Source organism: Schistocerca gregaria, unplaced genomic scaffold (assembly GCF_023897955.1).
Source record: "Schistocerca gregaria isolate iqSchGreg1 unplaced genomic scaffold, iqSchGreg1.2 ptg000294l, whole genome shotgun sequence".
Classification (NCBI taxonomy): Eukaryota; Metazoa; Arthropoda; class Insecta; order Orthoptera; family Acrididae; genus Schistocerca; species Schistocerca gregaria.
In genome coordinates, this window is record NW_026061782.1 from 646,935 (window position 1) to 791,113 (window position 144,179).

The window sequence follows — 144,179 nt, forward strand, 5'->3', positions numbered from 1 at the left end:
AAAGAGTCATAGTTACTCGTCGCAATTGCTCACCCAGTCTGCCATTTTCTCTTACTGCGGCCAGTCTGCCAGAAGCGATATGTCACTAGTTGTGTATCATAATAGAGTCAGCGTTACACCTCCCACGGGTTATTCGAGATTTCTTAATCCAAACCCCTAGTAACGAGGCATTGGTTACCTTAAAAGAGTCATAGTTACTCGTCCCAATTGCTCACCCAGTTTGCCATTTTTTCTTACTGTGGCCAGTCTGCCAGAAGCGATATGTCACTAGTTGTGTATAATAAAAGAGTCATCCTTACTCCTCCCAGGGGTTATTCGAGATTTATTAATCCAACCCCAATAACGAGGCAATGGCTACATTCAGAGGGTCATAGTTACTCGTCCCAATTGCTCACCCATTCTGCCATTTTTTCTGACTGCGGCGTCTGCCAGAAGCGATATGTCAGTAGTAGTGTATAATAAAAGAGTCATCGTTACTTCTCAAAAAGGTTATTCGAGATTTCTTAATCCAAAACCCTAGTAACGAGACATTGGTTACCACAAGAGGGTCACCAAGTCTCCCATTTTTTCATACTGTGGCCAGTTTGCCAGAAGCGATATGTCACTAGTTGTATATCATAAAAGAGTCATCGTTACTCCTCCCAGGTGTTATTCGAGATTTCTTAATCCAACCACAATAACGAGGCATTGGCTACGTTAAGAGAGTCATAGTTACTCGTCCCAATTGCTCACCCAGTCTGCCATTTTTTCTTACTGCGGCCAGTCTGCCAGAAGCGATATGTCAATAGTAGTGTATCATAAAAGAGTCGTCGTTACTTCCCCCTGGGGTTATTCGAGATTTCTTAATCCAAACCACTAGTAACGAGTCATTGGCTACCTCAAGAGAGTCATAGTTACTCGTCCCAATTGCTCACCAAGTATCACATGTTTTCATACTGTGGCCAGTTTGCCAGAAGCGATATGTCACTTGTTGTGTATGATAAAAGACTTATCGTTACATCCCCCTGGGGTTATTAAAGATTTCTTAATCCAAACCACTAGTAAAGAGGCATTGGCTATCTCAAGAGAATCGTAGTTACTCGTCCCAATTGCTCACCAAGTCTCCCATTTTTCATACTGAGGCCAGTTTGCCAGAAGCGATATGTCACTAGTTGTGTATCATAAAAGAGTCATGATTACTCCTCCCAGAGGTTATTCGAGATTTCTTAATGCAAATCCCTAGTAACATGGCATTGGCTACCTTAAAAGAGTCATAGTTACTCGTCGCAATTGCTCACCCAGTCTGCCATTTTTTCTTACTGCGGCCAGTCTGCCAGAAGCGATATGTCACTAGTTGTATATCATAAAAGAGTCATCGTTACTCCTCCCAGGGGTTATTCGAGGTTTCTTCATCCAACCCCAATAACGAGGCATTGGCTACGTTAAGAGAGTCATAGTTACTCGTCCCAATTGCTCGCCCAGTCTGCCATTTTTTCTTACTGCGGCGTCTGCCAGAAGCGATATGTCAATAGTAGTGTATCATAAAAGAGTTATAGTTACTTCTCCCAAAGGTTATTCGAGATTTCTTAATCCAAACCCGTAGTAAAGAGGCATTGGTTACCTTAAAAGAGTCATAGTTACTCGTCGCAATTGCTCACCCAGTCTGCCATTTTTTCTTACTGCGGCCAGTCTGCCAGAACCGATATGTCACTCGTTGTGAATCTTAAGAGAGTCATCGTTACTCCTTCCATAGGTTACTGGCATTCTCTGATTCAATACTACTCGTGACGAAGCATTGGCTATTTTAATAGTGCCATAGTTCTTCCTCCCAATCACTCACAGATTCCTACTTTTTGTGAACTTTTCCAATCTGCCAAAATCGATATATCATTAGTTATGTATCATAAAAGAGTCATCGTTACTCCTCCATAGGGTTATTCGAGATTTCGTAATCCAAACACCTAGTAACGAAGCATTCGCTAACTTAAGAGAGACATAGTTACTCGTCCCAATTGCTCACCCAGTCTCCCATTTCTTCTAACTGCGGCCAGTTTGCCAGAAGCGGTATGTCACTAGTTGTGTATTATAAAAGAGACATCGTTACTCCTCCCAGAGGGTATACGAGATTTCTTAATCCAAATCCCTAGTAACAAGACATTGGTAACCTTAAGAGAGTCATAGTTACTCGTCTCAATTGCTCACCCAGTCTGCCAATTTTCCTTACAGCTGCCAGCCTGCCAGAAGCGATATGTCACTAGTTGTGTATCATAAAAGAGACATCGGTACTCCTCCCAGGTGTTATTCGAGATTTCTTAATCCAACCCCAATAACGAGGCATTGGCTACGTTCAGAGGGTCATAGTTACTCGTCTTAATAACTCACCCATTCTGCCATTTTTTCTTACTGCGGCGTCTGCCAGAAGCGATATGTCAATAGTAGTGTATCATAAAAGAGTCATCGTTACTTCTCCCAAAGGTTATTCGAGATTTCTTAATCCAAAACCCTAGTAACGAGGCATTGGTTACCTCAAGAGAGTCATCAAGTCCCCCATTTTTTCATACTGTGGCCAGTTTGCCAGAAGCGATATGTCACTAGTTGTGTATCATAAAAGACTCATCGTTACTTCCCCCTGGGGTTATTCGAGATTTCTTAATCCAAACCACTAGTAACGAGTCATTGGCTACCTCAAGAGAGTCATAGTTACTTGTCCCAATTGCTCACCCAGTCTGCAGTTTTTTCTTACTGCGGTGAGTCTGCCAGAAGCGATATGTCACTAGTTGTGTATCATAAAAGAGTCAGCGTTACACCTCCTACGGGTTATTCGAGATTTCTTAATCCAAACCCCTAGTAACGAGGCATTGGTTACCTTAAAAGAGTCATAGTTGCTCGTCCCAATTGCTCAACCAGTTTGCAACATTATCTTACTGCGGACAGTCTGCCAGAAGCGATATGTCACTAGTTGTGTATCATGAAAGAGTCATCCTTACTCCTCCCAGGGGTTATTCGAGATTTATTAATCCAACCCCAATAACGAGGCAATGGCTACGTACAGAGGGTCATAGTTACTCGTCCCAATTGCTCACCCATTCTGCCATTTTTTCTTACTGCGGCGTCTGCCAGAAGCGATTTGTCAATAGTAGTGTATCATAAAAACGTCATCGTTACTTCTCCCAAAGGTTATTCGAGATTTCTTAATCCAAAAGCCTAGTAACGAAGCATTGGTTACCTCAAGAGAGTCACCAAGTCTCCCACTTTTTCATACTGTGGCCAGTTTGCCAGAAGCGATATGTCACTAGTTGTATATCATAAAAGAGTCATCGTTACTCGTCCCAGGGGTTATTCGAGGTTTCTTCATCCAACCCCAATAACGAGGCATTGGCTACGTTAAGAGGGCAATAGTTACTCGTCCCAATTGCTCACCCAGTCTGCCATTTTTTCTGACTGCGGCGTCTGCCAGAAGCGATATGTCAATAGAAGTGTATCATAAAAGAGTCATAGTTACTTCTCCCAAAGGTTATTCGAGATTTCTTAATCCAAACCCCTAGTAACGAGGCATTGGTTACCTTAAAAGAGTCATAGTTACTCGTCGCAATTGCTCACCCAGTCTGCCATTTTTTCTTACTGCGGCCAGTCTGCCAGAACCGATATGTCACTCGTTGTGTATCTTAAGAGAGTCATCGTTACTCCTTCCATAGGTTACTGGTATTCTCTGATTCAATAGTACTCGTGACGAACCATTGGCTATTTTAATAGTGCCGTAGTTCTTCCTCCCAGTTGCTCACAGTTTCCTACTTTTTGTGAACTTGTCCAGTGTGCCAGAATCGATATATCATTAGTTATGTATCATAAAAGAGTCATCATTACTCCTCCAAAGGGTTATTCGAGATTTCTTAATCCAAACACCTAGTAACGAAGCATTCGCTAACTTAAGAGAGTCATAGTTACTGGTCCCAATTGCTCACCCAGTGTCCCATTTCTTCTTACTACGGCCAGTTTGCCAGAAGCGGTATGTCACTAGTTGTGTATCATAAAAGAGACATCGTTACTCCTCCCAGAGGTTGTACGAGATTTCTTAATCCAAATCCCTAGTTACAAGACATTGGTAACCTTAAGAGAGTCATAGTTACTCGTTTCAATTGCTCACCCAGTCTGCCATTTTTCCTTACTGCGGCCAGTCTGCCAGAAGCGATATGTCACTAGTTGTGTATCATAAAAGACTCATCGTTACTTCCTCCTGGGGTTATTCGAGATTTCTTAATCCAACCGCAATAACGAGCCATTGTCTACGTTCATAGGGTCATAGTTACTCGTCTTAATTGCTCACCCATTCTGCCATTTTTTCTTACTGCGGCGTCTGCCAGAAGCGATATGTCAATAGTAGTGTATCATAAAAGAGTCATCGTTACTTCTCCCAAAGGTTATTCGAGATTTCTTAATCCAAAACCCTAGTAACGAGGCATTGGTTACCTCAAGAGAGTCATCAAGTCTCCCATTTTTTCATACTGTGGCCAGTTTGCCAGAAGCGATATGTCACTAGTTGTGTATCATAAAAGACTCATCGTTACTTCCTCCTGGGGTTATTCGAGATTTCTTAATCCAAACCACTAGTAACGAGTCATTGGCTACCTCAAGAGAGTCATAGTTACTTGTCCCAATTGCTCACCCAGTCTGCCATTTTGTCTTACTGCGCCCAGTCTGCCAGAAGCGATATGTCACTAGTTGAGTATCATAAAAGAGTCAGCGTTACACCTCCCACGGGTTATTTGAGATTTCTTAATCCAAACCCCTAGTAACGAGGCATTGGTTACCTTAAAAGAGTCATAGTTGCTCGTCCCAATTGCTCAACCAGTCTGCAACTTTTTCTTACTGCGGCCAGTCTGCCAGAAGCGATATGTCACTAGTTGTGTATCATGAAAGAGTCATCCTTACTCCTCCCAGGGGTTATTCGAGATTTATTAATCCAACCCCAATAACGAGGCAATGGCTACGTTCAGAGGGTCATAGTTACTCGTCCCAATTGCTCACCCATTCTGCCATTTTTTCTTACTGCGGCGTCTGCCAGAAGCGATATGTCAATAGTAGTGTATCATAAAAACGTCATCGTTACTTCTCCCAAAGGTTATTCGAGATAACTTAATCCAAAACCCTAGTAACGAAGCATTGGTTACCTCAAGAGAGTCACCAAGTCTCCCATTTTTTCATACTGTGGCCAGTTTGCCAGAAGGGATATGTCACTAGTTGTATATCATAAAAGAGTCATCGTTACTCCTCCCAGGGGTTATTCGAGGTTTCTTCATCCAACCCCAATAACGAGGCATTGGCTACGTTAAGAGAGTCATAGTTACTCGTCCCAATTGCTCACCCAGTCTGCCATTTTTTCTTACTGCGGCGTCTGCCAGAAGCGATATGTCAGTAGTAGTGTATCATAAAAGAGTCATAGTTACTTCTCCCCATAGTACTCGTGACGAACCATTGGCTATTTTAATAGTGCCGTAGTTCTACCTCCCAGTTGCTCACAGTTTCCTACTTTTTGTGAACTTGTCCAGTCTGCCAGAATCTATATATCATTAGTTATGTATCATAAAAGAGTCATCGTTACTCCTCCATACGGTTTTTCGAGATTTCTTAATCCACACACCTAGTAACGAAACATTCGATAACTTAAGATAGTCATAGTTACTCGTCCCAATTGCTCACCCAGTCTCCCATTTCTTCTTACTGCGGCCAGTTTGCCAGCAACGGTATGTCACTAGTTGTGTATCATAAAAGAGACATCGTTACTCCTCCCAGAGGTTATACGAGATTTCTTAATCCAAATCCCTAGTAACAAGACATTGGTAACCTTAAGAGAGTCATAGTCACTCGTCTCAATTGCTCACCCAGTCTGCCATTTTTTCTTACTGCGGCCAGTCTGCCAGAAGCGATATGTCACTAGTTGTGTATCATAAAAGAGACATCGTTACTCCTCCCAGGGGTTATTCGAGATTTATTAATCCAACCCCAATAACGAGGCAATGGCTACGTTCAGAGGGTCATAGTTACTCGTCCCAATTGCTCTCCCATTCGGCCATTTTTTCTTACTGCGGCGTGTGCCAGAAGCGATATGTCAATAGTAGTGTATCATAAAAAAGTCATCGTTACTTCTCCCAAAGGTTATTCGAGATTTCTTAATCCAAAACCCTAGTAACGAAGCATTGGTAACCCAAGAGAGTCACCAAGACTCCCATTCTTTCATGCTGTATCCAGTTTGCCAGAAGCGATATGTCACTAGTTGTGTATCATAAAAGGGTCATGATTTCTCCTCCCAGAGGTTATTCGAGATTTCTTAATCCAAATCCCTAGTAACTTGGCATTGGCTACCTTAAGAGAGTCATAGTTACTTGATCCAATTGCTCACCCAGTCTGCCATTTTTTCTTACTGCGGCGTCTGCCAGAAGCGATATGTCAGTAGTAGTGTATCATAAAAGAGTCATAGTTACTTCTCCCAAAGGTTATTCGAGATTTCTTAATCCAAACCCCTAGTAACGAGGCATTGGTTACCTTAAAGGAGTCATAGTTACTAGTCGCAATTGCTCACCCAGTCTGCCATTTTTTCTTACTGTGGCCAGTCTGCCAGAACCGATATGTCACTCGTTGTGTATCTTAAGAGAGTCATCGTTACTCCTAACATAGGTTACTGGTATTCTCTGATTCAATACTACTCGTGACGAAGCATTGGCTATTTTAATAGTGCCGTAGTTCTTCCTCCCAGTTGCTCACAGTTTCCTACTTTTTGTGAACTTGTCCAGTTTGCCAGAAGCGATATGTCACCAGTTGTATATCATAAAAGAGTCATCGTTACTCGTCCCAGGGGTTATTCGAGGTTTCTTCATCCAACCCCAATAACGAGGCATTGGCTACGTTAAGAGAGTCATAGTTACTCGTCCCAATTGCTCACCCAGTCTGCCATTTTTTCTGACTGCGGCGTCTGCCAGAAGCGATATGTCAATAGTAGTGTATCATAAAAGAGTCATAGTTACTTCTCCCAAAGGTTATTCGAGATTTCTTAATCCAAACCCCTAGTAACGAGGCATTGGTTACTATAAAAGAGTCATAGTTACTCGTCGCAATTGCTCACCCAGTCTGCCATTTTTTCTTACTGCGGCCAGTCTGCCAGAAGCGATATGTCACTCGTTGTGTATCTTAAGAGAGTCATCGTTACTCCTTCCATGGGTTACTGGTATTCTCTGATTCAATAGTAATCGTGACGAACCATTGGCTATTTTAATAGTGCCGTAGTTCTTCCTCCCAGTTGCTCACAGTTTCCTACTTTTTGTGAACTTGTCCAGTCTGCCAGAATCGATATATCATTAGTTATGTATCATAAAAGAGTCATCGTTACTCCTCCATACGGTTATTCGAGATTTCTTAATCCACACACCTAGTAACGAAGCATTCGATAACTTAAGAGAGTCATAGTTACTCGTCCCAATTGCTCACCCAGTCTCCCATTTCTTCTTACTGCGGCCAGTTTGCCAGCAGCGGTATGTCACTAGTTGTGTATCATAAAAGAGTCCTGATTTCTCCTCCCAGAGGTTATTCGAGATTTCTTCATCCAACCCCAATCACGAGGCATTTTCTACGTTAAGAGAGTCATAGTTACTCGTCCCAATTGCTCGCCCAGTCTGCCATTTTTTCTTACTGCGGCGTCTGCCAGAAACGATATGTCAATAGTAGTGTATCATAAAAGAGTCATCGTTACTTCTCCCAAAGGTTATTCGAGATTTCTTAATCCAAAACCCTAGTAACGAGGCATTGGTTACCTCAAGAGAGTCACCAAGTCTCCCATTTTTTCATACTGTGGAAAGTTTGCCAGAAGCGAAATGTCACTAGTCGTATATCATAAAAGAGTCATCGTTACTCCTCCCAGGGGTTATTCTAGATTTCTTCATCCAACCACAATAACGAGGCATTGGCTACGTTAAGAGAGTCTTAGTTACTCGTCCCAATTGCTCACCCAGTCTGCCATTTTTTCTTACTGCGGCGTCTGCCAGAAGCGATATGTCAATAGTAGTGTATCATAAAAGAGTCATCGTTACTTCTCCCAAAGGTTATTCGAGATTTCTTAATCCAAAACCCTAGTAACGAGGCATTTGTTACCTCAAGAGAGTCACCAAGTCTCCCATTTTTTCATACTGTATCCAGTTTGCCAGAAGCGATATGTCACTAGTTGTGTATCATAAAAGAGTCATGATTTCTCCTCCCAGAGGTTATTCGAGATATCTTAATCCAAATCCCCAGTAACTTGGCATTGGCTACCTTAAGAGAGTCATAGTTACTTGTCCCAATTGCTCACTCAGTCTGATTTTTTTTCTTACTGCGGCGTCTGCCAGAAGCGATATGTCAGTAGTAGTGTATCATAAAAGAGTCATAGTTACTTCTCGCAAAGGTTATTCGAGATTTCTTAATCCAAACCCCTAGTAACGAGGCATTGGTTACCTTAAAAGAGTCATAGTTACTAGTCGCAATTGCTCCCCAAGTCTGCCATTTTTTCTTACTGCGGCGTCTGCCAGAAGCGATATGTCACTAGTTGTGTATCATAAAAGAGACATCGTTACTCCTCCCAGGGGTTATTCGAGATTTATTAATCCAAAACCAATAACGAGGCATTGGCTACGTTCAGAGGGTCATAGTTACTCGTCCTAATTGTTAACCCATTCTGCCATTTTTTCTTACTGCGGCGTCTGCCAGAGGCGATATGTCAATAGTAGTGTATCATAAAAGAGTCATAGTTACTTCTCCCAAAGGTTATTCGAGATTTCTTAATCCAAACCCCTAGTAACGAGGCATTGGTTACCTTAAAAGAGTCATAGTTACTCGTCGCAATTGCTCACCCAGTCTGCCATTTTTTCTTACTGTGGCCAGTCTGCCAGAACCGATATGTCACTCGTAGTGTATCTTAAGAGAGTCATCGTTACTCCTTCCATAGGTTACTGGTATTCTCTGATTCAATACAACTCGTGACGAAGCATTGGCTATTTTAATAGTGTCGTAGTTCTTCCTCCCAGTTACTCACAGTTTCCTACTTTTTGTGAACTTGTCCAGTCTGCCAGAATCGATACATCATTAGTTATGTATCATAAAAGAGTCATCGTTACTCCTCCTTAGGGTTATTCGAGATTTCTTAATCCAAACACCTAGTAACGAAGCATTCGCTAACTTAAGAGAGTCAGAGTTACTTGTCCCAATTGCTCACCCAGTCTGCCATTTTTCTTACTGCGGCGTCTGCCAGAAGCGATATGTCACTAGTTGTGTATCATAAAAGAGACATCGTTACTCCTCCCAGGGATCATTCGAGATTTATTAATCCAACCCCAATAACGAAGCATTGGCTACGTTCAGAGGGTCATAGTTACTCGTCCCAATTGCTCACACATTCTGCCATTCTTTCTAACTGCGGCGTCTGCCAGAAGCGATATGTCAATAGTAGTGTATCATAAAAGGGTCATCGTTACTTCTCCCAAAGGTTATTCGAGATTTCTTAATCCAAAACCCTAGTAACGAGGCATTGGTTACCTCAAGAGAGTCACCAAGTCTCCTATTTTTTCATACTGTGGCGAGTTTGCCAGAAGCGATATGTCACTAGTTGTATATCATAAAAGAGTCATCGTTACTCCTCCCAGGGGTTATTCGAGATTTCTTCATCCAACCCCAATAACGAGGCATTGGCTACGTTAAGAGAGTCATAGTTACTTGTCCCTATTGCTCACCCAGTCTGCCATTTTTTCTTACTGCGGCGACTGCCAGAAGCGATATGTCAATAGTAGTGTACCATAAAAGAGTCATCACTACTTCTCCCAAAGGTTATTCGAGATTTCTTAATCCAAAACCCTAGTAACGAGGCATTGGTTACCTCAAGAGAGTCACCAAGTCTCCCATTTTTTCATACTGTATCCAATTTGCCACAAGCGATATGTCACTAGTTGTGTATCATAAAAGAGTCATGATTCCTCCTCCCAAAGGGTATTCGAGATTTCTTAATCGAAATCCCTAGTAACTTGGCATTGGCTACCTTAAGAGAGTCATAGTTACTCGTCCCAATTGCTCACCCATTCTGCCATTTTTTCTTACTGCGGCGTCTGCCAGAAGCGATATGTCAATAGTAGTGTATCATAAAAACGTCATTGTTACTTCTCCCAAAGGTTATTAGAGATTTCTTAATCCAAACCCCTAGTAACGAGGCATTTGTTACCTCAAGAGAGTCACCAAGTCTCCCATTTTTTCATACTGTATCCAGTTTGCCAGAAGCGATATGTCACTAGTTGTGTATCATAAAAGAGTCATGATTTCTCCTCCCAGAGGTTATTCGAGATATCTTAATCCAAATCCCTAGTAACTTGGCATTGGCTACCTTAAGAGAGTCATAGTTACTTGTCCCAATTGCTCACTCAGTCTGATTTTTTTTCTTACTGCGGCGTCTGCCAGAAGCGATATGTCAGTAGTAGTGTATCATAAAAGAGTCATAGTTACTTCTCGCAAAGGTTATTCGAGATTTCTTAATCCAAACCCCTAGTAACGAGGCATTGGTTACCTTAAAAGAGTCATAGTTACTAGTCGCAATTGCTCCCCCAGTCTGCCATTTTTTCTTACTGCGGCCAGTCTGCCAGAAGCGATATGTCACTAGTTGTGTATCATAAAAGAGACATCGTTACTCCTCCCAGGGGTTATTCGAGATTTATTAATCCAAAACCAATAACGAGGCATTGGCTACGTTCAAAGGGTCATAGTTACTCGTCTTAATTGCTCACCCATTCTGCCATTTTTTCTTACTGCGGCGTCTGCCAGAGGCGATATGTCAATAGTAGTGTATCATAAAAGAGTCGTAGTTACTTCTCCCAAAGGTTATTCGAGATTTCTTAATCCAAACCCCTAGTAACGAGGCATTGGTTACCTTAAAAGAGTCATAGTTACTCGTCGCAATTGCTCACCCAGTCTGCCATTTTTTCTTACTGTGGCCAGTCTGCCAGAACCGATATGTCACTCGTAGTGTATCTTAAGAGAGTCATCGTTACTCCTTCCATAGGTTACTGGTATTCTCTTATTCAATACAACTCGTGACGAAGCATTGGCTATTTTAATAGTGTCGTAGTTCTTCCTCCCAGTTACTCACAGTTTCCTACTTTTTGTGAACTTGTCCAGTCTGCCAGAATCGATACATCATTAGTTATGTATCATAAAAGAGTCATCGTTACTCCTCCTTAGGGTTATTCGATATTTCTTAATCCAAACACCTAGTAACGAAGCATTCGCTAACTTAAGAGAGTCAGAGTTACTTGTCCCAATTGCTCACCCAGTCTGCCATTTTTCTTACTGGGGCGTCTGCCAGAAGCGATATGTCACTAGTTGTGTATCATAAAAGAGACATCGTTACTCCTCCCAGGGATCATTCGAGATTTATTAATCCAACCCCAATAACGAGGCATTGGCTACATTCAGAGGGTCATAGTTACTCGTCCCAATTGCTCACACATTCTGCCATTCTTTCAAACTGCGGCGTCTGCCAGAAGCGATATGTCAATAGTAGTGTATCATAAAAGGGTCATCGTTACTTCTCCCAAAGGTTATTCGAGATTTCTTAATCCAAAACCCTAGTAACGAGGCATTGGTTACCTCAAGAGAGTCACCAAGTCTCCTATTTTTTCATACTGTGGCGAGTTTGCCAGAAGCGATATGTCACTAGTTGTATATCATAAAAGAGTCATCGTTACTCCTCCCAGGGGTTATTCGAGATTTCTTCATCCAACCCCAATAACGAGGCATTGGCTACGTTAAGAGAGTCATAGTTACTTGTCCCTATTGCTCACCCAGTCTGCCATTTTTTCTTACTGCGGCGACTGCCAGAAGCGATATGTCAATAGTAGTGTATCATAAAAGAGTCATCATTACTTCTCCCAAAGGTTATTCGAGATTTCTTAATCCAAAACCCTAGTAACGAGGCATTGGTTACCTCAAGAGAGTCACCAAGTCTCCCATTTTTTCATACTGTATCCAATTTGCCACAAGCGATATGTCACTAGTTGTGTATCATAAAAGAATCATGATTCCTCCTCCCAGAGGGTATTCGAGATTTCTTAATCGTTATCCCTAGTAATTTGGCATTGGCTACCTTAAGAGAGTCATAGTTACTCGTCCCAATTGCTCACCCATTCTGCCATTTTTTCTTACTGCGGCGTCTGCCAGAAGCGATATGTCAATAGTAGTGTATCATAAAAACGTCATTGTTACTTCTCCCAAAGGTTATTAGAGATTTCTTCATCCAAAACCCTAGTAACGAGGCATTGGTTACCTCAAGACAGTCACCAAGTCTCCCATTTTTTCATACTGTATCCAGTTTGCCAGAAGCGATATGTCACTAGTTGCGTATCATAGAAGAGTCATGTTTTCTCCTCCCAGAGGTTATTCGAGATTTCTTAATCCAAATCCCTAGTAACTTGGCATTGGCTACCTTAAGAGAGTCATAGTTACTTGTCCCAATTGCTCACCCAGTCTGCCATTTTTTCTTACTGCGGCGTCTGCCAGAAGCGATATGTCAGTACTAGTGTATCATAAAAGAGTCATAGTTACTTCTCCCAAAGGTTATTCGAGATTTCTTAATCCAAAACCCTAGTAACGATGCATTGGTTACCTGAAGAGAGTCACCAAGTCTCGCATTTTTTCATATTGTGGCCAGTTTGCCCGAAGCGATATGTCACTAGTTGTATATCATAAAAGAGTCATCGTTACTCCTCCTAGGTGTTATTCGAGATTTCTTAATCCAACCCCAATAACGAGGCATTGGCTACGTTAAGAGAGTCATAGTTACTCGTGCCAATTGCTCACCCAGTCTGCCATTTTTTCTTACTACGGCCAGTCTGCCAGAAGCGATATGTCAATAGTAGTGTATCATAAAAGAGTCATAGTTACTTCTCCCAAAGGTTATTCGAGATTTCTTAATCCAAACCCCTAGTAACGAGGCATTGGTTACTTTAAAAGAGTCATAGTTACTCGTCGCAATTGCTCACCCAGTCTGCTATTATTTCTTACAGCGGCCAGTCTGCCAGAACCGATATGTCACTCGTTGTGTATCTTAAGAGAGTCATCGTTACTCCTTCCATAGGTTACTGGTATTCTCTGATTCAATACTACTCGTGACGAAGCATTGGCTATTTTAATAGTGCCGTAGTTCTTCCTCCCAGTTCCTCACAGTTTCCTACATTTTGTGAACTTGTCCAGTCTGCCAGAATCGATATAGCATTAGTTATGTATCATAAAAGAGTCATCGTTACTCCTCCATAGGGTTATTCGAGAGTTCTTAATCCAAACACCTAGTAACGAAGCATTCGCTAACTTAAGAGAGTCATAGTTACTCGTCCCAATTGCTCAGCCAGTCTCCCATTTCTTCTTACTGCGGCCAGTTTGCCAGCAGCGGTATGTCACTAGATGTGTATCATAAAAGAGACATCGTTACTCCTCCCAGAGGTTATACGAGATTTCTTAATCAAAATCCCTAGTAACAAGACATTGGTAACCTTAAGACAGTCATAGTTACTCGTCTCAATTGCTCACCCAGTCTGCCATTTTTCCTTACTGCGGCCAAACTGCCAGAAGCGATATGTCACTAGTTGTGTATCATAAAAGAGACATCGTTACTCCTCCCAGAGGTTTTTCGAGATTTATTAATCCAACCCCAATAACGAGGCATTGGCTACGTTCAGAGGGTCATAGTTACTCGTCTTAATTGCTCACCCATTCTGCCATTTTTTCTTACTGCGGCGTCTGCCAGAAGCGATATGTCAGTAGTAGTGTATCATAAAAGACTCATCGTTACTTCCCCCTGGGGTATATTCGAGATTTCTTAATCCAAACCACTAGTAATGAGTCATTGGCTACCTCAAGAGAGTCATAGTTACTTGTCCCAATTGCTGACCCAGTCTGCCATTTTTTCTTACTGCGGCCAGTCTGCCAGAAGCGATATGTCAATAGTAGTGAATCATAAAAGAGTCGTCGTTACTCCCCCTGGGGTTATTCGAGATTTCTTAATCCAAACCACTAGTAACGAGGTATTGGCTACCTCAAGAGAGTCATAGTTACTCGTCCCAATTGCTCATTAAATCTCCCGTTTTTCATACTGTGGCCAGTTTGCCAGAAGCGATATGTCACTAGTTGTGTATCATAAAAGAGTCATGATTACTCCTCCCAGAGGTTATTCGAGATTTCTTAATCCAAATCCCTAGTATCATGGCATTGGCTACCTTAAGAGAGTCATAGTTACTTGTCCCAATTGCTCACCCTGTCTGCCATTTTTCTTACTGCGGCGTCTGCCAGAAGCGATATGTCACTAGTTGTGTATCATAAAAGAGACATCGTTACTCCTCCCAGGGATCATTCGAGATTTATTAATCCAACCCCAATAACGAGGCATTGGCTACGTTCAGAGGGTCATAGTTACTCGTCCCAATTGCTCACACATTCTGCCATTCTTTCTAACTGCGGCGTCTGCCAGAAGCGATATGTCAATAGTAGTGTATCATAAAAGGGTCATCGTTACTTCTCCCAAAGGTTATTCGAGATTTCTTAATCCAAAACCCTAGTAACGAGGCATTGGTTACCTCAAGAGAGTCACCAAGTCTCCCATTTTTCATACTGTATCCAATTTGCCACAAGCGATATGTCACTAGTTGTGTATCATAAAGGAGACATCGTTACTCCTCCCAGAGGTTATTCGAGATTTATTAATCCAACCCCAATAACGAGGCATTGGCTACGTTAAGAGAGTCATAGTTACTTGTCCCTATTGCTCACCCAGTCTGCCATTTTTTCTTACTGCGGCGACTGCCAGAAGCGATATGTCAATATTAGTATATCATAAAAGAGTCATCATTACTTCTCAAAAAAGGTTATTCGAGATTTCTTAATCCAAAACCCTAGTAACGAGGCATTGGTTACCTCAAGAGAGTCACCAAGTCTCCCATTTTTCATACTGTATCCAATTTGCCACAAGCAATATGTCACTAGTTGTGTATCATAAAAGAGACATCGTTACTCCTCCCAGAGGTTATTCGAGATTTATTAATCCAACCCCAATAACGAGGCATTGGCTACGTTCAGAGGGTCATAGTTACTCGTCTTAATTGCTCACCCATTCTGCCATTTTTTCTTACTGCGGCGTCTGCCAGAAGCGATATGTCAATAGTAGTGTATCATAAAAGAGTCATCGTTACTTTTCCCAAAGGTTATTAGAGATTTCTTAATCCAAAACCCTAGTAACGAGGCATTGGTTACCTCAAGAGAGTCATCGAGTCTCCCATTTTGTCATACTGTGGCCAGTTTGCCAGAAGCGATATGTCACTAGTTGTGTATCATAAAAGACTCATCGTTACTTCCCCCTGGGGTATATTCGAGATTTCTTAATCCAATCCACTAGTAACGAGTCATTGGCTACCTCAAGAGAGTCATAGTTACTTCTCCCAATTGCTCACCCAGTCTGCCTTTTTTTCTTACTGCGGCCAGTCTGCCAGAGGCGATATGTCACTAGTTGTGTATCATAAAAGAGTCAGCGTTACACCTCCCACGGGTTATTCGAGATTTCTTAATCCAAACCCCTAGTAACGAGGCATTGGTTACCTTAAAAGTGTCATAGATACTCGTCCCAATTGCTCACCCAGTCTGCCATTTTTTCTTACTGCGGCGTCTGCCAGAAGCGATATGTCAGTAGTAGTGTATCATAAAAGACTCATCGTTACTTCCCCCTGGGGTATTTTCGAGATTTCTTAATCCAAACCACTAGTAATGAGTCATTGGCTACCTCAAGAGAGTCATAGTTACTTGTCCCAATTGCTGACCCAGTCTGCCATTTTTTCTTACTGCGGCCAGTCTGCCAGAAGCGATATGTCAATAGTAGTGTATCATAAAAGAGTCGTCGTTACTCCCCATGGGGTTATTCGAGATTTCTTAATCCAAACCACTAGTAACGAGGTATTGGCTACCTCAAGAGAGTCATAGTTACTCGTCCCAATTGCTCATTAAGTCTCCCGTTTTTCATACTGTGGCCAGTTTGCCAGAAGCGATATGTCACTAGTTGTGTATCATAAAAGAGTCATGATTACTCCTCCCAGAGGTTATTCGAGATTTCTTAATCCAAATCCCTAGTAACATGGCATTGGCTACCTTAAGAGAGTCATAGTTACTTGTCCCAATTGCTCACCGAGTCTGCCATTTTTCTTACTGCGGCGTCTGCCAGAAGCGATATGTCACTAGTTGTGTATCATAAAAGAGACATCGTTTCTCCTCCTAGGGATCATTCGAGATTTATTAATCCAACCCCAATAACGAGGCATTGGCTACGTTCAGAGGGTCATAGTTACTCGTCCCAATTGCTCACACAATCTGCCATTCTTTCTAACTGCGGCGTCTGCCAGAAGCGATATGTCAATAGTAGTGTATCATAAAAGGGTCATCGTTACTTCTCCCAAAGGTTATTCGAGATTTCTTAATCCAAAACCCTAGTAACGAGGCATTGGTTACCTCAAGAGAGTCACCAAGTCTCCTATTTTTTCATACTGTGGCGAGTTTGCCAGAAGCGATATGTCACTAGTTGTATATCATAAAAGAGTCATCGTTACTCCTCCCAGGGGTTATTCGAGATTTCTTCATCCAACCCCAATAACGAGGCATTGGCTACGTTAAGAGAGTCATAGTTACTTGTCCCTATTGCTCACCCAGTCTGCCATTTTTTCTTACTGCGGCGACTGCCAGAAGCGATATGTCAATATTAGTGTATCATAAAAGAGTCATCATTACTTCTCCCAAAGGTTATTCGAGATTTCTTAATCCAAAACCCTAGTAACGAGGCATTGGTTACCTCAAGAGAGTCACCAAGTCTCCCATTTTTTCATACTGTATCCAATTTGCCACAAGCGATATGTCACTAGTTGTGTATCATAAAAGAGTCATGATTCCTCCTCCCAGAGGGTATTCGAGATTTCTTAATCGAAATCCCTAGTAACTTGGCATTGGCTACCTTAAGAGAGTCATAGTTACTCGTCCCAATTGCTCACCCATTCTGCCATTTTTTCTTACTGCGGCGTCTGCCAGAAGCGATATGTCAGTAGTAGTGTATCATAAAAACGTCATTGTTACTTCTCCCAAAGGTTATTAGAGATTTCTTCATCCAAAACCCTAGTAACGAGGCATTGGTTACCTCAAGACAGTCACCAAGTCTCCCATTTTTTCATACTGTATCCAGTTTGCCAGAAGCGATATGTCACTAGTTGTGTATCATAGAAGAGTCATGATTTCTCCTCCCAGAGGTTATTCGAGATTTCTTAATCCAAATCCCTAGTAACTTGGCATTGGCTACCTTAAGAGAGTCATAGTTACTTGTCCCAATTGCTCACCCAGTCTGCCATTTTTTCTTACTGCGGCGTCTGCCAGAAGCGATATGTCAGTACTAGTGTATCATAAAAGAGTCATAGTTACTTCTCCCAAAGGTTATACGAGATTTCTTAATCCAAAACCCTAGTAACGATGCATTGGTTACCTGAAGAGAGTCACCAAGTCTCGCATTTTTTCATATTGTGGCCAGTTTGCCCGAAGCGATATGTCACTAGTTGTATATCATAAAAGAGTCATCGTTACTCCTCCTAGGTGTTATTCGAGATTTCTTAATCCAACCCCAATAACGGGGCATTGGCTACGTTAAGAGAGTCATAGTTACTCGTGCCAATTGCTCACCCAGTCTGCCATTTTTTCTTACTACGGCCAGTCTGCCAGAAGCGATATGTCAATAGTAGTGTATCATAAAAGAGTCATAGTTACTTCTCCCAAAGGTTATTCGAGATTTCTTAATCCAAACCCCTAGTAACGAGGCATTGGTTACTTTAAAAGAGTCATAGTTACTCGTCGGAATTGCTCACCCACTCTGCTATTATTTCTTACAGCGGCCAGTCTGCCAGAACCGATATGTCACTCGTTGTGTATCTTAAGAGAGTCATCGTTACTCCTTCCATAGGTTACTGGTATTCTCTGATTCAATACTACTCGTGACGAAGCATTGGCTATTTTAATAGTGCCGTAGTTCTTCCTCCCAGTTCCTCACAGTTTCCTACATTTTGTGAACTTGTCCAGTCTGCCAGAATCGATATAGCATTAGTTACGTATCATAAAAGAGTCATCGTTACTCCTCCATAGGGTTATTCGAGAGTTCTTAATCCAAACACCTAGTAACGAAGCATTCGCTAACTTAAGAGAGTCATAGTTACTCGTCCCAATTGCTCAGCCAGTCTCCCATTTCTTCTTACTGCGGCCAGTTTGCCAGCAGCGGTATGTCACTAGATGTGTATCATAAAAGAGACATCGTTACTCCTCCCAGAGGTTATACGAGATTTCTTAATCAAAATCCCTAGTAACAAGATATTGGTAACCTTAAGAGAGTCATAGTTACTCGTCTCAATTGCTCACCCAGTCTGCCATTTTTCCTTACTGCGGCCAAACTGCCAGAAGCGATATGTCACTAGTTGTGTATCATAAAAGAGACATCGTTACTAATCCCAGAGGTTATTCGAGATTTATTAATGCAACCCCAATAACGAGGCATTGGCTACGTTCAGAGGGTCATAGTTACTCGTCTTAATTGCTCACCCATTCTGCCATTTTTTCTTACTGCTGCGTCTGCCAGAAGCGATATGTCAATAGTAGTGTATCATAAAAGAGTCATCGTTACTTCTCCCAACGGTTATTAGAGATTTCTTAATCCAAAATCCCTAGTAACGAGGCATTGGTTACCTCAAGAGAGTCATCGAGTCTCCCATTTTTTCATACTGTGGCCAGTATGCCAGAAGCGATATGTCACTAGTTGTGTATCATAAAAGACTCATCGTTACTTCCCCCTGGGGTATATTCGAGATTTCTTAATCCAAACCACTAGTAACGAGTCATTGGCTACCTCAAGAGAGTCATAGTTACTTCTCCCAATTGCTCACCCAGTCTGCCATTTTTTCTTACTGCGGCCAGTCTGCCAGAAGCGATATGTCAATAGTAGTGTATCATAAAAGAGTCGTCGTTACTTCCCCCTGGGGTTATTCGAGATTTCTTAATCCAAACCACTAGTAACGAGGTATTGGCTACCTCAAGAGAGTCATAGTTACTCGTCCAAATTGCTCATTAAGTCTCCCGTTTTTCATACTGTGGCCACTTTGCCAGAAGCGATATGTCACTAGTTGTGTATCATAAAAGAGTCATGATTACTCCTCCCAGAGGTTATTCGAGATTTCTTAATCCAAATCCCTAGTAACATGGCATTGGCTATCTTAAGAGAGTCACAGTTACTTGGCCCAATTGCTCACCAAGTCTGCCATTTTTTCTTACTGCGGCCAGTCTGCCAGAACCGATATGTCACTCGTTGTGTATCTTAAGAGAGTCATCGTTACTCCTTACATAGGTTACTGGTATTCTCTGATTCAATACTACTCGTGACGAAGCATTGGCTATTTTAATAGTGCCGTAGTTCTTCCTCCCAGTTGCTCACAGTTTCCTACTTTTTCTGAACTTGTCCAGTCTGCCAGAATCGATATATCATTAGTTATGTATCATAAAAGAGTCATCGTTACTCCTCCATAGGGTTATTCGAGATTTAGTAATCCAACCCCAATAACGAGGCATTGGCTACGTTCAGAGGGTCATAGTTACTCGTCTTAATTGCTCACCCATTCTGCCATTTTTTCTTACTGCTGCGTCTGCCAGAAGCGATATGTCAATAGTAGTGTATCATAAAAGAGTCATCGTTACTTCTCCCAACGGTTATTAGAGATTTCTTAATCCAAAATCCCTAGTAACGAGGCATTGGTTACCTCAAGAGAGCCATCAAGTCTCCCATTTTTTAATACTGTGGCCAGTTTGCCAGAAGCGATATGTCACTAGTTGTGTATCATAAAAGACTCATCGTTACTTCCCCCTGTGGTTATTCGAGATTTCTTAATAAAATCCCCTAGTAACGAGGCATTGGTTACCTTAAAAGAGTCATAGTTACTCGTCCCAATTGCTCACCCAGTCTGCCATTTTTTCTTACTGCGGCCAGTCTGCCAGAAGCGATATGTCACTAGTTGTGTATCATAAAAGAGTCATCGTTACTCGTCCCAGGGGTTATTCGAGATTTCTTCATCCAACCCCAATAACGAGGCATTGGCTACGTTAAGAGAGTCATAGGTACTCGTCAAAATTGCTCTCCCAGTCTGCCATTTTTTCTTACTGCGGCGTCTGCCAGAAGCGATATGTCAATAGTAGTGTATCATAAAAGAGTCATAGTTACTTCTCCCAAAGGTTATTCGAGATTTCTTAATCCAAACCCCTAGTAACGAGGCATTGGTTACCTTAAAAGAGTCATAGTTACTCGTCTCAGTTGCTCACCCAGTCTGCCATTTTTTCTTACTGCGGCCAGTCTGCCAGAAGCGATATGTTACTAGTTGTGTATCATAAATGAGTCATCGTTACTCGTCCCAGGGGTTATTCGAGATTTCTTCATCCAATCCCAATAACGAGGCATTGGCTACGTTAAGAGAGTCATAGTTACTCGTCCCAATTGCTCACTCAGTCTGCCATTTTTTCTTACTGCGGCGTCTGCCAGAAGCGATATGTCAATAGTAGTGTATCATAAAAGAGTCATCGTTACTTCTCCCAAAGGTTATTCGAGATTTCTTAATCCAAAACCCTAGCAACGATGCTTTGGTTACCTGAAGAGAGTCACCAAGTCTCGCATTTTTTCATATTGTGGCCAGTTTGCCCAAAGCGATATGTCACTAGTTGTATATCATAAAAGAGTCATCGTTACTCCTCCTAGGTGTTATTCGAGATTTCTTAATCCAACCCCAATAACGAGGCATTGGCTACGTTAAGAGAGTCATAGTTACTCGTGCCAATTGCTCACCCAGTCTGCCATTTTTTCTTACTACGGCCAGTCTGCCAGAAGCGATATGTCAATAGTAGTGTATCATAAAAGTGTCATAGTTACTTCTCCCAAAGGTTATTCGAGATTTCTTAATCCAAACCCCTAGTAACGAGGCATTGGTTACTTTAAAAGAGTCATAGTTACTCGTCGCAATTGCTCACCCAGTCTGACATTATTTCTTACAGCGGCCAGTCTGCCAGAACCGATATGTCACTCGTTGTGTATCTTAAGAGAGTCATCGTTACTCCTTCCATAGGTTACTGGTATTCTCTGATTCAATACTACTCGTGACGAAGCATTGGCTATTTTAATAGTGCCGTAGTTCTTCCTCCCAATCACTCACAGTTTCCTACTTTTTGTGAACTTGTCCAGTCTGCCAGAATCGATATATCATTAGTTATGTATCATAAAAGAGTCATCGTTACTCCTCCATAGGGTTATTCGACATTTCTTAATCCAAACACCTAGTAACGAAGCATTCGCTAATTTAAGAGAGTCATAGTTACTCGTCCCAATTGCTCACCCAGTCTCCCATTTCTTCTTACTGCAGCCAGTTGCCAGCAGCGGTATGTCACTAGATGTGTATCATAAAAGAGACATCGTTACTCCTCCCAGAGGTTATACGAGATTTCTTAATCAAAATCCCTAGTAACAAGACATTGGTAACCTTAAGAGAGTCATAGTTACTCGTCTCAATTGCTCACCCAGTCTGCCATTTTTCCTTACTGCGGCCAAACTGCCAGAAGCGATATGTCACTAGTTGTGTATCATAAAAGAGACATCGTTACTCCTCCCAGAGGTTATTCGAGATTTTTAATCCAACCCCAATAAAGAGGCATTGGCTACGTTCAGAGGGTCATAGTTACTCGTCTTAATTGCTCACCCATTCTGCCATTTTTTCTTACTGCGGCGTCTGCCAGAAGCGATATGTCAATAGTGGTGTATCATAAAAGAGTCATCGTTACTTCTCCCAAAGGTTATTAGAGATTTCTTAATCCAAAACCCTAGTAACGAGGCATTGGTTACCTCAAGAGAGTCATCGAGTCTCCCATTTTTTCATACTGTGGCCAGTTTGCCAGAAGCGATATGTCACTAGTTGTGTATCATAAAAGACTCATCGTTACTTCCGCCTGGGGTATATTCGAGATTTCTTAATCCAAACCACTAGTAATGAGTCATTGGCTACTTCAAGAGAGTCATAGTTACTTGTCCCAATTGCTCACCCAGTCTGCCATTTTTTCTTACTGCGGCCAGTCTGCCAGAAGCGATATGTCAATAGTAGTGTATCATAAGAGAGTCGTCGTTACTTCCCCCTGGAGTTATTCGAGATTTCTTAATCCAAACCCCTAGTAACGAGTCATTGGCTACCTCAAGAGAGCCATAGTTACTCGTCCCAATTGCTCACCAAGTCTCCCATTTTTTCATACTGTTTCCAGTTTGCCAGAAACGATAAGTCACTAGTTGTCTATCATAAAAGACTCATCGTTACATCCCCCTGGGGTTACTAAAGATTTCTTAATCCAAACCACTAGTAACGAGTCATTCGCTATCTCGAGTGAATCATAGTTACTCGTCCCAATTGCTCACCAAGTCTCCCATTTTTCATACTGTGGCCAGTTTGCCAGAAGCGATATGTCACTAGTTGTGTATCATAAAAGAGTCATGATTAATCCTCCAGAGGTTATTCGAGATTTCTTAATCCAAATCCCTAGTAACATGGCATTGGCTACCTTAAGAGAGTCATAGTTACTTGGCCCAATTGCTGACCAAGTCTGCGATTTTTTCTTACTGCGGCCAGTCTGCCAGAAGCTATATGTCAATAGTAGTGTATCATAAAAGAGTCATAGTTACTTCTCCCAAAGGTTATTCGAGATTTCTTAATCCAAACCCCTAGTAACGAGGGATTGGTTACCTTAACAGAGTCATAGTTACTCGACGCAATTGCTCACCCAGTCTGCCATTTTTTCTTACTGCGGCTAGTCTGCCAGAACCGATATGTCACTCGTTGTGTATCTTAAGAGAGTCATAGTTACTCCTTACATAGGTTACTGGTATTCTCTGATTCAATACTACTCGTGACGAAGCATTGGCTATTTTAATAGTGCCGTAGTTCTTCCTCCCAGTTGCTCACAGTTTCCTACTTTTTCTGAACTTGTCCAGTCTGCCAGAATCGATATATCATTAGTTATGTATCATAAAAGAGTCATCGTTACTCCTCCATAGGGTTATTCGAGATTTATTAATCCAACCCCAATAACGAGGCATTGGCTACGTTCAGATGGTCATAGTTACTCGTCTTAATTGCTCACCAATTCTGCCATTTTTTCTTACTGCGGCGTCTGCCAGAAGCGATATGTCAATAGTAGTGCATCATAAAAGAGTCATCGTTACTTCTCCCAAAGGTTATTCGAGATTTCTTAATCCAAAACCCTAGTAACGATTCATTGGTTACCTCAAGAGAGTCATCAAGTCTCCCATTTTTTCATACTGTTGCCAGTTTGCCAGAAGCGATATGTCACTAGTTGTGTATCATAAAAGCCTCATCGTTACTTCCCCCTGGGGTTATTCGAGATTTCTTAATCCAAACCCCTAGTAACGAGGCGTTGGTTACCTTAAAAGAGTCATAGTTACTCGTCCCAATTGCTCACCCAGTCTGCCATTTTTTCTTACTGCGGCCAGTCTGTCAGAAGCGATATGTCACTAGTTGTGTATCATAAAAGAGTCATCGTTACTCGTCCCAGGGGTTATTCGAGATTTCTTCATCGAACCCCAATAACGAGGCATTGGCTATGTTAAGAGAGTCATAGTTACTCGTCCCAATTGCTCTCCCAGTCTGCCATTTTTTCTTACTGCGGCGTCTGCCAGAAGCGATATGTCAATAGTAGTGTATCATAAAAGAGTCATAGATACTTCTCCCAAAGGTTATTCGAGATTTCTTAATCCAAACCCCTAGTAACGAGGCATTGGTTTCCTTAAAAGAGTCATAGTTACTCGTCCCAATTGCTCACCCAGTCTGCCATTTTTTCTTACTGCGGCCAGTCTGCCAGAAGCGATATGTCACTAGTTGTGTATCATAAAAGAGTCATCGTTACTCGTCCCAGGGGTTATTCGAGATTTCTTCATCCAATCCCAATAACGAGGCATTGGCTGCGTTAAGAGAGTCATAGTTACTCGTCCCAATTGCTCACTCAGTCTGCCATTTTTTCTTACTGCGGCGTCTGCCAGAAACGATATGTCAATAGTAGTGTATCATAAAAGAGTCATAGTTACTTCTCCCAAAGGTTATTCGAGATTTCTTAATCCAAACACCTAGTAACGAAGCATTCGCTAACTTAAGAGAGTCATAGTTACTCGTCCCAATTGCTCACCCAGTCTCCCATTTCTTCTTAGTGCGGCCAGTTTGCCAGCAGCGGTATGTCACTAGTTGTGTATCATAAAAGAGGCATCGTTACTCCTCCCAGAGGTTATACGAGATTTCTTAATCCAAATCCCTAGTAACAAGTTATTGGTAACCTTAAGAGAGTCATAGTTACTCGTCTCAATTGCTCACTCATTCCGCCATTTTTTCTTACTGCGGCCAGTCTGCCAGAAGCGATATGTCACTAGTTGTGTATCATAAAAGATACATCGTTACTCCTTCCAGGTGTTATTCGAGATTTAATAATCCATCCCAAATAACGAGGCATTGGCTACGTTCAGAGGGTCATAGTTACTCGTCCCAATTGCTCACCCATTCTGCCATTTTTTCTTACTGCGGCGTCTGCCAGAGGCGATATGTCAATAGTAGTGTATCATAAAAGAGTCATCGTTACTTCTCCCAAAGGTTATTCGAGATTTCTTAATCCAAAACACTAGTAACGATGCTTTGGTTACCTAAAGAGAGTCACCAAGTCTCGCATTTTTTCATATTGTGGCCAGTTTGCCCGAAGCGATATGTCACTGGTTGTATATCATAAAAGAGTCATCGTTACTCCTCCTAGGTGTTATTCGAGATTTCTTAATCCAACCCCAATAACGAGGCATTGGCTACGTTAAGAGAGTCATAGTTACTCGTGCCAATTGCTCACCCAGTCTGCCATTTTTTCTTACTACGGCCAGTCTGCCAGAAGCGATATGTCAATAGTAGTGTATCATAAAAGAGTCATAGTTACTTCTCCCAAATGTTATTCGAGATTTCTTAATCCAAACCCCTACTAACGAGGCATTGGTTACTTTAAAAGAGTCATAGTTACTCGTCTCAATTGCTCACCCAGTCTGCCATTTTTCCTTACTGCGGCCAGTCTGCCAGAAGCGATATGTCACTAGTTGTGTATCATAAAAGACTCATCGTTACTTCCCCCTGGGTTATATTCGAGATTTCTTAATCCAAACCACTAGTAACGAGTCATTGGCTACCTCAAGAGAGTCATAGTTACTTCTCCCAATTGCTCACCCAGTCTGCCATTTTTTCTTACTGCGGCCAGTCTGCCAGAAGCGATATGTCACTAGTTGTGTATCATAAAAGAGTCAGCGTTACACCTCCCACGGGTTATTCGAGATTTCTTAATCCAAACCCCTAGTAACGAGGCATTGGTTACCTTAAAAGAGTCATAGTTACTCGTCCCAATTGCTCACCCAGTCTGCCATTTTTTCTTACTGCGGCGTCTGCCAGAAGCGATATGTCATTAGTAGTGTATCATAAAAGACTCATCGTTACTTCCCCCTGGGGTATATTCGAGATTTCTTAATCCAAACCACTAGTAATGAGTCATTGGCTACCTCAAGAGAGTCATAGTTACTTGTCCCAATTGCTCACCCAATCTGCCATTTTTTCTTACTGCGGCCAGTCTGCCAGAAGCGATATGTCAATAGTAGTGTATCATAAAAGAGTCGTCGTTACTTCCCCCTGGGGTTATTCGAGATTTCTTAATCCAAACCCCTAGTAACGAGTCATTGGCTACCTCAAGAGAGCCATAGTTACTCGTCCCAATTGCTCACCAAGTCTCCCATTTTTTCATGCTGTGGCCAGTTTGCCAGAAACGATAAGTCACTAGTTGTCTATCATAAAAGACTCATCGCTACATCCCCCTGGGGTTACTAAAGATTTCTTAATCCAAACCACTAGTAACGAGTCATTCGCTATCTCGAGAGAATCATAGTTACTCGTCCCAATTGCTCACCAAGTCTCCCATTTTTCATACTGTGGCCAGTTTGCCAGAAGCGATATGTCACTAGTTGTGTATCATAAAAGAGTCATGATTACTCCTCCAGAGGTTATTCGAGATTTCTTAATCCAAATCCCTAGTAACATGGCATTGGCTACCTTAAGAGAGTCATAGTTACTTGGCCCAATTGCTCACCAAGTCTGCCATTTTTTCTTACTGCGGCCATTCTGCCAGAAGCTATATGTCAATAGTAGTGTATCATAAAAGAGTCATAGTTACTTCTCCCAAAGGTTATTCGAGATTTCTTAATCCAAACCCCTAGTAACGAGGCATTGGTTACCTTAACAGTGTCATAGTTACTCGACGCAATTGCTCACCCAGTCTGCCATTTTTTCTTACTGCGATCAGTCTGCCAGAACCGATATGTCACTCGTTGTGTATCTTAAGAGAGTCATAGTTACTCCTTACATAGGTTACTGGTATTCTCTGATTCAATACTACTCGTGACGAAGCATTGGCTATTTTAATAGTGCCGTAGTTCTTCCTCCCAGTTGCTCACAGTTTCCTACTTTTTCTGAACTTGTCCAGTCTGCCAGAATCGATATATCATTAGTTATGTATCATAAAAGAGTCATCGTTACTCCTCCATAGGGTTATTCGAGATTTATTAATCCAACCCCAATAACGAGGCATTGGCTACGTTCAGATGGTCATAGTTACTCGTCTTAATTGCTCACCAATTCTGCCATTTTTTCTTACTGCGGCGTCTGCCAGAAGCGATATGTCAATAGTAGTGCATCATAAAAGAGTCATCGTTACTTCTCCCAAAGGTTATTCGACATTTCTTAATCCAAAACCCTAGTAACGATTCATTGGTTACCTCAAGAGAGTCATCAAGTCTCCCATTTTTTCATACTGTGGCCAGTTTGCCAGAAGCGATATGTCACTAGTTGTGTATCATAAAAGACTCATCGTTACTTCCCCCTGGGGTTATTCGAGATTTCTTAATCCAAACCCCTAGTAACGAGGAACTGGTTACCTTAAAAGAGTCATAGTTACTTGTCACAATTGCTCACCCAGTCTGCCATTTTCTCTTACTGCGGCCAGTCTGCCAGAAGCGATATGTCACTAGTTGTGTATCATAAAAGAGTCATCGTTACTCGTCCCAGGGGTTATTCGAGATTTCTTCATCCAACCCCAATAACGAGGCATTGGCTACGTCAAGAGAGTCATAGTTACTCGTCCCAATTGCTCTCCCAGTCTGCCATTTTTTCTTACTGCGGCGTCTGCCAGAAGCGATATGTCAATAGTAGTGTATCATAAAAGAGTCATAGTTACTTCTCCCAAAGGTTATTCGAGATTTCTTAATCCAAACCCCTAGTAACGAGGCATTGGTTACCTTAAAAGAGTCATAGTTACTCGTCCCAATTGCTCACCCAGTCTGCCATTTTTTCTTACTGCGGCCAGTCTGCCAGAAGCGATATGTCACTAGTTGTGTATCATAAAAGAGTCATCGTTACTCGTCAAGGGGTTATTCGAGATCTCTTGATCCAATCCCAATAACGAGGCATTGGCTACGGTAAGAGAGTAATAGTTACTCGTCCCAATTGCTCTCTCAGTCTGCCATTTTTTCTTACTGCGGCGTCTGCCAGAAACGATATGTCAATAGTAGTGTATCATAAAAGAGTCATAGTTACTTCTCCCAAAGGTTATTCGAGATTTCTTAATCCAAACACCTAGTAACGAAGCATTCGCTAACTTAAGAGAGTCATAGTTACTCGTCCCAATTGCTCACCCAGTCTCCCATTTCTTCTTAGTGCGGCCAGTTTGCCAGCAGCGGTATGTCACTAGTTGTGTATCATAAAAGAGGCATCGTTACTCCTCCCAGAGGTTATACGAGATTTCTTAATCCAAATCCCTAGTAACAAGTTATTGGTAACCTTAAGAGAGTCATAGTTACTCGTCTCAATTGCTCACTCATTCCGCCATTTTTTCTTACTGCGGCCAGTCTGCCAGAAGCGATATGTCACTAGCTGTGTATCATAAAAGATACATCGTTACTCCTTCCAGGTGTTATTCGAGATTTATTAATCCATCCCTAATAACGAGGCATTGGCTACGTTCAGAGGGTCATAGTTACTCGTCCCAATTGCTCACCCATTCTGCCATTTTTTCTTACTGCGGCGTCTGCCAGAGGCGATATGTCAATAGTAGTGTATCATAAAAGAGTCATCGTTACTTCTCCCAAAGGTTATTCGAGATTTCTTAATCCAAAACACTAGTAACGATGCTTTGGTTACCTAAAGAGAGTCACCAAGTCTCGCATTTTTTCATATTGTGGCCAGTTTGCCCGAAGCGATATGTCACTGGTTGTATATCATAAAAGAGTCATCGTTACTCCTCCTAGGTGTTATTCGAGATTTCTTAATCCAACCCCAATAACGAGGCATTGGCTACGTTAAGAGAGTCATAGTTACTCGTGCCAATTGCTCACCCAGTCTGCCATTTTTTCTTACTACGGTCAGTCTGCCAGAAGCGATATGTCAATAGTAGTGTATCATAAAAGAGTCATAGTTACTTCTCCCAAATGTTATTCGAGATTTCTTAATCCAAACCCCTAGTAACGAGGCATTGGTTACTTTAAAAGAGTCATAGTTACTCGTCTCAATTGCTCACCCAGTCTGCCATTTTTCCTTACTGCGGCCAGTCTGCCAGAAGCGATATGTCACTAGTTGTGTATCATAAAAGGGACATCGTTACTCCTCCCAGAGGTTATTCGAGATTTATTAATCCAACCCCAATAACGAGGCATTGGCTACGTTCAGAGGGTCATAGTTACTCGTCTTAATTGCTCACCCATTCTGCCATTTTTTCTTACTGCGGCGACTGCCAGAAGCGATATGTCAATAGTAGTGTATCATAAAAGAGTCATCGTTACTTCTCCCAAAGGTTATTAGAGATTTCTTAATCCAAAACCCTAGTAACGAGGCACTGGTTACCTCAAGGGAGTCATCGAGTCTCCCATTTTTTCATACTGTGGCCAGTTTGCCAGAAGCGATATGTCACTAGTTGTGTATCATAAAAGACTCATCGTTACTTCCCCCTGGGTTATATTCGAGATTTCTTAATCCAAACCACTAGTAACGAGTCATTGGCTACCTCAAGAGAGTCATAGTTACTTCTCCCAATTGCTCACCCAGTCTGCCATTTTTTCTTACTGCGGCCAGTCTGCCAGAAGCGATATGTCACTAGTTGTGTATCATAAAAGAGTCAGCGTTACACCTCCCACGGGTTATTCGAGATTTCTTAATCCAAACCCCTAGTAACGAGGCATTGGTTACCTTAAAAGAGTCATAGTTACTCGTCCCAATTGCTCACCCAGTCTGCCATTTTTTCTTACTGCGGCGTCTGCCAGAAGCGATATGTCATTAGTAGTGTATCATAAAAGACTCATCGTTACTTCCCCCTGGGGTATATTCGAGATTTCTTAATCCAAACCACTAGTAATGAGTCATTGGCTACCTCAAGAGAGTCATAGTTACTTGTCCCAATTGCTCACCCAATCTGCCATTTTTTCTTACTGCGGCCAGTCTGCCAGAAGCGATATGTCAATAGTAGTGTATCATAAAAGAGTCGTCGTTACTTCCCCCTGGGGTTATTCGAGATTTCTTAATCCAAACCCCTAGTAACGAGTCATTGGCTACCTCAAGAGAGCCATAGTTACTCGTCCCAATTGCTCACCAAGTCTCCCATTTTTTCATGCTGTGGCCAGTTTGCCAGAAACGATAAGTCACTAGTTGTCTATCATAAAAGACTCATCGCTACATCCCCCTGGGGTTACTAAAGATTTCTTAATCCAAACCACTAGTAACGAGTCATTCGCTATCTCGAGAGAATCATAGTTACTCGTCCCAATTGCTCACCAAGTCTCCCATTTTTCATACTGTGGCCAGTTTGCCAGAAGCGATATGTCACTAGTTGTGTATCATAAAAGAGTGATGATTACTCCTCCAGAGGTTATTCGAGATTTCTTAATCCAAATCCCTAGTAACATGGCATTGGCTACCTTAAGAGAGTCATAGTTACTTGGCCCAATTGCTCACCAAGTCTGCCATTTTTTCTTACTGCGGCCATTCTGCCAGAAGCTATATGTCAATAGTAGTGTATCATAAAAGAGTCATAGTTACTTCTCCCAAAGGTTATTCGAGATTTCTTAATCCAAACCCCTAGTAACGAGGCATTGGTTACCTTAACAGTGTCATAGTTACTCGACGCAATTGCTCACCCAGTCTGCCATTTTTTCTTACTGCGATCAGTCTGCCAGAACCGATATGTCACTCGTTGTGTATCTTAAGAGAGTCATAGTTACTCCTTACATAGGTTACTGTTATTCTCTGATTCAATACTACTCGTGACGAAGCATTGGCTATTTTAATAGTGCCGTAGTTCTTCCTCCCAGTTGCTCACAGTTTCCTACTTTTTCTGAACTTGTCCAGTCTGCCAGAATCGATATATCATTAGTTATGTATCATAAAAGAGTCATCGTTACTCCTCCATAGGGTTATTCGAGATTTATTAATCCAACCCCAATAACGAGGCATTGGCTACGTTCAGATGGTCATAGTTACTCGTCTTAATTGCTCACCAATTCTGCCATTTTTTCTTACTGCGGCGTCTGCCAGAAGCGATATGTCAATAGTAGTGCATCATAAAAGAGTCATCGTTACTTCTCCCAAAGGTTATTCGACATTTCTTAATCCAAAACCCTAGTAACGATTCATTGGTTACCTCAAGAGAGTCATCAAGTCTCCCATTTTTTCATACTGTGGCCAGTTTGCCAGAAGCGATATGTCACTAGTTGTGTATCATAAAAGACTCATCGTTACTTCCCCCTGGGGTTATTCGAGATTTCTTAATCCAAACCCCTAGTAACGAGGCACTGGTTACCTTAAAAGAGTCATAGTTACTTGTCCCAATTGCTCACCCAGTCTGCCATTTTCTCTTACTGCGGCCAGTCTGCCAGAAGCGATATGTCACTAGTTGTGTATCATAAAAGAGTCATCGTTACTCGTCCCAGGGGTTATTCGAGATTTCTTCATCCAACCGCAATAACGAGGCATTGGCTACGTTAAGAGAGTCATAGTTACTCGTCCCAATTGCTCTCCCAGTCTGCCATTTTTTCTTACTGCGGCGTCTGCCAGAAGCGATATGTCAATAGTAGTGTATCATAAAAGGGTCATAGTTACTTCTCCCAAAGGTTATTCGAGATTTCTTAATCCAAACCCCTAGTAACGAGGCATTGGTTACCTTAAAAGAGTCATAGTTACTCGTCCCAATTGCTCACCCAGTCTGCCATTTTTTCTTACTGCGGCCAGTCTGCCAGAAGCGATATGTCACTAGTTGTGTATCATAAAAGAGTCATCGTTACTCGTCCAAGGGGTTATTCGAGATCTCTTGATCCAATCCCAATAACGAGGCATTGGCTACGGTAAGAGAGTAATAGTTACTCGTCCCAATTGCTCTCTCAGTCTGCCATTTTTTCTTACTGCGGCGTCTGCCAGAAACGATATGTCAATAGTAGTGTATCATAAAAGAGTCATAGTTACTTCTCCCAAAGGTTATTCGAGATTTCTTAATCCAAACACCTAGTAACGAAGCATTCGCTAACTTAAGAGAGTCATAGTTACTCGTCCCAATTGCTCACCAGTCTCCCATTTCTTCTTAGTGCGGCCAGTTTGCCAGCAGCGGTATGTCACTAGTTGTGTATCATAAAAGAGACATCGTTACTCCTCCCAGAGGTTATACGAGATTTCTTCATCCAAATCCCTAGTAACAAGACATTGGTAACCTTAAGAGAATCATAGTTACTCGTCTCAATTGCTCACTCATTCTGCCATTTTTTCTTTCTGCGGCCAGTCTGCCAGAAGCGATATGTCACTAGTTGTGTATCATAAAAGATACATCGTTACTCCTCCCAGGGGTTATTCGAGATTTATTAATCCATCCCAAATAACGAGGCATTGGCTACGTTCAGAGGGTCATAGTTACTCGTCCCAATTGCTCACCCATTCTGCCATTTTTTCTTACTGCGGCGTCTGCCAGAGGCGATATGTCAATAGTAGTGAATCATAAAAGAGTCATCGTTACACCTCTTAGGGGTTATTCGAGATTTCTTCATCCAACCCCAATAGTGAGGCATTGGCTACGTTAAGAGGGTCATAGTTACTCGTCCCAATTGCCTACCCAGTCTGCCATTTTTTCTTACTGTGGCGTCTGCCAGAAGCGATATGTCAATAGTAGTTTATCATAAAAGAGTCATCATTACTTCTCCCAAAGGTTATTCGAGATTTCTTAATCCAAAACCCTAGTAACGAGGCATTTGTTACCTCAAGAGAGTCACCAAGTCTCCCATTTTTTCATACTGTATCCAGTTTGCCAGAAGCGATATGTCACTAGTTGTATGTCATAAAAGAGTCATCGTTACTCCTCCTAGGTGTTATTCGAGATTTCTTAATCCAACCCCAATAACGAGGCATTGGCTACGTTAAGAGAGTCATAGTTACTCGTCCCAATTGCTCACCCAGTCTGCCATTTTTCCTTACTGCAGCCTGTCTGCCAGAAGCGATATGTCAATAGTAGTGTATCATAAAAGAGTCGTCGTTACTTCCCCCTGGGGTTATTCGAGATTTCTTAATCCAAACCACTAGTAACGAGTCACTGGCTACCTCAAGAGAAACAAAGTTACTCGTCCCAATTGCTCACCAAGTCTCCCATTTTTCAAACTGTGTCCAGTTTGCCAGAAGCGATATGTCACTAGTTGTGTATCATAAAAGAGTCATGATTACTCCTCCCAGATGTTATTCGAGATTTCTTAATCCAAATCCCTAGTAACATGGCATTGGCTACCTTAAGAGAGTCATAGTTTCTTGTCCCAAATTCTCACCCAGTCTGATATTTTTCTTACTGCGGCCAGTCTGCCAGAAGCGATATGTCAATAGTAGTGTATCATAAAAGAGTCATAGTTACTTCTCCCAAAGGTTATTCGAGATTTTTTAATCCAAACCCCTAGTAACGAGGCATTGGTTACCTTAAAAGAGTCATAGTTACTCGTCCCAATTGCTCACACAGTCTGCCATTTTTTCTTACTGCGGCCAGTCTGCCGGAACCGATATGTCACTCGTTGTGTATCTTAAGAGAGTCATCGTTACTCCTCCATAGGGTAATTCGAGATTTCTTAATCCAAACACCTAGTAACGAAGCATTCGCTAACTTAAGAGAGTCATAGTTACTCGTCCCAATAGCTCACCCAGTCTCCCATTTCTTCTTACTGCGGCCAGTTTGCCAGCAGCGGTATGTCACTAGTTGTGTATCATAAAAGGGTCATCGTTACTCCTCCCAGGGTTATTCGAGATTTATTAATCCAACCCCAATAACGAGGCATTGGCTAAGTTCAGAGGGTCATAGTTACTCGTCATAATTGCTCACCCAGTCTGCCATTTTTTCTTACTGCGGCGTCTGCCAGAAGCGATATGTCAATAGTAGTGTATCATAAAAGAGTCATCGTTACTTCACCCAAAGGTTATTCGAAATTTCGTAATCCAAAACCCTAGTAACGAGGCATTGGTTACCTCAAGAGAGTCACCAAGTCTCCCACTTTTTCATACTGTATCCAGTTTGCCAGAAGCGATATGTCACTAGTTGTATGTCATAAAAGAGTCATCGTTAGTCCTCCTAGGTGTTATTCGAGATTTCTTAATCCAACCCCAATAACGAGGCATTGGCTACGTTAAGAGAGTCATAGTTACTCGTCCCAATTGCTCACCCAGTCTGCCATTTTTTCTTACTTCAGCCTGTCTGCCAGAAGCGATACGTCAATAGTAATGTATCATAAAAGAGTCGTCGTTACTTCCCCCTGGGGTTATTCGAGATTTCTTAATCCAAACCACTAGTAACGAGTCATTGGCTACCTCAAGAGAAACAAAGTTACTCGTCCCAACTGCTCACCAAGTCTCCCATTTTTCATACTGTGTCCAGTTGGCCACAAGCGATATGTCACTAGTTGTGTATCATAAAAGAGTCATGATTTCTCCTCCCAGAGGTTATTCGAGATTTCTTAATCCAAATCCCTAGTAACTTGGCATTGGCTACCTTAAGAGAGTCATAGTTACTTGTCCCAATTGCTCACCCAGTCTGCATTTTTTCTTACTGCGGCGTCTGCCAGAAGCGATATGTCAGTAGTAGTGTATCATAAAAGAGTCATCGTTACTTCTCCCAAAGGTTATTCGAGATTTCTTAATCCAAAACCCTAGTAACGAGGCATTGGTTACCTCAAGAGAGTCACCAAGTCTCCCATTTTTTCATACTGTGGCCAGTTTGCCAGAAGCGATATGTCACTAGTTGTATGTCATAAAAGAGTCATCGTTACTCCTCCTAGGTGTTATTCGAGATTTCTTAATCCAACCCCAATAACGAGGCATTGGCTATGTTAAGAGAGTCATAGTTACTCGTCCCAATTGCTCACCCAGTCTGCCATTTTTTCTTACTGCAGCCTGTCTGCCAGAAGCGATATGTCAATAGTAGTGTATCATAAAAGAGTCGTCGTTACTTCCCCCTGGGGTTATTCGAGATTTCTTAATCCAAACCACTAGTAACGAAACATTGGCTACCTCAAGAGAAACAAAGTTACTCGTCCCAATTGCTCACCAAGTCTCCCATTTTTCATACTGTGTCCAGTTTGCCAGAAGCGATATGTCACTAGTTGTGTATCATAAAAGAGTCATGATTACTCCTCCCAGATGTTATTCGAGATTTCTTAATCCAAATCCCTAGTAACATGGCATTGGCTACCGTAAGAGAGTCATAGTTACTTGTCCCAATTGCTCACTCAGTCTGCCATTTTTTCTTACTGCGGCCAGTCTGCCAGAAGCGATATGTCACCAGTTGTGTATCATAAAAGAGTCAGCGTTACACCTCCCACATGTTATTCGAGATTTCTTAATCCAAACCCCTAGTAACGAGGCATTGGTTACCTTAAAAGAGTCATAGTTACTCGTCTCAATTGCTCACCCAGTCTGCCATTTTTTCTTACTGCGGCCAGTCTGCCAGAACCGATATGTCACTCGTTGTGTATCTTAAGAGAGTCATCGTTACTCCTTCCATAGGTTACTGATATTATCTGATTCAATACTACTCGTGACGAAGCATTGGCTATTTTAATAGTGCCGTAGTTCTTCCTCCCAGTTGCTCACAGTTTCCTACTTTTTGTGAACTTGTCCAGTCTGCCAGAATCGATATATCATTAGTAATGTATCATAAAAGAGTCATCGTTACTCCTCCATAGGGTTATTCGAGATTTCTTAATCCAAACACCTAGTAACGAAGCATTCGCTAACTTAAGAGAGTCATAGTTACTCGTCCCAATAGCTCTACCAGTCTCCCATTTCTACTTACTGCTGCCAGTTTGCCAGCAGCGGTATGTCACTAGTTGTGTATCATAAAAGAGTCATCGTTACTCCTCCCAGGGTTATTCTAGATTTATTAATCCAACCCCAATAACGAGGCATTGGCTAAGTTCAGAGGGTCATAGTTACTCGTCCCAATTGCTCACCCAGTCTGCCATTTTTTCTTACTGCGGCGTCTGCCAGAAGCGATATGTCAGTAGTAGTGTATCATAAAAGAGTCATCGTTACTTCACCCAAAGGTTATTCGAGATTTCTTAATCCAAAACCCTAGTAACGAGGCATTGGTTACCTCAAGAGAGTCACCAAGTCTCCCATTTTTTCATACTGTATCCAGTTTGCCAGAAGCGATATGTCACTAGTTGTATGTCATAAAAGAGTCATCGTTACTCCTCCTAGGTGTTATTCGAGATTTCTTAATCCAACCCCAATAACGAGGCTTTGGCTACGTTAAGAGAGTCATAGTTACTCGTCCCAATTGCTCACCCAGTCTGCCATTTTTTCTTACTGCAGCCTGTCTGCCAGAAGCGATATGTCAATAGTAGTGTATCATAAAAGAGTCGTCGTTACTTCCCACTCGGGATATTCGAGATTTCTTAATCCAAACCACTAGTAACGAGTCACTGGCTACCTCAAGAGAAACAAAGTTACTCGTCCCAATTGCTCACCAAGTCTCCCATTTTTCAAACTGTGTCCAGTTTGCCAGAAGCGATATGTCACTAGTTGTGTATCATAAAAGAGTCATGATTACTCCTCCCAGATGTTATTCGAGATTTCTTAATCCAAATCCCTAGTAACATGGCATTGGCTACCTTAAGAGAGTCATAGTTTCTTGTCCCAAATTCTCACCCAGTCTGATATTTTTCTTACTGCGGCCAGTCTGCCAGAAGCGATATGTCAATAGTAGTGTATCATAAAAGAGTCATAGTTACTTCTCCCAAAGGTTATTCGAGATTTCTTAATCCAAACCCCTAGTAACGAGGCATTGGTTACCTTAAAAGAGTCATAGTTACTCGTCCCAATTGCTCACACAGTCTGCCATTTTTTCTTACTGCGGCCAGTCTGCCGGAACCGATATGTCACTCGTTGTGTATCTTAAGAGAGTCATCGTTACTCCTCCATAGGGTAATTCGAGATTTCTTAATCCAAACACCTAGTAACGAAGCATTCGCTAACTTAAGAGAGTCATAGTTACTCGTCCCAATAGCTCACCCAGTCTCCCATTTCTTCTTACTGCGGCCAGTTTGCCAGCAGCGGTATGTCACTAGTTGTGTATCATAAAAGGGTCATCGTTACTCCTCCCAGGGTTATTCGAGATTTATTAATCCAACCCCAATAACGAGGCATTGGCTAAGTTCAGAGGGTCATAGTTACTCGTCATAATTGCTCACCCAGTCTGCCATTTTTTCTTACTGCGGCGTCTGCCAGAAGCGATATGTCAATAGTAGTGTATCATAAAAGAGTCATCGTTACTTCACCCAAAGGTTATTCGAAATTTCGTAATCCAAAACCCTAGTAACGAGGCATTGGTTACCTCAAGAGAGTCACCAAGTCTCCCACTTTTTCATACTGTATCCAGTTTGCCAGAAGCGATATGTCACTAGTTGTATGTCATAAAAGAGTCATCGTTAGTCCTCCTAGGTGTTATTCGAGATTTCTTAATCCAACCCCAATAACGAGGCATTGGCTACGTTAAGAGAGTCATAGTTACTCGTCCCAATTGCTCACCCAGTCTGCCATTTTTTCTTACTTCAGCCTGTCTGCCAGAAGCGATACGTCAATAGTAATGTATCATAAAAGAGTCGTCGTTACTTCCCCCTGGGGTTATTCGAGATTTCTTAATCCAAACCACTAGTAACGAGTCATTGGCTACCTCAAGAGAAACAAAGTTACTCGTCCCAACTGCTCACCAAGTCTCCCATTTTTCATACTGTGTCCAGTTGGCCACAAGCGATATGTCACTAGTTGTGTATCATAAAAGAGTCATGATTTCTCCTCCCAGAGGTTATTCGAGATTTCTTAATCCAAATCCCTAGTAACTTGGCATTGGCTACCTTAAGAGAGTCATAGTTACTTGTCCCAATTGCTCACCCAGTCTGCATTTTTTCTTACTGCGGCGTCTGCCAGAAGCGATATGTCAGTAGTAGTGTATCATAAAAGAGTCATCGTTACTTCTCCCAAAGGTTATTCGAGATTTCTTAATCCAAAACCCTAGTAACGAGGCATTGGTTACCTCAAGAGAGTCACCAAGTCTCCCATTTTTTCATACTGTGGCCAGTTTGCCAGAAGCGATATGTCACTAGTTGTATGTCATAAAAGAGTCATCGTTACTCCTCCTAGGTGTTATTCGAGATTTCTTAATCCAACCCCAATAACGAGGCATTGGCTATGTTAAGAGAGTCATAGTTACTCGTCCCAATTGCTCACCCAGTCTGCCATTTTTTCTTACTGCAGCCTGTCTGCCAGAAGCGATATGTCAATAGTAGTGTATCATAAAAGAGTCGTCGTTACTTCCCCCTGGGGTTATTCGAGATTTCTTAATCCAAACCACTAGTAACGAAACATTGGCTACCTCAAGAGAAACAAAGTTACTCGTCCCAATTGCTCACCAAGTCTCCCATTTTTCATACTGTGTCCAGTTTGCCAGAAGCGATATGTCACTAGTTGTGTATCATAAAAGAGTCATGATTACTCCTCCCAGATGTTATTCGAGATTTCTTAATCCAAATCCCTAGTAACATGGCATTGGCTACCGTAAGAGAGTCATAGTTACTTGTCCCAATTGCTCACTCAGTCTGCCATTTTTTCTTACTGCGGCCAGTCTGCCAGAAGCGATATGTCACCAGTTGTGTATCATAAAAGAGTCAGCGTTACACCTCCCACATGTTATTCGAGATTTCTTAATCCAAACCCCTAGTAACGAGGCATTGGTTACCTTAAAAGAGTCATAGTTACTCGTCTCAATTGCTCACCCAGTCTGCCATTTTTTCTTACTGCGGCCAGTCTGCCAGAACCGATATGTCACTCGTTGTGTATCTTAAGAGAGTCATCGTTACTCCTTCCATAGGTTACTGATATTATCTGATTCAATACTACTCGTGACGAAGCATTGGCTATTTTAAAAGTGCCGTAGTTCTTCCTCCCAGTTGCTCACAGTTTCCTACTTTTTGTGAACTTGTCCAGTCTGCCAGAATCGATATATCATTAGTAATGTATCATAAAAGAGTCATCGTTACTCCTCCATAGGGTTATTCGAGATTTCTTAATCCAAACACCTAGTAACGAAGCATTCGCTAACTTAAGAGAGTCATAGTTACTCGTCCCAATAGCTCTACCAGTCTCCCATTTCTACTTACTGCTGCCAGTTTGCCAGCAGCGGTATGTCACTAGTTGTGTATCATAAAAGAGTCATCGTTACTCCTCCCAGGGTTATTCTAGATTTATTAATCCAACCCCAATAACGAGGCATTGGCTAAGTTCAGAGGGTCATAGTTACTCGTCCCAATTGCTCACCCAGTCTGCCATTTTTTCTTACTGCGGCGTCTGCCAGAAGCGATATGTCAGTAGTAGTGTATCATAAAAGAGTCATCGTTACTTCACCCAAAGGTTATTCGAGATTTCTTAATCCAAAACCCTAGTAACGAGGCATTGGTTACCTCAAGAGAGTCACCAAGTCTCCCATTTTTTCATACTGTATCCAGTTTGCCAGAAGCGATATGTCACTAGTTGTATGTCATAAAAGAGTCATCGTTACTCCTCCTAGGTGTTATTCGAGATTTCTTAATCCAACCCCAATAACGAGGCTTTGGCTACGTTAAGAGAGTCATAGTTACTCGTCCCAATTGCTCACCCAGTCTGCCATTTTTTCTTACTGCAGCCTGTCTGCCAGAAGCGATATGTCAATAGTAGTGTATCATAAAAGAGTCGTCGTTACTTCCCACTCGGGATATTCGAGATTTCTTAATCCAAACCACTAGTAACGAGTCATTGGCTACCTCAAGAGAAACAAAGTTACTCGTCCCAATTGCTCACCAAGTCTCCCATTTTTCATACTGTGTCCAGTTTGCCAGAAGCGATATGTCACTAGTTGTGTATCATAAAAGAGTCATGATTACTTCTCCCAGATGTTATTCGAGATTTCTTAATCCAAATCACTAGTAACATGGCATTGGCTACCTTAAGAGAGTCATAGTTACTTGTCCCAATTGCTCACCCAGTCTGATATTTTTCTTACTGCGGCCAGTCTGCCAGAAGCGATATGTCAATAGTAGTGTATCATAAAAGAGTCATAGTTACTTCTCGCAAAGGTTATTCGAGATTTCTTAATCCAAACCCCTAGTAACGAGGCATTGGTTACCTTAAAAGAGTCATAGTAACTCGTCCCAATTGCTCACCCAGTCTGCCATTTTTTCTTACTGCGGCCAGTCTGCCAGAACCGGTATGTCACTCGTTGTGTATCTTAAGAGAGTCATCGTTACTCCTTCCATAGGTTACTGATATTATCTGATTCAATACTACTCGTGACGAAGCATTGGCTATTTTAATAGTGCCGTAGATCTTCCTCCCAGTTGCTCACAGCTTCCTACATTTTGTGAATTTGTCCAGTCTGCCAGAATCGATATGTCATTAGTAATGTATCATAAAAGAGTCATCGTTACTCCTCCATAGGGTTATTCGAGATTTCTTAATCCAAACACCTAGTAACGAAGCATTCGCTAACTTAAGAGAGTCATAGTTACTCGTCCCAATTGCTCACCCAGTCTGCCATTTTTTCTTACTGCGGCCAGTCAGCCAGAAGCGATATGTCACCAGTTGTGTATCATAAAAGAGTCAGCGTTACACCTCCCACATGTTATTCGAGATTTCCTAATCCAAACCCCTAGTAACGAAGCATTGGTTACCTTAAAAGAGTCATAGTTACTCGTCTCAATTGCTAACCCAGTCTGCCATTTTTTCTTACTGCGGCCAGTCTGCCAGAACCGATATGTCACTCGTTGTGTATCTTAAGAGAGTCATCGTTACTCCTTCCATAGGTTACTGATATTATCTGATTCAATACTACTCGTGACGAAGCATTGGCTATTTTAATAGTGCCGTAGTTCTTCCTCCCAGTTGCTCACAGCTTCCTACATTTTGTGAACTTGTCCAGTCTGCCAGAATCGATATGTCATTAGTAATGTATCATAAAAGAGTCATCGTTACTCCTCCATAGGGTTATTCGAGATTTCTTAATCCAAACACCTAGTAACGAAGCATTCGCTAACTTAAGAGAGTCATAGTTACTCGTCCCAATTGCTCACCCAGTCTGCCATTTTTTCTTACTGCGGCCAGTCAGCCAGAAGCGATATGTCACCAGTTGTGTATCATAAAAGAGTCAGCGTTACACCTCCCACATGTTATTCGAGATTTCCTAATCTAAACCCCTAGTAACGAAGCATTGGTTACCTTAAAAGAGTCATAGTTACTCGTCTCAATTGCTCACCCAGTCTGCCATTTTTTCTTACTGCGGCCAGTCTGCCAGAACCGATATGTCACTCGTTGTGTATCTTAAGAGAGTCATCGTTACTCCTTCCATAGGTTACTGATATTATCTGATTCAATACTACTCGTGACGAAGCAACTGCTATTTTAATAGTGCCTTTCCTACTTTTTGTGAACTTGTCCAGTCTGCCAGAATCGATATATCATTAGTAATGTATCATAAAAGAGTCATCGTTACTCCTCCATAGTGTTATTCGAGATTTCTTAATCCAAACACTTAGTAACGAAGCACTCTCTAACTTAAGAGAGTCATAGTTACTCGTCCCAATTGCTCACCCAGTCTCCCATTTCTTCTTACTGCGGCCACTTTGCCAGCAGCAGTATATCACTAGTTGTGTATCATAAAAGAGTCATCGTTACTCCTCCCAGGGTTATTCGAGATTCATTAATCCAAACCCAATAACGAGGCATTGGCTAAGTTCAGAGGGTCATAGTTACTCGTCCCAATTGCTCACCCAGTCTGCCATTTTTTCTTACTGCGGCGTCTTCCAGAAGCTATATGTCAATAGTAGTGTATCATAAAAGAGTCATCGTTACTTCACCCAAAGGTTATTCGAGACTTCTTAATCCAAAACCCTAGTAACGAGGCATTGGTTACCTCAAGACAGTCACCAAGTCTCCCATTTTTTCATACTGTATCCTGTTTGCCAGAAGCGATATGTCACTAGTTGTGTATCATAAAAGAGTCATGATTACCTCTCCCAGAGGTTATTAGAGATTTCTTAATCCAAATCCATAGTAACATGGCATTGGCTACCTTAAGAGAGTCATAGTTACTTGTTCCAATTGCTCACCCAGTCTGCCATTTTTTCTTACTGCGACGTCTGCCAGAAGCGATATGTCAATAGTAGTGTATCATAAAAGAGTCATCGTTACTTCTCCCAAAGGTTATTCGAGATTTCTTAATCCAAAACCCTAGTAACGAGGCATTGGCTACCTTAAGAGAGTCATAGTTACTCGTCCCAATTGCTCACCCAGTCTGCCATTTTTTCTTACTGCAGCCTGTCTGCCAGAAGCGATATGTCAATAGTAGTGTATCATAAAAGAGTCGTCGTTACTTCCCACTCGGGATATTCGAGATTTCTTAATCCAAACCACTAGTAACGAGTCATTGGCTACCTCAAGAGAAACAAAGTTACTCGTCCCAATTGCTCACCAAGTCTCCCATTTTTCATACTGTGTCCAGTTTGCCAGAAGCGATATGTCACTAGTTGTGTATCATAAAAGAGTCATGATTACTTCTCCCAGATGTTATTCGAGATTTCTTAATCCAAATCACTAGTAACATGGCATTGGCTACCTTAAGAGAGTCATAGTTACTTGTCCCAATTGCTCACCCAGTCTGATATTTTTCTTACTGCGGCCAGTCTGCCAGAAGCGATATGTCAATAGTAGTGTATCATAAAAGAGTCATAGTTACTTCTCGCAAAGGTTATTCGAGATTTCTTAATCCAAACCCCTAGTAACGAGGCATTGGTTACCTTAAAAGAGTCATAGTTACTCGTCCCAATTGCTCACCCAGTCTGCCATTTTTTCTTACTGCGGCCAGTCTGCCAGAACCGATATGTCACTCGTTGTGTATCTTAAGAGAGTCATCGTTACTCCTTCCATAGGTTACTGATATTATCTGATTCAATACTACTCGTGACGAAGCATTGGCTATTTTAATAGTGCCGTAGATCTTCCTCCCAGTTGCTCACAGCTTCCTACATTTTGTGAACTTGTCCAGTCTGCCAGAATCGATATGTCATTAGTAATGTATCATAAAAGAGTCATCGTTACTCCACCATAGGGTTATTCGAGATTTCTTAATCCAAACACCTAGTAACGAAGCATTCGCTAACTTAAGAGAGTCATAGTTACTCGTCCCAATTGCTCACCCAGTCTGCCATTTTTTCTTACTGCGGCCAGTCAGCCAGAAGCGATATGTCACCAGTTGTGTATCATAAAAGAGTCAGCGTTACACCTCCCACATGTTATTCGAGATTTCCTAATCCAAACCCCTAGTAACGAAGCATTGGTTACCTTAAAAGAGTCATAGTTACTCGTCTCAATTGCTAACCCAGTCTGCCATTTTTTCTTACTGCGGCCAGTCTGCCAGAACCAATATGTCACTCGTTGTGTATCTTAAGAGAGTCATCGTTACTCCTTCCATAGGTTACTGATATTATCTGATTCAATACTACTCGTGACGAAGCAACTGCTATTTTAATAGTGCCGTAGTTCTTCCTCCCAGTTGCTCACAGTTTCCTACTTTTTGTGAACTTGTCCAGTCTGCCAGAATCGATATATCATTAGTATTGTATCATAAAAGAGTCATCGTCACTCCTCCATAGTGTTATTCGAGATTTCTTAATCCAAACACTTAGTAACGAAGCACTCTCTAACTTAAGAGAGTCATAGTTACTCGTCCCAATTGCTCACCCAGTCTCCCATTTCTTCTTACTGCGGCCACTTTGCCAGCAGCAGTATGTCACTAGTTGTGTATCATAAAAGAGTCATCGTTACTCCTCCCAGGGTTATTCGAGATTCATTAATCCAAACCCAATAACGAGGCATTGGCTAAGTTCAGAGGGTCATAGTTACTCGTCCCAATTGCTCACCCAGTCTGCCATTTTTTCTTACTGCGGCGTCTGCCAGTAGCTATATGTCAATAGTAGTGTATCATAAAAGAGTCATCGTTACTTCACCCAAAGGTTATTTGAGATTTCTTAATCCAAAACCCTAGTAACGAGGCATTGGTTACCTCAAGACAGTCACCAAGTCTCCCATTTTTTCATACTGTATCCTGTTTGCCAGAAGCGATATGTCACTAGTTGTGTATCATAAAAGAGTCATGATTACCTCTCCCAGAGGTTATTAGAGATTTCTTAATCCAAATCCATAGTAACATGGCATTGGCTACCTTAAGAGAGTCATAGTTACTTGTTCCAATTGCTCACCCAGTCTGCCATTTTTTCTTACTGCGACGTCTGCCAGAAGCGATATGTCAATAGTAGTGTATCATAAAAGAGTCATCGTTACTTCTCCCAAAGGTTATTCGAGATTTATTAATCCAAAACCCTAGTAACGAGGCATTGGTTACCTCAAGAGAGTCACCAAGTCTCCCATTTTTTCATACTGTGGCCAGTTTGCCAGAAGCGATATGTCACTAGTTGTATATCATAAAAGAGTCATCGTTACTCCTCCTAGGTGTTATTCGAGATTTCCTAATCCACCCCCAATAACGAGGCATGGCTACGTTAAGAGAGTCATAGTTACTCGTCCCAATTGCTCACCAAGTCTGCCATTTTTTCTTACTACGGCCAGTCTGCCAGAACCGATATTTCAATAGTAGTGTATCATAAAAGAGTCATCGTTACTCAGCCCTGGGGTTGTTCGTGATTTCTTAATCCAAACCACTAGTAACGAGTCATTGGATACCTCAAGAGAGTCTTAGTTACTCGTCCCAATTGCTCAACAAGTCTCCCGTTTGCCAGAAGCGATATGTCACTGGTTATGTATCATAAAAGAGTCATGATTACTCCTCCCAGAGGTTATTCGAGATTTCTTAATCCAAATCCCTAGTAACATGGCATTGGCTACCTTAAGAGAGTCATAGTTACTTGTCCCAATTGCTCACCCAGTCTCCCAAAGCGATATGTCACTCTTTGTGTATCTTAAGAGAGTCATCGTTACTCCTTCCATAGGTTACTGATATTATCTGATTCAATACTACTCGTGACGAAGCATTGGCTATTTTAATAGTGCCGTAGTTCTTCCTCCCAGTTGCTCACAGTTTCCTACTTTTTGTGAACTTGTCCAGTCTGCCAGAATCGATATATCATTAGTAATGTATCATAAAAGAGTCATCGTTACTCCTCCATAGTGTTATTCGAGATTTCTTAATCCAAACACCTAGTAACGAAGCATTCGATAACTTAAGAGAGTCATAGTTACTCGTCCCAATTGCTCACCCAGTCTCCCATTTCTTCTTACTGCGGCCAGTTTGCCAGCAGCGGTATGTCACTAGTTGTGTATCATAAAAGAGTCATCGTTACTCCTCCCAGGGTTATTTGAGATTTATTAATCCAACCCCAATAACGAGGCAGTGGCTAAGTTCAGAGGGTCATAGTTACTCGTCCAAAATGCTCACCCAGTCTGCCATTTTTTCTTACTGCGGCGTCTGCCAGAAGCGATATGTCAATAGTAGTGTATCATAAAAGAGTCATCGTTACTTCACCCAAAGGTTATTCGAGATTTCTTAATCCAAAACCCTAGTAAAGAGGCATTGGTTACCTCAAGAGAGTCACCAAGTCTCCCATTTTTTCATACTGTATCCAGTTTGCCAGAAGAGATATGTCACTAGTTGTGTATCATAAAAGAGTCATGATTACCTCTCCCAGAGGTTATTAGAGATTTCTTAATCCAAATCCCTAGTAACATGGCATTGGCTACCTTAAGAGAGTCATATTTACTTGTCCCTATTGCTCACCCAGTCTGCCATTTTTTCTTACTGCGACGTCTGCCAGAAGCGATATGTCAATAGTAGTGTATCATAAAAGAGTCATCGTTACTTCTCCCAAAGGTTATTCGAGATTTCTTAATCCAAAACCCTAGTAACGAGGCATTGGTTACCTCAAGAGAGTCACAAAGTCTCCCATTTCTGCATACTGTGGCCAGTTTGCCAGAAGCGATATGTCACTATTTGTATATCATAAAAGAGTCATCGTTACTCCTCCTAGGTGTTATTCGAGATTTCTTAATCCACCCCCAATAACGAGGCATTGGCTACGTTAAGAGAGTCACAGTTACTCGTCCAAATTGCTCACCCAGTCAGCCATTTTTTCTTACTACGGCCAGTCTGCCAGAACCGATATTTCAATAGTAGTGTATCATAAAAGAGTCATCGTTACTCAGCCCTGGGGTTGTTCGTGATTTCTTAATCCAAACCACTAGTAACGAGTCATTGGATACCTCAAGAGAGTCATAGTTACTCGTCCCAATTGCTCACAAAGTCAGACATTTTTTCTTACTGCAGCCAGTCTGCCAGAAGCGATATGTCCCTAGTTGTGTATCATAAAAGAGTCGTCGTTACTCCTCCGAGGGGTTATTCGAGATATCTTAATCGAAACCCTAGTAACGAGGCATTGGCTATCTTAAGAGAGTCATAGTTAGTCGTCCCAATTGCTCACCAAGTCTCCCGTTTTTCATACTGTGGCCACTTTGCCAGAAGCGATATGTCACTAGTTATGTATCATAAACGAGTCAAGATTACTCCTCCCAGAGGTTATTCGAGATTTCTTAATCCAAATCCCTAGTAACATGGCATTGGCTACCTTAAGAGAGTCATAGTTACTTGTCCTAATTGCTCACCCAGTCTGCCACTTTTTCTTACTGCGGCCAGTCGGCCAAAACCGATATGTCACTCGTTGTGTATCTTAAGAGAGTCATCGTTACTCCTTCCATAGGTTACTGATATTATCTGATTCAATACTACTCCTGACGAAGCATTGGCTATTTTAATAGTGCCGTAGTTCTTCCTCCCAGTTGCACACAGTTTCCTACTTTTTGTGAACTTGTCCAGTCTGCCAGAATCGATATATCATTAGTACTGTATCATAAAAGAGTCATCGTTACTCATCCATAGGGTTATTCGAGATTTCTTAATCCAAACACCTAGTAACGAAGCATTCGCTAACTTAAGAGAGTCATAGTTAGTCGTTCCAATTGCTCAACCAGTCTCCCATTTCTTCTTACTGCGGCTAGTTTGCCAGCAGCGGTATGTCACTAGTTGTGTATCATAAAAGAGACATCGTTACTCCTCCCAGAGGTTATACGAGATTTCTTAATCCAAATCCCTAGTAACAAGACATTGGTAACCTTAAGAGAGTCATAGTTACTCGTCTCAATTGCTCACCCAATCTGCCATTTTTTCTAACTGCGGCCAGTCTGCCAGTAGCGATATGTCACCAGTTGTGTATCATAAAAGACTCATCGTTACTTCCCCCAGGGGTTAATCGAGATTTCTTAATCCAAACCACTAGTAACGAGTCATTGGCTACCTCAAGAGAGTCGTAGTTACTCGTCCCAATTGCTCACCAAGTCTCCCATTTTTCATACTGTGGCCAGTTTGCCAGAAGCGATATGTCACTAGTTGTGTATAATAAAAGAGTCATGATTACTCCTCCCAGAGGTTATTCGAGATTTCTTAATCCAAATCCCTAGTAACATGGCATTGGCTACCTTAAGAGAGTCATAGTTACTTATCCCAATTGCTCACCCAGTCTCGCATTTTTTCTTACTGCGGCCAGTCCGCCAGTAGCGATATGTCACCAGTTGTGTATCATAAAAGAGTCAGCATTACACCTCCCACTGGTTATTCGAGATTTCTTAATCCAAACCTCTAGTAACGAGGCATTGGTGACCTTAAAAGAGTCATAGTTACTCGTCCCAATTGCTCACCCTGTCTGCCATTTTTTCTTACTGCGGCCAGTCTGCCAGAACCGATATGTCACTCGTTGTGTATCTTAAGAGAGTCATCGTTACTCCTTCCATAGGTTACTGATATTATCTGATTCAATACTACTCGAGACGAAGCATTGGCTATTTTAATAGTGCCGTAGTTCTTCCTCCCAGTTGCTCACAGTTTCCTACTTGTCGTGAATTTGTCCAGTCTGCCAGAATCGATATATCATTAGTAATGTATCATAAAAGAGTGGTCGTTACTCCTCCATAGGGTTATTCGAGATTTCTTAATCCAACCACCTAGTAACGAAGCATTCGCTAACTTAAGAGAGTCATAGTTACTCGTTCCAATTGCTCACCCAGTCTCCCATTTCTTCTTACTGCGGGCAGTTTTCCAGCAGCGGTATGTCACTAGTTGTGTATCATAAAAGAGACACCGTTACTCCTCCCAGAGGTTATACGAGATTTCTTAATCCAAGTCCCTAGTAACAAGACATTGGTAACCTTAAGAGAGTCATAGTTACTCGTCTCAATTGCTCACCCAGTCTGCCATTTATTCTTACTGCGGCCAGTCTGCCAGAAGCGATATGTCACTAGTTGTGTATCATAAAAGAGTCATCGTTACTCCTCCGGGGGTTATTCGAGATTTATTAATCCAACCCCAATAACGAGGAATTGGCTACGTTCAGAGGGTCATAGATACTCGTCCCAATTACTCACACAGTCTGCCATTTTTTCTTACTGCGGCGTCTGCCAGAAGCGATATGTCAATAGTAGTGTATCATTAAACAGTCATCGTTACTTCTCCCAAAGGTTATTCGAGATTTCTTAATCCAAAACACTAGTAACGAGGCATTGCTTACCTCAAGAGAGTCACCAAGTCTCCCATATTTTCATACTGTGGCCAGTTTGCCAGAAGCGATATGTCACTAGTTGTATATCATAAAAGAGTCATCGTTACTCCTCCTAGGTGTTATTCGAGATTTCCTAATCCACCCCCAATAACGAGGCATTGGCTACGTTAAGAGAGTCATAGTTAGTCGTCCTAATTGCTCACCCAGTCTGCCATTTTTTCTTACTACGGCCAGTCTTCCAGACGCGATATTTCAATAGTAGTGTATCACAAAAGAGTCATCGTTACTCTCCCCTGGGGTTATTCGAGATTTCTTAATCCAAACCACTAGTAACGAGTCATTGGCTACCTCAAGAGAGTCATAGTTACTCGTCCCAATTGCTCACCAAGTCTCCCATTTTTTCATACAGTGGCCAGTTTGCCAGAAGCTATATGTCACTAGTTGTGTATCATAAAAGACTCATCGTTACTTCCCCCTGGGGTTATTCGAGATTCCTTAATCCAAACCACTAGTAACGAGTAATTGGCTACCTCAAGAGAGTCTTAGTTACTCGTCCCAATTGCTCAACAAGTCTCCCGTTTTTCATACTGTGGCCAGTTTGCCAGAAGCGATATGTCACTAGTTATGTATCATAAAAGAGCCATGATTACTCCTCCCAGAGGTTATTCGAGATTTCTTAATCCAAATCCCTAGTAACATGGCATTGGCTACCTTAAGAGAGTCATAGTTACTTGTCCCAATTGCTCACCCAGTCTGCCAAAGCGATATGTCACTCATGTGTATCTTAAGAGAGTCATCGTTACTCCTTCCATAGGTTACTGATATTATCTGATTCAATACTACTCGTGACGAAGCATTGGCTATTTTAATAGTGCCGTAGTTCTTCCTCCCAGTTGCTCACAGTTTCCTACTTTTTGTGAACTTGTCCAGTCTGCCAGAATCGATATATCATTAGTAATGTATCATAAAAGAGTCATCGTTACTCCTCCATAGGGTTATTCGAGATTTCTTAATCCAAATCCCTAGTAACATGGCATTGGCTACCTTAAGAGAGTCATATTTACTTGTCCCAATTGCTCACCCAGTCTGCCATTTTTTCTTACTGCGACTTCTGCCAGAAGCGATATGTCAATAGTAGTGTATCATAAAAGAGTCATCGTTACTTCTCCCAAAGGTTATTCGAGATTTCTTAATCAAAAACCCTAGTAACGAGGCATTGGTTACCTCAAGAGAGTCACAAAGTTTCCCATTTTTGCATACTGTGGCCAGTTTGCCAGAAGCGATATGTCACTAGTTGTATATCATAAAAGAGTCATCGTTACTCCTCCTAGGTGTTATTCGAGATTTCTTAATCCACCCCCAATAACGAGGCATTGGCTACGTTAAGAGAGTCATAGTTACTCGTCGAAATTGCTCACCCAGTCAGCCATTTTTTCTTACTACGGCCAGTCTGCCAGAAGCGATATGTCACTAGTTGTGTATCATAAAAGAGTCATCGTTACTCCTCCGGGGGTTATTCGAGATTTATTAATCCAACCCCAATAACGAGGCATTGGCTACGTTCAGAGGGTCATACATACTCGTCCCAATTACTCACCCAGTCTGCCATTTTTTCTTACTGCGGCGTCTGCCAGAAGCGATATGTCAATAGTAGTGTATCATAAAAGAGTAATCGTTACTTCTCTCAAAGGTTATTCGAGATTTCTTAATCCAAAACACTAGTAACGAGGCATTGCTTACCTCAAGAGAGTCACCAAGTCTCCCATTTTTTCATGCTGTATCCAGTTTGCCAGAAGCGATATGTCACTAGTTGTGTATCATAAAAGAGTCATGATTACTTCTCCCAGAGGTTATTAGAGATTTCTTAATCCAAATCCCTAGTAACATGGCATTGGCTACCTTAAGGGAGTCAAAGTTACTTGTCCCAATTGCTCACCCAGTCGGCCATTTTTTCTTACTGCGGCGTCTGCAAGAAGCGATATGTCAATAGTAGTGTATCATAAAAGAGTCATCGTTACATCTCCCAAAGGTTATTCGCGATTTCTTAATCCAAAACCCTAGTAACGTGGCATTGGTTACCTCAAGAGAGTCACCAAGTCTCCCATTTTTTCATACTGTGGCCAGTTTGCCAGAAGCGATATGTCACTAGTTGTATATCATTAAAGAGTCATCGTTACTCCTCCTAGGTGTTATTCGACATTTCTTAATAAACCCCCAATAACGAGGCATTGGCTACGTTGAGAGTGTCATAGTTACTTGTCTCAATTGCTCACCCAGTCTGCCATTTTTTCTTACTGCGGCCAGTCTGCCAGAAGCGATATCTCAATAGTAGTGTATCATAAAAGAGTCGTCGTTACTTCCCCCTGGGGTTATTCGAGATTTCTTAATCCAAACCACTAGTAACGAGTCATTGGCTCCCTCAAGAGAGTCATAGTTACTCGTCCCAATTGCTCACCAAAACTCCCATTTTTTCATACTGTGGCCAGTTTGCTAGAAGCGATATGTCACTAGTTGTGTATCATAAGAGACTCATCGTTACTTCCCCCTGGGGTTATTCGAGATTTCTTAATCCAAACCACTAGTAACGAGTCATTGGCTACCTCAAGAGAGTCGTAGTTACTCGTCCCAATTGCTCAACAAGTCTCCCATTTTTCATACTATGGCCAGTTTGCCAGAAGCGGTATGTCACTAGTTGTGTATCATAAAAGAGTCATGATTACTCCTCCCAGAGGTTATTCGAGATTTCTTAATCCAAATCCCTAGTAACATGGCATTGGCTACCTTAAGAGAGTCATAGTTACTTGTCCCAATTGCTCATCCAGTCTGCCATTTTTTCTTACTGCGGCCAGTTTGCCAGAAGCGATATGTCACCAGTTGTGTATCATAAAAGAGTCAGCGTTACACCTCCCACTGGTTATTCGAGATTTCTTAATCCAAACCCCTAGTAACGAGGCATTGGTTACCTTAAAAGAGGCATAGTTACTCGCCCCAATTGGTCACCCAGTCTGCCATTTTTTGTTATTGCGGCCAGTCTGCCAGAACCGATATGTCACTCGTTGTGTATCTTAAGAGAGTCATCGTTACTCCTTCCATAGGTTACTGATATTATCTGATTCAATACTACTCGTGACGAAGCATTGGCTATTTTAATAGTGCCATAGTTCTTCCTCCCAGCTGCTCACAGTTTCCTACTTTTTGTGAACTGGTCCAGTCTGCCAGAATCGATATATCATTAGTAATGTATCATAAAAGAGTCATCGTTACTCCTCCATAGGGTTATTCGAGACTTCTTAATCCAAACACCAAGCAACGAAGCATTCGCTAACTTAAGAGAGTCATAGTTACTCGTCCCAATTGCTCACCCAGTCTCCCATTTCTTCTTACTTCGGCCAGTTTGCCAGCAGCGGTATGTCACTAGTTGAGTATCATAAAAGAGTCATCGTTACTCCTCCCAGGGGTTATTCGAGATTTATTAATCCAACCCCAATAACGAGGCATTGGCTACGTTCAGAGGGTCATAGTTACTCGTCCAATTGCTCACAAAGTCTGCAATTTTTTCTTACTGCGGCGTCTGCCATAAGCGATATTTCAATAGTAGTGTATCATAAAAGAGTCATCGTTACTTCTCCCAAAGGTTATTCGAGATTTCTTAATCCAAAACCTTAGTAACGAGGCATTGGTTACCTCAAGAGAGTCACCAAGTCTCCCATTTTTTCATACTGTGGCCAGTTTGCCAGGAGCGATATGTCACTAGTTGTATATCATAAAAGAGTCATCGTTATTCCTCCTAGGTGTTATTCGACATTTCTTAATCCACCCCCAATAAAGAGGCATTGGCTACGTTAAGAGAGTCATAGTTACTCGTCCCAATTGCTCACCCAGTCTGCCATTTTTTCTTACTGCGGCCAGTCTGCCAGAAGCGATATGTCAATAGTAGTGTATCATAAAAGAGTCATCGTTACTCACACCTGTGGTTATTCGAGATATCTTAATCCAAACCACTAGTAACGAGGTATTGGCTACCTCAAGAGAGTCTTAGTTACTCGTCCCAATTGCTCACCAAGTCTACCGTTTTTCATACAGTGGCCAGTTTGCCAGAAGCGATATGTCACTAGTTGTGTATCATAAAAGAGTCATGATTACTCCTGCCAGAGGTTATTCGAGATTTCTTAACCCAATTCCCTAGTAACATGGCATTGGCTACCTTAAAAGAGTCATAGTTACTTGTCCCAATTGCTCACCCAGTCTGCCATTTTTTCTTACCGAGGCCAGTCTGCCAGAAGCGATATGTCACCAGTAGTGTATCATAAAAGAGTCAGCGTTACACCTCCCACGGGTTATTCGAGATTTCTTAATCCAAACCCCTAGTAACGAGGCATTGGTTACTTAAAAGAGTCATAGTTACTCGTCCCAATTGCTCACGCAGTCTGCCATTTTTCTTACTGCGGCCAGTTTGCCAGCAGCGGTATGTCACTAGTTGTGTATCATAAAAGAGTCATCGTTACTCCTCCCAGGGGTTATTCGAGATTTATTGATCGAACCCCAATAACGAGGCATTGGCTACGTTCAGAGAGTCATAGATACTCGTCCCAATTGCTCACCCAGTCTGCCATTTTTTCTTACTGCGGCGTCTGCCAGAAGCGATATGTCAATAGTAGTGTATCATAAAAGAGTCATCGTTACTTCTCGCAAAGGTTATTCGAGATTTCTTAATCCAAAACACTAGTAACGAGGCATTGCTTACCTCAAGAGAGTCACCAAGTCTCCCATTTTTTCATACTGTGGCCAGTTTGCCAGAAGCGATATGTCACTAGTTGTATATCATAAAAGAGTCATCGTTACTCCTCCTAGGTGTTATTCGAGATTTCCTAATCCACCCCCAATAACGAGGCATTGGCTACGTTAAGAGAGTCATAGTTAGTCGTCCTAATTGCTCACCCAGTCTGCCATTTTTTCTTACTACGGCCAGTCTTCCAGACGCGATATTTCAATAGTAGTGTATCACAAAAGAGTCATCGTTACTCTCCCCTGGGGTTATTCGAGATTTCTTAATCCAAACCACTAGTAACGAGTCATTGGCTACCTCAAGAGAGTCATAGTTACTCGTCCCAATTGCTCACCAAGTCTCCCATTTTTTCATACAGTGGCCAGTTTGCCAGAAGCTATATGTCACTAGTTGTGTATCATAAAAGACTCATCGTTACTTCTCCCTGGGGTTATTCGAGATTCCTTAATCCAAACCACTAGTAACGAGTAATTGGCTACCTCAAGAGAGTCTTAGTTACTCGTCCCAATTGCTCAACAAGTCTCCCGTTTTTCATACTGTGGCCAGTTTGCCAGAAGCGATATGTCACTAGTTATGTATCATAAAAGAGTCATGATTACTCCTCCCAGAGGTTATTCGAGATTTCTTAATCCAAATCCCTAGTAACATGGCATTGGCTACCTTAAGAGAGTCATAGTTACTTGTCCCAATTGCTCACCCAGTCTGCCAAGGCGATATGTCACTCATGTGTATCTTAAGAGAGTCATCGTTACTCCTTCCATAGGTTACTGATATTATCTGATTCAATACTACTCGTGACGAAGCATTGGCTATTTTAATAGTGCCGTAGTTCTTCCTCCCAGTTGCTCACAGTTTCCTACTTTTTGTTAACTTGTCCAGTCTGCCAGAATCGATATATCATTAGTAATGTATCATAAAAGAGTCATCGTTACTCCTCCATAGGGTTATTCGAGATTTCTTAATCCAAATCCCTAGTAACATGGCATTGGCTACCTTAAGAGAGTCATATTTACTTGTCCCAATTGCTCACCCAGTCTGCCATTTTTTCTTACTGCGACTTCTGCCAGAAGCGATATGTCAATAGTAGTGTATCATAAAAGAGTCATCGTTACTTCTCCCAAAGGTTATTCGAGATTTCTTAATCAAAAACCCTAGTAACGAGGCATTGGTTACCTCAAGAGGGTCACAAAGTTTCCCATTTTTGCATACTGTGGCCAGTTTGCCAGAAGCGATATGTCACTAGTTGTATATCATAAAAGAGTCATCGTTACTCCTCCTAGGTGTTATTCGAGATTTCTTAATCCACCCCCAATAACGAGGCATTGGCTACGTTAAGAGAGTCATAGTTACTCGTCGAAATTGCTCACCCAGTCAGCCATTTTTTCTTACTACGGCCAGTCTGCCAGAAGCGATATGTCACTAGTTGTGTATCATAAAAGAGTCATCGTTACTCCTCCGGGGGTTATTCGAGATTTATTAATCCAACCCCAATAACGAGGCATTGGCTACGTTCAGAGGGTCATACATACTCGTCCCAATTACTCACCCAGTCTGCCATTTTTTCTTACTGCGGCGTCTGCCAGAAGCGATATGTCAATAGTAGTGTATCATAAAAGAGTAATCGTTACTTCTCCCAAAGGTTATTCGAGATTTCTTAATCCAAAACACTAGCAACGAGGCATTGCTTACCTCAAGAGAGTCACCAAGTCTCCCATTTTTTCATGCTGTATCCAGTTTGCCAGAAGCGATATGTCACTAGTTGTGTATCATAAAAGAGTCATGATTACTTCTCCCAGAGGTTATTAGAGATTTCTTAATCCAAATCCCTAGTAACATGGCATTGGGTACCTTAAGGGAGTCAAAGTTACTTGTCCCAATTGCTCACCCAGTCGGCCATTTTTTCTTACTGCGGCGTCTGCAAGAAGCGATATGTCAATAGTAGTGTATCATAAAAGAGTCATCGTTACATCTCGCAAAGGTTATTCGCGATTTCTTAATCCAAAACCCTAGTAACGTGGCATTGGTTACCTCAAGAGAGTCACCAAGTCTCCCATTTTTTCATACTGTGGCCAGTTTGCCAGAAGCGATATGTCACTAGTTGTATATCATTAAAGAGTCATCGTTACTCCTCCTAGGTGTTATTCGACATTTCTTAATAAACCCCCAATAACGAGGCATTGGCTACGTTGAGAGTGTCATAGTTACTTGTCTCAATTGCTCACCCAGTCTGCCATTTTTTCTTACTGCGGCCAGTCTGCCAGAAGCGATATCTCAATAGTAGTGTATCATAAAAGAGTCGTCGTTACTTCCCCCTGGGGTTATTCGAGATTTCTTAATCCAAACCACTAGTAACGAGTCATTGGCTACCTCAAGAGAGTCGTAGTTACTCGTCCCAATTGCTCAACAAGTCTCCCATTTTTCATACTATGGCCAGTTTGCCAGAAGCGATATGTCACTAGTTGTGTATCATAAAAGAGTCATGATTACTCCTCCCAGAGGTTATTCGAGATTTCTTAATCCAAATCCCTAGTAACATGGCATTGGCTACCTTAAGAGAGTCATAGTTACTTGTCCCAATTGCTCATCCAGTCTGCCATTTTTTCTTACTGCGGCCAGTTTGCCAGAAGCGATATGTCACCAGTTGTGTATCATAAAAGAGTCAGCGTTACACCTCCCACTGGTTATTCGAGATTTCTTAATCCAAACCCCTAGTAACGAGGCATTGGTTACCTTAAAAGAGGCATAGTTACTCGCCCCAATTGCTCACCCAGTCTGCCATTTTTTGTTATTGCGGCCAGTCTGCCAGAACCGATATGTCACTCGTTGTGTATCTTAAGAGAGTCATCGTTACTCCTTCCATAGGTTACTGATATTATCTGATTCAATACTACTCGTGACGAAGCATTGGCTATTTTAATAGTGCCATAGTTCTTCCTCCCAGCTGCTCACAGTTTCCTACTTTTTGTGAACTGGTCCAGTCTGCCAGAATCGATATATCATTAGTAATGTATCATAAAAGAGTCATCGTTACTCCTCCATAGGGTTATTCGAGACTTCTTAATCCAAACACCTAGTAACGAAGCATTCGCTAACTTAAGAGAGTCATAGTTACTCGTCCCAATTGCTCACCCAGTCTCCCATTTCTTCTTACTGCGGCCAGTTTGCCAGCAGCGGTATGTCACTAGTTGTGTATCATAAAAGAGACATCGTTACTCCTCCCAGAGGTTATACGAGATTTCTTAATCCAAATCCGTAGTAACAAGACATTGGAAACCTTAAGAGAGTCATAGTTACTCGTCTCAATTGCTCACCCAGTCTGCCATTTATTCTTACTGCGGCCAGTCTGCCAGAAGCGATATGTCACTAGTTGAGTATCATAAAAGAGTCATCGTTACTCCTCCCAGGGGTCATTCGAGATTTATTAATCCAACCCCAATAACGAGGCATTGGCTACGTTCAGAGGGTCATAGTTACTCGTCCAATTGCTCACAAAGTCTGCAATTTTTTCTTACTGCGGCGTCTGCCATAAGCGATATTTCAATAGTAGTGTATCATAAAAGAGTCATCGTTACTTCTCCCAAAGGTTATTCGAGATTTCTTAATCCAAAACCTTAGTAACGAGGCATTGGTTACCTCAAGAGAGTCACCAAGTCTCCCATTTTTTCATACTGTGGCCAGTTTGCCAGGAGCGATATGTCACTAGTTGTATATCATAAAAGAGTCATCGTTATTCCTCCTAGGTGTTATTCGACATTTCTTAATCCACCCCCAATAAAGAGGCATTGGCTACGTTAAGAGAGTCATAGTTACTCGTCCCAATTGCTCACCCAGTCTGCCATTTTTTCTTACCGAGGCCAGTCTGCCAGAAGCGATATGTCACCAGTAGTGTATCATAAAAGAGTCAGCGTTACACCTCCCACGGGTTATTCGAGATTTCTTAATCCAAACCCCTAGTAACGAGGCATTGGTTACCTTAAAAGAGTCATAGTTACTCGTCCCAATTGCTCACGCAGTCTGCCATTTTTCTTACTGCGGCCAGTTTGCCAGCAGCGGTATGTCACTAGTTGTGTATCATATAAGAGACATCGTTACTCCTCCCAGAGGTTATACGAGATTTCTTAATCCAAATCCCTAGTAACAAGACATTGGTAACCTTAAGAGAGTCATAGTTACTCGTCTCAATTGCTCACCCAGTCTGAAATTTATTCTTACTGCTGCCAGTCTGCCAGAAGCGATATGTCACTAGTTGTGTATCATAAAAGAGTCATCGTTACTCCTCCCAGGGGTTATTCGAGATTTATTGATCGAACCCCAATAACGAGGCATTGGCTACGTTCAGAGAGTCATAGATACTCGTCCCAATTGCTCACCCAGTCTGCCATTTTTTCTTACTGCGGCGTCTGCCAGAAGCGATATGTCAATAGTAGTGTATCATAAAAGAGTCATCGTTACTTCTCTCAAAGGTTATTCGAGATTTCTTAATCCAAAACCCTACTAACGAGGCATTGCCTACCTCAAGAGAGTCACCAAGTCTCCCATTTTTTCATACTGTATCCAGTTTGCCAGAAGCGATATGTCACTTGTTGTGTATCATAAAAGAGTCATGATTACTTCTACCAGAGGTTATTAGAGATTTCTTAACCCAAATCCCTAGTAACATGGCATTGGCTACCTTTAGGGAGTCATAGTTACTTGTCCCAATTGCTCTCCCAGTCTGCCATTTTTTCTTACTGCGGCGTCTGCCTAAAGCGATATGTCAATAGTAGTGTATCATAAAAGAGTCATCGTTACTTCTCCCAAAGGTTATTCGCGAATTCTTAATCCAAATCGCTAGTAACGAGGCATTGGTTACCTCAACAGAGTCACCAAGTCTCCCACTTTTTCATACTGTGGCCAGTTTGCCAGAAGCGATATGTCACTAGGTGTATATCATTAAAGAGTCATTGTTACTCCTCCTAGGTGTTATTCGACATTTCTTAGTCCACCCCCAATAACGAGGCATTGGCTACGTTAAGAGAGTCATAGTTACTCGTCTCAATTGCTCACCCAGTCTGCCATTTTTTCTTACTGCGGCCAGTCTGCCAGAAGCGATATGTCACTAGTTGTGTATCATAAAAGACTCATTGTTACTTTCCCCTGGGGTTATTCGAGATTTCTTAATCCAAACCACTAGTAACGAGTCATTGGTTACCTCAAGAGAGTCGTAGTTACTCGTCCCAATTGCTCACCAAGTCTCCCATTTTTCATACTGTGGCCAGTTTGCCAGAAGCGATATGTCACAAGTTGTGTATCATAAAAGAGTCATGATTACTCTTCCCAGAGGTTATTTGAGATTTCTTAATCCAAATCCCTAGTAACATGGCATTGGCTACCTTAAGAGAGTCATAGTTACTTGTCCCAATTGCTCACCCAGTCTGCTATTTATTCTTACTGCGGACAGTCTGCCAGAAGCGATAAGTTACTAGTTGTGTATCTTAAAAGAGTCATCGTTACTCCTCCCAGGGGTTATTCGAGATTTATTAATCCAACCCCAATAACGAGGCATTGGCTACGTTCAGAGGGTCACAGTTACTCGTTCCAATTGCTCACCCAGTCTCTCATTTTTTCTTACTGCAGCGTCTGCCAGAAGCGATATGTCAATAGTAGTGTATCATAAAAGAGTCATCGTTACTTCTCCCAAAGGTTATTCGACATTTCTTAATCCAAAACCCTAGTAACGAGGCATTGGTTACCTCAAGAGAGTCACCAAGTCTCCCATTTTTTCATACTGTAACCAGTTTGCCAGAAGCGATATGTCACTAGTTGTATATCATAAAAGAGTCATCGTTACTCCTCCTAGGTGTTATTCGACATTACTTAATCCACCCCCAATAACGAGGCATTGGCTACGTTAAGAGAGTCATAGTTACTCGTCCCAATTGCTCACCCAGTCTGCCATTTTTTCTTACCCTGGCCAGTCTGCCAGAAGCGATATGTCAATAGTAGTGTATCATAAAAGAGTCATCGTTACTCAGCCCTGGGGTTATTCGAAGATTTCTTAATCCAAACCACTAGTAACGAGGTATTGGCTACCTTAAGAGAGTCATAGTTACTTGTCCCAATTGCTCACCCAGTCTGCCATTTATTCTTACTGCGGACAGTGTGCCAGAAGCGATAAGTTACTAGTTGTGTATCTTAAAAGAGTCATCGTTACTCCTCCCAGGGGTTATTCGAGATTTATTAATCCAACCCCAATAACGAGGCATTGGCTACGTTCAGAGGGTCACAGTTACTCGTTCCAATTGCTCACCCAGTCTCTCATTTTTTCTTACTGCAGCGTCTGCCAGAAGCGATATGTCAATAGTAGTGTATCATAAAAGAGTCATCGTTACTTCTCCCAAAGGTTATTCGACATTTCTTAATCCAAAACCCTAGTAACGAGGCATTGGTTACCTCAAGAGAGTCACCAAGTCTCCCATTTTTTCATACTGTAACCAGTTTGCCAGAAGCGATATGTCACTAGTTGTATATCATAAAAGAGTCATCGTTACTCCTCCTAGGTGTTATTCGACATTACTTAATCCACCCCCAATAACGAGGCATTGGCTACGTTAAGAGAGTCATAGTTACTCGTCCCAATTGCTCACCCAGTCTGCCATTTTTTCTTACCCTGGCCAGTCTGCCAGAAGCGATATGTCAATAGTAGTGTATCATAAAAGAGTCATCGTTACTCACCCCTGGGGTTATTCGAAGATTTCTTAATCCAAACCACTAGTAACGAGGTATTGGCTACCTCAAGAGAGTCATAGTTACTCGTCCCAATTGTTCACCAAGTCTCCCACTTTTTCATACTGTGGCCAGTTTGCCAGAAGCGATATGTCACTAGTTGTGTATCATAAAAGACTTATCGTTACTTCCCCCTGGGGTTATTAGAGATTTCTTAATCCAAACCACTAGTAACGAGTAATTGGCTACCTCAAGAGAGTCTTAGTTACTCGTCCCAATTGCTCATTAAGTCTCCCGTTTTTCATACTGTGGCCAGTTTGCCAGAAGCGATATGTCACTAGTTGTGTATCATTAAAGAGTCATCGTTACTCCTCCTAGGTGTTATTCGACATTTCTTAATCCACCCCCAATAACGAGGCATTGGCTACGTTAAGAGAGTCATAGTTACTTGTCTCAATTGCTCACCCAGTCTGCCATTTTTTCTTACTGCTTCCAGTCTGCCAGAAGCGATATCTCAATAGTAGTGTATCATAAAAGAGTCGTCGTTACTTCCCCCTGGGGTTATTCGAGATTTCTTAATCCAAACCACTAGTAACGAGTCATTGGCTTCCTCAAGAGAGTCATAGTTACTCGTCCCAATTGCTCACCAAAACTCCCATTTTTTCATACTGTGGCCAGTTTGCTAGAAGCGATATGTCACTAGTTGTGTATCATAAGAGACTCATCGTTACTTCCCCCTGGGGTTATTCGAGATTTCTTAATCCAAACCACTAGTAACGAGTCATTGGCTACCTCAAGAGAGTCGTAGTTACTCGTCCCAATTGCTCAACAAGTCTCCCATTTTTCATACTATGGCCAGTTTGCCAGAAGCGATATGTCACTAGTTGTGTATCATAAAAGAGTCATGATTACTCCTCCCAGAGGTTATTCGAGATTTCTTAATCCAAATCCCTAGTAACATGGTATTGGCTACCTTAAGAGAGTCATAGTTACTTGTCCCAAGTGCTCATCCAGTCTGCCATTTTTTCTTACTGCGGCCAGTTTGCCAGAAGCGATATGTCACCAGTTGTGTATCATAAAAGAGTCAGCGTTACACCTCCCACTGGTTATTCGAGATTTCTTAATCCAAACCCCTAGTAACGAGGCATTGGTTACCTTAAAAGAGGCATAGTTACTCGTCCCAATTGCTCACCCAGTCTGCCATTTTTTGTTATTGCGGCCAGTCTGCCAGAACCGATATGTCACTCGTTGTGTATCTTAAGAGAGTCATCGTTACTCCTTCCATAGGTTACTGATATTATCTGATTCAATACTACTCGTGACGAAGCATTGGCTATTTTAATAGTGCCATAGTTCTTCCTCCCAGCTGCTCACAGTTTCCTACTTTTTGTGAACTGGTCCAGTCTGCCAGAATCGAAATATCATTAGTAATGTATCATAAAAGAGTCATCGTTACTCCTCCATAGGGTTATTCGAGACTTCTTAATCCAAACACCTAGTAACGAAGCATTCGCTAACTTAAGAGAGTCATAGTTACTCGTCCCAATTGCTCACCCAGTCTCCCAGTTCTTCTTACTGCGGCCAGTTTGCCAGCAGCGGTATGTCACTAGTTGTGTATCATAAAAGAGACATCTTTACTCCTCCCAGAGGTTATACGAGATTTCTTAATCCAAATCCCTAGTAACAAGACATTGGAAACCTTAAGAGAGTCATAGTTACTCGTCTCAATTGCTAACCCAGTCTGCCATTTATTCTTACTGCGGCCAGTCTGCCAGAAGCGATATGTCACTAGTTGTGTATCATAAAAGAGTCATCGTTACTCCTCCCAGGGGTTATTCGAGATTTATTAATCCAACCCCAATAAAGAGGCATTGGCTACGTTCAGAGGGTCATAGTTACTCGTCCAATTGCTCACAAAGTCTGCAATTTTTTCTTACTGCGGCGTCTGCCATAAGCGATATTTCAATAGTAGTGTATCATAAAAGAGTCATCGATACTTCTCCCAAAGGTTATTCGAGATTTCTTAATCCAAACCACTAGTAACGAGGTATTGGCTACCTAAGAGAGTCTTAGTTACTCGTCCCAATTGCTCACCAAGTCTCCCGTTTTTCATACAGTGGCCAGTCTGCCAGAAGCGATATGTCACCAGTTGTGTATAATAAAAGAGTCAGCGTTACACCTCCCACGGGTTATTCGAGATTTCTTAATCCAAACCCCTAGTAACGAGGCATTGGTTACCTTAAAAGAGTCATAGTTACTCGTCCCAATTGCTCACCCAGTCTGCCATTTTTCTTACTGCGGCCAGTTTGCCAGCAGCGGTATGTCACTAGTTGTGTATCATATAAGAGACATCGTTACTCCTCCCAGAGGTTATACGAGATTTCTTAATCCAAATCCCTAGTAACAAGACATTGGTAACCTTAAGAGAGTCATAGTTACTCGTCTCAATTGCTCACCCAGTCTGAAATTTATTCTTACTGCTGCCAGTCTGCCAGAAGCGATATGTCACTAGTTGTGTATCATAAAAGAGTCATCGTTACTCCTCCCAGGGGTTATTCGAGATTTATTGATCGAACCGCAATAACGAGGCATTGGCTACGTTCAGAGAGTCATAGATACTCGTCCCAATGCTCACCCAGTCTGCCATTTTTTCTTACTGCGGCGTCTGCCAGAAGCGATATGTCAATAGTAGTGTATCATAAAAGAGTCATCGTTACTTCTCGCAAAGGTTATTCGAGATTTCTTAATCCAAAACCCTACTAACGAGGCATTGGTTACCTCAAGAGAGTCACCAAGTCTCCCACGTTTTCATACTGTGGCCAGTTTGCCAGAAGCGATATGTCACTAGGTGAATATTATTAAAGAGTCATTGTTACTCCTCCTAGGTGTTATTCGACATTTCTTAGTCCACCCCCAATAACGAGGCATTGGCTACGTTAAGAGAGTCATAGTTACTCGTCTCAATTGCTCACCCAGTCTGCCATTTTTTCTTACTGCGGCCAGTCTGCCAGAAGCGATATGTCACTAGTTGTGTATCATAAAAGACTCATTGTTACTTTCCCCTGGGGTTATTCGAGATTTCTTAATCCAAACCACTAGTAACGAGTCATGGGTTACCTCAAGAGAGTCGTAGTTACTCGTCCCAATTGCTCACCAAGTCTCCCATTTTTTATACTGTGGCCAGTTTGCCAGAAGCGATATGTCACTAGTTGTGTATCATAAAAGAGTCATGATTACTCCTCCCAGAGGTTATTTGAGATTTCTTAATCCAAATCCCTAGTAACATGGCATTGGCTACCTTAAGAGAGTCATAGTTACTTGTCCCAATTGCTCACCCAGTCTGCCATTTATTCTTACTGCGGACAGTCTGCCAGAAGCGATAAGTTACTAATTGTGTATCTGAAAAGAGTCATCGTTACTCCTCCCAGGGGTTATTCGAGATTTATTAATCCAACCCCAATAACGAGGCATTGGCTACGTTCAGAGGGTCACAGTTACTCGTTTCAATTGCTCACCCAGTCTTTCATTTTTTCTTACTGCGGCGTCTGCCAGAAGCGATATGTCAATAGTAGTGTATCATAAAAGAGTCATCGTTACTTCTCCCAAAGGTTATTCGACATTTCTTAATCCAAAACCCTAGTAACGAGGCATTGGTTACCTCAAGAGAGTCACCAAGTCTCCCATTTTTTCATACTGTAACCAGTTTGCCAGAAGCGATATGTCACTAGTTGTGTATCATAAAAGACTCATCGTTACTTCCCCCTGGGGTTATTAGAGATTTCTTAATCCAAACCACTAGTAACGAGTAATTGGCTACCTCAAGAGAGACTTAGTTACTCGTCCCAATTGCTCATTAAGTCTCCCGTTTTTCATACAGTGGCCAGTTTGCCAGAAGCGATATGTCACTAGTTGTGTATCATAAAAGAGTCATGATTACTCCTCCCAGAGGTTATTCGAGATTTCTTAATCCAAACACCTAGTAACGAAGCTTTCGCTAACTTAAGAGAGTCATAATTACTCGTCCCAATATCTCACCCAGTCTCCCATTTCCTCTTACTGCGGCCAGTTTGCCAGCAGCAGTATGTCACTAGTTGTGTATCATAAAAGAGACATCGTTACTCCTCCCAGAGGTTATACGAGATTTCTTAATCCAAATCCCTAGTAACAAGACATTGGTAACCTTAAGAGAGTCATAGTTACTCGTCTCAATTGCTCACCCAGTCTGCCATTTATTCTTACTGCGGGCAGTCTGCCAGAAGCGATATGTCACTAGTTGTGTATCATAAAAGAGTCATGATTACTCCTCCCAGAGGTTATTTGAGATTTCTTAATCCAAATCCCTAGTAACATGGCATTGGCTACCTTAAGAGAGTCATAGTTACTTGTCCCAATTGCTTACCCAGTCTGCCATTTATTCTTACTGCGGACAGTCTGCCAGAAGCGATAAGTTACTAGTTGTGTATCTTAAAAGAGTCATCGTTACTCCTCCCAGGGGTTATTCGAGATTTATTAATCCAACCCCAATAACGAGGCATTGGCTACGTTCACAGGGTCACAGTTACTCGTTCCAATTGCTCACCCAGTCTTTCATTTTTTCTTACTGCAGCGTCTGCCAGAAGCGATATGTCAATAGTAGTGTATCATAAAAGAGTCATCGTTACTTCTCCCAAAGGTTATTCGAGATTTCTTAATCCAAAACCCTAGTAACGAGGCATTGGTTACCTCAAGAGAGTCACCAAGTCTTCCATTTTTTCATACTGTGGCCAGTTTGCCAGAAGCGATATGTCACTAGTTGTATATCATAAAAGAGTCATCGTTACTCCTCCTAGGTGTTATTCGACATTTCTTAATCCACCCCCAATAACGAGGCATTGGCTACGTTAAGAGAGTCATAGTTACTCGTCCCAATTGCTCACCCAGTCTGCCATTTTTTCTTACTGCGGCCAGTCTGCCAGAAGCGATATGTCACCAGTTGTGTATCATAAAAGAGTCAGCGTTACACCTCCTACGGGTTATTCGAGATTTCTTAATCCAAACCCCTAGTAACGAGGCATTGGTTACCTTAAAAGAGTCATAGTTACTCGTCCCAATTGCTCACCCAGTCTGCCATTTTTCTTACTGCGGCCAGTCTGCCAGAACCGATATGTCAATCGTTGTGTATCTTAAGAGAGTCATCGTTACTCCTACTATAGGTTACTGATATTATCTGATTCAATACTACTCGTGACGAAGCATTGGCTATTTTAATAGTGCCGTAGTTCTTCCTCCCAGTTGCTCACAGTTTCCTACTTTTTGTGAACTTGTCCAGTCTGCCAGAATCGATATATCATTAGTAATGTATCATAAAAGAGTCATCTTTACTTTTCCATAGGGTTATTCGAGATTTCTTAATCCAAAAACCGAGTAACGAAGCATTAGCTAACTTGAGAGAGTCATAGTTACTCGTCCCAATTGCTCACCCAGTTTCCCATTTCTTATTACTGCGGTTAGTTTGCCAGCAGCGGTATGTCACTAGTTGTGTATCACAAAAGAGACATCGATACTCCTCCCAGAGGTTATACGAGATTTCTTAATCCAAATCCCTAGTAACAAGACATTGGTAACCTTAAGAGAGTCATAGTTACTCGTCTCAATTGCTCACCCAGTCTGCCATTTATTCTTACTGCGGGCAGTCTGCCAGAAGCGATATGTCACTAGTTGTGTATCATAAAAGAGTCATCGTTACTCCTCCCAGGGGTTATTCGAGATTTATTAATCCAACCCCAATAACGAGGCATTGGCTACGTTCAGAGGGTCATAGTTACTCGTCCCAATTGCTCACAAAGTCTGCCACTTTTTTCTTACTGTGGCGTCTGCCAGAAGCGATATGTCAATAGTAGTGTACCATAAAAGAGTCATCGTTACTTCTCCCAAAGGTTATTCGAGATTTCTTAATCCAAAACCCTAGTAACGAGGCATTGGTTACCTCAAGAGAGTCGTAGTTACTCATCCCAAATGCTCACTAAGTCTCCCATTTTTCATACTGTGGCCAGTTTGCCAGAAGCGATATGTCACTAGTTGTGTATCATAAAAGAGTCATGATTACTCCTCCCAGAGGTTATTTGAGATTTCTTAATCCAAATCCCTAGTAACATGGCATTGGCTACCTTAAGAGAGTCATAGTTACTTGTCCCAATTGCTTACCCAGTCTGCCATTTATTCTTACTGCGGACAGTCTGCCAGAAGCGATAAGTTACTAGTTGTGTATCTTAAAAGAGTCATCGTTACTCCTCCCAGGGGTTATTCGAGATTTATTAATCCAACCCCATTAACGAGGCATTGGCTACGTTCAGAGGGTCACAGTTACTCGTTGCAATTGCTCAATCAGTCTTTCATTTTTTCTTACTGCGGCGTCTGCCAGAAAAGATATGTCAATAGTAGTGTATCATAAAAGAGACATCGTTACTTCTCCCAAAGGTTATTCGAGATTTCTTAATCAAAAACCCTAGTAACGAGGCATTGGTTACCTCAAGAGTGTCACCAAGTCTCCCATTTTTTCATACTGTGGCCAGTTTGCCAGAAGCGATGTGTCACTAGTTGTATATCATAAAAGAGTCATCGTTACTCCTCCTAGGTGTTATTCGACATTTCTTAATCCACCCCCAATAACGAGGCATTGGCTACGTTAAGAGAGTCATAGTTACTCGTCCCAATTGCTCACGCAGTCTGCCATTTTTTCTTACTGCGGCGTCTGCCAGAAGCGATATGTCAATAGTAGTGTATCATAAAAGAGTCATCGTTACTCCTCCATATGGTTATTCGAGATTTCTTAATCCAAACACCTAGTAACGTAGCATTCGCTAACTTAAGAGAGTCATAGTTACTCGTCCCAATAGCTCACCCAGTCTCCCATTTCCTCTTACTGCGGCCAGTTTGCCAGCAGCGGTATGTCACTAGTTGTGTATCATAAAAGAGACATCGTTACTCCTCCCAGGGGTTATTCGAGATTTATTAATCCAGCCCCAATAACGAGGCATTGGTTACGTTCTGAGGGTCATAGTTACTCGTCCCAATTGCTCACACAGTCTGCCATTTTTTCTTACTGCGGCGTCTGCCAGAAGCGATATGTCAATCGTAGTGTATCATAAAAGAGTCATCGTTACTTCTCCCAAAGGTTATTCGAGATTTCTTAATCCAAAACCCTAGTAACCAGGCATTGGTTACCTCAAGAGAGTCACCAAGTCTCCCATTTTTTCATACTGTGGCCAGATTGCCAGAAGCGATATGTCACTATTTGTATATCATAAAAGAGTCATCGTTACTCCTCCCAGGGGTTATTCGAGATTTATTAATCCAACCCCAATAAAGAGGCATTGGCTACGTTCAGAGGGTCATAGTTACTCGTTCCAATTGCTCACCCAGTTTTTCATTTTTTCTTACTGCGGCGTCTGCCAAAAGCGATATGTCAATAGTAGTGTACCATAAAAGAGTCATCGTTACTTCTCCCAAAGGTTATTCGAGATTTCTTAATCCAAAACCCTAGTAACGAGGCATTGGTTACCTCAAGAGAGTCACCAAGTCTCCCATTTTTTCATACTGTGGCCAGTTTGCCAGAAGCGATATGTCACTAGTTGTATATCATGAAAGAGTCATCGTTACTCCTCCTAGGTGTTATTCGAGATTTCTTAATCCACCCCCAATAACGAGGCATTGGCTACGTTAAGAGAGTCATAGTTACTCGTCCCAATTGCTCACCAAGTCTTCCATTTTTTCTTACTGCGGCCAGTTTGCCAGCAGCGGTATGTCACTAGTTGTGTATCATAAAAGAGACATCGTTACTCCTCCCAGAGGTTATACGAGATTTCTTAATCCAAATCCCTTGTAACAAGACATTGGTAACCTTAAGAGAGTCATAGTTACTCGTCTCAATTGCTCACGCAGTCTGCCATTTATTCTTACTGCGGCCAGTCTGCCAAAAGCGATATGTCTCTAGTTGTGTATCATAAAAGAGTCATCGTTACTCCTCCCAGGGGTTATTCGAGATTTATTAATCCAGCCCCAATAACGAGGCATTGGCTACGATCTGAGGGTCATAGTTACTCGTTCCAATTGCTCACCCAGTCTGCCATTTTTTCTTACTGCGGCGTCTGCCAGAAGCGATATGTCAATAGTAGTGTATCATAAAAGAGTCATCGTTACTTCTCCCAAAGGTTATTCGAGATTTCTTAATCCAAAACCCTAGTAACGAGGCATTGGTTACCTCAAGAGAGTCACCAAGTCTCCCATTTTTTCATACTGTGGCCAGTTTGCCAGAAGCGATTTGTCACTAGTTGTATATCATAAAAGAGTCATTGTTACTACTCCTAGGTGTAATTCGACATTTCTTAATCCACCCCCAATAACGAGGCATTGGCTACGTTAAGAGAGTCATAGTTACTCGTCCCAATTGCTCACCCAGTCTGCCATTTTTTCTTACTGCGGCCAGTCTGCCAGAAGCGATATGTCACCAGTTGTGTATCATAAAAGAGTCAGCGTTACACCTCCCACGGGTTATTCGAGATTTCTTAATCCAAACCCCTAGTAACGAGGCATTGGTTACCTTAAAAGAGTCATAGTTACTCGTCCCAATTGCTCACCCAGTCTGCCATTTTTCTTACTGCGGCCTGTCTGCCAGAACCGATATGTCAATCGTTGTGTATCTTATGAGAGTCATCGTTACTCCTACTATAGGTTACTGATATTATCTGATTCAATACTACTCGTGACGAAGCATTGGCTATTTTAATAATGCCGTAGTTCTTCCTCCCAGTTGCTCACAGTTTCCTACTTCTTGTGAACTTGTCCAGTCTGCCAGAATCGATATATCATTAGTAATGTATCATAAAAGAGTCATCTTTACTTTTCCATAGGTTTATTCGAGATTTCTTAATCCAAAAACCGAGTAACGAAGCATTAGCTAACTTGAGAGAGTCATAGTTACTCGTCCCAATTGCTCACCCAGTTTCCCATTTCTTATTACTGCGGTCAGTTTGCCAGCAGCGGTATGTCACTAGTTGTGTATCACAAAAGAGACATCGATACTCCTCCCAGAGGTTATACGAGATTTCTTAATCCAAATCCCTAGTAACAAGACATTGGTAACCTTAAGAGAGTCATAGTTACTCGTCTCAATTGCTCACCCAGTCTGCCATTTATTCTTACTGCGGCGTCTGCCAGAAGCGATATGTCACTAGTTGTGTATCATAAAAGAGTCATCGTTACTCCTCCCAGGGGTTATTCGAGATTTATTAATCCAACCCCAATAACGAGGCATTGGCTACGTTCAGAGGGTCATAGTTACTCGTCCCAATTGCTCACAAAGTCTGCCACTTTTTTCTTACTGTGGCGTCTGCCAGAAGCGATATGTCAATAGTAGTGTACCATAAAAGAGTCATCGTTACTTCTCCCAAAGGTTATTCGAGATTTCTTAATCCAAAACCCTAGTAACGAGGCATTGGTTACCTCAAGAGAGTCGTAGTTACTCATCCCAAATGCTCACCAAGTCTCCCATTTTTCATACTGTGGCCAGTTTGCCAGAAGCGATATGTTACTAGTTGTGTATCATAAAAGAGTCATGATTACTCCTCCCAGAGGTTATTTGAGATTTCTTAATCCAAATCCCTAGTAACATGGCATTGGCTACCTTAAGAGAGTCATAGTTACTTGTCCCAATTGCTTACCCAGTCTGCCATTTATTCTTACTGCGGACAGTCTGCCAGAAGCGATAATTTACTAGTTGTGTATCTTAAAAGAGTCATCGTTACTCCTCCCAGGGGTTATTCGAGATTTATTAATCCAACCCCATTAACGAGGCATTGGCTACGTTCAGAGGGTCACAGTTACTCGTTCCAATTGCTCACCCAGTCTTTCATTTTTTCTTACTGCGGCGTCTGCCAGAAGCGATATGTCAATAGTAGTGTATCATAAAAGAGACATCGTTACTTCTCCCAAAGGTTATTCGAGATTTCTTAATCAAAAACCCTAGTAACGAGGCATTGGTTACCTCAAGAGTGTCACCAAGTCTCCCATTTTTTCATACTGTGGCCAGTTTGCCAGAAGCGATGTGTCACTAGTTGTATATCATAAAAGAGTCATCGTTACTCCTCCTAGGTGTTATTCGACATTTCTTAATCCACCCCCAATAACGAGGCATTGGCTACGTTAAGAGAGTCATAGTTACTCGTCCCAATTGCTCACCCAGTCTGCCATTTTTTCTTACTGCGGCCAGTCTGCCAGAAGCGATATGTCACCAGGTCTGTATCATAAAAGAGTCAGCGTTACACCTCCCACGGGTTATTCGAGATTTCTTAATCCAAACCCCTAGTAACGAGGCATTGGTTACCTAAAAAGAGTCATAGTTACTCGTCCCAATTGCTCACCCGGTCTGCCATTTTTCTTACTGCGGCTAGAGTGCCAGAACCGATATGTCAATCGTTGTGTATCTTAAGAGAGTCATCGTTACTCCTTCTATAGGTTACTGATATTATCTGATTCAATACTACTCGTGACGAAGCATTGGCTATTTTAATAGTGCCGTAGTTCTTCCTCCCAGTTGCTCACAGTTTCCTACTTTTTGTGAACTTGTCCAGTCTGCCAGAATCGATATATCATTAGTAATGTATCATAAAAGAGTCATCTTTACTTCTCCATAGGGTTATTCGAGATTTCTTAATCCAAACACCTAGTAACGAAGCATTCGCTAACATGAGAGAGTCATAGTTACTCGTCCCAATTGCTCACCCAGTCTCCCATTTCTTCTTACTGCGGCCAGTTTGCCAGCAGCGGTATGTCACTAGTTGTGTATCACAAAAGAGACATCGATACTCCTCCCAGAGGTTATACGAGATTTCTTAATCCAAATCCCTAGTAACAAGTCATTGGTAACCTTAAGAGAGTCATAGATACTCGTCTCAATTGCTCACCCAGTCTGCCATTTATTCTTACTGCGGCCAGTCTGCCAGAAGCGATATGTCACTAGTTGTGTATCATAAAAGAGTCATCGTTACTCCTCCCAGGGGTTATTCGAGATTTATTAATCCAACCCCAATAACGAGGCATTGGCTACGTTCAGAGGGTCATAGTTACTCGTCCCAATTGCTCACAAAGTCTGCCACTTTTTTCTTACTGTGGCGTCTGCCAGAAGCGATATGTCAATAGTAGTGTACCATAAAAGAGTCATCGTTACTTCTCCCAAAGGTTATTCGAGAATTCTTAATCCAAAACCCTAGTAACATGGCAGTGGCTACCTTAAGAGAGTCATAGTTACTTGTCCCAATTGCTTACCCAGTCTGCCATTTATTCTTACTGCGGACAGTCTGCCAGAAGCGATAAGTTACTAGTTGTGTATCTTAAAAGAGTCATCGTTACTCCTCCCAGGGGTTATTCGAGATTTATAAATCTAACCCCAATAACGAGGCATTGGCTACGTTCAGAGGGTCACAGTTACTCGTTCCAATTGCTCACCCAGTCTTTCATTTGTTCTTACTGCGGCGTCTGCCAGAAGCGATATGTCAATAGTAATGTATCATAAAAGAGTCATCGTTACTCCTCCATATGGTTATTCGAGATTTCTTAATCCAAACACCTAGTAACGTAGCATTCGCTAACTTAAGAGAGTCATAGTTACTCGTCCCAATAGCTCACCCAGTCTCCCATTTCCTCTTACTGCGGCCAGTTTGCCAGCAGCGGTATGTCACTAGTTGTGTATCATAAAAGAGACATCGTTACTCCTCCCAGGGGTTATTCGAGATTTATTAATCCAGCCCCAATAACGAGGCATTGGCTACGTTCTGAGGGTCATAGTTACTCGTCCCAATTGCTCACCCAGTCTGCCATTTTTTCTTACTGCGGCGTCTGCCAGAAGCGATATGTCAATCGTAGTGTATCATAAAAGAGTCATCGTTACTTCTCCCAAAGGTTATTCGAGATTTCTTAATCCAAAACCCTAGTAACCAGGCATTGGTTACCTCAAGAGAGTCACCAAGTCTCCCATTTTTTCATACTGTGGCCAGATTGCCAGAAGCGATATGTCACTATTTGTATATCATAAAAGAGTCATCGTTACTCCTCCCAGGGGTTATTCGAGATTTATTAATCCAACCCCAATAAAGAGGCATTGGCTACGTTCAGAGGGTCATAGTTACTCGTTCCAATTGCTCACCCAGTTTTTCATTTTTTCTTACTGCGGCGTCTGCCAGAAGCGATATGTCAATAGTAGTGTACCATAAAAGAGTCATCGTTACTTCTCCCAAAGGTTATTCGAGATTTCTTAATCCAAAACCCTAGTAACGAGGCATTGGTTACCTCAAGAGAGTCACCAAGTCTCCCATTTTTTCATACTGTGGCCAGTTTGCCAGAAGCGATATGTCACTAGTTGTATATCATGAAAGAGTCATCGTTACTCCTCCTAGGTGTTATTCGAGATTTCTTAATCCACCCCCAATAACGAGGCATTGGCTACGTTAAGAGAGTCATAGATACTCGTCCCAATTGCTCACCAAGTCTGCCATTTTTTCTTACTGTGGCCAGTTTGCCAGCAGCGGTATGTCACTAGTTGTGTATCATAAAAGAGACATCGTTACTCCTCCCAGAGGTTATACGAGATTTCTTAATCCAAATCCCTTGTAACAAGACATTGGTAACCTTAAGAGAGTCATAGTTACTCGTCTCAATTGCTCACGCAGTCTGCCATTTATTCTTACTGCGGCCAGTCTGCCAAAAGCGATATGTCTCTAGTTGTGTATCATAAAAGAGTCATCGTTACTCCTCCCAGGGGTTATTCGAGATTTATTAATCCAGCCCCAATAACGAGGCATTGGCTACGTTCTGAGGGTCATAGTTACTCGTTCCAATTGCTCACCCAGTCTGCCATTTTTTCTTACTGCGGACAGTCTGCCAGAAGCGATATGTCACCAGTTGTGTATCATAAAAGAGTCAGCGTTACACCTCCCACGGGTTATTCGAGATTTCTTAATCCAAACCCCTAGTAACGAGGCACTGGTTACCTTAAAAGAGTCATAGTTACTAGTCCCAATTGCTCACCCAGTCTGCCATTTTTCTTACTGCGGCCTGTCTGCCAGAACCGATATGTCAATCGTTGTGTATCTTATGAGAGTCATCGTTACTCCTTCTATAGGTCACTGATATTATCTGATTCAATACTACTCGTGACGAAGCATTGGCTATATTAATAGTGCCGTAGTTCTTCCTCCCAGTTGCTCACAGTTTCCTACTTTTTGTGAACTTGTCCAGTCTGCCAGAATCGATATATCATTAGTAATGTATCATAAAAGAGTCATCTTTACTTCTCCATAGGGTTATTCGAGATTTCTTAATCCAAACACCTAGTAACGAAGCATTCGCTAACTTGAGAGAGTCATAGTTACTAGTCCCAATTGCTCACCCAGTCTCCCATTTCTTCTTACTGCGGCCAGTTTGCCAGCAGCGGTATGTCACTAGTTGTGTATCACAAAAGAGACATCGATACTCCTCCCAGAGGTTATACGAGACTTCTTAATCCAAATCCCTAGTAACAAGACATTGGTAACCTTTAGAGAGTCATAGTTACTCGTCTCAATTGCTCACCCAGTCTGCCATTTATTCTTACTGCGGCCAGTCTGCCAGAAGCGATATGTCACTAGTTGTGTATCATAAAAGAGTCATCGTTACTCACCCCTGGGGTTATTCGAGATTTATTTATCCAACCCCAATAACGAGGCATTGGCTACGTTCAGAGGGTCATAGTTACTCGTCCCAATTGCACACAAAGTCTGCCATTTTTTCTTACTGTGGCGTCTGCCAGAAGCGATATGTCAATAGTAGTGTACCATAAAAGAGTCATCGTTACTTCTCCCAAAGGTTATTCGAGATTTCTTAATCCAAAACCCTAGTAACGAGGCATTGGTTACCTCAAGAGAGTCACCAAGTCTCCCATTTTTTCATACTGTGGCCAGTTTGCCAGAAGCGATATGTCACTAGTTGTATATCATGAAAGAGTCATCGTTACTCCTCCTAGGTGTTATTGGAGATTTCTTAATCCACCCCCAATAACGAGGCATTGGCTACGTTAAGAGAGTCATAGTTACTCGTCCCAATTGCTCACCAAGTCTGCCATTTTTTCTTACTGCGGCCTGTCTGCCAGAAGCGATATGTCAATAGTAGTGTATCATAAAAGAGTCATCGTTACTCCCCCCTGGGGTTATTAGAGATTTCTTAATCCAAACCACTAGTAACGACTCATTGGCTACCTCAAGAGAATCATAGTTACTCGTCCCAATTGCTCACCAAGTCTCCCATTTTTTCATACTGTGGCCAGTTTGCCAGAAGCGATATGTCACTAGTTGTGTATCATAAAAGACTCATCGTTACTTCCCCCTGGGGTTATTCGAGATTTCTTAATCCAAACCTCTAGTAACGAGTAATTGGCTTCCTCAAGAGAGTCATAGTTACTCGTCCCAATTGCTCATTAAGTCTCCCGTTTTTCATACTGTTTCCAGTTTGCCAGAAGCGATATGTCACTAGTTGTGTATCATAAAAGAGTCGTGACTACTCCTCCCAGAGGTTATTCGAGATTTCTTAATCCAAATCCCTAGTAACATGGCATTGGCTACCTTAAGACAGTCATAGTTACTTGTCCCAATTGCTCACCCAGTCTGCCATTCTTTCTTACTGCGGCCAGTCTGCCAGAAGCGATATGTCAATAGTAGTGTATCATAAAAGAGTCGTCGTTACTTCCCCCTGGGGTTATTCGAGATTTCTTAATCCAAACCACTAGTAACGAGTCATTGGCTACCTCAAGAGAGTCATAGTTACTCGTCCCAATTGCTCACCAAAACTCCCATTTTCTCATACTGTGGCCAGTTTGCCAGAAGCGATATGTCACTAGTTGTGTATCATAAAAGAGACATCGTTACTCCTCCTAGGTGTTATTCGAGATTTCTTAATCCCCCCCAATAACGAGGAATTGGCTACGTTAAGAGAGTCATAGTTACACGTCCCAATTGCTCACCCAGTCTCCCATTTCTTCTTACTGCGGCCAGTTTGCCAGCAGCGGTATGTCACTAGTTGTGTATCACAAAAGAGACATCGTTACTCCTCCCAGAGGTTATACGAGATTTCTTAATCCAAATCCCTAGTAACAAGACATTGGTAACCTTAAGAGAGTCATAGTTACTCGTCCCAATTGCTCACAAAGTCTGCCATTTTTTCTTACTGTGGCGTCTGCCAGAAGCGATATGTCAATAGTAGTGTATCATAAAAGAGTCATCGTTACTTCTCCCAAAGGTTATTCGAGATTTCTTAATCCAAAACCCTAGTAACGAGGCATTGGTTACCTCAAGAGAGTCACCAAGTCTCCCATTTTTTCATACTGTGGCCAGATTGCGAGAAGCGATATGCCACTAGTTGTATCTCATAAAAGAGTCATCGTTACTCCTCCTAGGTGTTATTCGAGATTTCTTAATCCACCCCCAATAACGAGGCATTGGCTACGTTAAGAGAGTCATAGTTACTCGTCCCAATTGCTCACCAAGTCTGCCATTTTTTCTTACTGCGGCCAGTCTGCCAGAAGCGATATGTCACTAGTTGTGTATCATAAAAGAGTCGTGATTACTCCTCCCAGAGGTTATTCGAGATTTCTTAATCCAAATCCCTAGTAACATGGCATTGGCTACCTTAAGAGAGTCATAGTTACTTGTCCCAATTGCTCACCCAGTCTGCCATTCTTTCTTACTGTGGCCAGTCTGCCAGAAGCTATATGTCAATAGTAGTGTATCATAAAAGAGTCGTCGTTACTTCCCCCTAGGGTTATTCGAGATTTCTTAATCCAAACCACTAGTAACGAGTCATTGGCTACCTCAAGAGAGTCATAGTTACTCGTCCCAATTGCTCACCAAAACTCCCATTTTTTCATACTGTGGCCAGTTTGCCAGAAGCGATATGTCACTAGTTGTGTATCATAAAATAGTCATGATTACTTCTCCCAGAGGTTATTAGAGTTTTCTTAATCCAAATCCCTAGTAACATGGCATTGGCTACCTTAAGAGAGTCATAGTTACTCGTCCCAATTGTTCACAAGGTCTGCCATTTTTTCTTACTGTGGCGTCTGCCAGAAGCGATATGTCAATAGTAGTGTATCATAAAAGAGTCATCGTTACTTCTCCCAAAGGTTATTCGAGATTTCTTAATCCAAAACCCTAGTAACGAGGCATTGGTTACCTCAAGAGAGTCACCAAGTCTCCCATTTTTTCATACTGTATCCAGTTTGCCAGAAGCGATATGTCACTAGTTATGTATCATAAAAAAGTCATGATTACTCCTCCCACAGCTTATTCGAGATTTCTTAATCCAAATCCCTAGTAACATGGCATGGGATACCTTAAGAGAGTCATAGTTACGTGTGCCAATTGCTCACCCAGTCTGCCACTTTTTCTTACTGCGGCGTCTGCCAGAAGCGATATGTCAATAGTAGTGTATCATAAAAGAGTCAGCGTTACTTGTCCCAAAGGTTATTCGAGATTTCTCAATCCAAAACCCTAGTAATGATTCATTGGTTACCTCAAGAGAGTCACCAAGTCTCCTATTTTTTCATACTGTGGCGAGTTTGCCAGAAGCGATATGTCACTAGTTGTATATCATAAAAGAGTCATGATTATTCCTCCCAGAGGTTATTCGAGATTTCTTAATACAAATCCCTAGTAACATGGCATTGGCTACCTTAAGAGAGTCATAGTTACTTGTCCCAATTGCTCACCCAGTCTGCCATTTTTTCTTACTGCGGCGTCTGCCAGAATCGATATGTCAATAGTAGTGTACCATAAAAGAGTCATCGTTACTTCTCCCAAAGGTTATTCGAGATTTCTTAATCCAAAACCCTAGTAACGAGGCATTGGTTACCTCAAGAGAGTCACCAAGTCTCCCATTTTTTCATACTGTGACCAGTTTACCAGAAGCGATATGTCACTAGTTGTATATCATAAAAGAGTCATCGTTACTCCTCCTAGGTGTTATTCGAGATTTCTTAATCCACCCCCGATAACGAGGCATTGGCTACGTTAAGAGAGTCATAGTTACACGTCCCAATTGCTCACATAGTCTGAAATTTTTTCTTACTGCGGCCAGTCTGCCAGAAGCGATATGTCACCAGTTGTGTATCATAAAAGAGTCAACGTTACACCTCCCACGGGTTATTCGAGATTTCTTAATCCAAACCCCTAGTAACGAGGCATTGGTTACCTTAAAAGAGTCATAGTTACTCGTCCCAATTGCTCACCCAGTCTGGCATTTTTCTTACTGCGGCCAGTCTGCCAGAACCGATATGTCAATCGTTGTGTATCTTAAGAGAGTCATCGTTACTCCTTCTATAGGTTACTGATATTATCTGATTCAATACTACTCGTGACGAAGCATTGGCTATTTTAATAGTGCCGTAGTTCTTCCTCCCAGTTGCTCACAGTTTCCTACTCTTTGTGAACTTGTCCAGTCTGCCAGAATCGATATATCATTAGTAATGTATCATAAAAGAGTCATCATTATTTCTCCATAGGGTTATTCGAGATTTCTTAATCCAAACACCTAGTAACGAAGCATTCGCTAACTTGAGAGAGTCATAGTTACTCGTCCCAATTGCTCACCCAGTCTCCCATTTCTGCTAACTGCGGCCAGTTTGCCAGCAGCGGTATGTCACTAGTTGTGTATCACAAAAGAGACATCGTTACTCCTCCCAGAGGTTATACGAGATTTCTTAATCCAAATCCGTAGTAACAAGACATTGGTAACCTTAAGAGTGTCATAGTTACTCGTCTCAATTGCTCACCCAGTCTGCCATTTATTCTTACTGCGGCCAGTCTGCCAGAAGCGATATGTCACTAGTTGTGTATCATAAAAGAGTCATCGTTACTCCTCCCAGGGGTTATTCGAGATTTATTAATCCAACCCCAATAACGAGGCATTGGCTACGTTCAGAGGGTCATAGTTACTCGTCCCAATTGCTCACAAGGTCTGCCATTTTTTCTTACTGTGGCGTCTGCCAGAAGCGACATGTCAATAGTAGTGTATCATAAAAGAGTCATCGTTACTTCTCCCAAAGGTTATTCGATATTTCTTAATTCAAAACCCTAGTAACGAGGCATTGGTTACCTCAAGAGAGTCACCAAGTCTCCCATTTTTTCATACTGTATCCAGTTTGCCAGAGGCGATATGTCACTAGTTATGTATCATAAAAAAGTCATGATTACTCCTCCCACAGCTTATTCGAGATTTCTTAATCCAAATCCCTAGTAACATGGCATGGGCTACCTTAAGAGAGTCATAGTTACGTGTCCCAATTGCTCACCCAGTCTGCCACTTTTTCTTACTGCGGCGTCTGCCAGAAGCGCTATGTCACTAGTTGTGTATCATAAAAGAGTCATGATTACTTTCCCAGAGGTTATTCGAGATTTCTTAATCCAAATCCCTAGTAACATGGCATTGGCTACCTTAAGAGTGTCATAGTTACTTGTCCCAATTGCTAACCCAGTCTGCCATTTTTTCTTACTGCGGCCAGTCTGCCAGAAGCGATATGTCACTAGTTGTGTATCATAAAAGAGTCAGCGTTACACCTCCCACGGGTTATTCGAGATTTCTTAATCCAAACCCCTAGTACCGATGCATTGGTTACCTTAAAAGAGTCACAGTTACTCGTCACAATTGCTCACCCAGTCTGCCATTTTTTCCTACTGCGCCCAGTCTGCCAGAACCGATATGTCACTCGTTGTGTATCTTAAGATAGTTATCGTTACTCCTTCCATAGGTTACTGATATTCTCTGATTCAATACTACTCGTGACGAAGCATTGGCAATTTATTAGTGCCGTAGTTCTTCCTCCCAGTTGCTCAGAGTTTCCTACTTTTTGTGAACTTGTCCAGTCTGCCAGAGTCGATATATCATTAGTAATGTATCATAAAAGATTCATCGTTACTCTTCCATAGGGTTATTCGAGATTTCTTAATCCAAACACCTAGTAACGAAGCATTCGCTTACTTAAGAGAGTCATAGTTACTCATCCCAATTGCTCACCCAGTCTCCCATTTTTTCTAACTGCGGCCAGTTTGCCAGCAGCGGTATGTCACTAGTTGTGTATCATAAAAGAAACGTCGTTACTCCTCCCAGAGGTTATACGAGATTTCTTAATCCAAATCCCTAGTAACAAGACATTGGTAACCTTAAGAGAGTCATAGTTACTCGTCTCAATTTGCTCACCCAGTCTGCCATTTTTTCTTACTGCGGCCAGTCTGCCAGAAGCGATATGTCAATAGTTGTGTATCATAAAAGAGTCAGCGTTACTTCTCCCAAAGGTTATTCGAGATTTCTTAATCCAAAACCCTTGTGACGAGGCATTGGTTACCTCAAGAGAGTCACCAAGTCTCCTATTTTTTCATACTGTGGCGATTTTGCCAGAAGCGATATGTCACTAGTTGTATATCATAAAAGAGTTATTGTTACTCCTCCCAGGGGTTATTCGAGATTTCTTCATCCAACACCCATAAGGAGGCATTGGCTACGTTAAGAGAGTCATAGTTACTCGACCCAATTGCTCACCCAGTCTGCCATTTTTTCTTACTGCAGCGTCTGCCAGAAGCGATATGTCAGTAGTAGTGTATCAAAAAAGAGTCATCGTTACTTCTCCCAAAGATTATTCGAGATTTCTTAATCCAATACCCTAGTAACGAGGCATTGGTTACCTCAAGAGAGTCACCTAGTCTCCCATTTTTTCATACTGTATCCAGTTTGCCAGGAGCGATATGTCACTAGTTATGTATCATAAAAGAGTCATGATTACTCCTTCCAGAGGTTATTCGAGATATCTTAACACAAATCCCTAGTAAAATGCATTGGCTACCTTAAGAGAGTCATAGTTACTTGTCCCAATTGCTCACCCAGTCTGCCATTTTTTCTTACTGCGGCGTCTGCCAGAAGCGGTATGTCAATAGTAGTGTATCATAAAAGAGTCATCGTTACTTCTCCCAGGGGTTATTCGAGATTTCTTAATCCAATACCCTAGTAACGAGGCATTGGTTACCTCAAGAGAGTCAAGAAGTCTCCCATTTTTTCATACTGTATCCAGTTTGCCAGAAGCGATTTGTCACTAGTTATGTATCATAAAAGAGTCATGATTACTCCTCCCAGAGGTTATTCGAGATATCATAATCCAAATCCCTCGTAATATGGCATTGGCTACCTTAAGAGAGTCATAGTTACGTGTCCCAATTGCCCACCCAGTCTGCCATTTTTTCTTACTGCTGCGTCTGCCAGAAGCGATATGTCACTAGTTGTGTATCATAAAAGAGTCATCGTTACTCCTCCCAGGGGTTATTCGAGATTTATTAATCCAACACCAATAACGAGGCATTGGCTATGTTCAGAGGGTCATAATTACTCGTCCCAATTGCTCACCCATTCTGCCATTTTTTCTTACTGCGGCGTCTGCCAGAAGCGATATGTCAATAGTAGTGTATCATAAAAAAGTCATCGTTACTTCTCCAAAAGGTTGTTCGAGATTTCTTAATCCAAAACCCTAGTAATGAGGCATTGGTTACCTTAAAAGTGTCATAGTTACTCGTCCCAATTGCTCACCCAGTCTGCCATTTTTTCTTACTGCGGCCAGTCTGCCAGAAGCGATATGTCAATAGTAAAGCATCATAAAAGAGTCATCGTTACTTCCCCCTGGGGTTATTCGAGATTTCTTAATCCAAACCACTAGTAACGAGTCATTGGCTACCTCAAGAGAGTCATAGTTACTCGTCCCAATTGCTCACCAAGTCTCCCATTTTTTCATACTGTAGCTAGTTTGCCAGAAGCGATATGTCACTAGTTGTGTTTCAAAAAAGAGTCATGATTACTCCTCCCTGAAGTTATTCGAGAATTCTTTATCCAAATCCCTAGTAACATGGCATTGGCTACCTTAAGAGAGTCATAGTTACTTGTCCCAATTGCTCACCCAGTCTGCCATTTTTTCTTACTGCGGCGTCTGCCAGAAGCGATATGTCAATAGTAGTGTATCATAAAAGAGTCATCGTTAATTCTCCCAAAGGTTATTCGAGATTTCTTAATCCAAAACCCTAGTAACGAGGCATTGGTTACCTCAAGAGAGTCATAGTTACTCGTCCCAATTGCTCACCAAGTCTCCCATTTTTTCATACGGTAGCTAGTTTGCCAGAAGCGATATGTCACTAGTTGTGTATCAAAAAAGAGTCAGCGTTACACCTCCTTCGGGTTATTCGAGATTTCTTAATCCAAACCCCTAGTAACGAGTCATTGGCTACCTCAAGAGAGTCATAGTTACGTGTCACAATTGCTCACCCAGTCTGCCATTTTTGCCTACTGCGGCGTCTGCCAGAAGCGATATGTCACTAGTTGTGTACCATAAAAGAGTCATGATTACTCCTCCAAGAGGTTATTCGAGATTTCTTAATCCAAAACCCTAGTAACGAGGCATTGGTTACCTCAAGAGAGTTACCAAGTCTCCTATTTTTTCATACTGTGGCGAGTTTGCCAGAAGCGATCTGTCACTAGTTGTATATCATAAAAGAGTCATCGTTCCTCCCCCCAGGGGCTATTCGAGATTTCTTCATCCAACCCCAATAAGGAGGCATTGGCTACGTTAAGAGAGTCATAGTTACTCGTCCCAATTGCTCACCCAGTCTGCCATTTTTTCTTACTGTATCGTCAGCCAGAAGCGATATGTCAATAGTAGTGCATCATAAAAGAGTCATCGTTACTTCTCCCAAAGGTTATTCGAGATTTCTTAATCCAATACCCTAGTAACCAGGCATTGGTTACCTCAAGAGAGTCACCAAGTCTCCCATTTTATCATACTGTATCCAGTTTGCCAGAAGCGATATGTCACTAGTTAAGTATCATAAAAGAGTCATGATTACTCCTTCCAGAGGTTATTCGAGATTTCTTAACACAAATCAATAGTAAAATGCATTGGCTACCTTAAGAGAGTCATAGTTACTTGTCCCAATTGCTCACCCAGTCTGCCATTTTTTCTTACTGCGGCGTCTGCCAGAAGCGGTATGTCAATAGTAGTGTATCATAAAAGAGTCATCGTTACCTCTCCCAGGGGTTATTCGAGATTTCTTAATCCAATACCCTAGTAACGAGGCATTGGTTACCTCAAGAGAGTCACCAAGTCTCCCATTTTTTCATACTGTATCCAGTTTGCCAGAAGCGATTTGTCACTAGTTATGTATCATAAAAGAGTCATGATTACTCCTCCCAGAGGTTATTCGAGATTTCTTAATCCAAATCCCTAGTAATATGGCATTGGCTACCTTAAGAGAGTCATAGTTACGTGTCCCAATTGCTCACCCAGTCTGCCATTTTTTCTTACTGCTGCGTCTGCCAGAAGCGATATGTCACTAGTTGTGTATCATAAAAGTGTCATCGTTACTCCTCCCAGGGGTTATTCGGGATTTGTTAATCCAACACCAATAACGAGGCATTGGCTATGTTCAGAGGGTCATAGTTACTCGTCCAAATTGCTCACCCATTCTGCCATTTTTTCTTACTGCGGCGTCTGCCAGAAGCAATATGTCAATAGTAGTGTATCATAAAAAAGTCATCGTTACTTCTCCAAAAGGTTGTTCGAGATTTCTTAATCCAAAACCCTAGTAATGAGGCATTGGTTACCTTAAAAGAGTCATAGTTACTCGTCCCAATTGCTCACCCAGTCTGCCATTTTTTCTTACTGCGGCCAGTCTGCCAGAAGCGATATGTCAATAGTAAAGCATCATAAAGGAGTCATCGTTACTTCCCCCTGGGGTTATTCGAGATTTCTTAATCCAAACCACTAGTAACGAGTCATTGGCTACCTCAAGAGAGTCATAGTTACTCGTCCCAATTGCTCACCAAGTCTCCCATTTTTTCATACTGTAGCTAGTTTGCCAGAAGCGATATGTCACTAGTTGTGTATCAAAAAAGAGTCATGATTACTCCTCCCTGAGGTTATTCGAGAATTCTTTATCCAAATCCCTAGTAACATGGCATTGGCTACCTTAAGAGAGTCATAGTTACTTGTCCCAATTGCTCACCCAGTCTGCCATTTTTTCTTACTGCGGCGTCTGCCAGAAGCGATATGTCAATAGTAGTGTATCATAAAAGAGTCATCGTTAATTCTCCCAAAGGTTATTCGAGATTTCTTAAACCAAAACCCTAGTAACGAGACATTGGTTACCTCAAGAGAGTCAACAAGTGTCCCATTTTTTCATAATGTATCCAGTTTGCCAGAAGCGATATGTCGATAGTTGTGTATCATAAAAGAGTCAGCGTTACACCTCCCACGGGTTATTCGAAATTTCTTAATCCAAACCCCTAGTAACGATGTATTGGTTACCTTAAAAGAGTCACAGTTACTCGTCACAATTGCTCACCCAGTCTGCCATTTTTTCTTACTGCGGAAAGTCTGCCAGAACCGATATGTCATTCGTTGTGTATCTTAAGATAGTTATCGTTACTCCTTCCATAGGTTACTGATATTCTCTGATTCAATACTACTCGTGACGAAGCACTGGCTATTTTAATAGTGCCGTAGTTCTTCCTCCCAGTTGCTCAGAGTTTCATACTTTTTGTGATTTGTCCAGTCTGCCAGAGCCGATATATCATTAGGAATGTATCATAAAAGAGTCATCGTTACTCCTCCATAGGGGTATTCGAGATTTCTTAATCCAAACACCTAGTAACGAAGCATTCGCTAACTTAAGAGAGTCATAGTTACTCATCCCAATTGCTCACCCAGTCACCCATTTTTTCTAACTGCGGCCAGTTTGCCAGCAGCGGTATGTCACTAGTTGTGTATCATAAAAGAGACATCGTTACTCCCCCCAGAGGTTATACGAGATTTCTTAATCCAAATCTCTAGTAACAAGACATTGGTAACCTTAAGAGAGTTATAGTTACTCGTCTCAATTCCTCACTCATTCTGCCATTTTTTCTTACTGTGGCCAGTCTGCCAGAAGCGATATGTCACTAGTTGTGTATCATAAAGGAGTCATCGTTACTCCTCCCAGGGGTTATTCGAGATTTATTAATCCAACCCCAATAACGAGGCATTGTCTATGTTCAGAGGGTCATAGTTACTCGTCCCAATTTCTCACCCATTCTGCCACTTTTTCTTACTGCGGCGTCTGCCAGAAGCGATATGTCAATAGTAGTGTATCATGAAAGAGTCAGCGTTACTTATCCCATAGGTTATTCGAGATTTCTTAATCCAAAACCCTAGTAACGAGGCATTGGTTACCTCAAGAGAGTCACCAAGTCTCCTATTTTTTCATACTGTGGCGAGTTTGCCAGAAGCGATATGTCACTAGTTGTATATCATAAAAGAGTCATCGTTAATCCTCCCAGGGGTTATTCGAGATTTCTTCATTCAACCCCAATAAGGAGGCATTGGCTACGTTAAGAGAGTCATAGTTACTCGTCCCAATTGCTCACGCAGTCTGCCATTCTTTCTTACTGCGGCGTCTGCCAGAAGCGATATGTCAATAGTAGTGTATCATAAAAGAGTCATCGTTACATCTCCCAAAGGTTATTCGAGATTTCTTAATCCAAAACCCTAGTAACGAGGCATTGGTTACCTCAAGAGAGTCACCAAGTCTCCCATTTTTTCATACTGTATCCAGTTTGCCAGAAGCGATATGTCACTAGTTATGTATCATAAAAGAGTCATGATTACTCCTCCCACAGCTTATTCGAGATTTCTTAATCCAAATCCCTAGTAACATGGCATTGGCTACCTTAAGAGAGTCATAGTTACGTGTCCCAATTGCTCACCCAGTCTGCCACTTTTTCTTACTGCGGCGTCTGCCAGAAGCGATATGTCACTAGTTGTAGATCATAAAAGAGTCATGATTACTACTCCCAGAGGTTATTCGAGATTTCTTAATCGAAATCCCTAGTAACATGGCATTGGCTACATTAAGAGTGTCATAGTTACTTGTCCCAATTGCTCACCCAGTCTGCCATTTTTTCTTACTGCGGCCAGTCTGCAAGAACCGATATGTCACTAGTTGTGAATCATAAAAGAGTCATCGTTACTTCCCCCTGGGGTATTCGAGATTTCTTAATCCAAACCACTAGTAACGAGTCATTGGCTACCTCAAGAGAGTCATAGTTACTCGTCCCAATTGCTCACCAAGTCTCCCATTTTTTCATACTGTAGCTAGTTTGCCAGAAGCGATATGTCACTAGTTGTGTATCAAGAAAGAGTCATGATTACTCCTCCCTGAGGTTATTCGAGAATTCTTTATCCAAATCCCTAGTAACATGGCATTGGCTGCCTTAAGAGAGTCATAGTTACTTGTCGCAATTGCTCACCCAGTCTGCCATTTTTTCTTACTGCGGCGTCTGCCAGAAGCGATATGTCAATAGTAGTGTATCATAAAAGAGTCATCGTTAATTCTCCCAAAGGTTATTCGAGATTTCTTAATCCAAAACCCTAGTAACGAGGCATTGGTTACCTCAAGAGAGTCACCAAGTCTCCCATTTTTTCATACTGTATCCAGTTTGCCAGAAGCGATATGTCAATAGTTGTGTATCATAAAAGAGTCAGCGTTACACCTCCCACGGGTTATTCGAGATTTCTTAATCCATACCCCTAGTAACGATGCATTGGTTACCTTAAAAGAGTCACAGTTACTCGTCACAATTGCTCACCCAGTCTGCCATTTTTTCTTACTGCGGCCAGTCTGCCAGAACCGATATGTCACTCGTTGTGTATCTTAAGATAGTTATCGTTACTCCTTCCATAGGTTACTGATATTCTCTGATTCAATACTACTCGTGACGAAGCACTGGCTATTTTAATAGTGCCGTAGTTCTTCCTCCCAGTTGCTCAGAGTTTCCTACTTTTTGTGAACTTGTCCAGTCTGCCAGAGTCGATATATCATTAGGAATGTATCATAAAAGAGTCATCGTTACTCCTCCATAGGGTTATTCGAGATTTCTTAATCCAAACACCTAGTAACGAAGCATTCGCTAACTTAAGAGAGTCATAGTTACTCATCCCAATTGCTCACCCAGACTCCCATTTTTTCTAACAGCGGCCAGTTTGCCAGCAGCGGTATGTCACTAGTTGTGTATCATAAAAGAGACATCGTTACTCCTCCCAGAGGTTATACGAGATTTCTTAATCCAAATCCCTAGTAACGAGACATTGGTAACCTTAAGAGAGTCATAGTTACTCGTCTCAATTTGCTCACCCAGTCTGCCATTTTTTCTTACTGCGGCCAGTCTGCCCGAAGCGATATGTCACTAGTTGTGTATCATAAAGGAGTCATCGTTACTCCTCCCAGGTGTTATTTGAGATTTATTAATCCAACACCAATAAGGAGGCATTGGCTACGTTAAGAGAGTCATAGTTACTCGACCCAATTGCTCACCCAGTCTGCCATTTTTTCTTACTGCGGCGTCCGCCAGAAGCGATATGTCAATAGTAGTGTATCATAAAAGAGTTATCGTAACTTCTCCCAAAGATTATTCGAGATTTCATAATCCAATACCCTAGTAACGAGGCATTGGTTACCTCAAGAGAGTCACCTAGTCTCCCATTTTTTCATACTGTATCCAGTTTGCCAGAAGCGATATGTCACAAGTTGTGTATCATAAAAGAGTCATGTTTACACCTCCCTGAGGTTATTCGAGAATTCTTTATCCAAATCCCTAGTAACATGGCATTGGCTACCTTAAGAGAGTCATAGTTACTTGTCCCAATTGCTCACCCAGTCTGCCATTTTTTCTTACTGCGGCGTCTGCCAGAAGCGATATGTCAATAGTAGTGTATCATAAAAGAGTCATCGTTAATTCTCCCAAAGGTTATTCGAGATTTCTTAATCCAAAACCCTAGTAACGAGGCATTGGTTACCTCAAGAGAGTCACCAAGTCTCCCATTTTTTCATACTGTATCCAGTTTGCCAGAAGCGATATGTCAATAGTTGTGTATCATAAAAGAGTCAGCGTTACACCTACCACGGGTTATTCGAGATTTCTTAATCCAAACCCCTAGTAACGATGCATTGGTTACCTTAAAAGAGTCACAGTTACTCGTCACAATTGCTCACCCAGTCTGCCATCTTTTCTTACTGCGTCCAGTCTGCCAGAACCGATATGTCACTCGTTGTGTATCTTAAGATAGTTATCGTTACCCCTTCCATAGGTTACTGATATACTCTGATTCAATACTACTCGTGACGAAGCACTGGCTATTTTAATAGTGCCGTAGTTCTTCCTCCCAGTTGCTCAGCGTTTCCTACTTTTTGTGAACTTGTCCAGTCTGCCAGAGTCGATATATCATTAGGAATGTATCATAAAAGAGTCATCGTTACTCCTCCATAGGGTTATTCGAGATTTCTTAATCCAAACACCTAGTAACGAAGCATTCGCTAACTTAAGAGAGTCATAGTTACTCATCCCAATTGCTCACCCAGTCTCCCATTTTTTCTAACTGCGGCCAGTTTGCCAGCAGCGGTATGTCACTAGTTGTGTATCATAAAAGAGTCATGATTACTCCTCCCAGAGGTTATTCGAGATTTCTTAATCCAAATCCCTAGTAACATGGCATTGGCTACCTTAAGAGTGTCATAGTTACTTGTCCCAATTGCTTACCCAGTCTGCCATTTTTTCTTACTGCGGCCAGTCTGCCAGAAGCGATATGTCACTAGTTGTATATCATAAAAGAGTCAGCGTTACACCTCCCACGGGTTATTCGAGATTTCTTAATCCCAACCGCTAGTAACGAGGCATTGGTTACCTTAAAAGAGTCATAGTTACTCGTCCCAATTGCTCACCCAGTCTGCCATTTTTTCTTACTGCGGCCAGTCTGCCAGAACCGATATGTCACTCATTGTATATCTTAAGATAGTCATCGTTACTCCTTCCATAGGTTACTGATATTCTCTGATTCAGTACTACTCGTGACGAAGCATTGGATATTTTAATAGTGCCGTAGTTCTTCCTCCCAGTTGCTCACAGTTTCCTACTTTTTGTGAACATGTCCAGTCTGCCAGAATTGATATATCATTAGTAATGTATCATAAAAGAGTCATAGTTACTCCTCCATTGGGTTATTCGAGATTTCTTAATCCAAACACCTAGTAACGAAGCATTGGCTAACTTAAGAGAGTCATAGTTACTCGTCCCAATTGCTCACCCAGTCTCCCATTTCTTCTTACTGCGGCCAGTTTGCCAGCAGCGGTATGCCACTAGTTGTGTATCATAAAAGAGACATCGTTACTCCCCGCAGAGGTTATACGAGATTTCTTAATCCAAATCTCTAGTAACAAGACATTGGTAACCTTAAGAGAGTCATAGCTACTCGTCTCAATTGCTCACTCATTCTGCCATTTTTTCTTACTGTGGCCAGTCTGCCAGAAGCGATATGTCACTAGTTGTGTATCATAAAGGAGTCATCGTTACTCCTCCCAGGGGTTATTCGAGATTTATTAATCCAACCCCAATAACGAGGCATTGTCTATTTTCAGAGGGTCATAGTTACTCGTCCCAATTTCTCACCCATTCTGCCATTTTTTCTTACTGCGGCGTCTGCCAGAAGCGATATGTCAATAGTAGGGTATCATAAAAGAGTCAGCGTTACTTATCCCAAAGGTTATTCGAGATTTCTTAATCCAAAACCCTAGTAACGAGGCATTGGTTACCTCAAGAGAGTCACCAAGTCTCCTATTTTTTCATACTGTGGCGAGTTTGCCAGAACCGATATGTCACTAGTTGTATATCATAAAAGAGTCATCGTTAATCCTCCCAGGGGTTATTCGAGATTTCTTCATCCAACCCCAATTAGGAGGCATTGGCTACGTTAAGAGAGTCATAGTTACTCGTTCCAATTGCTCACCCAGTCTGCCATTTTTTCTTACTGCGGCGTCTGCCAGAAGCGATATGTCAATAGTAGTGTATCATAAAAGAGTCATCGTTACATCTCCCAAAGGTTATTCGAGATTTCTTAATCCAAAACCCTAGTAACGAGGCATTGGTTACCTCAAGAGAGTCACCAAGTCTCCCATTTTTTCATACTGTATCCAGTTTGCCAGAAGCGATATGTCACTAGTTATGTATCATAAAAGAGTCATGATTACTCCTCCCACAGCTTATTCGAGATTTCTTAATCCAAATCCCTAGTAACATGGCATTGGCTACCTTTAGAGAGTCATAGTTACGTATCCCAATTGCTCACCCAGTCTGCCACTTTTTCTTACTGCGGCGTCTTCCAGAAGCGATATGTCACTAGTTGTATATCATAAAAGAGTCATGATTACTCCTCCCAGAGGTTATTCGAGATTTCTTAATCCAAATCCCTAGTAACATGGCATTGGCTACCTTAAGAGTGTCATAGTTACTTGTCCCAATTGCTCACCCAGTCTGCCATTTTTTCTTACTGCGGCCAGTCTGCAAGAAGCGATATGTCACTAGTTGTGAATCATAAAAGAGTCAGCGTTACACCTCCCACGGGTTATTCGAGATTTCTTAATCCAAAACCCTAGTAACGAGGCATTGGTTACCTCAAGAGAGTCACCAAGTCTCCTATTTTTTCATACTGTGGCGAGTTTGCCAGAACCGATATGTCACTAGTTGTATATCATAAAAGAGTCATCGTTAATCCTCCCAGGGGTTATTCGAGATTTCTTCATCCAACCCCAATTAGGAGGCATTGGCTACGTTAAGAGAGTCATAGTTACTCGTTCCAATTGCTCACCCAGTCTGCCATTTTTTCTTACTGCGGCGTCTGCCAGAAGCGATATGTCAATAGTAGTGTATCATAAAAGAGTCATCGTTACATCTCCCAAAGGTTATTCGAGATTTCTTAATCCAAAACCCTAGTAACGAGGCATTGGTTACCTCAAGAGAGTCACCAAGTCTCCCATTTTTTCATACTGTATCCAGTTTGCCAGAAGCGATATGTCACTAGTTATGTATCATAAAAGAGTCATGATTACTCCTCCCACAGCTTATTCGAGATTTCTTAATCCAAATCCCTAGTAACATGGCATTGGCTACCTTTAGAGAGTCATAGTTACGTATCCCAATTGCTCACCCAGTCTGCCACTTTTTCTTACTGCGGCGTCTTCCAGAAGCGATATGTCACTAGTTGTATATCATAAAAGAGTCATGATTACTCCTCCCAGAGGTTATTCGAGATTTCTTAATCCAAATCCCTAGTAACATGGCATTGGCTACCTTAAGAGTGTCATAGTTACTTGTCCCAATTGCTCACCCAGTCTGCCATTTTTTCTTACTGCGGCCAGTCTGCCAGAACCGATATGTCACTCGTTGTGTATCTTAAGATAGTTATCGTTACTCCTTCTCTAGGTACTGATATTCTCTGATTCAATACTACTCGTGACGAAGCATTTGCTATTTTAATAGTGCCGTAGTTCATCCACCCAGTTGCTCACAGTTTCCTACTTTTTGTGAACTTGTCCAGTCTGCCAGAGTCGATATATCGTTAGTAATCTATCATAAAAGAGTCATCGTTACGCCTCCATAAGGTTATTCGAGATTTCTTAATATAAACACCTAGTAACGAAGCATTCGCTAACTTAAGAGAGTCATAGTTACTCATCCCAATTGCTCACCCAGTCTCCCATTTTTTCTAACTGCGGCCAGTTTGCCAGCAGCGGTATGTCACTAGTTGTGTATCATAAAAGAGACATCGTTACTCCTCCCAGAGGTTATACGAGATTTCTTAATCCAAATCCCTAGTAACAAGACATTGGTAACCTTAAGAGAGTCATAGTTACTCGTCTCAATTGCTCACCCAGTCTGCCATTTTCTCTTACTGCGGCCAGTCTGCCAGAAGCGATATGTCACTAGTTGTGTATCATAAAGGAGTCATCGTTACTACTCCAAGGGGTTGTTTGATATTTATTAATCCAACCCCAATAACGAGGCATTGGCTACGTTCAGAGGGTCATAGTTACACGTCCCAATTGCTCACCCATTCTGCCATTTTTTCTTACTGCGGCGTCTGCCAGAAGCGATATGTCAATAGTAGTGTATCATAAAAGAGTCTGCGTTACTTCTCCCTAAGGTTATTCGAGATTTCTCAATCCAAATCCCTAGTAACGGGGCATTGGTTACCTCAAGAGAGTCACCAAGTCTCTCATTTTTTCATACTGTATCCAGTTTGCCAGAAGCGATATGTCACTAGTTATGTATCATAAAAGAGTCATGATTATTCCTCCCAGAGGTTATTCGAGATTACTTAATACAAATCCCTAGTAACATGACATTGGCTACCTTAAGAGAGTCATAGTTACTTGTCCCAATTGCTCACCCAGTCTGCCATTTTTTCTTACTGCGGCGTCTGCCAGAAGCGATATGTCAATAGTAGTGTATCATAAAAGAGTCATCGTTACTTCTCCCAAAGGTTATTCCAGATTTCTTAATCCACTACCCTAGTAACGAGGCATTGGTTACTTCAAGAGAGTCACCAAGTCGCCCATTTTTTCATACTGTATCCAGTTTGCCAGAAGCGATATGTCACTAGTTGTGTATCATAAAAGAGTCATGATTACTCATCCCAGAGGATATTCGAGATTTCTTAATCCAAACCACTAGTAACGAGTCATTGGCCACCTCAAGAGAGTCATAGTTACGTGTCACAATTGCTCACCCAGTCTGCCATTTTTTCCTACTGCGGCGTCTGCTAGAAGCGATATGTCACTAGTTTTGTATCATAAAAGAGTCATGATTACTCCTCCAAGAGGTTATTCGAGATTTCTTAATCCAAATCCCTAGTGACATGTGCATTGGCTACCTTAAGAGAGTCATAGTTACTTGCCCTAATTGCTTACCCAGTCTGCCATTTTTTCTTACTACAGCCAGTCTGCCAGAAGCGATATGTCACTAGTTGTGTATCATAAAAGAGTCAGCGTTACACGTATCACGGGTTATTCGAGATTTCTTAATCCCAACCGCTAGTAACGAGGCATAGGTTACCTTAAAAAAGTCATAGTTACTCGTCCCAATTGATCACCCAGTCTGCCATTTTTTCTTACTGCGTCCAGTCTGCCAGAACCGATATGTCACTCATTGTATATCTTAAGATTGTCATCGTTACTCCTTCCATAGGTTACTGATATTCTCTGATTCAATACTACTCGTGACGAAGCATTGGCTATTTTAATAGTGCCGTAGTTGTTCATCCCAGTTGGTCACAGTTTCCTACTTTTTGTGAACTTGTCCAGTCTGCCAGAATCGATATATCATTAGTAATGTATCATAAAAGAGTCATCGTTACTCCTCCATAGGGTTATTCGAGATTTCTTAATCCAAACACCTAGTAACGAAGCATTGGCTAACTTAAGAGAGTCACAGTTACTCGTCCCAATTGCTCACCCAGTCTCCCATTTCTTCTTACTGCAGCCAGTTTGCCAGCAGCGGTATGTCACTAGTTGTGTATCATAAAAAAGACATCGTTACTCCTCCCAGAGGTTATACGAGATTTCTTAACCCAAATCTCTAGTAACAAAACATTGGTAACCTTAAGAGAGTCATAGTTACTCGTCTCAAGTGCTCACCCATTCTGACATTTTTTCTTACTGTGGCCAGTCTGCCAGAAGCGATATGTCACTAGTTGTGTATCATAAAGGAGTCATCGTTACTCCTCCCAGGGGTTATTCGAGATTTATTAATCCAACCCCAATAACGAGGCATTGTCTACGTTCAGAGGGTCATAGTTACTCGTCCCAATTGCTCACCCATTCTGCCATTTTTTCTTACTGCGGCGTCTGCCAGAAGCGATATGTCAATGGTAGTGTATCATAAAATAGTCAGCGTTACTTATCCCAAAGGTTATTCGAGATTTCTTAATCCAAAACCCTAGTAACGAGGCATTGGTTACCTCAAGAGAGTCACCAAGTCTCCTATTTTTTCATACTGTGGCGAGTTTGCCAGAAGCGATATGTCACTAGTTGTATATCATAAAAGAGTCATCGTTACTCCTCCCAGGGGTTATTCGAGATTTCTTCATCCAACCCCAATAACGAGGCATTGGCTACGTTAAGAGAGTCATAGTTACTCGTCCCAATTGCTCACCCAGTCTGCCATTTTTTCTTACTGTATCGTCTGCCAGAAGCGATATGTCAATAGTAGTGTATCATAAAAGAGTCATCGTTACTTCTCCCAAAGGTTATTCGAGATTTCTTAATCCAATACCCTAGTAACGAGGCATTGGTTACCTCAAGAGAGTCACCAAGTCTCCCATTTTATCATACTGTATCCAGTTTGCCAGAAGCGATATGTCACTAGTTATGTATCATAAAAGAGTCATGATTACTCCTTCCAGAGGTTATTCGAGATTTCTTAACACAAATACCTAGTAAAATGCACTGGCTACCTTAAGAGAGTCATAGTTACTTGTCCCAATTGCTCACCCAGTCTGCCATTTTTTCTTACTGCGGCGTCTGCAAGAAGCTGTATGTCAATAGTAGTGTATCATAAAAGAGTCATCGTTACTTCTCCCAAAGGTTATTCGAGATTTCTTAATCCAATACCCTAGTAACTAGGCATTGGTTACCTCAAGAGAGTCACCAAGTCTCCCATTTTTTCATACTGTATCCAGTTTGCCAGAAGCGATTTGTCACTGGTTATGTATCATAAAAGAGTCATGATTACTCCTCCCAGAGGTTATTCGAGATTTCTTAATCCAAATCCCTAGTAATATGGCATTGGCTACCTTAAGAGAGTCATAGTTACGTGTCCCAATTGCTCACCCAGTCTGCCATTTTTTCTTACTGCGGCGTCTGCCAGAAGCGATATGTCACTAGTTGTGTATCATAAAAGAGTCATCGTTACTCCTCCCAGGGGTTATTCGAGATTTCTTAATCCAAACCACTAGTAACGAGTCATTGGCTACCTCAAGAGAGTCATAGTTACTCGTCCCAATTGCTCACCAAGTCTCCCATTTTTTCATACTGTGGCCAGTTTGCCAGAAGCGATATGTCACTAATTGTATATCATAAAAGAGTCATCGTTACTCCTCCTAGTTGTTATTCGAGATTTCTTAATCCAAACCCAATAACGAGGCATTGGCTACGTTAAGAGAGTCATTGTTACTCGTCCCAATTGCTCACCCAGGCTGCCATTTTCTCTTACTGCGGCCAGTTTGCCAGAAGCGATATGTCATTAGTTGTGTACCATAAAAGACTCATCGTTACTTCCCCTGGGATTTATTCGAGATTTCTTAATCCAAACCACTAGTAACGAGTCATTGGCTATCTCAAGAGAGTCATAGTTGCTCGTCCCAATTGCTCACCATGTCACCCATTTTTTCATACTGTGGCCAGTTTGCCAGATGCGATATGTCACTAGTTGTGTATCATAAAAGACTCATCGTTACTTCCCCCTGGGGTTATTCGAGATTACTTAATACAAACCACTAGCAACGAGTCATTGGCTACCTCACGAGAGTCATAGTTACTCGTCCCAATTGCTCACCAAGTCTCCCATTTTTCATACTGCGGCCTGTTTGCCAGAAGCGATATGTCACTAGTTGCGTATCATAAAAGAGTCAGCGTTACACCTACCACGGGTTATTCGAGATTTCTTAATCCAAACCCTCAGTAACGAGGCATTGGTTACCATAAAAGAGTCATAGTTACTCGTCCCAATTGCTCACCCAGTCTGCCATTTTTTCTTACTGCGGCCAGTCTGCCAGAAGCGAAATGTCACTAGTTGTGTATCATAAAAGAGTCATCGTTACTCCTCCCAGGAGTTATTCGAGATTTCTTCATCCAACCCCAATAACGAGGCATTGGCTACGTTAATAGAGTCATAGTTACTCGTCCCAATTGCTCACCCATTCTGCCATTTTTTCTTACTGCGGCGTCTGCCAGAAGCGATATGTCAATAGTAGTGTATCATAAAAAAGTCATCGTTACTTCTCCCAAAGGTTATTCGAGATCACTTAATCCAAAACGCTAGTAATGAGGCATTGGTTACCTTAAAAGAATCATAGTTACTCGTCCCAATTGCTCACCCATTCTGCCATTTTTTCTTACTGCGGCGTCTGCCAGAAGCGATATGTCAATAGTAGTGTTTCATAAAAGAGTCATCGTTACTTCTCCCAAAGGTTATTCGAGATTTCTTAATCCAAAATCCTAGTAACGAGGCATTGCTTACCTCAAGAGTGTCACCAAGTCTCCCATTTTTTCATACTGTGGCCAGTTTGCCAGTAGCGATATGTCACTAGTTGTGTATCATAAAAGACTCATCGTTATTTCCCCCTGGGGTTATTCGAGATTTCATAATCCAAACCCCTAGTAACGAGGCATTGGTTACCTTTAAAGAGTCATAGTTACTCGTCCCAATTGCTCACCCAGTCTGTCATTTTTTCTTACTGCGGCCAGTCTGCCAGAACCGATATGTCACTCGTTGTGTATCTTAAGAGAGTCATCGTTACTCCTTCCATAGGTTACTGGTATTCCCTGATGCAATACTACTCGTGACGAAGCATTGGCTATTTTAATAGTGCCGTAGTTCTTCCTCCCAGTTGCTCACAGTTTACTACTTTTTGTGAACTTGCCCAGTCTGCCAGAATCGATATATCATTAGTTATGTATCATAAAAGAGACATCGTTACTCCTCCCAGGGGTTATTCGAGATTTATTAATCCAAACACCTAGTAACGAAGCATTCGCTAACTTAAGAGAGTCATAGTTACTCGTACCAATTGCTCACCCAGTCTGCCATTTTTTCTTACTGCGGCCAGTCTGCCAGAGGCGAAATGTCACTAGTTGTGTATCATAAGAGAGTCATCGTTACTACTGCCAGGGGTTATTCTAGATTTATTAATCCAACCCCAATAAGGAGGCATTGGCTACGTTCAGAGGGTCATAGTTACTCGTCCCAATTGCTCACCCATTCTGCCATTTTTTCTTACTGCGGCGTCTGCCAGAAGTGATATGTCAATAGTAGTGTATCATAAAAAGGTCATCGTTACTTCTCCCAATCGAGATTTCTTAATCCAAAACCCTAGTAACGAGGCATTGGTTACCCCAAGAAAGTCACCAAGTCTCCCATTTTTTCATAATGTGGCCAGTTTGCCAGAAGCGATATGTCCCTAGTTGTATATCATAAAAGAGTCATCGTTACTCCTCCCAGGAGTTATTCGAGGTTTCTTCATCCAACCCCAATAACGAGGCATTGGCTACGTTAATAGAGTCATAGTTACTCGTCCCAATTGCTCACCCAGTCTGCCATTTTTTCTTACTGCGGCGTCTGCCAGAAGCGATATGTCACTAGTTGTGTATCATAAAAGAGTCATCGTTACTCCTCCCAGGGGTTATTCGAGATTTATTAATCCAACCCCAATAACGAGGCATTGGCTACGTTCAGAGCGTCATAGTTACTCGTCCCAATTGCTCACCCATTCTGCCATTTTTTCTTACTGCGGCGTCTGCCAGAAGCAATATGTCAATAGTAGTGTATCATAAAAAAGTCGTCGTTACTTCTCCCACAGGTTATTCGAGATCACTTAATCCAAAACGCTAGTAATGAGGCATTGGTTACCTTAAAAGGGTCATAGTTACTCGTCCCAATTGCTCACCAAGTCTCCCATTTTTTCATACTGTAGCTAGTTTGCCAGAAGCGATATGTCACTAGTTGTGTATCATAAAAGAGTCATGATTACTCCTCCCTGAGGTTATTCGAGATTTCTTAATCCAAATCCCTAGTAACATGGCATTGGCTGCCTTAAGCGAGACATAGTTACTTGTGCCAATTGCTCACCCAGTCTGCCATTTTTTCTTACTGCGGCGTCTGCCAGAAGCGATATGTCAATAGTAGTGTATCATAAAAGAGTCATCGTTACTTCTCCCAAAGGTTATTCGAGATTTCTTAATCCAAAATCCTAGTAACGAGGCATTGCTTACCTCAAGAGTGTCACCAAGTCTCCCATTTTTTCATACTGTGGCCAGTTTGCCAGAAGCGATATGTCACTAGTTGTATATCATAAAGGAATCATCCTTACTCCTCCTAGGTGTTATTCGAGATTTCTTAATCCAACCCCAATAACAAGGCATTGGCTACGTTAAGAGAGTCATAGTTAGTCGTCCCAATTGCTCACCCAGTCTGCCATTTTTTCTTACTGCGGCCAGTTTGCCAGAAGCGATATTTCACTAGTTGTGTATCCTAAAAGACTCATCGTTACTTTCCCCTGGGGTTATTCGAGATTTCTTAATCCAAACCACTAGTAACGAGTCATTGGCTACCTCATGAGAGTCATAGTTACACGTCCCAATTGCTCACCAAGTCTCCCATTTTTTCATACTGTGGGCAGTTTGCCAGAAGCGATATGTCACTAGTTGTGTATCATAAAAGATTCATTGTTACTACTCCCAGGGGTTATTCGAGATTTATTAATCCAGCCCCAAAACGAGGCATTGGCTACGTTCAGAGGGTCATAGTTACGCGTCCCATTTGCTCACCCATTCTGCCATTTTTTCTTACTGCAGCCAGTTTGCCAGAAGCGATATGTCACTAGTTGTATATCATAAAAGAATCAATCTTACTCCTCCTAGGTGTTATTCGAGATTTCTTAATCCAAACCACTAGTAACGAGTCATTGGCTACCTCAAGAGGGTCATAGTTACTCGTCCCAATTGCTCACCAAGTCTCCCATTTTTTCATACTGTGGCCAGTTTGCCAGAAGCAATATGTCACTAGTTGTGTATCATAAAAGACTCATCGTTATTTCCCCCTGGGGTTATTCGAGATATCATAATCCAAACCCCTAGTAACGAGGCATTGGTTACCTTAAAAGAGTCATAGTTACTCGTCCCAATTGCTCATCCAGTCTGTCATTTTTTCTTACTGGGGCCAGTCTGACAGAACCGATATGTCACTCGTTGTGTATCTTAGGAGAGTCATCGTTACTCCTTCCATAGGTTACTGGTTTCCCTGATTCAATACTACTCGTGACGAAGCATTGGCTGTTTTAATAGTGCCGTAGTTGTTCATCCCAAATGCACACAGTTTACTACTTTTTGTGAACTTGCCCAGTCTGCCAGAATCGATTTATCATTAGTTATGTATCATAAAAGAGTCATCGTTACTACTCCACAGGGTTATTCGAGATTTCTTAATCCAAACAAATAGTAACGAAGCATTGGCTAACTTAAGAGAGTCATAGTTACTCGACCCAATTGCTCACCCAGTCTCCCATTTCTTCTTACTGCGGCCAGTTTGCCAGCAGCGGTATGTCACTAGTTGTGTATCATAAAAGAGACGTCGTTACTCTTCCCAGAGGTTATACGAGATTTCTTAATCCAAATCCCTAATAACAAGACATTAGTAACCTTAAGAAAGTCATAGTTACTTGTCTCAATTGTTCTCCCAGTCTGCCATTTTTTCTTACTGCGGCCAGTCTGCCAGAAGCGATATGTCACTAGTTGTGTATCATAAAAGAGTCATCGTTACTACTCCCAGGGGTTATTCGAGATATATTCATCCAACCACAATAACGAGGCATTGGCTACGTTCAGAGGGTCATAGTTACTCGTCCCAATTGCTCACTCATTCTGCCATTTTTTCCTATTGCGGCGTCTGCCAGAAGTGATATGTCAATAGTAGTGTATCATAAAAAGTCATCGTTACTTCTCCCAAAGGTTATTCGAGATTTCATAATCCAAAACCCTAGTAACTAGGCATTGGTTACCTCAAGAGAGTCACCAAGTCTCCCATTTTTTCATAATGTGGCCAGTTTGCCAGAAGCGATATGTCACTAGTTGTATACCACAAAAGAGTCATCGTTACTCCTCCCAGGGATTATTCGAGATTTCTTCATCCAACCCCAATAACGAGGCAATGGCTACGTTAAGAGAGTCATAGTTACTCGTCCCAATAGCTCACCCAGTCTGCCATTTTTTCTTACTGCGGCGTCTGCCAGAAGCGATATGTTAATAGTAGTGTATCATAAAAGTGTCATCGTTACTTCTCCCGAAGGTTATTCGAGATTTCTGAATCCTAAACCCTAGTAACGAGGCATTGTTACCTCAAGAGGGTCACCAAGTCTCCCATTTTTTCATACTGTATCCAGGTTGCCAGAAGCGATATGTCACTAGTTGTGTATCATAAAAGAGTCATGATTACACCTCCCAGAGGATATTCGAGATTTCTTAATCCAAACCACTAGTAACGAGTCATTGGCTACCTCAAGAGAATCATAGTTACTCGTCCCAATTGCTCACCAAGTCTCCCATTTTTTCATACTGTAGCTAGTTTGCCAGAAGCGATATGTCACTAGTTGTGTATCATAAAAGAGTCATGATTACTCCTCCCTGAGGTTATTCGAGATTTCTTAATCCAAATCCCTAGTAACATAGCATTGGCTACCTTAAGAGAGTCATAGTTACTTGTCCCAATTGCTCACCCAGACTGCCATTTTTTCTTACTGCGGCGTCTGCCAGAAGCGATATGTCACTAGTTGTGTATCATAAAAGACTCATCGTTACTTCCCCCTGGAGTTATTCGAAATTTCTTAATCCAAACCAGTAGTAACGAGTCATTGGCTACCTCAAGACAGTCATAGTTACTCGTCCCAATTGCTCACCAAGTCTCCCATTTTTTCATACTGTGGCCAGTTTGCCAGAAGCGATATGTCACTCGTTGTGTATCATAAAAGACTCATCGTTACTTCCCACTGGGCTTATTCGAGATTTCTTAATCCAAACCACTAGTAACGAGTCATTGGCTACCTCAAGAGAGTCATACTTACTCGTCCCAATTGCTCACCAAGTCTTCCATTTTTCATACTGCGGCCAGTTTGCCAGAAGCGATATGTCACTAGTTGTGTATCATAAAAGAGTCATCGTTACTACTCCCAGGGGTTATTCGAGATTTATTAATCCAACCCCAATAACGAGGCATTGGCTACATTCAGAGGGTCATAGTTACTCGTCCCAATTGCTCACCCATTCTGCCATTTTTTCTTACTGCGGCGTCTGCCAGAAGCGATATGTCAATAGTAGTGTATCATAAAAAAGTCTTCGTTACTTCTCCCAAAGGTTATTCGAGGTTTCTTAATCCAAAACCCTAGTAACGAGGCATTGGTTACCTCAAGAGAGTCACCAAGTCTCCCATTTTTTCATAATGTGGCCGGTTTGCCAGAAGCGATATGTCACTAGTTGTATATCATAAAAGAGTCATCGGTACTCCTCCCAGGGGTTATTCGAGATTTCTTCATCCAAACACAATAACGTGGCATTGGCTACGTTAAGAGAGTCATAGTTACTCGTCCCAATTGCTCACCCAGTCTGCCATTTTTTCTAACTGCGGCGTCTGCCAGAAGCGATATGTCAATAGTAGTGTATCATAAAAGAGTCATCGTTACTTCTCCCATAGGTTATTCGAGATTTCTTAATCCAAAACCCTAGTAACGAGTCATTGGTTACCTCAAGAGAGTCACCAAGTCTCCCATTTTTTCATACTGTATCCAGTTTGCCAGAAGCGATATGTCACTAGTTGTGTATCATAAAAGAGTCATGATTACTCCTCCCAGAGGATATTCGAGATTTCTTAATCCAAACCACTAGTAACGAGTCATTGGCCACCTCATGACAGTCATAGTTACTCGTCCCAATTGCTCACCAAGTCTCCCATTTTTTCATACTGTAGCTAGTTCGCCAGAAGCGATATGTCACTAGTTGTGTATCATAAAAGAGTCATCGTTACTATTCCCAGGGGTTATTCGAGATTTATTAATCCAACCCCAATAACGAGGCATTGGCTACGTTCAGAGGGTCATAGTTACTCGTCAAAATTGCTCACCCATTCTGCCATCTTTTCTTACTGCGGCGTCTGACAGAAGCGATATGTGAATAGTAGTGTATCATAAAAAAGTCTTCGTTACTTCTCCCTAAGGTTATTCGAGATTTCTTAATCCAAAACCCTAGTAACGAGGCATTGGTTACCTCAAGAAAGTCACCAAGTCTCCCATTTTTTCATAATGTGGCCAGTTTGCTAGAAGCGATATGTCACTAGTTGTATATCATAAAAGGGTCATGGTTACTCCTCCCAGGGGTTATTCGAGATTTCTTCATCCAACCCCAATAACGAGGCATTGGCTACGTTAAGAGAGTCATAGTTACTCGTCCCAATTGCTCACCCAGTCTGCCATTTTTTCTTACTGCGGCCAGTTTGCCAGACGCGATATGTCACTAGTTTTGTATCATAAAAGACTCATCATTACTTCTCCCAAAGGTTATTCGAGATTTCTTAATCCAATACCCTAGTAACGAGGCATTGGTTACCTCAAGAGAGTCACCAAGTCTCTCATTTTTTCATACTGTATCCAGTTTGCCAGAAGCGATATGTCACTAGTTATGTATCATAAAAGAGTCATGATTACTCCTCCCAGAGGTTATTCGAAATTTCTTAATACAAATCCCTAGTAACATGGCATTGGCTACCTTAAGAGAGTCATAGTTACTTGTCCCAAATGCTCACCCAGTCTGCCATTTTTTCTTACTGCGGCCAGCTTGCCAGAAGCGATATGTCACTAGTTGTGTATCATAAAAGACTCATCGTTACTTCCCCCTGGGTTTATTCGAGATTTCTTAATCCAAACCACTAGTAACGAGTCATTGGCTACCTCCAGAGAGTCATAGTTGCTCGTCCCAATTGCTCACCATGTCTCCCATTTTTTCATACTGTGGCCAGTTTGACAAAAGCGATATGTCACTAGTTGTGTATCATAAAAGACTCATCGTTACTTCCTCCTGGGGTTATTCGAGATTTCTTAATCCAAACCCCAAGTAACGTGGCATTGGTTACCTTAAAAGAGTCATAGATACTCGTCCCAATTGCTCACCCAGTCTGTCATATTTTCATACAGTGGCCAGTTTGCCAGAAGCGATATGTCACTAGTTGTGTATCATAAAAGAGTCATCGTTACTATTCCCAGGGGTTATTCGAGATTTCTTCATCCAACCCCAATAACGTGGCATTGGTTACCTTAAAAGAGTCATAGATACTCGTCCCAATTGCTCACCCAGTCTGTCATATTTTCATACAGTGGCCAGTTTGCCAGAAGCGATATGTCACTAGTTATGTATCATAAAAGAGTCATGATTACTCCTCCCAGAGGTTATTCGAGATTTCTTAATACAAATCCCTAGTAACATGGCATTGGCTACCTTAAGAGAGTCATAGTTACTTGTCCCAAATGCTCACCCAGTCTGCCATTTTTTCTTACTGCGGCCAGCTTGCCAGAAGCGATATGTCACTAGTTTTGTATCATAAAAGACTCATCGTTACTTCCCCCTGGGCTTATTCGAGATTTCTTAACCAAACCACTAGTAACGAGTCATTCTCTACCTCAAGAGAGTCATAGTTACTCGTCCCAATTGCTCACCAAGTCTCCCATTTTTTCATACTGTGGCCAGTTTGCCAGAAGCGATATGTCAATAGTTGTGTATCATAAAAGACTCATCGTTACTTCCCCCTGGGGTTATTCGAGATTTCTTAATCCAAACCACTAGTAACGAATCATTGGCTACCTCAAGAGAGTCATAGTTACTCGTCCCAATTGCTCACCAGGTCTCCCATTTTTTCATTCTGTGGCCAGTTTGCCAGAAGCGATATGTCACTAGTTGTGTATCATAAAAGAGTCATCGTTACTATTCCCAGGGGTTATTCGAGATTTATTAATCCAACCCCAATAACGAGGCATTGGCTACGTTCAGAGGGTCATAGTTACTCGTCAAAATTGCTCACCCATTCTGCCATTTTTTCTTACTGCGGCGTCTGCCAGAAGCGATGTCAATAGTAGTGTATCATAAAAAAGTCTTCGTTACTTCTCCCAAAGGTTATTCGAGATTTCTTAATCCAAAACCCTAGTAACGAGGCATTGGTTATCTCAAGAGAGTCACCAAGTCTCCCATTTTTTCATAATGTGGCCAGTTTGCTAGAAGCGATATGTCACTAGTTGTATATCATAAAAGAGTCATCGATACTCCTCCCAGGGGTTATTCGAGATTTCTTCATCCAACCCCAATAACGAGGCATTGGCTACGTTAAGAGAGTCATAGTTACTCGTCCCAATTGCTCACCCAGTCTGCCATTTTTTCTTACTGCGGCGTCTGCCAGAAGCGGTATGTCAATAGTAGTGTATCATAAAAGAGTCATCGTTACTTCTCCCAAAGGTTATTCGAAATTTCTTAATCCAAAACTCTAGTAACGAGTCATTGGTTACCTCAAGAGAGTCACCAAGTCTCCCATTTTTTCATACTGAATGCAGTTTGCCAGAGGCGATATGTCACTAGTTGTGTATCATAAAAGAGTCATGATTACTCCTCCCTGAGGTTATTCGAGATTTCTTAATCCAAATCCCTAGTAACATGGCATTGGCTACCTTAAGAGGGTCATAGTTACTTGTCCCAATTGCTCTTCCAGTCTGCCATTTTTTCTTACTGCGGCGTCTGCCAGAAGCGATATTACAATAGTAGTGTGTCATAAAAGAGTCATCGTTACTTCTCCTAAAGGTTATTCGAGATTTCTTAATCCAAAACCCTAGTAACGATGCATTGGTTGCCTCAAGAGTGTCACCAAGTCTCCCATTTTTTCATAATGTGGCCAGTTTGCCAGAAGCGATATGTCACTAGTTGTATATCATAACAGAGTCATCCTTACTCCTCCTAGGTGTTATTCGAGATTTCTTAATCCAACCCCAATAACGAGGCATTGGCTACGTTAAGAGAGTCATAGTTACTCGTCCCAATTGCTCACCCAGTCTGATATTTTTTCTTACTGCGGCGTTTGCCAGAAGCGATATGTCACTAGTTGTGTATCATAAAAGACTCATCGTTACTTCTCCCAAAGGTTATTCGAGATTTATTAATCCAAAACCCTATTACCGAGGCATTGGTTACCTCAAGAGAGTCACCAAGTCTCCCATTTTTTCATAATGTGGCCAATTTGCTAGAAGCTATATGTCACTAGTTGTATATCATAAAAGAGTCATCGTTACTCCTCCCAGGGGTTATTCGAGATTTCTTCATCCAACCCCAATAACGAGGCATTGGCTACGTTAAGAGAGTCATAATTACTCGTCCCAATTGCTCACCCAGTCTGCCATTTTCTCTTACTGCGGCCAGTTTGCCAGAAGCGATATGTCAATAGTAGTGTATCATAAAAGAGTCATCGTTACTTCTCCCAAAGGTTATTCGAGATTTCTTAATCCAAAACCCTAGTAACGAATCATTGGTTACCTCAAGAGAGTCACCAAGTCTCCCATTTTTTCATACTGTATCCAGTTTGCCAGAAGCGATATGTCACTACTGTGTATCATAAAAGAGTCATGATTACTCCTCCCAGAGGATATTCGAGATTTCTTAATCCAAACCACTAGTAACGAGTCATTGGCTACCTCAAGAGAGTCATAGTTACTCGTCCCAATTGCTCACCAAGTCTCCCATTCTTTCATACGGTAGCTAGTTTGCCAGAAGCGATATGTCACTAGTTGTGTATCATAAAAGAGTCATGATTACTCCTCCCTGAGGTTATTCGAGATTTCTTAATCCAAATCCCTAGTAACATGGCATTGGCTACCTTAAGAGAGTCATAGTTACTTGTCCCAATTGCTCACCCAGCCTGCCATTTTTTCTTACTGCGGCGTCTGCCAGAAGCGATATGTCAATAGTAGTGTGTCATAAAAGAGTCATCGTTATTTCTCCTAAAGGTTATTCGAGATTTCTTAATCCAAAACCCTAGTAACGAGGCATTGGTTACCTCAAGAAAGTCACCAAGTCTCCCATTTTTTCATAATGTGGCCAGTTTGCTAGAAGCGATATGTCACTAGTTGTATATCATAAAAGAGTCATCGTTACTCCTCCCAGGGGTTATTCGAGATTTATTAATCGAAACCCAATAACGAGGCATTGGCTACGTTCAGAGGGTCATAGTTACTCGTCAAAATTCCTCACCCATTCTGCCATTTTTTCATACTGCGGCGTCTGCCAGAAGCGATATGTCAATAGTAGTGTATCATAAAAAAGTCTTCGTTACTTCTCCCAAAGGTTATTCGAGATTTCTTAATCCAAAACCCTAGTAACGAGGCATTGGTTACCTCAAGAAAGTCACCAAGACTCCCATTTTTTCATAATGTGGCCAGTTTGCTAGAAGTGATATGTCAATAGTAGCGTATCATAAAAAAGTCTCGTTACTTCTCCCAAAGGTTATTCGAGATTTCTTAATCCAAAACCCTAGTAACGAGGCATTGGTTACCTCAAGAGAGTCACCAAGTCTCCCATTTTTTTCACAATGTGCCCAGTTTGCCAGAAGCGATATGTCACTAGTTGCATATCATAAAAGAGTCATCGTTACTCCTCCCAGGGGTAATTCGAGATTTCTTCATCCAACTCCAATAACGAGGCATTGGCTACGTTAAGAGAGTCATAGTTACTCGTCCCAATTGCTCACCCAGTCTGCCATTTTTTCTTACTGCGGCCAGTTTGCCAGAAGCGATATGTCACTAGTTGTGTATCATAAAAGACTCATCGTTACTTCTCCCAAAGGTTATTCGAGATTTCTTAATCCAAAACCCTAGTAACGAGGCATTGGTTACCTCAAGAAAGTCACCAAGTCTCCCATTTTTTCATAATGTGGCCAGTTTGCCAGAAGCGATATGAAACTAGTTGTATATCATAAAAGAGTCATCCTTACTCCTCCTAGGAGTTATTCGAGATTTCTTAATCCAACCCCAATAACGAGGCATTGGCTACGTTAAGAGAGTCATAGTTACTCGTCCCAATTGCTCACCCAGTCTGCCATTTTTTCTTACTGCGGCGTCTGCCAGAAGCGATATGTCAATAGTAGTGTGTCATAAAAGAGTCATCGTTATTTCTCCTAAAGGTTATTCGAGATTTCTTAATCCAAAACCCTAGTAACGAGGCATTGGTTACCTCAAGAAAGTCACCAAGTCTCCCATTTTTTCATAATGTGGCCAGTTTGCTAGAAGCGAAATGTCACTAGTTGTATATCATAAAAGAGTCATCGTTACTCCTCCCAGGGGTTATTCGAGATTTATTAATCGAACCCCAATAACGAGGCATTGGCTACGTTCAGAGGGTCATAGTTACTCGTCAAAATTGCTCACCCATTCTGCCATTTTTCATACTGCGGCGTCTGCCAGAAGCGATATGTCAATAGTAGTGTGTCATAAAAAAGTCTTCGTTACTTCTCCCAAAGGTTATTCGAGATTTCTTAATCCAAAACCCTAGTAACGAGGCATTGGTTACCTCAAGAAAGTCACCAAGTCTCCCATTTTTTCATAATGTGGCCAGTTTGCTAGAAGTGATATGTCACTAGTAGTATATCATAAAAGAGTCATCGTTACTCCTCCCAGGGGTTATTCGAGATTTCTTCATCCAACCCCAATAACGAGGCATTGGCTACGTTAAGAGAGTCATAGTTACTCGTCCCAATTGCTCACCCAGTCTGCCATTTTTTCTTACTGCGGCCAGTTTGCCAGAAGCGATATGTCACTAGTTTTGTATCATAAAAGGCTCGTCGTTACTTCCCCCTGGGGTTATTCGAGATTTCTTAACCAAACCACTAGTAACGAGTCATTCTCTACCTCAAGAGAGTCATAGTTACTCGTCCCAATTGCTCACCAAGTCTCCCATTTTTTCATACTGTGGCCAGTTTGCCAGAAGCGATATGTCAATAGTTGTGTATCATAAAAGACTCATCGTTACTTCCCCCTGGGGTTATTCGAGATTTCTTAATATAAACCCGAAGTAACGAGGCATTGGTTACCTTAAAAGAGTCATAGTTACTCGTCCCAATTGCTCACCCAGTCTGTCATATTTTCTTACTGCGGTCAGTCTGCCAGAACCGATATGTCACTCGTTGTGTATCTTAAGAGAGTCATCGTTACTCCTTCCATAGGTTACTGGTATTCCCTGATTCAATACTACTCGTGACGAAGCATTGACTATTTTAATAGTGCCGTAGTTGTTCATCCCAGTTGCTCACAGTTTACTACTTTTTGTGAACTTGCCCAGTCTGCCAGAATCGATATATCATTAGTTATGTATCATAAAAGAGTCATCGTTACCCCTCCAAAAAGTTATTCTAGAATTCTTAATCCAAACACCTAGTAACGAAGCATTGGCTAACTTAAGAGAGTCATAGTTACTCGTCCCAATTGCTCACCCAGTCTGGCATTTTTTCTTACTGCGGCCAGTCTGCCAGAAGCGATATGTCACTAGTTGTGTATCATAAAAGACTCATCGTTATTTCCCCCTAGAGTTATTCGAGATTTCTTAATCCAAACCACTAGTAACGAGTCATTGGCTACCTCAAGAGAGTCATAGTTACTCATCCCAATTGCTCACCCAGTCTGCCATTTTTTCTTACTGCGGCGTCTGCCAGAAGCGATATGTCAATAGTAGTGTATCATAAAAGAGTCATCGTTACTTCTCCCAAAGGTTATTCGAGATTTCTTAATCCAAAACCCTAGTAACGAATCATTGGTTACCTCAAGAGAGTCACCAAGTCTCCCATTTTTTCATACTGTATCCAGTTTGCCAGAAGCGATATGTCACTACTGTGTATCATAAAAGAGTCATGATTACTCCTCCCAGAGGATATTCGAGATTTCTTAATCCAAACCACTAGTAACGATTCATTGGCTACCTCAAGAGAGTCATAGTTACTCGTCCCAATTGCTCACCAAGTCTCCCATTCTTTCATACGGTAGCTAGTTTGCCAGAAGCGATATGTCACTAGTTGTGTATCATAAAAGAGTCATGATTACTCCTCCCTGAGGTTATTCGAGATTTCTTAATCCAAATCCCTAGTAACATGGCTTTGGCTACCTTAAGAGAGTCATAGTTACTTGTCCCAATTGCTCACCCAGCCTGCCATTTTTTCTTACTGCGGCGTCTGCCAGAAGCGATATGTCAATAGTAGTGTGTCATAAAAGAGTCATCGTTATTTCTCCTAAAGGTTATTCGAGATTTCTTAATCCAAAACCCTAGTAACGAGGCATTGGTTACCTCAAGAAAGTCACCAAGTCTCCCATTTTTTCATAATGTGGCCAGTTTGCTAGAAGCGATATGTCACTAGTTGTATATCATAAAAGAGTCATCGTTACTCCTCCCAGGGGTTATTCGAGATTTATTAATCGAACCCCAATAACGAGGCATTGGCTACGTTCAGAGGGTCATAGTTACTCGTCAAAATTGCTCACCCATTCTGCCATTTTTTCATACTGCGGCGTCTGCCAGAAGCGATATGTCAATAGTAGTGTATCATAAAAAAGTCTTCGTTACTTCTCCCAAAGGTTATTCGAGATTTCTTAATCCAAAACCCTAGTAACGAGGCATTGGTTACCTCAAGAAAGTCACCAAGACTCCCATTTTTTCATAATGTGGCCAGTTTGCTAGAAGTGATATGTCAATAGTAGCGTATCATAAAAAAGTCTCGTTACTTCTCCCAAAGGTTATTCGAGATTTCTTAATCCAAAACCCTAGTAACGAGGCATTGGTTACCTCAAGAGAGTCACAAAGTCTCCCATTTTTTTCACAATGTGCCCAGTTTGTCAGAAGCGATATGTCACTAGTTGCATATCATAAAAGAGTCATCGTTACTCCTCCCAGGGGTAATTCGAGATTTCTTCATCCAACTCCAATAACGAGGCATTGGCTACGTTAAGAGAGTCATAGTTACTCGTCCCAATTGCTCACCCAGTCTGCCATTTTTTCTTACTGCGGCCAGTTTGCCAGAAGCGATATGTCACTAGTTGTGTATCATAAAAGACTCATCGTTACTTCTTCCAAAGGTTATTCGAGATTTCTTAATCCAAAACCCTAGTAACGAGGCATTGGTTACCTCAAGAAAGTCACCAAGTCTCCCATTTTTTCATAATGTGGCCAGTTTGCCAGAAGCGATATGAAACTAGTTGTATATCATAAAAGAGTCATCCTTACTCCTCCTAGGAGTTATTCGAGATTTCTTAATCCAACCCCAATAACGAGGCATTGGCTACGTTAAGAGAGTCATAGTTACTCGTCCCAATTGCTCACCCAGTCTGCCATTTTTTCTTACTGCGGCGTCTGCCAGAAGCGATATGTCAATAGTAGTGTGTCATAAAAGAGTCATCGTTATTTCTCCTAAAGGTTATTCGAGATTTCTTAATCCAAAACCCTAGTAACGAGGCATTGGTTACCTCAAGAAAGTCACCAAGACTCCCATTTTTTCATAATGTGGCCAGTTTGCTAGAAGCGATATGTCACTAGTTGTATATCATAAAAGAGTCATCGTTACTCCTCCCAGGGGTTATTCGAGATTTATTAATCGAACCCCAATAACGAGGCATTGGCTACGTTCAGAGGGTCATAGTTACTCGTCAAAATTGCTCACCCATTCTGCCATTTTTCATACTGCGGCGTCTGCCAGAAGCGATATGTCAATAGTAGTGTATCATAAAAAAGTCTTCGTTACTTCTCCCAAACGTTATTCGAGATTTCTTAATCCAAAACCCTAGTAACGAGGCATTGGTTACCTCAAGAAAGTCACCAAGTCTCCCATTTTTTCATAATGTGGCCAGTTTGCTAGAAGTGATATGTCACTAGTAGTATATCATAAAAGAGTCATCGTTACTTCTCCCAGGGGTTATTCGAGATTTCTTCATCCAACCCCAATAACGAGGCATTGGCTACGTTAAGAGAGTCATAGTTACTCGTCCCAATTGCTCACCCAGTCTGCCATTTTTTCTTACTGCGGCCAGTTTGCCAGAAGCGATATGTCACTAGTTGTGTATCATAAAAGAGTCATGATTACTCCTCCCTGAGGTTATTCGAGATTTCTTAATCCAAATCCCTAGTAACATGGCATTGGCTACCTTAAGAGAGTCATAGTTACATGTCCCAATTGCTCACCCAGTCTGCCATTTTTTCTTACTGCGGCGTCTGCCAGAAGCGATATGTCAATAGTAGTGTGTCATAAAAGAGTCATCGTTATTTCTCCTAAAGGTTATTCGAGATTTCTTAATCCAAAACCCTAGTAACGAGGCATTGGTTACCTCAAGAAAGTCACCAAGTCTCCCATTTTTTCATAATGTGGCCAGTTTGCTAGAAGCGATATGTCACTAGTTGTATATCATAAAAGAGTCATCGTTACTCCTCCCAGGGGTTATTCGAGATTCATTAATCTAACCCCAATAACGAGGCATTGGCTACGTTCAGAGGGTCATAGTTACTCGTCAAAATTGCTCACCCATTCTGCCATTTTTTCTTACTGCGGCGTCTGCCAGAAGTGATATGTCAATAGTAGTGTATCATAAAAAAGTCTTCGTTACTTCTCCCAAAGGTGATTCGAGATTTCCTAATCCAAAACCCTAGTAACGAGGCATTGGTTACCTCAAGAAAGTCACCAAGTCTCCCATTTTTTCATAATGTGGCCAGTTTGCTAGAAGCGATATGTCACTAGTTTTGTATCATAAAAGACTCATCGTTACTTCCCCCTGGGGTTATTCGAGATTTCCTAACCAAACCACTAGTAACGAGTCATTCTCTACCTCAAGAGAGTCATAGTTACTCGTCCCAATTGCTCACCAAGTCTCCCATTTTTTCATACTTTGGCCAGTTTGCCAGAAGCGATATGTCAGTAGTTGTGTATCATAAAAGACTCATCGTTACTTCCCCCTATGGTTATTCGAGATTTCTTAATCCAAACCCCAAGTAACGAGGCATTGGTTACCTTAAAAGAGTCATAGTTACTCGTCCCAATTGCTCACCCAGTCTGTCATATTTTCTTACACACTCGTTGTGTATCTTAAGAGAGTCATCGTTACTCCTTCCATAGGTTACTGGTATTCCCTGATTCAATACTACTCGTGACGAAGCATTGACTATTTTAATAGTGCTGTAGTTGTTCATCCCTGTTGCTCACAGTTTACTACTTTTTGTGAACTTGCCCAGTCTGCCAGAATCGATATATCATTAGTTATGTATCATAAAAGAGTCATCGTTACCCCTCCATAGGGTTATTCTAGAATTCTTAATCCAAACACCTAGTAACGAAGCATTGGCTAACTTAAGAGAGTCATAGTTACTCGTCCCAATTGCTCACCCCGTCTCACATTTCTTCTTACTGCGGCCAGTTTGCCAGCAGCGGTATGTCACAAGTTGTGTATCATAAAAGAGACATCGTTACTCCTCCAAGAGGTTATACGAGATTTCTTAATCCAAATCGCTAATAACAAGACATTGGTAACCTTAAGAAAGTCATAGTTACTCGTCTCAATTGCTCACCCAGTCTGGCATTTTTTCTTACTGCGGCCAGTCTGCCAGAAGCGATATGTCACTAGTTGTGTATCATAAAAGAGTCATCGTTACTACTCCCAGGGGTTATTCGAGATATATTAATCCAACCCCAATAACGAGGCATTGGCTACGTTCAGAGAGTCATAGTTACTCGTCCTAATTGCTCACCCATTCTGCAATTTTTCTTACTGCCGCGTCTGCCAGAAGTGATATGTCAATAGTAGTGTATCATAAAAAAGTCTCGTTACTTCTCCCAAAGGTTATTCGAGATTTCTTAATCGAAAACCCTAGTAACGAGGCATTGGTTACCTCAAGAGAGTCACCAAGTCTCCCATTTTTTCACAATGTGCCCAGTTTGCCAGAAGCGATATGTCACTAGTTGCATATCATAAAAGAGTCATCGTTACTCCTCCCAGGGGTAATTCGAGATTTCTTCATCCAACTCCAATAATGAGGCATTGGCTACGTTAAGAGAGTCATAGTTACTCGTCCCAATTGCTCACCCAGTCTGCCATTTTTTCTTACTGCGGCCAGTTTGCCAGAAGCGATATGTCACTAGTTGTGTATCATAAAAAAGTCATCGTTATTTCCCCCTGGAGTTATTCGAGATTTCTTAATCCAAACCACTAGTAACGAGTCATTGGCTACCTCAAGAGAGTCATAGTTACTCGTCCCAATTGCTCACCCAGTCTGCCATTTTTTCTTACTGCGGCGTCTGCCAGAAGCGGTATGTCAATAGTAGTGTATCATAAAAGAGTCATCGTTACTTCTCCCAAAGGTTATTCGAAATTTCTTAATCCAAAACTCTAGTAACGAGTCATTGGTTACCTCAAGAGAGTCACCAAGTCTCCCATTTATTCATACTGTATCCAGTTTGCCAGAGGCGATATGTCACTAGTTGTGTATCATAAAAGAGTCATGATTACTCCTCCCTGAGGTTATTCGAGATTTCTTAATCCAAATCCCTAGTAACATGGCATTGGCTACCTTAAGAGGGTCATAGTTACTTGTCTCAATTGCTCTTCCAGTCTGCCATTTTTTCTTACTGCGGCGTCTGCCAGAAGCGATATTACAATAGTAGTGTGTCATAAAAGAGTCATCGTTACTTCTCCTAAAGGTTATTCGAGATTTCTTAATACAAAACCCTAGTAACGATGCATTGGTTGCCTCAAGAGTGTCACCAAGTCTCCCATTTTTTCATAATGTGGCCAGTTTGCCAGAAGCGATATGTCACTAGTTGTATATCATAACAGAGTCATCCTTACTCCTCCTAGGTGTTATTCAAGATTTCTAAATCCAACCCCAATAACGAGGCATTGGCTACGTTAAGAGATTCATAGTTACTCGTCCCAATTGCTCACCCAGTCTGCCATTTTTTCTTACTGCGGCGTTTGCCAGAAGCGATATGTCACTAGTTGTGTATCATAAAAGACTCATCGTTACTTCTCCCAAAGGTTATTCGAGATTTCTTAATCCAAAACCCTAGTAACGAGGCATTAGTTACCTCAAGAGAATCACCAAGTCTCCCATTTTTTCATAATGTGGCCAATTTGCTAGAATCTATATGTCACTAGTTGTATATCATAAAAGAGTCATCGTTACTCCTCCCAGGGGTTATTCGAGATTTCTTCATCCAACCCCAATAACGAGGCATTGGCTACGTTAAGAGAGTCATAGTTACTCGTCCCAATTGCTCACCCAGTCTGCCATTTTTTCTTACTGCGGCCAGTTTGCCAGAAGCGATATGTCAATAGTAGTGTATCATAAAAGAGTCATCGTTACTTCTCCCAAAGGTTATTCGAGATTTCTTAATCCAAAACCCTAGTAACGAATCATTGGTTACCTCAAGAGAGTCACCAAGTCTCCCATTTTTTCATACTGTATCCAGTTTGCCAGAAGCGATATGTCACTACTGTGTATCATAAAAGAGTCATGATTACTCCTCCCAGAGGATATTCGAGATTTCTTAATCCAAACCACTAGTAACGAGTCATTGGCTACCTCAAGAGAGTCATAGTTACTCGTCCCAATTGCTCACCCAGTCTACCATTTTTTCTTACTGCGGCGTCTGCCAGAAGCGGTATGTCAATAGTAGTGTATCATAAAAGAGTGATCGTTACATCTCCCAAAGGTTATTCGAAATTTCTTAATCCAAAACTCTAGTAACGAGTCATTGGTTACCTCAAGAGAGTCACCAAGTCTCCCATTTTTTCATACTGGATCCAGTTTGCCAGAGGCGATATGTCACTAGTTGTGTATCATAAAAGAGTCATGATTACTCCTCCCTGAGGTTATTCGAGATTTCTTAATCCAAATCCCTAGTAACATGGCATTGGCTACCTTAAGAGGGTCATAGTTACTTGTCCACATTGCTCACCCATTCTGCCATTTTTTCTTACTGCGGCGTCTGCCAGAAGTGATATGTCAATAGTAGTGTATCATAAAAAAGTCTCGTTACTTCTCCCAAAGGTTATTCGAGATTTCTTAATCCAAAACCCTAGTAACGAGGCATTGGTTACCTCAAGAGAGTCACCATGTCTCCCATTTTTTTCACAATGTGCCCAGTTTGCCAGAAGCGATATGTCACTAGTTGCATATCATAAATGAGTCATCGTTACTCCTCCCAGGGGTAATTCGAGATTTCTTCATCCAACTCCAATAACGAGGCATTGGCTACGTTAAGAGAGTCATAGTTACTCGTCCCAATTGCTCACCCAGTCTGCCATTTTTTCTTACTGCGGCCAGTTTGCCAGAAGCGATATGTCACTAGTTGTGTATCATAAAAGACTCATCGTTATTTCCCCCTGGAGTTATTCGAGATTTCTTAATCCAAACCACTAGTAACGAGTCATTGGCTACCTCAAGAGAGTCATAGTTACTCGTCCCAATTGCTCACCCAGTCTGCCATTTTTTCTTACTGCGGCGTCTGCCAGAAGCAGTATGTCAATAGTAGTGTATCATAAAAGAGTCATCGTTACTTCTCCCAAAGGTTATTCGAAATTTCTTAATCCAAAACTCTAGTAACGAGTCATTGGTTACCTCAAGAGAGTCACCAAGTCTCCCATTTTTTCATACTGTATCCAGTTTGCCAGAGGCGATATGTCACTAGTTGTGTATCATAAAAGAGTCATGATTACTCCTCCCTGTGGTTATTCGAGATTTCTTAATCATACTCCCTAGTAACATGGCATTGGCTACCTTAAGAGGGTCATAGTTACTTGTCCCAATTGCTCTTCCAGTCTGCCATTTTTTCTTACTGCGGCGTCTGCCAGAAGCGATATTACAATAGTAGTGTGTCATAAAAGAGTCATCGTTACTTCTCCTAAAGGTTATTCGAGATTTCTTAATCCAAAACCCTAGTAACGATGCATTGGTTGCCTCAAGAGTGTCACCAAGTCTCCCATTTTTTCATAATGTGGCCAGTTTGCCAGAAGCGATATGTCACTAGTTGTATATCATAACAGAGTCATCCTCACTCCTCCTAGGTGTTATTCGAGATTTCTTAATCCAACCCCAATAACGAGGCATTGGCTACGTTAAGAGAGTCATAGTTACTCGTCCCAATTGCTCACCCATTCTGCCATTTTTTCTTACTGCTGCGTTTGCCAGAATCGATATGTCACTAGTTGTGTATCATAAAAGACTCATCGTTACTTCTCCCAAAGGTTATTCGAGATTTCTTAATCCAAAACCCTAGTAACGAGGCATTGGTTACCTCAAGAGAGTCACCAAGTCTCCCATTTTTTCATAATGTGGCCAATTTGCTAGAAGCTATATGTCACTAGTTGTATATCATAAAAGAGTCATCGTTACTCCTCCCAGGGGTTATTCGAGATTTCTTCATCCAACCCCAATAACGAGGCAGTGGCTACGTTAAGAGAGTCATAGTTACTCGTCCCAATTGCTCACCCAGTCTGCCATTTTTTCTTACTGCGGCCAGTTTGCCAGAAGCGATATGTCAATAGTAGTGTATCATAAAAGAGTCATCGTTACTTCTCCCAAAGGTTATTCGAGATTTCTTAATCCAAACCCTAGTAACGAATCATTGGTTACCTCAAGAGAGTCACCAAGTCTCCCATTTTTTCATACTGTATCCAGTTTGCCAGAAGCGATATGTCACTACTGTGTATCATAAAAGAGTCATGATTACTCCTCCCAGAGGATATTCGAGATTTCTTAATCCAAACCACTAGTAACGAGTCATTGGCTACCTCAAGAGAGTCATAGTTACTCGTCCCAATTGCTCACCAAGTCTCCCATTCTTTCATACGGTAGCTAGTTTGCCAGAAGCGATATGTCACTAGTTGTGTATCATAAAAGAGTCATGATTACTCCTCCCTGAGGTTATTCGAGATTTCTTAATCCAAATCCCTAGTAACATGGCATTGGCTACCTTAAGAGAGTCATAGTTACATGTCCCAATTGCTCACCCAGTCTGCCATTTTTTCTTACTGCGGCGTCTGCCAGAAGCGATATGTCAATAGTAGTGTGTCATAAAAGAGTCATCGTTATTTCTCCTAAAGGTTATTCGAGATTTCTTAATCCAAAACCCTAGTAACGAGGCATTGGTTACCTCAAGAAAGTCACCAAGTCTCCCATTTTTTATAATGTGGCCAGTTTGCTAGAAGCGATATGTCACTAGTTGTATATCATAAAAAGAGTCATCGTTACTCCTCCCAGGGGTTATTCGAGATATATTAATCCAACCCCAATAACGAGGCATTGGCTACGTTCAGAGAGTCATAGTTACTCGTCCTAATTGCTGACCCATTCTGCCATTTTTTCTTACTGCCGCGTCTGCCAGAAGTGATATGTCAATAGTAGTGTATCATAAAAAAGTCTCGTTACTTCTCCCAAAGATTATTCGAGATTTCTTAATCGAAAACCCTAGTAACGAGGCATTGGTTACCTCAAGAGAGTCACCATGTCTCCCATTTTTTCACAATGTGCCCAGTTTGCCAGAAGCGATATGTCACTAGTTGCATATCATAAAAGAGTCATCGTTACTCCTCCCAGGGGTAATTCGAGATTTCTTCATCCAACTCCAATAACGAGGCATTGGCTACGTTAAGAGAGTCATAGTTACTCGTCCCAATTGCTCACCCAGTCTGCCATTTTTTCTTACTGCGGCCAGTTTGCCAGAAGCGATATGTCACTAGTTGTGTATCATAAAAGAGTCATCGTTATTTCCCCCTGGAGTTATTCGAGATTTCTTAATCCAAACCACTAGTAACGAGTCATTGGCTACCTCAAGAGAGTCATAGTTACTCGTCCCAATTGCTCACCCAGTCTGCCATTTTTTCTTACTGCGGTGTCTGCCAGAAGCGGTATGTTAATAGTAGTGTATCATAAAAGAGTCATCGTTACTTCTCCCAAAGGTTATTCGAAATTTCTTAATCCAAAACTCTAGTAACGAGGCATTGGTTACCTCAAGAGAGTCACCAAGTCTCCCATTTTTTCATACTGTATCCAGTTTGCCAGAGGCGATATGTCACTAGTTGTGTATCATAAAAGAGTCATGATTACTCCTCCCTGAGGTTATTCGAGATTTCTTAATCCAAACACCTAGTAACGAAGCATTGGCTAACTTAAGAGAGTCATAGTTACTCGTCCCAATTGCTCACCCCGTCTCACATTTCTTCTTACTGCGACCAGTTTGCCAGCAGCGGTATGTCACAAGTTGTGTATCATAAAAGAGACATCGTTACTCCTCCAAGAGGTTATACGAGATTTCTTAATCCAAATCGCTAATAACAAGACATTGGTAACCTTAAGAAAGTCATAGTTACTCGTCTCAATTGCTCACCCAGTCTGGCAATTTTTCTTACTGCGGCCAGTCTGCCAGAAGCGATATGTCACTAGTTGTGTATCCAAACCACTAGTAACGAGTCATTGGCTACCTCAAGAGAGTCATAGTTACTCGTCCCAATTGCTCACCATGTCTCCCATTCTTTCATACGGTAGCTAGTTTGCCAGAAGCGATATGTCACTACTGTGTTTCATAAAAGAGTCATGATTACTCCTCCCTGAGGTTATTCGAGATTTCTTAATCCAAATCCCTAGTAACAAGGCATTTGCTACCTTAAGAGAGTCATAGTTACTTGTCCCAATTGCTCACCCAGTCTGCCATTTTTTCTTACTGCGGCGTCTGCCAGAAGCGATATGTCAATAGTAGTGTGTCATAAAAGAGTCATCGTTATTTCTCCTAAAGGTTATTCGAGATTTCTTAATCCAAAACCCTAGTAACGAGACATTGGTTACCTCAAGAAAGTCACCAAGTCTCCCATATTTTCATAATGTGGCCAGTTTGCTAGAAGCGATATGTCACTAGTTGTATATCATAAAAGAGTCATCGTTACTCCTCCCAGGGGTTATTCGAGATTTATTAATCGAACCCCAATAACGAGGCATTGGCTACGTTCAGAGGGTCATAGTTACTCGTCAAAATTGCTCACACATTCTGCCATTTTTTCTTACTGCGGCGTCTGCCAGAAGCGATATGTCATAAGTAGTGTATCATAAAAAAGTCTTCGTTACTTCTCCCAAAGGTTATTCGAGATTTCTTAATCCAAAACCCTAGTAACGAGGCATTGGTTACCTCAAGAAAGTCACCAAGTCTCCCATTTTTTCATAATGTGGCCAGTTTGCTAGAAGCGATATGTCACTAGTTGTATATCATAAAAGAGTCATCGTTACTCCTCCCAGGGGTTATTCGAGATTTCTTCATCCAACCCCAATAACGAGGCATTGGCTACGTTAAGAGAGTCATAGTTACTCGTCCCAATTGCTCACCCAGTCTGCCATTTTTTCTTACTGCGGCCAGTTTGCCAGAAGCGATATGTCACTAGTTTTGTATCATAAAAGACTCATCGTTACTTCCCCCAGGGGTTATTCGAGATTTCTTAACCAAACCACTAGTAACGAGTCGTTCTCTACCTCAAGAGAGTCATAGTTACTCGTCCCAATTGCTCACCAAGTCTCCCATTTTTTCATACTGTTGCCAGTTTGCCAGAAGCGATATGTCAATAGTTGTGTATCATAAAAGACTCATCGTTACTTCCCCCTGGGTTTATTCGAGATTTCTTAATCCAAACCCCAAGTAACGAGGCATTGGTTACCTTAAAAGAGTCATAGTTACTCGTCCCAATTGCTCACCCAGTCTGTCATATTTTCTTACTGCGGTCAGTCTGCCAGAACCGATATGTCACTCGTTGTGTATCTTAAGAGAGTCATCGTTACTCCTTCCATAGGTTACTGGTATTCCCTGATTCAATACTACTCGTGACGAAGCATTGACTATTTTAATAGTGCCGTAGTTGTTCATCCCAGTTGCTCACAGTTTACTACTTTTTGTGAGTTTGCCCAGTCTGCCAGAATCGATATATCATTAGTTATGTATCATAAAAGAGTCATCGTTACCCCTCCATAGGGTTATTCTAGAATTCTTAATCCAAACACCTAGTAACGAAGCATTGGCTAACTTAAGAGAGTCATAGTTACTCGTCCCAATTGCTCACCCAGTTTCACATTTCTTCTTACTGCGGCAAGTTTGCCAGCAGCGGTATGTCACTAGTTGTGTATCATAAAAGAGACATCTTTACTCCTCCAAGAGGTTATACGAGATTTCTTAATCCAAATCGCTAATAACAAGACATTGGTAACCTTAAGAAAGTCATAGTTACTCGTCTCAATTGCTCACCCAGTCTGGCATTTTTTCTTACTGCGGCCAGTCCGCCAGAAGCGATATGTCACTAGTTGTGTATCATAAAAGAGTCATCGTTACTACTCCCAGGGGTTATTCGAGAAATATTAATCCAACCCCAATAACGAGGCATTGGCTACGTTCAGAGAGTCATAGTTACTCGTCCTAATTGCTCACCCATTCTGCCATTTTTTCTTACTGCGGCGTCTGCCGGAAGTGATATGTCAATAGTAGTGTATCATAAAAAAGTCTCCATTTTTTCTTACTGCGGCGTTTGCCAGAAGCGATATGTCACTAGTTGTGTATCATAAAAGACTCATCGTTACTTCTCCCAAAGGTTATTCGAGATTTCTTAATCCAAAACCCTAGTAACGAATCATTGGTTACCTCAAGAGAGTCACCAAGTCTCCCATTTTTTCATACTGTGTCCAGTTTGCCAGAAGCGATATGTCACTAGTTGTGTATCATAAAAGACTCATCGTTACTTCTCCCAAAGGTTATTCGAGATTTCTTAATCCAAAACCCTATTAACGAGGCATTGGTTACCTCAAGAGAGTCACCAAGACTCCCATTTTTTCATAATGTGGCCAGTTTGCCAGAAGCGATATGTCACTAGTTGTATATCATAAAAGAGTCATCCTTACTCCTCCTAGGTGTTATTCGAGATTTCTTAATCCAACCTCAATAACGAGGCATTGGCTACGTCAAGAGAGTCATAGTTACTCGTCCCAATTGCTCACCCATTCTGCCATTTTTTCTTACTGCGGCCAGTTTGCCAGAAGCGATATGTCACTAGTTGTGTATCATAAAAGACTCATCGTTACTTCCCCCTGGAGTTATTCGAGATTTCTTAATCCAAACCACTAGTAACGAGTCATGGCTACCTCAAGAGAGTCATAGTTACTCGTCCCAATTGCTCACCAAGTCTCCCATATCCTTATACTGTGGCCAGTTTGCGAGAAGCGATATGTCACTCGTTGTGTATCATAAAAGACTCATCGTTACTTCCCACTGGGGTTATTCGAGATTTTTTAATCCAAACCACTAGTAACGAGTCATTGGCTACCTCAAGAGAGTCATAGTTACTCGTCCCAATTGCTCACCAAGTCCCCCATTTTTTCATACGGTAGCTAGTTTGCCAGAAGCGATATGTCACTAGTTGTGTATCATAAAAGAGTCATCCTTACTCTTCCTAGGTGTTATTCGAGATTTCTTAATCCAACCCCAATAACGAGGCATTGGCTACGATAAGAGAGTCATAGTTACTCGTCCCAATTGCTCACCCAGTCTGCCATTTTTTCTTACTGCGGCCAGTATGCCAGAAGCGATATGTCACTAGTTGTGTATCATAAAAGACTGATCGTTACTTCCCCCTGGAGTTATTCGAGATTTCTTAATCCAAACCACTAGTAACGAGTCATGGCTACCTCAAGAGGGTCATAATTACTCGTCCCAAATGCTCACCAAGTCTCCCATATCTTCATACTGTGGCCAGTTTGCCAGAAGCGATATGTCACTCGTTGTGTATCATAAAAGACTCATCGTTACTTCCCCCTGGGGTTATTCGAGATTTTTTAATCTTAACCACTAGTAACGAGTCATTGGCTCTCTCAAGAGAGTCATAGTTACTCGTCCCAATTGCTCACCAAGTCTCCCATTTTTCATACTGCTGCCAGTTTGCCAGAAGCGATATGTCACTAGTTGTGTATCAAAAAAGAGTCAGCGTTACACCTCCCACGGGTTATTCGAGATTTCTTAATCCAAACCCCTAGTAACGAGGCACTGGTTACCTTAAAAGAGTCATAGTTACTCGTCCCAATTGCTCACCCAGTCTCCCATTTCTTCTTACTGCGGCCAGTTTGCCAGCAGCGGTATGTCACTAGTTGTGTATCATAAAAGAGACATTGTTACTCCTCCCAGATGTTATACGAGATTTCTTAATCCAAATCCCTAATAACAAGACATTGGTAACCTTAAGAGAGACATAGTTACTCGTCTCCATTGCTCACCCAGTCTGCCATTTTTTCTTACTGCGGCCAGTCTCCCAGAAGCGATATGTCACTAGTTGTGTATCATAAAAGAGTCATCGTTACTACTCCCAGGGGTTATTCGAGATATATTAATCCAACCCCAATAACGAGGCATTGGCTACGTTCAGAGGGTCATAGTTACTCGTCCTAATTGCTCACCCATTCTGCCATTCTTTCTTACTACGGCGTCTGCCAGAAGTGATATGTCAATAGTAGTGTATCATAAAAAAGTCATCGTCACTTCCCCCAAAGGTTATTCGAGATTTCTTAATCCAAAACCCTAGTAACGAGGCATTGGTTACCTCAAGAGAGTCACCAAGTCTCCCATTTTTTCATAATGTGGCCAGTTTGCCAGAAGCGATATGTCACTAGTTGTATATCATAAAAGAGTCATCGTTACTCCTCCCAGGGGTTATTCGAGATATCTTCATCCAACCCCAATAACGAGGCATTGGCTACGTTAAGAGAGTCATAGTTACTCGTCTCAATTGCTCACCAAGTCTCCCATTTTTTCATACTGTATCCAGTTTGCCAGAAGCGATATGTCACTAGTTGTGTATCATAAAAGAGTCATGATTACTCCTCCGAGAGTATATTCGAGATTTCTTAATCCAAACCACTAGTAACGAGTCATTGGCTACCTCAAGAGAGTCATAGTTACTCGTCCCAATTGCTCACCAAGTCTCCCATTTTTCATACTGCGGCCTGTTTGCCAGGAGCAATATGTCACTAGTTGTGTATCATTAAAGACTCATCGTTACATACCCCTGGGGTTATTCGAGATTTCTTAATCCAAACCACTAGTAACGAGTCATTGTCTACCTCAAGAGAGTCATAGTTACTCGTCCCAATTGCTCACCAAGTCTCTCATTTTTCATACTGCGGCCAGTTTGCCAGAAGCGATATGTCACTAGTTGTGTATCATAAAAGAGTCAGCGTTCCACCTCCCACGGGTTATTCGAGATTTCTTAATCCAAATCCCTAATAACAAGACATTGGTAACCTGAAGAAAGTCATAGTTACTCGTCTCCATTGCTCACCAAGTCTCCCATTTTTTCTTACTGCGGCCAGTCTGCCAGAAGCGATATGTCACTAGTTGTGTATCATAAAAGAGTCATCGTTACTACTCCCCCGGGGGTTATTCGAGATATATTCATCCAACTCCAATAACGAGGCATTGGCTACTTTCAGAGGGTCATAGTTACTCGTCCCAATTGCTCACCCATTCTGCCATTTTTTCTTACTGCGGCGTCTGCCAGAAGTGATATGTCAATAGTAGTGTACCATAAAAAAGTCATCGTTACTTCTGCCAAAGGTTATTCGAGATTTCTGAATCCAAAACCCTAGTAACGAGGCATTGGTTACCTCAACAGCGTCACCAAGTCTCCCATTTTCTCATACTGTATCCAGTTTGCCAGAAGCGATATGTCACTAGTTGTGTATCATAAAAGAGTCATGATTACTCCTCCCAGAGGATATTCGAGATTTCTTAATCCAAACCACCAGTAACGAGTCATTGGCTACCTCAAGAGAGTCATAGTTACTCGTCCCAATTGCTCACCAAGTCTCCCATTTTTTCATACTGTAGCTAGTTTGCCAGAAGCGATATGTCACTAGTTGTGTATCATAAAAGAGTCATGATTACTCCTCCCTGAGGTTATTCGAGATTTCTTAATCCAAATCCCTAGTAACATGGCATTGGCTACCTTAAGAGAGTCATAGTTACTTGTCCCAATTGCTCACCCAGTCTGCTATTTTTTCTTACTGCGGCGTCTGCCAGAAGCGGTATGTCAATAGTAGTGTATCATAAAAGAGTCATCGTTACTTCTCCTAAAGGTTATTCGAGATTTCTTAATCCAAAACCCTAGTAACGAGGCATTGGTTACCTCAAGAGTGTCAACAAGTCTCCCATTTTTTCATAATGTGGCCAATTTGCTAGAAGCTATATGTCACTAGTTGTGTATCATAAAAGAGTCATCCTTACTCCTCCTAGGTGTTATTCGAGATTTCTTAATCCAACCCCAATAACGAGGCATTGGCTACGTTAAGAGAGTCATAGTTACTCGTCCCAATTGCTCAACCAGTCTGCCATTTTTTCTTACTGCGGCCAGTTTGCCAGAAGCGATATGTCACTAGTTGTGTATCATAAAAGACTCATCGTTAATTCCCCCTGGAGTTATTCGAGATTTCTTAATCCAAACCACTAGTAACGAGTCATGGCTACCTCAAGAGAGTCATAGTTACTCGTCCCAATTGCTCACCAAGTCTCCAATTTTTCATACTGCGGCCAGTTTGCCAGAAGCGATATGTCACTAGTTGTGTATCAAAAAAGAGTCAGCGTTACACCTCCCACGGGTTATTCGAGATTTCTTAATCCAAACCCCTAGTAACGAGGCACTGGTTACCTTAAAAGGGTCATAGTTACTCGTCCCAATTGCTCACCCAGTCTCCCTTTTCTTCTCACTGCGGCCAGTTTGCCAGAAGCGATATGTCATAGTTGTGTATCAAAAAAGAGTCAGTGTTACACCTCCCACAGGTTATTCGAGATTTCTTAATCCAAACCCCTAGTAAAGAGGCATTGGTTACCTTAAAAGAGTCATAGTTACTCGTCACAATTGTTCACCCATTCTCCCATTTCTTCTTACTGCGGCCAGTTTGCCAGCAGCGGTATGTCACTAGTTGTGTATCATAAAAGAGACATCGTTACTCCTCCCAGAGGTTATACGAGATTTCTTAATCCAAATCCCTAATAACAAGACATTGGTAACCTTAAGAGAGTCATAGTTACTCGTCTCCATTGCTCACCCAGTCTGCAATTTTTTCTTACTGCGGCCAGTCTGCCAGAAGCGATATGTCACTAGTTGTGTATCATACAAGAGTCATCGTTACTCCTCCCAGGGGTTATTCGAGATATATTATCCAACCCCAATAACGAGGCATTGGCTACGTTCAGAGGGTCTTAGTTACTCGTCCTAATTGCTCACCCATTCTGCCATTTCTTCTTACTGCGGCGTCTGCCAGAAGTGATATGTCAATAGTAGTGTATCATAAAAAAGTCATCGTTACTTCTCCCAAAGGTTATTCGAGATTTCTTTATCCAAAACCCTAGTAACGAGGCATTGGTTACCTCAAGAGAGTCACCAAGTCTCCCATTTTTTCATAATGTGGCCAGTTTGCCAGAAGCGATATGTCACTAGTTGTATATCATAAAAGAGTCATCGTTCCTCCTCCCTGGGGTTATTCGAGATTTCTTCATCCAACCCCAATAACGAGGCATTGGCTACGTTAAGAGAGTCATAGTTACTCGTCTCAATTGCTCACCCAGTCTGCCATTTTTTCTTACTGCGGCGTCTGCCAGAAGCGATATGTCAATAGTATTGTATCATAAAAGAGTCATCGTTACTTCTCCCAAAGGTTATTCGAGATTTCTTAATCCGAAACCCTAGTAACGAGTCATTGGTTACCTCAAGAGAGTCACCAAGTCTCCCATTTTTTCATACTGTATCCAGTTTGCCAGAAGCGATATGTCACTACTAGTGTATCATAAAAGAGTCATGATTACTCCTCCCAGAGGATATTCGAGATTTCTTAATTCAAACCACTAGTAACGAGTCATTGGCTACCACAAGAGAGTCATAGTTACTCGTCCCAATTGCTCACCAAGTCTCCCATTTTTTCATACGGTAGCTAGTTTGCCAGAAGCGATATGTCACTAGTTGTGTATCATAAAAGAGTCATGATTACTACTAATCCAAAACCCTAGTAACGAGGCATTAGTTATGTATCATGAAAGAGTCATCGTTACTCCTCCATAGGGTTATTCGAGATTTCTTAATCCAAACACCTAGTAACGAAGCATTGGCTAACTTAAGAGAGTCATAGTTACTCGTCCCAATTGCTCACCAAGTCTCCCATTTCTTCTTACTGCGGCCAGTTTGCCAGCAGCGGTATGTCACTATTTGTGTATCATAAAAGAGACATCGTTACTCTTCCCAGAGGTTATACGAGATTTCTTAATCCAAATCCCTAATAACAAGACATTGGTAACCTGAAGAAAGTCATAGTTACTCGTCTCCATTGCTCACCAAGTCTCCCATTTTTTCTTACTGCGGCCAGTCTGCCAGAAGCGATATGTCACTAGTTGTGTATCATAAAAGAGTCATCGTTACTACTCCCCCGGGGGTTATTAGAGATATATTCATCCAACCCCAATAACGAGGCATTGGCTACTTTCAGAGGGTCATAGTTACTCGTCCCAATTGCTCACCCATTCTGCCATTTATTCTTACTGCGGCGTCTGCCAGAAGTGATATGTCAATAGTAGTGTACCATAAATAAGTCATCGTTACTTCTGCCAAAGGTTATTCGAGATTTCTGAATCCAAAACCCTAGTAACGAGGCATTGGTTACCTCAACAGCGTCACCAAGTCTCCCATTTTTTCATACTGTATCCAGTTTGCCAGAAGCGATATGTCACTAGTTGTGTATCATAAAAGAGTCATGATTACTCCTCCCAGAGGATATTCGAGATTTCTTAATCCAAACCACTAGTAACGAGTCATTGGCTACCTCAAGAGAGTCATAGTTACTCGTCCCAATTGCTCACCAAGTCTCCCATTTTTTCATACTGTAGCTAGTTTGCCAGAAACGATATGTCACTAGTTGTGTATCATAAAAGAGTCATGATTACTCCTCCCTGAGGTTATTCGAGATTTCTTAATCCAAATCCCTAGTAACATGGCATTGGCTACCTTAAGAGAGTCAAAGTTACTTGTCCCAATTGCTCACCCAGTCTGCTATTTTTTCTTACTGCGGCGTCTGCCAGAAGCGGTATATCAATAGTAGTGTATCATAAAAGAGTCATCGTTACTTCTCCTAAAGGTTATTCGAGATTTCTTAATCCAAAACCCTAGTAACGAGGCATTGGTTACCTCAAGAGTGTCAACAAGTCTCCCATTTTTTCATAATGTGGCCAGTTTGCTAGAAGCTATATGTCACTAGTTGTGTATCATAAAAGAGTCATCCTTACTCCTCCTAGGTGTTATTCGAGATTTATTAATCCAACCCCAATAACGAGGCATTGGCTACGTTAAGAGAGTCATAGTTACTCGTCCCAATTGCTCACCCAGTCTGCTATTTTTTCTTACTGCGGCCAGTTTGCCAGAAGCGATATGTCACTAGTTGTGTATCAAAAAAGAGTCAGCGTTACACCTCCCACGGGTTATTCGAGATTTCTTAATCCAAACCCCTAGTAACGAGGCACTGGTTACCTTAAAAGGGTCATAGTTACTCGTCCCAATTGCTCACCCAGTCTCCCATTTCTTCTTACTGCGGCCAGTTTGCCAGAAGCGATATGTCACTAGTTGTGTATCAAAAAAGAGTCAGCGTTACACCTCCCACAGGTTATTCGAGATTTCTTAATCCAAACCCCTAGTTAAGAGGCATTGGTTACCTTAAAAGAGTCATAGTTACTCGTCACAATTGTTCACTCAGTCTCCCATATCTTCTTACTGCGGCCAGTTTGCCAGCAGCGGTATGTCACTAGTTGTGTATCATAAAAGAGACATCGTTACTCCTCCCAGGGGTTTTCGAGATATATTAATCCAACCCCAATAACGAGGCATTGGCTACGTTCAGAGGGTCATAGTTACTCGTCCTAATTGCTCACCCATTCTGCCATTCTCTCTTACTGCGGCATCTGCCAGAAGTGATATGTCAATAGTAGTGTATCATAAAAAAGTCATCGTTACTTCTCCCGAAAGTTATTCGAGATTTCTTTATCCAAAACCCTAGTAACGAGGCATTGGTTACCTCACGAGAGTCACCAAGTCTCCCATTTTTTCATAATGTGGCCAGTTTGACAGAAGCGATATATCACTAGTTGTATATCATAAAAGAGTCATCGTTACTAGTCCCAGGTGTTATTCGAGATTTCTTCATCCAACCCCAATAACGAGGCATTGGCTACGTTAAGAGAGTCATAGTTACTCGTCTCAATTGCTCACACAGTCTGCCATTTTTTCTTACTGCGGCGTCTGCCAGAAGCGATATGTCAATAGTAGTGTATCATAAAAGAGTCATCGTTACTTCTCCCAAAGGTTATTCGAGATTTCTTAATCCAAAACCCTAGTAACGAGTCATTGGTTACCTCAAGAGAGTTACCAAGTCTCCCATTTTTTCATACTGTATCCAGTTTGCCAGAAGCGATATGTCACTACTTGTGTATCATAAAGGAGTCATGATTACCCCTCCCAGAGGATATTCGAGATTTCTTAATCCAAACCACTAGTAACGAGTCATTGGCTACCTCAAGAGAGTCATAGTTACTCGTCCCAATTGCTCACCAGGTCTCCCATTTTTTCATACGGTAGCTAGTTTGCCAGAAGCGATATGTCACTAGTTGTGTATCATAAAAGTGTCATGATTACTACTAATCCAAAACCCTAGTAACGAGGCATTAGTTATGTATCATAAAAGAGTCATCGTTACTCCTCCATAGGGTTATTCGAGATTTCTTAATCCAAACACCTAGTAACGAAGCATTTGCTAACATAAGAGAGTCATAGTTACTCGTCCCAATTGCTCACCAAGTCTCCCATTTCTTCTTACTGCGGCCAGTTTGCCAGCTGCGGTATGTCACTAGTTGTGTATCATAAAAGAGACATCGTTACTCTTCCCAGAGGTTATACGAGATTTCTTAATCCAAATCCCTAATAACAAGACATTGGTAACCTGAAGAAAGTCATAGTTACTCGTCTCCATTGCTCACCAAGTTCCCATTTTTTCTTACTGCGGCCAGTCTGCCAGAAGCGATATGTCACTAGTTGTGTATCATAAAAGAGTCATCGTTACTACTCCCCCGGGGGTTATTCGAGATATATTCATCCAACCCCAATAACGAGGCATTGGCTACTTTCAGAGGGTCATAGTTACTCGTCCCAATTGCTCACCCATTCTGCCATTTTTTCTTAATGCGGCGTCTGCCAGAAGTGATATGTCAATAGTAGTGTACCATAAAAAAGTCATCGTTACTTCTGCCAAAGGTTATTCGAGATTTCTGAATCCAAAATCCTAGTAACGAGGCATTGGTTACCTCAACAGCGTCACCAAGTCTCCCATTTTTTCATACTGTATCCAGTTTGCCAGAAGCGATATGTCACTAGTTGTGTATCATAAAAGAGTCATGATTACTCCTCCCAGAGGATATTCGAGATTTCTTAATCCAAACCACTAGTAACGAGTCATTGGCTACCTCAAGAGAGTCATAGTTACTCGTCCCAATTGCTCACCAAGTCTCCCATTTTTTCATACTGTAGTTAGTTTGCCAGAAGCGATATGTCACTAGTTGTGTATCATAAAAGAGTCATGATTACTCCTCCCTGAGGTTATTCGAGATTTGTTAATCCAAATCCCTAGTAACATGGCATTGGCTACCTTAAGAGAGTCATAGTTACTTGTCCCAATTGCTCACCCAGTCTGCTAATTTTTCTTACTGCGGCGTCTGCCAGAAGCGGTATGTCAATAGTAGTGTATCATAAAAGAGTCATGGTTACTTCTCCTAAAGGTTATTCGAGATTTCTTAATCCAAAACCCTAGTAACGAGGCATTGGTTACCTCAAGAGTGTCAACAAGTCTCCCATTTTTTCATAATGTGGCCAATTTGCTAGAAGCTATGTGTCACTAGTTGTGTATCATAAAAGAGTCATCCTTACTCCTCCTAGGTGTTATTCGAGATTTCTTAATCCAACCCCAATAACGAGGCATTGGCTACGTTAAGAGAGTCATAGTTACTCGTCCCAATTGCTCAACCAGTCTGCCATTTTTTCTTACTGCGGCCAGTTTGCCAGAAGCGATATGTCACTAGTTGTGTATCATAAAAGACTCATCGTTAATTCCCCCTGGAGTTATTCGAGATTTCTTAATCCAAACCACTAGTAACGAGTCATGGCTACCTCAAGAGAGTCATAGTTACTCGTCCCAATTGCTCACCAAGTCTCCCATTTTTCATACTGCGGCTAGTTTGCCAGAAGCGATATGTCACTAGTTGTGTATCAAAAAAGAGTCAGCGTTACACCTCCCACGGGTTATTCGAGATTTCTTAATCCAAACCTATAGTAACGAGGCACTGGTTACCTTAAAAGGGTCATAGTTACTCGTCCCAATTGCTCACCCAGTCTCCCTTTTCTTCTTACTGCGGCCAGTTTGCCAGAAGCGATATGTCATAGTTGTGTATCAAAAAAGAGTCAGCGTTACACCTCCCACAGGTTATTCGAGATTTCTTAATCCAAACCCCTAGTAAAGAGGCATTGGTTACCTTAAAAGAGTCATAGTTACTCGTCACAATTGTTCACCCAGTCTCCCATTTCTTCTTACTGCGGCCAGTTTGCCAGCAGCGGTATGTCACTAGTTGTGTATCATAAAAGAGACATCGTTACTCCTCCCAGAGGTTATACGAGATTTCTTAATCCAAATCCCTAATAACAAGACATTGGTAACCTTAAGAGAGTCATAGTTACTCGTCTCCATTGCTCACCCAGTCTGCAATTTTTTCTTACTGCGGCCAGTCTGCCAGAAGCGATATGCCACTAGTTGTGTATCATACAAGAGTCATCGTTACTCCTCCCAGGGGTTATTCGAGATATATTAATCCAACCCCAATAACGAGGCATTGGCTACGTTCAGAGGGTCATAGTTACTCGTCCTAATTGCTCACCCATTCTGCCATTCTTTCTTACTGCGGCGTCTGCCAGAAGTGATATGTCAATAGTAGTGTATCATAAAAAAGTCATCGTTACTTCTCCCAAAGGTTATTCGAGATTTCTTTATCCAAAACCCTAGTAACGAGGCATTGGTTACCTCAAGAGAGTCACCAAGTCTCCCATTTTTTCATAATGTGGCCAGTTTGCCAGAAGCGATATGTCACTACTAGTGTATCATAAAAGAGTCATGATTACTCCTCCCAGAGGATATTCGAGATTTCTTAATTCAAACCACTAGTAACGAGTCATTGGCTACCACAAGAGAGTCATAGTTACTCGTCCCAATTGCTCACCAAGTCTCCCATTTTTTCATACGGTAGATAGTTTGCCAGAAGCGATATGTCACTAGTTGTGTATCATAAAAGAGTCATGATTACTACTAATCCAAAACCCTAGTAACGAGGCATTAGTTATGTATCATGAGAGAGTCATCGTTACTCCTCCATAGGGTTATTCGAGATTTCTTAATCCAAACACCTAGTAACGAAGCATTGGCTAACTTAAGAGAGTCATAGTTACTCGTCCCAATTGCTCACCAAGTCTCCCATTTCTTCTTACTGCGGCCAGTTTGCCAGCAGCGGTATGTCACTATTTGTGTATCATAAAAGAGACATCGTTACTCTTCCCAGAGGTTATACGAGATTTCTTAATCCAAATCCCTAATAACAAGACATTGGTAAACTGAAGAAAGTCATAGTTACTCGTCTCCATTGCTCACCAAGTCTCCCATTTTTTCTTACTGCGGCCAGTCTGCCAGAAGCGATATGTCACTAGTTGTGTATCATAAAAGAGTAATCGTTACTACTCCCCCGGGGGTTATTAGAGATATATTCATCCAACCTCAATAACGAGGCATTGGCTACTTTCAGAGGGTCATAGTTACTCGTCCCAATTGCTCACCCATTCTGCCATTTATTCTTATTGCGACGTCTGCCAGAAGTGATATGTCAATAGTAGTGTACCATAAAAAAGTCATCGTTACTTCTGCCAAAGGTTATTCGAGATTTCTGAATCCAAAACCCTAGTAACGAGGCATTGGTTACCTCAACAGCGTCACCAAGTCTCCCATTTTCTCATACTGTATCCAGTTTGCCAGAAGCGATATGTCACTAGTTGTGTATCATAAAAGAGTCATGATTACTCCTCCCAGAGGATATTCGAGATTTCTTAATCCAAACCACCAGTAACGAGTCATTGGCTACCTCAAGAGAGTCATAGTTACTCGTCCCAATTGCTCACCAAGTCTCCCATTTTTTCATACTGTAGCTAGTTTGCCAGAAGCGATATGTCACTAGTTGTGTATCATAAAAGAGTCATGATAACTCCTCCCTGAGGTTATTCGAGATTTCTTAATCCAAATCCCTAGTAACATGGCATTGGCTACCTTAAGAGAGTCATAGTTACTTGTCCCAATTGCTCACCCAGTCTGCTATTTTTTCTTACTGCGGCGTCTGCCAGAAGCGGTATGTCAATAGTAGTGTATCATAAAAGAGTCATCGTTACTTCTCCTAAAGTTTATTCGAGATTTCTTAATCCAAAACCCTAGTAACGAGGCATTGGTTACCTCAAGAGTGTCAACAAGTCTCCCATTTTTTCATAATGTGGCCAATTTGCTAGAAGCTATATGTCACTAGTTGTGTATCATAAAAGAGTCATCCTTACTCCTCCTAGGTGTTATTCGAGATTTCTTAATCCAACCCCAATAACGAGGCATTGGCTACGTTAAGAGAGTCATAGTTACTCGTCCCAATTGCTCAACCAGTCTGCCATTTTTTCTTACTGCGGCCAGTTTGCCAGAAGCGATATGTCACTAGTTGTGTATCATAAAAGACTCATCGTTAATTCCCCCTGGAGTTATTCGAGATTTCTTAATCCAAACCACTAGTAACGAGTCATGGCTACCTCAAGAGAGTCATAGTTACTCGTCCCAATTGCTCACCAAGTCTCCAATTTTTCATACTGCGGCCAGTTTGCCAGAAGCGATATGTCACTAGTTGTGTATCAAAAAAGAGTCAGCGTTACACCTCCCACGGGTTATTCGAGATTTCTTAATCCAAACCCGTAGTAACGAGGCACTGGTTACCTTAAAAGGGTCATAGTTACTCGTCCCAATTGCTCACCCAGTCTCCCTTTTCTTCTCACTGCGGCCAGTTTGCCAGAAGCGATATGTCATAGTTGTGTATCAAAAAAGAGTCAGTGTTACACCTCCCACAGGTTATTCGAGATTTCTTAATCCAAACCCCTAGTAAAGAGGCATTGGTTACCTTAAAAGAGTCATAGTTACTCGTCACAATTGTTCACCCATTCTCCCATTTCTTCTTACTGCGGCCAGTTTGCCAGCAGCGGTATGTCACTAGTTGTGTATCATAAAAGAGACATCGTTACTCCTCCCAGAGGTTATACGAGATTTCTTAATCCAAATCCCTAATAACAAGACATTGGTAACCTTAAGAGAGTCATAGTTACTCGTCTCCATTGCTCACCCAGTCTGCAATTTTTTCTTACTGCGGCCAGTCTGCCAGAAGCGATATGTCACTAGTTGTGTATCATACAAGAGTCATCGTTACTCCTCCCAGGGGTTATTCGAGATATATTAATCCAACCCCAATAACGAGGCATTGGCTACGTTCAGAGGGTCTTAGTTACTCGTCCTAATTGCTCACCCATTCTGCCATTTCTTCTTACTGCGGCGTCTGCCAGAAGTGATATGTCAATAGCAGTGTATCATAAAAAAGTCATCGTTACTTCTCCCAAAGGTTATTCGAGATTTCTTTATCCAAAACCCTAGTAACGAGGCATTGGTTACCTCAAGAGAGTCACCAAGTCTCCCATTTTTTCATAATGTGGCCAGTTTGCCAGAAGCGATATGTCACTAGTTGTATATCATAAAAGAGTCATCGTTCCTCCTCCCTGGGGTTATTCGAGATTTCTTCATCCAACCCCAATAACGAGGCATTGGCTACGTTAAGAGAGTCATAGTTACTCGTCTCAATTGCTCACCCAGTCTGCCATTTTTTCTTACTGCGGCGTCTGCCAGAAGCGATATGTCAATAGTATTGTATCATAAAAGAGTCATCGTTACTTCTCCCAAAGGTTATTCGAGATTTCTTAATCCGAAACCCTAGTAACGAGTCATTGGTTACCTCAAGAGAGTCACCAAGTCTCCCATTTTTTCATACTGTATCCAGTTTGCCAGAAGCGATATGTCACTACTAGTGTATCATAAAAGAGTCATGATTACTCCTCCCAGAGGATATTCGAGATTTCTTAATTCAAACCACTAGTAACGAGTCATTGGCTACCACAAGAGAGTCATAGTTACTCGTCCCAATTGCTCACCAAGTCTCCCATTTTTTCATACGGTAGCTAGTTTGCCAGAAGCGATATGTCACTAGTTGTGTATCATAAAAGAGTCATGATTACTACTAATCCAAAACCCTAGTAACGAGGCATTAGTTATGTATCATGAAAGAGTCATCGTTACTCCTCCATAGGGTTATTCGAGATTTCTTAATCCAAACACCTAGTAACGAAGCATTGGCTAACTTAAGAGAGTCATAGTTACTCGTCCCAATTGCTCACCAAGTCTCCCATTTCTTCTTACTGCGGCCAGTTTGCCAGCAGCGGTATGTCACTATTTGTGTATCATAAAAGAGACATCGTTACTCTTCCCAGAGGTTATACGAGATTTCTTAATCCAAATCCCTAATAACAAGACATTGGTAACCTGAAGAAAGTCATAGTTACTCGTCTCCATTGCTCACCAAGTCACCCATTTTTTCTTACTGCGGCCAGTCTGCCAGAAGCGATATGTCACTAGTTGTGTATCATAAAAGAGTCATCGTTACTACTCCCCCGGGGGTTATTAGAGATATATTCATCCAACCCCAATAACGAGGCATTGGCTACTTTCAGAGGGTCATAGTTACTCGTCCCAATTGCTCACCCATTCTGCCATTTATTCTTACTGCGGCGTCTGCCAGAAGTGATATGTCAATAGTAGTGTACCATAAATAAGTCATCGTTACTTCTGCCAAAGGTTATTCGAGATTTCTGAATCCAAAACCCTAGTAACGAGGCATTGGTTACCTCAACAGCGTCACCAAGTCTCCCATTTTTTCATACTGTATCCAGTTTGCCAGAAGCGATATGTCACTAGTTGTGTATCATAAAAGAGTCATGATTACTCCTCCCAGAGGATATTCGAGATTTCTTAATCCAAACCACTAGTAACGAGTCATTGGCTACCTCAAGAGAGTCATAGTTACTCGTCCCAATTGCTCACCAAGTCTCCCATTTTTTCATACTGTAGCTAGTTTGCCGGAAACGATATGTCACTAGTTGTGTATCATAAAAGAGTCATGATTACTCCTCCCTGAGGTTATTCGAGATTTCTTAATCCAAATCCCTAGTAACATGGCATTGGCTACCTTAAGAGAGTCAAAGTTACTTGTCCCAATTGCTCACCCAGTCTGCTATTTTTTCTTACTGCGGCGTCTGCCAGAAGCGGTATATCAATAGTAGTGTATCATAAAAGAGTCATCGTTACTTCTCCTAAAGGTTATTCGAGATTTCTTAATCCAAAACCCTAGTAACGAGGCATTGGTTACCTCAAGAGTGTCAACAAGTCTCCCATTTTTTCATAATGTGGCCAGTTTGCTAGAAGCTATATGTCACTAGTTGTGTATCATAAAAGAGTCATCCTTACTCCTCCTAGGTGTTATTCGAGATTTATTAATCCAACCCCAATAACGAGGCATTGGCTACGTTAAGAGAGTCATAGTTACTCGTCCCAATTGCTCACCCAGTCTGCTATTTTTTCTTACTGCGGCCAGTTTGCCAGAAGCGATATGTCACTAGTTGTGTATCAAAAAAGAGTCAGCGTTACACCTCCCACGGGTTATTCGAGATTTCTTAATCCAAACCCCTAGTAACGAGGCACTGGTTACCTTAAAAGGGTCATAGTTACTCGTCCCAATTGCTCACCGAGTCTCCCATTTCTTCTTACTGCGGCCAGTTTGCCAGAAGCGATATGTCACTAGTTGTGTATCAAAAAAGAGTCAGCGTTACACCTCCCACAGGTTATTCGAGATTTCTTAATCCAAACCCCTAGTAAAGAGGCATTGGTTACCTTAAAAGAGTCATAGTTACTCGTCACAATTGTTCACTCAGTCTCCCATATCTTCTTACTGCGGCCAGTTTGCCAGCAGCGGTATGTCACTAGTTGTGTATCATAAAAGAGACATCGTTACTCCTCCCAGGGGTTTTCGAGATATATTAATCCAACCCCAATAACGAGGCATTGGCTACGTTCAGAGGGTCATAGTTACTCGTCCTAATTGCTCACCCATTCTGCCATTCTTTCTTACTGCGGCATCTGCCAGAAGTGATATGTCAATAGTAGTGTATCATAAAAAAGTCATCGTTACTTCTCCCGAAAGTTATTCGAGATTTCTTTATCCAAAACCCTAGTAACGAGGCATTGGTTACCTCACGAGAGTCACCAAGTCTCCCATTTTTTCATAATGTGGCCAGTTTGACAGAAGCGATATATCACTAGTTGTATATCATAAAAGAGTCATCGTTACTAGTCCCAGGTGTTATTCGAGATTTCTTCATCCAACCCCAATAACGAGGCATTGGCTACGTTAAGAGAGTCATAGTTACTCGTCTCAATTGCTCACACAGTCTGCCATTTTTTCTTACTGCGGCGTCTGCCAGAAGCGATATGTCAATAGTAGTGTATCATAAAAGAGTCATCGTTACTTCTCCCAAAGGTTATTCGAGATTTCTTAATCCAAAACCCTAGTAACGAGTCATTGGTTACCTCAAGAGAGTCACCAAGTCTCCCATTTTTTCATACTGTATCCAGTTTGCCAGAAGCGATATGTCACTACTTGTGTATCATAAAGGAGTCATGATTACTCCTCCCAGAGGATATTCGAGATTTCTTAATCCAAACCACTAGTAACGAGTCATTGGCTACCTCAAGAGAGTCATAGTTACTCGTCCCAATTGCTCACCAGGTCTCCCATTTTTTCATACGGTAGCTAGTTTGCCAGAAGCGATATGTCACTAGTTGTGTATCATAAAAGTGTCATGATTACTACTAATCCAAAACCCTAGTAACGAGGCATTAGTTATGTATCATAAAAGAGTCATCGTTACTCCTCCATAGGGTTATTCGAGATTTCTTAATCCAAACACCTAGTAACGAAGCATTTGCTAACATAAGAGAGTCATAGTTACTCGTCCCAATTGCTCACCAAGTCTCCCATTTCTTCTTACTGCGGCCAGTTTGCCAGCTGCGGTATGTCACTAGTTGTGTATCATAAAAGAGACATCGTTACTCTTCCCAGAGGTTATACGAGATTTCTTAATCCAAATCCCTAATAACAAGACATTGGTAACCTGAAGAAAGTCATAGTTACTCGTCTCCATTGCTCACCAAGTTCCCATTTTTTCTTACTGCGGCCAGTCTGCCAGAAGCGATATGTCACTAGTTGTGTATCATAAAAGAGTCATCGTTACTACTCCCCCGGGGGTTATTCGAGATATATTCATCCAACCCCAATAACGAGGCATTGGCTACTTTCAGAGGGTCATAGTTACTCGTCCCAATTGCTCACCCATTCTGCCATTTTTTCTTAATGCGGCGTCTGCCAGAAGTGATATGTCAATAGTAGTGTACCATAAAAAAGTCATCGTTACTTCTGCCAAAGGTTATTCGAGATTTCTGAATCCAAAATCCTAGTAACGAGGCATTGGTTACCTCAACAGCGTCACCAAGTCTCCCATTTTTTCATACTGTATCCAGTTTGCCAGAAGCGATATGTCACTAGTTGTGTATCATAAAAGAGTCATGATTACTCCTCCCAGAGGATATTCGAGATTTCTTAATCCAAACCACTAGTAACGAGTCATTGGCTACCTCAAGAGAGTCATAGTTACTCGTCCCAATTGCTCACCAAGTCTCCCATTTTTTCATACTGTAGCTAGTTTGCCAGAAGCGATATGTCACTAGTTGTGTATCATAAAAGAGTCATGATTACTCCTCCCTGAGGTTATTCGAGATTTGTTAATCCAAATCCCTAGTAACATGGCATTGGCTACCTTAAGAGAGTCATAGTTACTTGTCCCAATTGCTCACCCAGTCTGCTATTTTTTCTTACTGCGGCGTCTGCCAGAAGCGGTATGTCAATAGTAGTGTATCATAAAAGAGTCATGGTTACTTCTCCTAAAGGTTATTCGAGATTTCTTAATCCAAAACCCTAGTAACGAGGCATTGGTTACCTCAAGAGTGTCAACAAGTCTCCCATTTTTTCATAATGTGGCCAATTTGCTAGAAGCTATATGTCACTAGTTGTGTATCATAAAAGAGTCATCCTTACTCCTCCTAGGTGTTATTCGAGATTTCTTAATCCAACCCCAATAACGAGGCATTGGCTACGTTAAGAGAGTCATAGTTACTCGTCCCAATTGCTCAACCAGTCTGCCATTTTTTCTTACTGCGGCCAGTTTGCCAGAAGCGATATGTCACTAGTTGTGTATCATAAAAGACTCATCGTTAATTCCCCCTGGAGTTATTCGAGATTTCTTAATCCAAACCACTAGTAACGAGTCATGGCTACCTCAAGAGAGTCATAGTTACTCGTCCCAATTGCTCACCAAGTCTCCCATTTTTCATACTGCGGCCAGTTTGCCAGAAGCGATATGTCACTAGTTGTGTATCAAAAAAGAGTCAGCGTTACACCTCCCACGGGTTATTCGAGATTTCTTAATCCAAACCCCTAGTAACGAGGCACTGGTTACCTTAAAAGGGTCATAGTTACTCGTCCCAATTGCTCACCCAGTCTCCCTTTTCTTCTTACTGCGGCCAGTTTGCCAGAAGCGATATGTCATAGTTGTGTATCAAAAAAGAGTCAGCGTTACACCTCCCACAGGTTATTCGAGATTTCTTAATCCAAACCCCTAGTAAAGAGGCATTGGTTACCTTAAAAGAGTCATAGTTACTCGTCACAATTGTTCACCCAGTCTCCCATTTCTTCTTACTGCGGCCAGTTTGCCAGCAGCGGTATGTCACTAGTTGTGTATCATAAAAGAGACATCGTTACTCCTCCCAGAGGTTATACGAGATTTCTTAATCCAAATCCCTAATAACAAGACATTGGTAACCTTAAGAGAGTCATAGTTACTCGTCTCCATTGCTCACCCAGTCTGCAATTTTTTCTTACTGCGGCCAGTCTGCCAGAAGCGATATGCCACTAGTTGTGTATCATACAAGAGTCATCGTTACTCCTCCCAGGGGTTATTCGAGATATATTAATCCAACCCCAATAACGAGGCATTGGCTACGTTCAGAGGGTCATAGTTACTCGTCCTAATTGCTCACCCATTCTGCCATTCTTTCTTACTGCGGCGTCTGCCAGAAGTGATATGTCAATAGTAGTGTATCATAAAAAAGTCATCGTTACTTCTCCCAAAGGTTATTCGAGATTTCTTTATCCAAAACCCTAGTAACGAGGCATTGGTTACCTCAAGAGAGTCACCAAGTCTCCCATTTTTTCATAATGTGGCCAGTTTGCCAGAAGCGATATGTCACTACTAGTGTATCATAAAAGAGTCATGATTACTCCTCCCAGAGGATATTCGAGATTTCTTAATTCAAACCACTAGTAACGAGTCATTGGCTACCACAAGAGAGTCATAGTTACTCGTCCCAATTGCTCACCAAGTCTCCCATTTTTTCATACGGTAGATAGTTTGCCAGAAGCGATATGTCACTAGTTGTGTATCATAAAAGAGTCATGATTACTACTAATCCAAAACCCTAGTAACGAGGCATTAGTTATGTATCATGAAAGAGTCATCGTTACTCCTCCATAGGGTTATTCGAGATTTCTTAATCCAAACACCTAGTAACGAAGCATTGGCTAACTTAAGAGAGTCATAGTTACTCGTCCCAATTGCTCACCAAGTCTCCCATTTCTTCTTACTGCGGCCAGTTTGCCAGCAGCGGTATGTCACTATTTGTGTATCATAAAAGAGACATCGTTACTCTTCCCAGAGGTTATACGAGATTTCTTAATCCAAATCCCTAATAACAAGACATTGGTAACCTGAAGAAAGTCATAGTTACTCGTCTCCATTGCTCACCAAGTCTCCCATTTTTTCTTACTGCGGCCAGTCTGCCAGAAGCGATATGTCACTAGTTGTGTATCATAAAAGAGTAATCGTTACTACTCCCCCGGGGGTTATTAGAGATATATTCATCCAACCTCAATAACGAGGCATTGGCTACTTTCAGAGGGTCATAGTTACTCGTCCCAATTGCTCACCCATTCTGCCATTTATTCTTATTGCGACGTCTGCCAGAAGTGATATGTCAATAGTAGTGTACCATAAAAAAGTCATCGTTACTTCTGCCAAAGGTTATTCGAGATTTCTGAATCCAAAACCCTAGTAACTAGGCATTGGTTACCTCAACAGCGTCACCAAGTCTCCCATTTTTTCATACTGTATCCAGTTTGCCAGAAGCGATATGTCACTAGTTGTGTATCATAAAAGAGTCATGATTACTCCTCCCAGAGGATATTCGAGATTTCTTAATCCAAACCACTAGTAACGAGTCATTGGCAACCTCAAGAGAGTCATAGTTACTCGTCCCAATTGCTCACCAAGTCTCCCATTTTTTCATACTGTAGCTAGTTTGCCAGAAGCGATATGTCACTAGTTGTGTATCATAAAAGAGTCATGATTACTCCTCCCTGAGGTTATTCGAGATTTCTTAATCCAAATCCCTAGTAACATGGCATTGGCTACCTTAAGAGAGTCAAAGTTACTTGTCCCAATTGCTCACCCAATCTGCTATTTTTTCTTACTGCGGCGTCTGCCAGAAGCGGTATGTCAATAGTAGTGTATCATAAAAGAGTCATCGTTACTTCTCCTAAAGGTTATTCGAGATTTCTTAATCCAAAACCCTAGTAACGAGGCATTGGTTACCTCAAGAGTGTCAACAAGTCTCCCATTTTTTCATAATGTGGCCAATTTGCTAGAAGCTATATGTCACTAGTTGTGTATCATAAAAGAGTCATCCTTACTCCTCCTAGGTGTTATTCGAGATTTCTTAATCCAACCCCAATAACGAGGCATTGGCTACGTTAAGAGAGTCATAGTTACTCGTCCCAATTGCTCACCCAGTCTGCCATTTTTTCTTACTGCGGCCAGTTTGCCAGAAGCGATATGTCACTAGTTGTGTATCAAAAAAGAGTCAGCGTTACACCTCCCACGGGTTATTCGAGATTTCTTAATCCAAACCCCTAGTAACGAGGCACTGGTTACCTTAAAAGGGTCATAGTTACTCGTCCCAATTGCTCACCCAGTCTCCCATTTCTTCTTACTGCGGCCAGTTTGCCAGAAGCGATATGTCACTAGTTGTGTATCAAAAAAGAGTCAGCGTTACACCTCCCACAGGTTATTCGAGATTTCTTAATCCAAACCCCTAGTAAAGAGGCATTGGTTACCTTAAAAGAGTCATAGTTACTCGTCACAATTGTTCACTCAGTCTCCCATATCATCTTACTGCGGCCAGTTTGCCAGTAGCGGTATGTCACTAGTTGTGTATCATAAAAGAGACATCGTTACTCCTCCCAGAGGTTATACGAGATTTCTTAATCCAAATCCCTAATAACAAGACATTGGTAACCTTAAGAGAGTCATAGTTACTAGTCTCCATAGCTCACCCAGTCTGCCATTTTTCTTACTGCGGCCAGTCTGCCAGAAGCGATATGTCACTAGTTGTGTATCATACAAGAGTCATCGTTACTCCTCCCAGGGGTTTTCGAGATATATTAATCCAACCCCAATAACGAGGCATTGGCTACGTTCAGAGGGTCATAGTTACTCGTCCTAATTGCTCACCCATTCTGCCATTCTTTCTTACTGCGGCGTCTGACAGAAGTGATATGTCAATAGTAGTGTATCATAAAAAAGTCATCGTTACTTCTCCCAAAAGTTATTCGAGATTTCTTTATCCAAACCCTAGTAACGAGGCATTGGTTACCTCAAGAGAGTCACCAAGTCTCCCATTTTTTCATAATGTGGCCAGTTTGACAGAAGCGATATATCACTAGTTGTATATCATAAAAGAGTCATCGTTACTAGTCCCAGGTGTTATTCGAGATTTCTTCATCCAACCCCAATAACGAGGCATTGGCTACGTTAAGAGAGTCATAGTTACTCGTCTCAATTGCTCACCCAGTCTGCCATTTTTTCTTACTGCGGCGTCTGCCAGAAGTGATATGTCAATAGTAGTGTACCATAAAAAAGTCATCGTTACTTCTGCCAAAGGTTATTCGAGATTTCTGAATCCAAAACCCTAGTAACGAGGCATTGTTTACCTCAACAGCGTCACCAAGTCTCCCATTTTTTCATACTGTATCCAGTTTGGCAGAAGCGATATGTCACTAGTTGTGTATCATAAAAGAGTCATGATTACTCCTCCCAGAGGATATTCGAGATTTCTTAATCCAAACCACTAGTAACGAGTCATTGGCTACCTCAAGAGAGTCATAGTTACTCGTCCCAATTGCTCACCAAGTCTCCCATTTTTTCATACTGTAGCTAGTTTGCCAGAAGCGATATGTCACTAGTTGTGTATCATAAAAGAGTCATGATTACTCCTCCCTGAGGTTATTCGAGATTTCTTAATCCAAATCCCTAGTAACATGGCATTGGCTACCTTAAGAGAGTCAAAGTTACTTGTCCCAATTGCTCACCCAATCTGCTATTTTTTCTTACTGCGGCGTCTGCCTGAAGCGGTATGTCAATAGTAGTGTATCATAAAAGAGTCATCGTTACTTCTCCTAAAGGTTATTCGAGATTTCTTAATCCAAAACCCTAGTAACGAGGCATTGGTTACCTCAAGAGTGTCAACAAGTCTCCCATTTTTTCATAATGTGGCCAATTTGCTAGAAGCTATATGTCACTAGTTGTGTATCATAAAAGAGTCATCCTTACTCCTCCTAGGTGTTATTCGAGATTTCTTAATCCAACCCCAATAACGAGGCATTGGCTACGTTAAGAGAGTCATAGTTACTCGTCCCAATTGCTCACCCAGTCTGCCATTTTTTCTTACTGCGGCCAGTTTGCCAGAAGCGATATGTCACTAGTTGTGTATCAAAAAAGAGTCAGCGTTACACCTCCCACGGGTTATTCGAGATTTCTTAATCCAAACCCCTAGTAACGAGGCACTGGTTACCTTAAAAGGGTCATAGTTACTCGTCCCAATTGCTCACCCAGTCTCCCATTTCTTCTTACTGCGGCCAGTTTGCCAGAAGCGATATGTCACTAGTTGTGTATCATAAAAGACTCATCGTTAATTCCCCCTGGAGTTATTCGAGATTTCTTAATCCAAACCACTAGTAACGAGTCATGGCTACCTCAAGAGAGTCATAGTTACTCGTCCCAATTGCTCACCAAGTCTCCCATTTTTCATACTGCGGCCAGTTTGCCAGAAGCGATATGTCACTAGTTGTGTATCAAAAAAGAGTCAGCGTTACACCTCCCACGGGTTATTCGAGATTTCTTAATCCAAACCCCTAGTAACGAGGCACTGGTTACCTTAAAAGGGTCATAGTTACTCGTCCCAATTGCTCACCCAGTCTCCCTTTTCTTCTTACTGCGGCCAGTTTGCCAGAAGCGATATGTCATAGTTGTGTATCAAAAAAGAGTCAGCGTTACACCTCCCACAGGTTATTCGAGATTTCTTAATCCAAACCCCTAGTAAAGAGGCATTGGTTACCTTAAAAGAGTCATAGTTACTCGTCACAATTGTTCACCCAGTCTCCCATTTCTTCTTACTGCGGCCAGTTTGCCAGCAGCGGTATGTCACTAGTTGTGTATCATAAAAGAGACATCGTTACTCCTCCCAGAGGTTATACGAGATTTCTTAATCCAAATCCCTAATAACAAGACATTGGTAACCTTAAGAGAGTCATAGTTACTCGTCTCCATTGCTCACCCAGTCTGCAATTTTTTCTTACTGCGGCCAGTCTGCCAGAAGCGATATGCCACTAGTTGTGTATCATACAAGAGTCATCGTTACTCCTCCCAGGGGTTATTCGAGATATATTAATCCAACCCCAATAACGAGGCATTGGCTACGTTCAGAGGGTCATAGTTACTCGTCCTAATTGCTCACCCATTCTGCCATTCTTTCTTACTGCGGCGTCTGCCAGAAGTGATATGTCAATAGTAGTGTATCATAAAAAAGTCATCGTTACTTCTCCCAAAGGTTATTCGAGATTTCTTTATCCAAAACCCTAGTAACGAGGCATTGGTTACCTCAAGAGAGTCACCAAGTCTCCCATTTTTTCATAATGTGGCCAGTTTGCCAGAAGCGATATGTCACTACTAGTGTATCATAAAAGAGTCATGATTACTCCTCCCAGAGGATATTCGAGATTTCTTAATTCAAACCACTAGTAACGAGTCATTGGCTACCACAAGAGAGTCATAGTTACTCGTCCCAATTGCTCACCAAGTCTCCCATTTTTTCATACGGTAGATAGTTTGCCAGAAGCGATATGTCACTAGTTGTGTATCATAAAAGAGTCATGATTACTACTAATCCAAAACCCTAGTAACGAGGCATTAGTTATGTATCATGAAAGAGTCATCGTTACTCCTCCATAGGGTTATTCGAGATTTCTTAATCCAAACACCTAGTAACGAAGCATTGGCTAACTTAAGAGAGTCATAGTTACTCGTCCCAATTGCTCACCAAGTCTCCCATTTCTTCTTACTGCGGCCAGTTTGCCAGCAGCGGTATGTCACTATTTGTGTATCATAAAAGAGACATCGTTACTCTTCCCAGAGGTTATACGAGATTTCTTAATCCAAATCCCTAATAACAAGACATTGGTAACCTGAAGAAAGTCATAGTTACTCGTCTCCATTGCTCACCAAGTCTCCCATTTTTTCTTACTGCGGCCAGTCTGCCAGAAGCGATATGTCACTAGTTGTGTATCATAAAAGAGTAATCGTTACTACTCCCCCGGGGGTTATTAGAGATATATTCATCCAACCTCAATAACGAGGCATTGGCTACTTTCAGAGGGTCATAGTTACTCGTCCCAATTGCTCACCCATTCTGCCATTTATTCTTATTGCGACGTCTGCCAGAAGTGATATGTCAATAGTAGTGTACCATAAAAAAGTCATCGTTACTTCTGCCAAAGGTTATTCGAGATTTCTGAATCCAAAACCCTAGTAACTAGGCATTGGTTACCTCAACAGCGTCACCAAGTCTCCCATTTTTTCATACTGTATCCAGTTTGCCAGAAGCGATATGTCACTAGTTGTGTATCATAAAAGAGTCATGATTACTCCTCCCAGAGGATATTCGAGATTTCTTAATCCAAACCACTAGTAACGAGTCATTGGCAACCTCAAGAGAGTCATAGTTACTCGTCCCAATT